Genomic DNA, 111415 nt, shown 5'->3' on the forward strand with positions numbered 1-111415 from the left:
GGTATGCTGTGACACTGGGGTGTGACACTGTGCATGAAGCCAGGTGAGTGTCTCTGGTCCTATGTATGGGACAGACATGCCCTAAGGAGTAGGCAGCTGTGAGTATGCTTCCTTTATAGGACCAACCAGTAGGGAGAAGGGACATATGCCTGTCTCAGGTACTTCCGTGTGTGGGGGCCTATATGAAAAGGTTCGTGCATGCATGTGTGTGTGTGTGTGTGTGTGTGTTTGTGTGTATGCACGCTCACAGTGGGGGGAACCACAGGACAGGAGTCTATAACCCTGAGCATTCACTTTGGGAATATACAGACTCTCGACAAATACAAATAGCACCCCACCATGTGTAGAAAGAGTGGGGAGCATTCTGGGAGAGGGGCTCCTCTGGGAGGAGCAGGACCCCATTTGGGATACAAGGGGGTAAGCAGGGGTGGAATCTGGGTTTGGGGATGGGGAAGTGGAGATGAAGGGTGGAGGAGGGCGAGGGGAGAGGGGCGGAGCCGCGTTTGGGGGGGGAGGATGGGCGAGGTTTGGGGGCGCGGGGAGGGGCGATATATCTCTGCGGGCTTCTGGAGGGAGGGGAGAGAGTAGCGGAGGGAGGGAGGGAGGGAGAGGAGAGCAAGCGAGCGAGCGAGCGAGCGAGAGAGAGAGAGAGAGAGAGAGAGAGAGAGAGAGAGAGAGAGAGAGAGAGAGACCGGGTGGTGAGGGAGAGACAGCTAGTGCGAGAGAGCGAGCCGGGTGGCAGTGAAGGCGCCGAGCGGGAGCAGGCGGCGGCTCGGCGGCCCCAGGCAGAGGAGGAGGCAGAGCCGCCGGCCGGAGCCGCGGCGCCTGTAGCCGGGCCGGACCCCAGCCCCGGGGCGGGCGAGGAGGGGCGCAAGGGCGCGACAGAAAGGGGGTCGCGCTGCGGATGGCCGGGCCCGGCCCGCGGGGGGGGTGAGGTCCGCGGCCCCCCCGCCCTCCCCCCAGCCCTCGCCCGCCCCCTCCCCGGCCCGCTCGCCCTCCGGGGCGGTGGGGCATGGCCTGAGGGTCCCCCGTGTACGGGGGGGTGGGGGGTGGGGGGAGGGGGGAGGGGCCGCGGGCGCCGCCGACCGGGACTCAGCAGCCCCGCCAGGCAGGTAAGGGCACGGGGCACCCCAGGGGCTTTCTGGGGTAGGGTGCAGCTGCAAGAACTGGGGTTGCGGGAGAGGGCGGGGGCGCCCCGGATGTCCTTGGCCTGGCGCCGGCTCCAGCCTGGGTGTGCATTTAGGGTGTGTGTATGGGGGGGAGTGCGGGTGTGGAAGGGAGCGTGGCCCCTACGGGTGGCATCAAATTGGGTTGCGACCCAGTCCCGGGTGCCCCGTCCCAGATAGCATCCTTGCCGGGAGGGTGTGCCCCATCCCCCACGTGCTGCGCCCCCTAAGCCATAGTGGTTGGTCTCCTAGGCTCTTCAGGGCCACCACTGGGTCCCGGTCCCCGCCTCCCAACCCTGTTCGGCCACTCCCCCGCCTCGCCCACCCTGGCGCACCTGAGCCCCTCCCCTAGGTCACCCTGGTGCCCCAACCCCTCCAAGCCCAGGGTCTGGGCCAGAGCATCCTACGCCTCCTAGACCCGCCGCCCCTTACAGGCGTCTCCAGTTCCTTCCCACTCGTGCCTCGCGTGTCCATCGCACCTCCGGTCCTTTCTCCACGGGTCGGCGCGCCCCCTCTGCTCCCGCCCCCAGTCCCAGCTCCCTCTCTGACCTGGGGCTGTCCCCTCACCAGCCTTCCTGCCTCAGCCCCAGCTCCCGCCTTCCTCAACCTCCATTCATTCTCCCGGGGCCCGGCTCCTGGCCACGCCAGCCGTCCCCTGTCCCCCCGCAGCCTCTCAGGGCACCCCCTCTCTCCCCATCGCCAGCTCCCCCCGCCCCTTGCCGATCCCTCAGCCCGTCTCGGTACCAGCTGCGTGCCAGCTATTCTTAGCCGCCGAGCTTTTGATTCATGCCGCCCCGGCGGAGTGTGCCCGCTCCCTCCCTCAAGGCCGGAGGGGGAGGGGCCCGAGCTGTCCTGGGTGTTGGGGCTGTGGAGCCCGCGCTCTTGGTGCCTGGCCCATGCTGACCTTTCATCCCACCTGCTACCGGTTCCTGTAGAGCTGGGGCTGCAGAGGGATGTTAGCCAGGGTCAGCCGAGGGGGAGTGGCTAGGTCATACTGCCAGGTGGTATGTGGTGTAGGGCGGTCAGCGGACTGAACTGGAGGCCCGGAGTCTCCTCCGGAGCCCCGCAGGTTGGGCAACAGGGCCAACTGGGGCGTGGGGACTTTGGAGCTCTGTCCCCAAGAGGGGGAGGGGTCCTCAGCCCGCGGTTAGATGCCTGCTCGCCTACAGTTCTTGGAACTCTCTTCCTTAAACATTTCGTCTTTCCTTCCCCAACCCTCCTCCCCCCAGCCCATCCCCACTCCCCCAAAGTCAGCAGTACCCTCCACTGCTTCCCATCTCCATGGCAACGGTGCAGGAGCCGGGCCTGGTGTGGGGTGGGAGGGACCAGACCAGACATTCTGCTTTCCGGTTCTAGAGTGGGGAGTGGGGGGTGGTGAACAGGAGAGAAGAGGATCGCATTTGGAAAGGAGCCACCCCTCAGCAGGCCACTTTGAGAGGGTTGACCCTCCCCACCTCCTGGTCCCATGTCGCTGCAGTTCAGTTCTTAGCCCTCTCCCCAGCCACCCCACCCAATCCAAGTTCTCCTCCGTGGAGCCAGCAGTACCAAACAGTGCCAACCCACCCACCCTGCTGTGCCAGCCCTGAAACACACCCACAGGTCACTCGCCGCAGCCCACACCCACCCAGGCCACCACAGCTTGTCACCTGGACTGTATCGCCTCCACCCACATATCCTCTTCAAATGCCCCAGTAACCTCTCATAGGTCCCTGGGTACAGCTCGGGGGAACTTCTCTTTTCTGTCCATCCACCCACATTTGTGTCCCTCGATCCCCTCCAGGGACAGCTCATTCCCCAGCAGCCCTCCAAACGTGGTCAGCCACACTTCAGTGAAGTCACCAGCTCTCGGGCACCTCCTGCTGCCCCAGGCTCAAAACTCACACCTCCATCTCGCCTTTACTATAAAAGTCAGTCTTAGCCTCCCTGGGGTGAAGAGGCCAGGCTATGGCCAGGAGGGCAGGATACTGGGGTGGATTGGTACACCTGTCTGTCCTTAGTTAATTTTAGCTTCATTTTCTGTGGCTTGACAAAGTGGGCCAGTAGCTCCCGTGGTGATTCTGTGATTTCTGGGACACCTGGGTCAGCAGCAAAGTGGAGCGCAGGGGGGTGGGGGCTGCAAGCAGGGCCAAGGACAGGGAGGAGAAGGGTGCCGGGAAGGCTGCAGAGTGTGAACCTGTCTGTGCAGAGGCCCGAGGGTGTGTCTAGTCTCCCTTGCCTCCCAGGGCAGACGGAACAGGCTTCCACAGTGTCTGTCACTGAGCCGTACTAGTAACCTCTGAGTGGCTCTACACTGAGGGTCGCCTTTGCCTTGCCCAGCTGCCTGTGATGCTGCTGTCCCCCGTCGCCCCGTGGCCCCACGATGACCCACAGCCCCGCGACAAGCGAGGACGAGGAACGCCACAGTGCCAGCGAGTGTCCCGAGGGGGCCTCAGAATCCGACAGCTCCCCAGACGGGCCAGGGAGAGGCCCCCAGGGGACTCGGGGCCGGGGCAGTGGAGCACCTGGTAACCTGGCCTCTACCCGAGGCCTCCAGGGACGCTCCATGTCTGTCCCTGACGACGCCCACTTCAGCATGATGGTTTTCAGGATTGGCATCCCTGACTTGCACCAGACGGTGAGTGGCCAATCACCTGTCAGCTGATAGACATATTGACCAAGTCTCCTTCCCCACCCCCAATCCCAGCTCCAACTGGACTCTACTCCTTTTCCAACCTACCCTTCACCCTCAGATTCTTGACACAACCTAGTCCTGGCCATCCTATCTCCCACCAGAAATGCCTGCGCTTCAACCCCGATGCCACCATCTGGACGGCCAAACAGCAAGTGCTCTGTGCTCTGAGTGAGAGCCTGCAGGACGTGCTCAACTACGGACTGTTCCAGCCGGCCACCTCAGGCCGGGATGCCAACTTCCTGGAAGAGGAGAGGCTGCTGAGAGAGTACCCCCAGTCCTTTGAGAAGGGGGTACCCTACCTGGAGGTAAGGCCACAGAACTCTTAACAGCAGTCATGCCCTGGAACATATCCACTATGATTCCAAGAGAACCCCAGTGGGCTCTTCAAGATTTCCTGAAAACTCATAGGAGAGATCCTGAGTCCAGATCACCAGCTGAGTTGCCGCCTTCCTCCCCTAAGCTCCTTATACCACCAACTGGTGAGGGAATTCCAACTACAGTAGCTATTCTAGAACATTCAGTGTATGTAGGGGTTACACTTACAAGGTAGGGGTTATAGTGCAATAGACCTCGATGGCTGGTACTCCTGGAAAGGTCACCCTACCTAGGGCCATTTCCATGCTAACCCTAAACTCATTCTGGGAGGAAAGGAGGAACATTGACTTATTCCCCAGCAAGGACTCTAATTACGAATCTGTGTCTCCTCATACCCAACCCCTGGTCTCAGTTCCGCTACAAGACACGAGTCTACAAACAGACCAACCTAGATGAGAAACAGCTGGCCAAATTGCACACGAAGGTGAGTACCCTGGCACAGACCTCTCCTGGGTGTGCCCCCCGCACCCAGAGCGCCTTTCCATCACCTTCTAGTTCTGTATTTCCTCAGCAGCTCTCCCCTCTGCCAGCCCCTCAGTTACGCCAAGTCCTCCATCTAACTTTGAATTCTGTTTGGAGACACCCATTTATCTCCGCCATAACCCCTCCCACTTCCCTTTATGGCCTCACCTGCCCAGAGCAATGCCATCTGCCTGGTGTGTGCATTTGTAGGAGGGGTGGTGGAGGTGGTGGAGGTGATGGTGGAGGTGGTGGTAGAGGTGGTGGAGGTGGTGGAGGTGGTGATATTGGTGGTGGAGGTGGTGGAGGTGGTGATATTGGTGGTGGAGGGTGGTGGAGGTGGTGGAGGTGGTGGTGGTAGAGGTGGTGGTGGTGGTAGAGGTGGTGGTGGTGGTGGTGGAGGTGGTGGTGGTGGTGGTGGAGGTGGTGGAGGTGGTGGGTGGTGGTGGTGGTGGAGGTGGAGGAGGTGGTGGTGGTGGAGGAGGTGGAGGTGGGTGATGGTGGTGGAGGTGGTGGTGGTGGTGGTGGAGGTGGTGATGGTGGAGGTGGTGATGGTGGTGGAGGTGATGGTGGTGGAGGTGGTGGTAGAGGTGGTGGAGGTGGTGGTGGAGGTGGTGGTGGAGGATATGCATGTGGAGGCCAGAGGGCAATGGACAGTTTGGGGAAAGTCGTTTCTCTTTTCACCATCTGAATCCTGGTAATGGAACTCCCGTGGTCAGACATGGTAGAAAGCACCCATATCTGATGAGCTGTCTCACTGGCTACACCTTACTTTTAATACAGTCCTTTACTGGTCTGAGGCTCACCGTGTAGGCCAGGCTAGCTGACCTGGAAGCCCCAGGGATGTGCCCGTCTCTACCACCCCCTGCACCAGGATCACAAGTTCACACCATCACCCCTGGCTTTTCTACTCAGGGTCTCACGCTTGAGTGACTAGCCCTTTGGCCCATTTTATTATTTATTTATTTGTTTGTTTCTTTGTTTGTTTATCAATTATGTCTGTGTGTATGCCTGCAGGCCAGAAGAGGGCACTAGACCCCATTTCAGACGGTTGTGAGCCACATTTCAGATGGTTGTGAGCCACCATGTGGTTGCTGGGAATTGAACTCAGGACCTTTGGAAGAGCAGGCAATGCTCTTAACCACTGAGCCATCTTCAGCCCGTTTTTAACTCTGCCTTCTCTGCTCAGAAGCACGTAGGGTCCTGCCTGGGTAGCATTTCATAGACGCCCACGGTTCCCCGGTCCTAGATCTCCATCAAGCACACACTCTGCCTTCCCTTTCCAGCCACATTTATTCTGTTGGGTGCTTTCCCTCCTCCAGACCCTGGGTGATATCTTCCCTGTGTCTGCCCTGGTCCCCAGGAGCTGGGAAGAAGTTAGCAGGCTGATGTGGCCAGAGGGAAGCAATTCTTCAAATTTAGTGGGAAGAAACTTCCTTCTTCTTTTTCTCCCCAAAGCTTCTCTGTCCCACACCGTCCATTCTCCTCTCCTCTGTCCCACACCGTCCATTCTCCCCTGTTCCACACCATCCATTCTCCTCTCCCCTGTCCCACACCGTCCATTCTCCTTTCCCCTGTCCCACACTGTCCATTCTCCCCTGTCCCACACCGTCATCTGTTCACGTCTTTCCTCCCCTTCAGGCCTTCTCCCTCCCTCCCTGTGCCAGCCACTCTGGGAGCCAGTGGCCATGTGCAATTCCACTGTGTCTTTTTTTTAGATTTATTTTTTTAATTATGTATGTGTATGTGTGTGGGTATATGCATATGAATGGATGTGATCCAGGAAGCTAGCAGCATCAGACCCCCCTGGTGTTGGAGTTATCTGCCATTGGTTGGTGCTGGGAACTGAACTCAGGTCCTCTGTAGGAGCAGCACACTGAACAGCTAAGCTGTCTCTCTAGCCCCCATGATGTAATTACATACTTATTTATTTATTATTGTGCATGTCTGGTTTTGGGGTGGAGATGGCATGTTTATGTTATCGATCATATGTGGAGGTCAGAGGAAAATTTGTAGAGCTCAGTTTTCTTATCTCGTGTGTGTTCTGGGGATCAGATTCAGGTTGGTAGGCGTGGCTGTAAGCACATGATATTTTAATTGTTTTCTTATGGATTGTGTGTAGAACCAGTAACAGTAGGGATGTATTCCTTTAAGAACGTGTGTAACCAGGATGGATTTCAACACAGTGCACAGTTCCCCTTGTCTTGGGGTTTTACTGTTATGAAGAGACACCATGACCACAGCTGCTCTTTCAAAGAGAAGCATTTCATTGGGGGCTGGCTTACAGTTCTGAGGTTTAGTCCATTATCGCCATAGCGGAAAGCATGGTAGCACACAGGCAGACATAGTGCTGGGCAGGTAGCTGAGAGTTCTACACCCCAGTTGGCAAGCAGAAGGAAGAGACAGTGAGCCACCGGACCTGGCTTGAGCTTTTGAAACCTCAAAGCCCGCCCTCAGTGACACACCTCCTCCAATAAGGCCACTCCCTATGAGCCTATAGGGGCCATCTTCATTCAAACCACCATACCCTTCTATTTTAGAATATTACTTTTAAGACAGGGTCTCACTATATAGCTCAGGCAGGCCTAGAACTCATCATCCTCCTGTCTCTGCCCCCAAATGCTGAGATGACTGGCACGACCCGCCACACCAGACTTCCTTTTTGCCTTGGGAAGGTGCTGGCTGTGTGCCCCCTGGGTGCTGTCTCTGATTGCTGCTTTCTACACTCGATCCCCAATCTCCCTGATTCCCCTGTCTTTCTTTGTACACGATTCAGACGGGGTTGAAGAAGTTCCTGGAATATGTGCAGCTCGGGACATCCGACAAGGTGGCGAGGCTGCTGGACAAGGGGCTGGACCCCAATTACCATGACTCAGATTCAGGAGGTAGGAAGAGGCGTGGGTTGTGAAGGACTGGGCTGAGGAGCAGGGTTGGGTAGAGAGGCCAGGGACACATCCTCAACCTCAGCGAGGCCAAGGGACCCAAGGTTGTAGGGGGCTTAGCTAGGAGACCAGGGGTGGAGTCTAAGGGCTGGCGGCCCAAAGTTCTGCCTCTGAGGATCTTCTCTTGCCCTTCAGAGACACCTTTGACCCTGGCGGCCCAGACGGAAGGCTCAGTAGAGGTGATTCGAACGCTGTGCCTGGGTGGGGCTCACATAGACTTCAGAGCCCGGGATGGCATGACAGCACTGCATAAGGCTGCCTGTGCTCGGCACTGCCTGGCACTCACGGTGAGGCTGCTGGAGTCCCCAGATGGGGACCTTCCTCCTTTCCCATTTCTGTTCAAAAGATCCCTTGTCAGCCAGGTCTGAGGTACACGCCTGCAATCCTAGCGCTCAGGGATACAAGCTGGCCTAGGTTACGTGAGATCCTGTCTCACTGCCCTCCAGCCCAAACGGTACCTCCATGTCCCCACCACACCATTGGATTCTGCACACTGACAGATACACAGTTCCCACTTCTGTTTGTCAGGTGCCCCAGCTTAGTCTAGAAGCTGGTTATGACTCAGCCTCTTCCCTGGGCACTCAGAATGGCCCCCTACCCTCTGTCCAGCCAGTGTGCACCCTACCTCTGCCTCCCCAAATACCTACCCTTAAAGGCCTTAGAACATAGACAGTGAGTTCCTGCTACCCAGGGAAACCATCTCCATGCATACCCTGGGTTTGTTCCTGTGTTCATCCTAGCCTAGCCCTTCGTCTCCCAACCCACCCATCCTCTCACAGGTAATCCTTCTCCTCATAACTAAGATACAAAACACACTTCTCCCAAAACAGGTGTGGCAGCACAAGCCTGGCATCTCAGCGCTTGGGAGGTAGAGGAAGGAGAATGAGGAGGAGTGGAAGGTCAACCCTGACTACATAGTGCGTTTTCAGGCTAGCACAGGTGTCATGGGACTCTCGCAACAGAGAAACAAAATGTGGTTTTCCAAATAAGCCCTATGTGCCCACAAAATGCACAGAACGAATTTGTGTGAAGTTTTCATTTGTGTGTGTGTGTGTGTGTACAAGTGCATATGTGTGTAACCCATGAGCAGGCATAAACAGTTGTGGCACTCAGAGGACAACCTTAGCTATTGGTCCTCAGGGATTAGCCACCATATTTCTCCAATGGAGAACCAATGGAGCTTTCATTGGCACACAGGGCTCCCCAGTTAGGCTAATCCAGCTGACCAGGAATCACCTGTCACTACCTCTCCAGTGTTGAGATTGCAGCCGTGCAACACTTTTTCCACGGATCACTGAGATCAGACTCAGATCTTCATGTTTGCATGGGCTCTCCAACCCCCTACCCCAGCCCTTGCGTGCAGCCTCATTTTACATACTCTCTCTTCTGTCTCTGCCAGGTCACCTGGTCTCTCTTTTGGCGCTGGCTGCTCCCAAAGATTGAGACACACACATGTGCACAGGTGCCCCAGTTCAGTGGCCCATCCCTCTTAGCTCATACTTTCCCAAAGAGCCCCTTGGTGTAGCCAAACATTGGCATGAAGAATTGGTGTTTATAGCCAGAACTAATGGATGTTCTTTCTGTACCTCTGTGTTTCCAGATCTTTGCTATCAAGTCCCCTAACCACTGGTCACACCAGGGTGTTTAGATTTAACATAATTAAAATGGAATAAAATTAAAATCACACTTCATGGTCTTGCTAGCCCCAGTCAGCTACTCATCGCCCCCCTGTGGCCACCATGTTGAATGGCACCACAGGTCATTGTGGTGTCCTACCACACAAGAGCTGCTGTGGAGCTGTCTACACAGGGACAGCTGTCAACACTTGATCTTAAACTTCGCCCTTTTCACCCTTTCTCTCTTTCCCCTAGAACCCCCACCCTCAAGGAGGCTGTCTCAAACTTGAGTTTACCCCAGCCTTGCCTTTCCCAGGCTTCCTTTTGTGGGTGTCTGTGTAGTGCTCCCACACTTGGTGAGGGGCGTTCTTAAACTTAGACCCCATTCTTCCCTGTGTTAAAAGGCCCAAGGCTGTGGCCACCCACCGTCGCATCCTAGAGAAAGGGTGAGCCGTGTGTCAGAGTGAGAGGGTCCTGTGAGGGCATCTGCCTCATCTCGTTGTCTCTAAGACTGTCAGAGGGGCTGGAGAGGGGGCTCTGTCAGTGGGGCACTTGCTATGTAAGCATGGGGACCTGAGTTCAAGTTCTAGCACACGAGCAGAAAAGCAGAGTTTGGCGGCACGTGCCTGTAGTCTCAGTGCTGGGGAGGCAGAGACAGGAGGATGCCTGGCCTTGCTGGCCAGCTTTTCTATGTGAATTGGTGAGTTTACGGTTCAGTGAGAGACTCTGCCTCAAAGAATAAAGTGGAGAACAATTGAGGAGGATACTTAGCATCGACTCCTGGCCTCCTCTACACACACACACACACATACACAAGCATCAGAGCAGAAATGACACAGGTTTGAGCCCATATGGACCATTTAAGGCTCACCTCCCTACCAGCGTCCTAAAACTAGAGCTTCCATCTGTCCTTTCTTCCTGAGTTGTCTGTCCCTCCTTAGGCACTTCTGGACCTTGGGGGCTCCCCCAACTACAAGGACCGCCGAGGGCTGACCCCCCTGTTCCACACAGCTATGGTGGGGGGTGACCCCCGCTGCTGCGAGCTACTTCTGTACAACAGGGCCCAGCTGGGCATTGCGGATGAGAACGGCTGGCAGGAAATCCACCAGGTATCCAGATTCAGTCCCAAGCACTGGGGAGAGCTTGGATACCTGGGCTTTGCAGCATCCAAGGGCTGGGATGCAAAAGAGATGGCAGAGTTCCTTACAGAGAGGAGAGTGAAATTAACAGAGTCCGCACAGAAGAAAAGGTAAAAGGACTTGGAGAAAGGACATGGAAGAGGCTGGGTGCTTGATTCACTTGAAGGGCCAGCCTGGGTATTTATACATCAGAGTGACTGAATGCTTACAGTCAGAAAGTTAATGGCCTGGGTCCCAGAACAGGAATAAGGGCGAAAAATAGAAGGGGATGTGGATACAGTCTTCTGACCTCAAGGAAGAGGGCCTTGGAAGGGTTCAGATGAGGTCTAATCGGGCCTCTCCACTCCCTGTCCCCTAGGCCTGCCAACGGGGCCACTCTCAGCACCTGGAACACCTGCTCTTCTATGGGGCTGAACCTGGAGCCCAGAATGCCTCAGGAAACACAGCCCTGCACATCTGTGCTCTCTACAACAAGGTCAGCCCCAGAAACGTCTACCTGCCCCTTCAAAGACATGTTCCACACCAGCTCACTCAAGCCTCCTAGCTCTGCAACCTCTGTTCATTCACAGTTTCTATCCACCTGTCCATCCATCTACCCGTCCATCCATCAATCCATCATCCCTCATCCACCTGCCTACCCACTCACTTATCTATCTACCTACCCGTTCACGCATCCACCCACTCATCCGTCTATAATCCAGCTCTGCACCCATCCATTTACAAACCTATCCACTTATTTATCCACCCACCTACCTACTCACTCATCCACCCGTAATTCAATCATCTTCTGTTGACTCAGGTTTCTGTCCTGCCCAGTTCCCACAGTTGTTAAGTCCCAAAGAAATCACACAGAGGTCTACATTAGTTATAAACTGATTGGCTCATTAGCTCAGGCTTCTTATTAACTAATTATTATAACTTACATTAGCCCATAATTTTTGTCTATGTTAGCCATGTGGTTTGGTATCTTTTTTGGCGAGGCAGTCACATCTTGCTTGCTCTGTGTCTGGCTTCCTCTGTGTCTGGGTAACAACTGTAGACTGAGTCCTCTTCCCAGAATTCTCCTGTTCTCATTGCCCCACCTCTACTTCCTGCCTGGCTAATGGCCAATCAATATTTTATTAAACAAGTACAAGAAACAAATCTTTACAGGGTAAAACCATTGTCCCCCACACCCCCCTGATTCTGAGCTACTGGGCGGGAGAGAAAACCTCAGTCAACAATCATCCAACTACCTATCCACTCACTTATCCATCTCTCTGTCTACTATCTACCTACCCTTCATCCACCCACCCACCCATCGTCCATCCAGCTATCTGTCCATCCATCCACCCACCCACCCTTCATCCACCCACCCACCCGTCATCCATCCAGCATTCTGTCCATCCATCCACCCGTCATCCATCCAGCTATCTGTCCATCCATCCACCCACCCACCCTTCATCCATCCAGCATTCTGTCCATCCACCCACCCTTCATCCATCTGGCCATCATCCACTCATCTACCCATCATGTTTAACGAGCTTCTCCCCTGTGTTTGGCTCCGAGCTGCTGGTCTAATCCTAGGTTCAGTAAAGTTATGGAGAACATGTTCCCTTGGGAGCCAGATATGGACTAGGCTGGAGGTGGCTTTCTGAATGAGGTCAAGACAGCAGGGGCAGATGAGGGGAGAAGAGGGGAAAAGAGTGCTCCATCAGGGGAGCATAAGCTGTGTAAAAGACAAGCAGCTGAGCAAGGGCCCTTTGCAGGGGACAAAGGAATGAGAAAAGTGCAGCCTGGGGATGGTGTTGTATTTTCAGCAGTTCAATTTTGTGGAGGGTCCGCTCTCCAGGAATTTGGGGGAGAGATGGGCTGTAAAACAGAGGAAAGGGTCTCACCAAATGGGACTGCTGTCAGCAAGAGCTAAGGCCCCCTTGCCACCTGAGTACCAAGAAACCCCAGATGAGCCAGGCCCCTTGGAGCTCCAGCCTCCTCCGAGATCCTTGCCCTTGAAGAGCTGCTTGGGGGACTTCAGGGTAGGGAGGACAACCCTGCTGGGATGCTGCTGGTCTGCCCTCCCTTCCTCCAGGAAGTCTTCCAAAACAGCCCCAGACCCTTCTGCCTCCTGAGAACTCTCAGTGCTGAGGATATGGCAGGTATCCAAGTGCCGCCTTGTGGCAGCGAGCAGAATGCTCAACACCAAGGGAGGACTGGTGTTTCTCAAACCCACCAACATCGTGCTGGCATTTCCTTCCCGCTGGCTACTGCTTTCTCTACTGCTCCTCATGCACGCTTCTGGGCAGGACCTCTGACTCGGAGGCAGGTACTTTGATGGAGAGGACAAAAGACCTGGCCCCACACAGCCAGGAAGACCCTGAACAAGCTCCTTCCAGTCTCTGAGACTTTGTCCTCCCTGAAAAGGAGTCATGTCAGCTGATTGAAAGGGATGAGTGATTGTATACATGAAGTATTCATCCCTAGAATACAGCCATGATAATAATTGTTATTATTAGTATCATCACCAGTGTCAATTGCCAGGATGTGGTCAGAAGGCTGACATTCATCTGAGAAGGGAAAATTGAGTACAGAGAATTATACAGCAGCCACTATTCCCCAGAGAGGACCAGATGAGCATATTGTTTTGCTTTCTTCAGCTCCCCCATTTCCTGCCATCTGTGAAATGGGTCAGTCATGAATATCTTTCAAAGGATCAAGCAGGTGAACACTTTGCTCGTTATCAGATCAAGTAGATGCTTAGCAAATGTGAGTTCATCTTCTACTTCTCACCCTTGTCTTCTCTCTGCTTATCCTAGTCAGCCAGCCACCCATAGACACATCAGTGCACCCACCTACCACACACCCATCCATCACCCACCCTTCTACACATTTATCCTCACACCCCCATCCACCCAACAACCCATTCATCTGTCCATCCACCTTCTCACCATCCACCCCCTTCACTCATCCTCATCTATTCACACACCACTAGTGCATCCATCCATTCATCCACACACCTACCCATCCACTTACCTACCTATCGACCACCAACCCATCCATCCATCCATCCATCCATCCACTTACCTACCTATCGACCACCAACCCATCCATCCATCCATCCATCCATCCATCCACTTACCTACCTATCGACCACCAACCCATCCATCCATCCATCCATCCATCCACTTACCTACCTATCAACCACCAACCCATCCATCCATCCATCCACTTACTTACCTATCGACCACCAACCCATCCATCCATCCATCCACAACCCACCCATCCATCCATCCATTCATCCACACACCTACCCATCCACTTACCTACCTATCAACCACCAACCCATTCACCCATCCATCAATCTGCCCATCTGTCTGTCCACCCATTCATTTTTCCACCCATTTGTCTTCTGGCAAAGGTCAGGCTCCCTAGGCTGTGAGCCTCTCAAGGGTGGGGACAGAATCTGGTAGGTTCTGGTTCTGTTCCAAGAATAACATAGTAATTATTTTACACCCAAGCATTTATCCCTGCACCCACCCATCCATCTATTTATATATCCATCTGCCATCCATCCACCTATCTGGGCTGGGTCTGGCTGTCACTCTTTACTGTCTGTCACCTTGGCCCTGTAGTTTGCACAGACCGGTCCTAGACTGTGAGTCTGTCTCAAAATGGGGATAGGATTTCATAGACTGCTCTGTCCCAAGCCCCCAGAAACAGTATCCTTGTTACTTCTGAGTAATGAATGAATGCATTGAATGGATGATGGAGCTGTGGATCTCTACCAAAAGTGTGAGCAGCTCAGGACTTAGAACTCTGGACAGGTGGCTGCTGCTTTTGACAGATTGAATGACTCAACAAATGAATGAATAATTGAGTGACTTGAGCAAATGAATTTTGATTGACAGCTCCACATCCTTCATCTTTATTTCTTCCAAGTGTATTTCTTGAGCACCTACTGTGTGCTTGGTGCCAGTTCTGGGGATGGGAGATGAGTCAGAGATAATGCAGGCCCTCAGGAATGATAGAGGAAGCTCTCAGTTTCGTGAATGTTTAAACAAATAATCAGAATCCCATGAGATAAGTGCTAGTTTGTAAATAAACACAAGATTCTCCAGGTGTCCAGTGGAGGGAGCTACTCACTAAAATGTGGGCATTTAAACTTGGTCAGACATGGGATAAACTATGGTGCTGTGAATCACACTGTGATAACCCCATGCCCCTCAAGGTGGGCTGTGGGGTGTGTCAACGCATGCAAAACATACATATATGACAGCATGGGAATACACGGTTATACGTGCTTACACACAACAAACAAGAACGCAAACCGAACTTGCAGGAAGTGATGTTAGCAGTCAGACCCAGACAGACAAACGCCAGCATCTGAAGGCCAGATTCATACCCCACCTGCTCCAGGAACTGTCTGCAAGGGTTTAGGCACAAATGCTGCCTGCTCTGATCCCATCCTGCAGAACAGGCCTGTATCAAGAACAAAGTATACACTTAGGGGGTTCCCATGTAGAAGGCATGTTACATAGAGGCACTTAGAAATCCGCATTCGAGGGAGCCAGAGCAGACAGGCCAGTGTGGGTTAAGACAAAGGCCAGATGACATTCCCCATGGAGTAAATGTTCCTGGGCAGTTCCTATGGGCTGCACACTGCTGTCGGAGGCTGGGGTCACAGACAGAACCTTTGTGTGACGTCCCATAGAAGACAGAAATATAGAATACAGGATGTCTGGCATATAGTGTTTTGAAGGAAATGGGTTAATATTGGCTTAGAAGAATACTAATCCATGCAAGAGAGTTTTAGAGAGATAAGGAGGAAGGGATATGTGAAAAATTCCTGTCAGCAATCAGGAGGCTGAACAAGATTGGCATGCATTTGGGGCCAGCCTGGGCTGCACAGCTAGGAACAGGCTATTCTGAGATCCTGTCTCAAGCAGACAGCAAAGGGTAGGGCAGTGAGGGAAGGGCTCTCTGAAAAGATTATAAAACCCAAATGAAATGAGAGTTACTCTGTAGGAATCGATGGATGGAGAATTCCAAGCGGCTCTTTAGAGTGCAAAGGCCCTTGAGCAGAAGGGTGCCTGCTATGGGGAGGAAGTGGCCAGCGGGGTTGGAGAAAGGGAATGTGATAAGTACTGAGGTTGGGGCGGGAGAACTAAGTGACTAACGGGGCTCTGTATGTCCCCACTGTCTCCCACCTGACCTCTACCCTTGACTCTCTGTGTACTATGCCTTCTGAGACTGACAGGGAGTGCCAATAAGACAGACTTGGGAGACTGGGGTGATGGATCAAAGCTTAAAAGCACTTGCATGCAAGCATGAGGTCCTAAGTTCAAATCCCAAGAACCCATGTACAAGCAGGCATGATAGTGTGACTGTGTAATCCCACTGCTCCTACAGGGAGATGGGAAGTAGAGACAGGGACATCCCCCAAAACTCATGGACCTGCTAGCCCGACATAGGCAGCATCAAGCAAAGGACCTTGTCTCCAGCAAGGCGAAAGGAAAGCAGTGTTGTCTTCTGACCCCCACATGGGCATAGTCACCCACAAGAACACACACACACATTGTTCCCACACACAGACACACATGCACAAATACAGACCTGGAATGGCATCTGGGGTCAGTCATTGACCAGCCACGTGACCTTGAATGATGCAGAGAGCTTAGTCTCCTCAGCTGGGAGATAAGCGCCATGATTTCTGTCGGGCCACTCAGTGAGCTCCCTTCTGAAGTTCAGTTCCTGACACACAAGACAGGGAGCCCCTCACAGAGCCGAGGGCTGCTTCTGGCTTAGCCACATCTGAAGCCCAACCACCTTAGCAGGAGGCAGCTACTGGAATCTGGTGGGAGAAATCAGAGAGCTACTATCACTTCAATAGGAAGCAGCATAAAACAACTAGAGATGTATTTCTCGCATGCTAAGTCCATAAAACTGCCCGTTTATTTATACGTCTTGTGCTGGAGATGGAACCCAGGAATTGGCAGGTTAGGCAGACAGTCTACCCGAATCACACCCCAGCCCCTCACTGGGGGATTCCAGGCAGGGGCTCTACCACTGTTCTGCATCACGAGTTCACTTTTTACTTTTTATCTCAAGACAGAGGTTCGCTAAGTTGCCTGAGCTGGTCTTGCCCTTGTAATCTTTTTGCCCTAGCCTCCCAAATGAACTGGGATGAGAGATGTGAGTCCCCAGGCCTAGCTTCCCAGTATTCTTTAGACACATCTCTCCCTGGGACCACCACAGTGCAAAGAGGCTGCTTTCCTGGGTAATGCTAGTTTAGGTCGGAGTATTTCTGAAGTCCCCAGCATAATAACTGTGTTACTCATGCTAACTAACTTACTATTCGTTTCCTTCTCTCCTGGACCACCGCTGTCCTTTTCAGGAGACCTGTGCCAGGATCCTCCTCTATCGTGGAGCAAACAAGGATGTGAAAAATAATAACGGACAGACACCCTTCCAGGTCTGGGCTTCAGAACTGAGGCAGGGGACACAGAGGACAAGGGGACAAGAGGAATGGCAGTCAGGAAAGCTGCACGGGGAGCATGGTCTGGGAGAAGGGACAGGGTCAGGTCAGTGGAGTGGAAGGCAGATGTTTCCTGTCCCTGCTCTCTGCTGAGCAGCTACCTCCCTTTACCCCTCCTACAGGTGGCTGTGATTGCTGGGAATTTTGAGTTGGGGGAACTGATCCGTAACCATCGGGAACAGGATGTGGGTGAGTGGAAAAGACCTGGGATGAAGGAGGAGCTGAGGGTTCATGTTGGAAGTCACAGACTTGGTGGCCCGATTGATGGGTGTCAGGGTGGGACACAGACTCCTCAAAGTTTCAAAACTGCCTGAGGAGGGGTGAGGGAATGACTCAGCACCGCCCCTGCCCGTTTCTCATCTCCCACCACCGCCGCTGCTGCCGCAGCCTCTTGCCCTCCTGGTCCCTCCCTGCTTCTGTTTCCCCATCCCACCTGCCTGCCCTGACCACCACTCTTCACTTTCAGTGCCCTTCCAGGAGTCTCCCAAGTATGCAGCCCGCCGTCGGGGACCCCCGGGTGCAGGGCTGACTGTACCCCCAGCACTGCTGAGAGCTAACAGCGACACAAGCATGGCGCTGCCTGATTGGATGGTGTTTTCGGCCCCGGGGGCCTCATCATCTGGGACCCCTGGCCCTACCTCAGGACCCCAGGGCCAGTCACAGCCCTCGGCCCCCAGCACTAAGCTCAGTAGTGGGACCCTCCGAAGCGCCAGCAGCCCCCGAGGTGCCCGGGCACGCTCCCCATCCCGAGGGAGACATCCTGAAGATACCAAGAGACAGCCTCGAGGCCGGCCCAGGTAGGCGGGACTCAGGTCCACAGCGGCTGGCCCAGCCATTCTAGCACCCACACAGTCAGCCCAGCTGTTCACCTCCTGTTCCAAGGGTGGCGGTCCCCTACACACCTGTATCTCTAATTGTTTCATGGGTAAAATGACCGTGTTAGGGATGCCTGGCCTCACTGCTGGCATGAGCTGAGGTGGGACACTAGAAGAAAAAGCTTGCAGCCTATGAGCACAGACAGATGGCGGAGGGGCAAGAGGAGAGAGGAAAGAGCAAGAAGTGGGGATTGGGAAGAGGGGGTTGGGGCAGGTAGGGGCTTTGGGAATAATGTCCAAGGCTGTTCAGGAATTCAGGGAGAGGAAGCTGAGAGCTGAGGGAACAGGAGAGGGGACCGTTCTTTGGTAAGAATGCCATGGAGAGAGGGAGGCCCACGAGGTGTGGCCCTCGTCCCAAGGAAGTGGAGAAGGCTGGAAACAGTTGGCCGCGGCCTTGGACCTGCCCCAGGAGGAAGCTGGGAGTCACTGAAGGAAGGCTCAGGAGCTGGAGGATGTACCAGCACAGGTTCAGGAAGCTGAATCAGGCTGCCTATGCAGATCGTGGGAGGGGTGGAACTAGGAGTCTGAAGACAGGAGATGGGGTGCAGCTGGTCTCCCAAGGATACCAGAACTTGGGAAAGCACTGGGTCCCTGTCCCTGCCCTGACTGTCCCCAGAAATGCCCCGTCCCTCTACTCTCCGTGCCTCTCACCACTTCTGTGTTTGCAGCTCCAGCGGGACACCACGAGAAGGGCCGGCTGGGGGAACTGGGAGCTCTGGTGGCCCTGGGGGCTCCCTGGGCAGCAGAGGCAGACGTAGGAAGCTCTATTCAGCGGTACCCGGACGCTCCTTCATGGCAGTGAAGTCATACCAGGCTCAAGGAGAAGGGGAGATCTCTCTGAGTAAAGGCGAAAAGATCAAAGGTGACAGGGCGGGGCTGGGTGGGTACAGGGCGAACGGAATCTCTCGCTGGGGACCTCAGAGAGCCCTGAGATGTCCCTTTGGCTTGGAGGAGAGGGAGGCACTGTATGGAACAGTGTCAGGAGGAAGAGACTGACTGAACTTTGGAGGAACATTGATTGCCATGTGGTGGGCCTCATGGGAACTTCTTGGTTTTTTTCCTTCTTTCTTTTTGTGTGTATGTTTGTTTATGGTGTGTGGTCTTGCATGTATGCAAGAGTGAATGTGTGTTGGCCCATGTGCGTACTGGTGTTTGTGCACATGTGTAGTGTGTATGTAGAGGCCAGCGGCTGATATTGGGTGCCTTCCTCAATCCTCTCTCCATATTGTTTTTTGGGACAGAGTCTCTCACTAAACTCAGGCAGGCTGGCTATCCAGCAAGCTCCAAGAACCCACTATCTCTGCCTCCTGTTCTGGGGCTTACAGGGGCCTACAGGCACCCACAACTGTTCCTGGCATTTTATCTGGGTGCTGGGGATCCAAACTCGGGTCCTTGTGCTCACACGGCAGGCAGTTTACCGACTGCACCATTTTCTAGGCTCCTGGAACTTTTCTTCTTGAGACAGAGTCTCATGTTTCCCAAGCTCATCTCAAACTCACTTAGTAGCTCAGGTGCACCCTGAGCTTCTGGTTATCCTGCCTCCACCTTCCAAGTGCTGGGATTACAAGTGACCGTGCCTGGCTGTCTCTCAGGAGGCCAGTACCTGTGGCTCACAGGATGCAGCCTTCACAGCATGGGCAGTGTGCATTCCTGGATAATTGGGTGCCTTGGACATAGGGAAGCGTGTTGATGGGAATATGATTCATATCAAACAGAGGATAATTTCCTGCCATATTTTTATCTATCCAGGAGCTGAGCAGCAGGCTGTCTAAGCTTAAATCCTGGTCCACCACCTCTTAGAGGAAAGAGTTCTAAAAACCAACCTCTCCGAGCCCTGGTCTCACTGTCTTTAAAACAAGACTCTAGGGAGAATCATGAAAGTCACTACGTCTCTTAGGCCCAGTCTTTGGATGCTGTAAATGCCGCATAAGAGGCAGTTTTCCTTCTCATAACCACTTAGAGAAGGACCAGTGATGGTTGAACAAGCATCCTTTCAGGGGATGAAAGGGTCTTTCAGGGGACATAGATTTGAGGAAGACCTCGAAGCTTGTTCAGACGATCGCACCCAGCGAGTTGAATCTTTTGTGGACTTAGTGGTCTGCTTTCCCTTAGCAGGCAAGGTTAGGGAGGTGTGTGTGTGTGTGTGTGTGTGTGTGTGTGATGTATCTATTATCTATCATGTATGTGTATAACATGTAACTTTTAATCTAGCCTACAATCTATTAGCTGTATCTATATCATGTATTGTGTATCTATTTATCTATCATCTGTATATCTATCAATCTATTTATCTAGCAATCTATGTATCTGTCAGTCTTGAGGTAGGGTGTCACGCTGTAGCCAGCACAGCCTTGAACTCATTCTGTAGCCAAGACTTGCCTTGACCATCAGCAGTCTTCTCGCCTCCAGCCCCAAGTGCTGGGGTGCCATACATGAACCAGCGTGTTTTGGTTTCTAACATTCTGTACCATTTATGTGGAATATCCTTCCATGGTCTCTTTGTGTCCTCAGCTACTAGGGTGTCTCAAGTTTCAGGGATATCTGGATGTCTTGTTCATTATTCAGTTCACTGTTTTCTGCCCATCCCCCCGTTTTAAAAGGTATTTGCTTGTTTATATGTGTGTGCGTATGGGAATATACATGGTGCCTAGCCTGTGTGAGTGTGGAGCCACTGTCTGCCTATTTCTTTTAGGCAGAGACTAGGCTGAAAGCCAGCAAGCCCTGGCAATCCTTCTATCTCTACCCACCTTAGAACTGGGACTATAGGCATGCGTGGGACACCCAGTTTGTTACATGGGTTCTAGGTCCTGAACTCTGGTCCTAATGATTACACACAAATTTTCTTAACCACCGAGGCATCTGTCCAGCCCTACTTCCATTTGAGAGTTTGTGTAGAGGTTCTGGCAGGGCATGCAAATACTCACATACCCTTGAGTGAAGACAGGTTCTCCTTTATGGGAAAAGGTCGTTCTCTTAGACTGAGCGAGTGCACATTTCAGGAGGGATGCACATGAGTGGTGAGGGAGGAAGGGGACACCTGGCTAGCCAGCCCAGCCAGTCAGATCATCCAAATCAACCCTGGAAGCCAATCCTTCACATCCACCTCCACTATTTTATTTTAAATCTTAATTTATTTTTAGTTTATATGTATGTATGATTCGTCTGCATAAATGTATGTCCCATGTGCATGCCCAGTGCTACAGAAATGAAAAGAGGACATTAGATCCCCAAGAACTGGAATTAACCAATGGTTGTGAGTCGCTGTGTGGATGCTAAGAGTAGAACCCGGGTCCTTTGCAAGAGCAGCCAGTGCTCTTAACCTCTGAGCCAACTCTCCAATCCCCACATCCCTGGTTTTTTTTTTGTTTTTTTTTTTTTTTTTTTTTTTTTTTGAGACAAGGTGTCTACTATGTAGCCCTTGCCAACCTGATACTCACTGTTGTAGACCAGGTTGTCCTTAGACTTTACAGTAATCCTCCTGTATCTGCCTCTGGAGTGCCAGGGATACAGGCATATGCTCCCATGTCTGCCTCTTCTGTCCCCTTGATCAGTATTCCATTTGTAAGTGTTCCTCCAAGGGCTGCTGGTATGGAAGCTCTCCTAGGGCAGGAACTGCATGGTTGTGTACATCCGTCTGCCTCAGCACCTGACTCTTGATCAGCACTCGTTTGTCTTGTAAGCAAATGATTGATCTCAAGCCCAAGCAGCCAGGCATGGCAGAACCAACCAAGAGCCCAGCTCCCTGGATGTCCTGTTGTCTGCTTGCATCTATGACCTGGGCTTCCTCTCACGTCATTGCCCCTTATCCTAGGGAGAGGGGACAGGTATGTAGAGAGAAGTCTCCAGGAGCTTCATGGCAATAGCTAGTGTCATCTGAGCTCTGGTGGAGGCTTTTCAAGTGTGGTCCACAGCATCTTTGAGTGTGTGTGTGCGTGCATGTGTGTGCGCGCACGTGCATGAGTGTGTGCGTGCGTGTGGTGCGTAGTTATGCGTACAGTTGAGTGCTTATGTAGAAACCAGAAGTCCACCTTGGGTGGTGTTCCTCAAGACCAATCCGCCTTTGGCGCTTACCGAGTAGGCTAGGCTCACTGGCCAGCAAGCCCCAGGGATCTGCTTGTCTGTACCGTCCCACAGTGAGATTATGGTGTGTGCTACTGCATCCCACTTTCTCCGTGGGTTCTGGAGGATTGAACTCGGTTCTCACGCTTGGGAGGCAGGCTCTTCATCTACTGAACCATATTCCAGATCCTCAGTTGCTTTTAGTAGTTGGAATTGAAGTGAGGAGGCAAGCATTCCATCATTAAGTTTAGCACCCCAGCACTTCATTAGGGGATTCTAGGCGGGGGCTCTATCACTGAGCAACGCCTCAGTCCTCCACTACGGGATTCTAGGCAGCACCCTAACGCTAAGTCACTCCTCCCCTTCTTTCACTTTTTGCTCTGAGACAGGGTCTTACTAAGTCGCAGAGGTTGGCTTTGAACTCACTGTGCAATCTAGGGACATCCTGAGTTTGCAACCTTCCTGCTTCAGCCTTACAAGCAGCTAGGATAACAGCTTGTGCTACCAGCCCCAGTTTGCCTTCAGATTTTTTTTAACCTAGAAAGAGTTGAGGACTGACTGAGAAGGGAAAATAGGTGAAGGACCAAGTACAGACAGAGTTGGGGAAAATACGGAGATACAGAAAAGACAGTGTGTCTGTTGCTACTAGCAACAGTATTAAGATCTTTGGATGGGAATTCAGGCACACACTAGCCACTCAAAGCTTTATTCTTGCAACCACACAGTCTTGTGTTCCAATTCTGCCACGACGGGTAACTAGCCTTATGACCTTGGGCAGATGGCAAGTGGCATTAGCTCTCTGAGCTTCCTTGTCACTAAAATAGTAGTAAAAGTGTCCCCTCTCAAGTTCTAGCCTGGAGTGAGAGCCCAGTCTCCTTGCCATCTCTCTCTGCTTCAACACCAGACAGGGAACAGGATGAGAGCAGGCAGATCTGCCAAAGGACTGAGAGTTACCACTGCCTACAACTGTTGGTAGGGAGGGAAGGATGGCAAGAGAGGCAGAGACTTCAGGGGGATGCAGGTGTAGGAGTGGGCATAGCAATCTTCAGAGCAGCTATCTGAGCTACAGGACTTTGGAGGGTTAAGGGTACACCCATGTAGGCTGTGGATGGTAACTAGAAGGGACAAGAACCAAGTGTGGACCTGCCTCTAGTCAGGGAGGACCGTGCCACAGAACCCAGTCTGTTCCCCACGCCTACCTGATATGCTCCTCTGGTGCAGAAAGCTCACATGCAAGAATGCCCCATCTTGGTTCTCCATTGTGCTCACCCCATTTCTTGAACCCTCTGTTTTTTGTTTTGAGGCAAGGTCTCTTGTAGCCCAGGCTGGCTTTGAACTCTCTAGGCTCTGAGAACCCCTCCGGGTTATAGATGTGTACCACATCCTAGCTTTGTTCTGTCTGGGGTTTTGGGTGTGATATGGTATGTGCACACTGTGTACAGGTGCACATGTGCAGAGGCCAGAGGCGGGCTCGGGGTGTCTGCTCAGTCGCTCTCTGCTTTATCCTTGAAGGTGGGGTCTCTCACTGCTCTTGGAGCTAGGCTAGTAGAATGTAAGCCCCAGTGGCCCTCCTGCTTCCTAACAGCAGTGCTAATGGTCTGTGTGTGGTTTTAACATGGATCCAAACTCTGGTCCTTCAGGTTGAATAGTAAGCATCTTACCCACTGAGTTATCTCACCACCCCTTACCCCTAAATTTTTGTTTTGAATTTTGATAAGGTCTTGTGATATAGCCCAGGCAAGCCTTGAATTCACACAAATCCTGCACAAGCTATTTTTTTAAAATGTTTTTATTATACTTTATGTCTATGATCATTTTTCCCACATGTATGTCTGTACAACACTTGTGTGCTTCTGGAACTGGAGTTACAGACAGTTATGAGCTGCCTTGTGGGTGCTGGGAATTGAACCCCGGTCCTCTGGAAAAACAGTAGTCAGTGCTCTCAACCTCTGAGCCACCTCTCCCTCCCCATGCCTCAAATATATCTTAAGGGCATCTTTGGGTGTTAGAATAACAGGACAGTGTCCACCAATTGTGTTGGGAGCCAAAAAGAAGGGGTCCAGTTGCTAGAGGATTTAGCATGCACAAAGCCCTGGGTTCGATCCCCAGCACTACATAAACTGGATTTGCTGGTACACACCTCTCATCCTAGCACTGAGGAGGCTAAGGCAAGAGAATTGGGAATTCAAGGTCACAATCGCTGTACAGTGAGTTCGAGGCTGTCCTGAATACGTGAGAACTTGTCTCAAAAATATAGTGGGGTTAGGAGGGAGGTGAAAAGAGGAGAAAGAAAAAAAAGAAGGGAAGAAAGCTGAAGACATTCCCCTGTCCTCTGTCCCCTGTCCCCGCTGTCCTATCCAGTGCTCAGCATCGGGGAAGGAGGCTTCTGGGAAGGCCAGGTCAAAGGTCGAGTTGGCTGGTTCCCCTCTGACTGCCTAGAAGAGGTGGCAAATCGCTCCCAGGAAGGAAGACAAGGTAACCAGGAATGGTCTCCCTCATACCCTACAACCTTCCTGCCCCTTCTGCCCCAGCTGATGGGGTAAAGGAGTCTGGGGGTAGGCTTAATTTGGCTGTTTACACAGTCAGGAACCACGGTATTTTGTCCCTGCAGAAAGCCGAAGCGACAAGGCAAAGAGACTCTTCAGGCATTACACAGTGGGCTCCTACGACAGCTTCGATGCCCCAAGGTAAATGTCCTCACACCCTTAGGTCCCTGCCACTCCCAGCTCCCTTTACACTCCATACTTTAAGGCCTCTTTCTCATCTTGGTCAACTTGAAAGTTCAGAAAAGGCAGAATTCTGTTAATGAACAGCCCAATCCCAAATTTGCCCCTGGCAGCCACTGAGACCATCTAGTTTGGGGATACTCAAAACATGGGTTGGGGTATCTTGGGGCCCTGGGATCTTGTGTGGGGGCTAGTTAGCCTTCCTGGTCTCCTTCCTGTTTCCCTATCTGTGTGCAGTCCCATACTGTGGACATATGTACAACCTGTGTGTTATACAGTGTGTGGGGGGTGGAACCAGCAGGACCCCTTGGGTGGGGACAGAGAGAGGGGCACACTGACACCTGTCCCCTCCTTGGCTGCTGGCTGACTTGCTTCTGAAGTCTGATCGATGGGATTGACTCAGGGAGGTGAGAGGGGCGGGATAGGGTGGGGATTGAACCAGGATGGGGTGCTTGTATTTGGGGGATGCGAATGTGTATGTGTGCATGACCCGAGCTGAGGAGTCCCCGCGTGTGGACGTTCTCTGTCTCTGCCAGTGTGCATGACACATCCACGTGCATGTACAGGCAGAAGGCCCTGAGGTGGATATCACTGTGAATATACCCTAACCCAGGCCGTGCGCTGCAGTTCTCAATGCACTTGGGTGCATTGGCGTCAGTGTTGACTGCGTGGCTGGCTTTGCACATGTGCGCTTCTCTGGCTGTGGCAAGCAAGCCCTGCCAGAGATGTCCATGTGTCTGCTCACGCGTGAACAGGTGACAGATCTCTCGATACACCCTGTGTTACTGTGTGTGCTTTTGCTGGCCCCAGTGTGTGTGTGTGTCTCCTCCTCTATGACTGGTTCTTGGATTCAGAACCTGGAATGTTGTGGGAGGGAAGGGCAGAGGAGGGGTGATTCCCTGGACACGGGGCTCTGCTGTGGGGAAGAGATGCATAGTATAGGGTCTGAAAGATGACACCCTCCTCTGCCACCCCATCCCACCCCAACCCAGGGAAGGGTCTCCCTGTTCTCATTATCCCTCCATTAAATGTGTCCAAACCTGTGTCTGTGTTCTGGCCAGTGGGGGAAAGGTCTGGGTTGCGGGAGGAGAAAGGAATGATACCATGGGTGGGGGACAAGGTGGGGCTGGGTGCCAGCCACTCTGAGCCCCAGGGTCTGAGGCGAATCATCTTGTGCCTGTTCACCTGGTACGTCTCTGGCTCTGGGCACTGGGTGAGTATGGAGGCTCCCTCTACCCCAAGTCGGCCTCTGAGGGGGGTTCTCCTGGGCCTGGGTCTTGGGGTAATGTCACTTGTTCTAAAGACTGATGCAGAGGGGTCTCTTTCAACCCCAGTCTCCATCCTTCCTTTCTTACTAATATCCTGTCTTGAAGCCTTACCATCTCTGTCCCTTCTCCGCGTCTCCTGGGGCTGAGATCCAAGTGCCCCTTCAGTAACGCCTTCCCTCTGCTCTTCCTGACCCAGTCTGCAGTGACCTGGCTCCTGTGCTCACCCTCAGCATCTTATTGTTGATCCCCAGCATCCCAGCCAGAGCTGGGCCATGCTTGCTTGTGTACCTACCCCGTGGGGTGTGCCACACTCTCTCCTCCTGCCTGGGGGAGGGGCGGTGAAGTGTGGGGGGGGGGTCCGTGGTTCTGGTGAGTTGTGGTGTGTGTATCCCCTCACTACTCTCTGTTTCGGTCTTCTGGGTCCCAGCTGAGTGTTTTAGGTCCCTCACCTCACCCCACCCCCTCACCCTGCCTTTTCTTACTATGTTGGGGATGACTTGTGTGTATGTCTGCTGAGGATGGGCTGTTTAACCCTCTCTTGGGGAGGGGTCGGCCTCTCTCAACCTTGGGTGTCCCTTGCCCTGAAAGTGGTTCTATCTGCCTGCTGGTCCCTGCACGCTGTGGCGAGGCGTCTTAAATGATGTGTGGCGCTGCGTCCTTCTCCCTGCGCTCCCGCTCTCTGGCTCGCTCTCTCTGCACCTGCGCGAGAGGACTCTGTAAAGGGGGAGGTATAGCGGGCGGGGGGGGGGAACAAACCGGAAGTGACTCCCTCCCCCTCCTCGAGCCTTACCCCTCCCCCCTCCCGCCAAAGGGGCCCCCGCGTTACCCTCCCCCGCCCGCCCCCCCACTGGCTGCCCGGCGCAGGACGCCAAGGGGTTAACGCGGGGCCGCGGCCGCCTCCGGAGCTGTCCGCGGTGCTGGAGCCTCAGCCATTCACTGTCCCCCACGCGCCCCCCGCAGCATGTGAGCCCCCCGGGGCTGCCCGCCCTCCCGAAGGGGGGTGCGCGCCCCCTCCCCCGGCCCCTCCCCCCTCCCGGCACGGGTCAGCATGAGGCGGGGCCTGGGGGCCCGGACACGGGGGTTCAGCCGAGCGGGGACGGGGACGCGGCGGCGGCGGCGACGGCGGCCGCGGTGGTGGCGGGGGCGGCCCGGATCGGGACCTGGGCCGGGACCGGGGCCGCGGTGGCGATGGCTTTGTCTGCAGTCGGGGGTGGCCCCGGCGGGGGCGCTCTGCCCCAGCCGCCCCCTGCGCTCTCCTCCAGCTGGCCGGCGCTGGGGCCCCGGCGGCGCAGCGTCTGGTACATTTACAGGTAACGGCGCGCAGCCCGCTCGTCCCTGGCACGACCCCCAGTGCGTTCAGGGCCCCCAGACCTGTCCACTTTCCTCTTCGCAACCTCCCTTCCTTAGGCCTGAGCCCTCCCAGACCCTCTCTCAGCAGCTCAGCACCCGCCTCTCTTCCACCTCCCTCCTTCCTGTGCCTCAGACGCTGCTCCAGGGCCTCCTGTGCTCTCCAAGACTTTTTGCCCACCCTCCAATGAAAAGAGCCCACTATAGCTAGACTCTGCAACCCACTCTTGCCCTTTCTGGCACCCCTAACTCCCCTACTCTAAGGAGTCCTTCCCCCGGGTTTTCCCCCCCAGATACCCCAGGCCTCCTATCCCTCCAATCTTCCGCATCCCCGCCCCTCTTCCTAGAGTCAGCAAGTCCCCCCCCCCCATTCATACCCCTGTCTCCCATTCACAGTCGGTCCCCCCCACACACCTCCATCACACAGGCATCCCGCCCCCGGCCTTCCCTCCCCTCCTCTTTTCCGCTGCGTGTCACTGTGCGGCTGTGCGTGTGTCAATGATGTGTGTGCCTATGACGGCCTGCGTGTGTGAGGGACAGACAGAAATGGAGAGGTTGTGGGCTCCAAGCCCACCCCCCACCTATGTCCATCTGTGTGTCCCTGCGTGGGGGGTGTCTGTCTCTGTGTGACTTAGAACCATAGCGAGGCTGTCTGGGGACTGTGTGCGTATGTATGCGTGCGCGCACACGTGTGTGTGTGTGTGTGTGTGTGTGTGTGTGTGTGGGAGAGAGAGGGAGAGAGAGAGAGAGAGAGAGAGAGAGAGAGCGAGAGAGAGAGAATCTGTCCCAGAGACTGCGGCTGTATTTCCCAACACCCAACCTCCTCCGCCTTGGCTTGCCCCCTCCTCCCCCCCGCACCCCCTCATCAGTTTGCTCTTGTGTTTCTGTCCCCACGTACGCTGCTCCTTGCCCCCCAGGAGTCTGTGCATGGGGAGGGACGACCCTGGAGCCGAAGGTTCTACCCTCTGCGTGGATGGGGGCACGTGGGCTGAACCTCGCCAAGCTTCTGCATGGGGCTCTGGCACCTGCCTGTGTGCTGCTCTCAGCATGGGGACAGGGGCCGACTTCCTTGCATGCGGGGGCCCTGTGCAGGCCGTGGAGAGGCCTGCCGAGATGGGAACACAGGGAGGGAACTGAGGACCTGAGGGAACACTGTGGATGGCAGCCTGCTCCAGGCTGTTGCATCCTGAGTGGGCAAGAAGGACCTGGGGTGGGGGTGGGGAGCAGTCGCGCCGCAGTCTCCATGAGGGAACCAGACCTTCTCTGGGAAACGGAGGGATGGCCTGGGGAAGGACGTGGTGCCAGGTCCTGATGGGCAGGTAGTCCGCACCACATACGGTGGTGCTGTGTGTGCACTGGAAGGGGGGTGCGGGGGGGGGAGTGCGGGTTTGCTGGACAGAGGGGAAAAAGATGTGTGGGTACTGGAAAGGGTTTGGGTACTGGTTTGGGGGTGCTGAGTGCCAAGAAAAGTGCCGAGATGAGAATGGGAGACAGGCGGTAGGAAGAGGATTTGGGGGCGGGGACCGGGCACCAGAGCCTGGAGTTTGCAGGGAATGTGAGCAAAAGCGGCTGCTGGAAAAACCAGCCTAGTCCGCAGGGCAAGCTGTGGATACCCAAAGGAGAAAGAGCTTTCCATGGATGGCGGGCAGGCAGTGTGAAAGGAATGTGGGGGCTGGGGGGCACCATGAGCTTCTCTATACAGGAGGCAAGAGAATGTGGGGGGCTGAGGCCCAAGAATTTTGGAGATGAGACAGACAGGGGTGAGGAGATGGTAGAAATACAAAGAGGACCTTTGGAAGAAGGGATGAGCAGAGTGACCAGGAGCAGGGGTGATTTCCTGGTATATCCTAAGGACACCATCAGACTGGCTGTCTGATGAAGTAGTTTGGGAAAACATGAGGATACAGGATGGTGCAGAGTGAGGTTTAGAAGAGGAAGGAGGCTCACAGGGAGGAAGGATGGAGACAACTGAGACTGAGAGGCAGTAAAGCAGGTACCACATCTGGCACGGGGCACACATCTGGCACGGGGTACAGAGAGACTTCTGCAGCATGCTGGGGTCCATGTGCAGGGGAGGAACAGATGGGAGTGCTGTGGGAATGGAGAGAATTGGGTGCTACTGGGATGTGTGGCTTTCAGGAAACCTAACTTGTGGTCTTGACCATTCTAGCTGGTGTGATCTTGAGCAGGCCCTTCCTCTGTGCCTCAGTTTACATAGATTTAAACATGGGAATACTCACAATCAACCCCACTCAGGAATGTTGTAGTGACTTAAACATTAATAACCTAAAAAGTGGTTGGCCATGCATGGTTCATAATGTATTGCTTGTGTAACTGGCTGAAGTTGGGATAAACCCCAGAGGCTGGAGGAACAGTCTGGGGCTGTCTTAGTTAGGGTTTCTATTGCTGAAACAAACACCATGGCCGAAAAGCAGGTTGAGGAGGAAAGGGTTTATTTGGTTTATACTTCCATATCACTATTCATCATAAGGAAGTCCAGACGAGAACTCAACCAGAGAAGAATCCTGGAGACAGAAGCTGATGCAGAGGCCATGGAGACGTGCTTACTGGCTTGCTTCCCATGGCGTGCTCAGTCTGCTTTCTTATAGAACCCAGGACTTCCAGCTCAGCTATGGCACCGCCCATAATGGGCTGGGCCCTCCCCCATCAGTCTCTAAGAAAATGCCGTACAGCCCATCCTATGGAGGCATTTTCTCAGTTAAGGATCCCTCCTCTCAGATAGCTCTAGTTTGTGTGTCAAGTTGACCTAAGGCCAGCCAGCGTAAAGATCACCTGATCAGTTTTAGAAATGTGTGTCTGAAGTGTTTGGGTGGTGTGACATGAAAGAAATTCTAACTGCGGTCACCCGAACATTCTTTTATGTATTGAAGATTTCTTGTCAGCTAGGTATAATGGTACACACCTTAAATTCCTAGCACTTGGGAGGCAGAGGCAGGCAGATCCCTGTGAGTTTGAGGTCAGCCTGGTCTTCAGAGTGAGTTCCAGGACAGCCAGGGCTATACAGTGAGGCTCTGAATGGAAAACAAGCACACGGTGTTACTGTGGTCTCTGGAGAGTTTCTTAACCTTTCTGTGACTTACTTCCTTGCCTATAAAGTGGAACTTAGTAGTATTTAAGTCTTCTTCGTGGACTGGCTGTGAGGAGATACCCAGTCCGTCTGTTGTGAAGGGTTTTCAGTGTTGCCTGGTCTGTGGTGAGCCGTGGCCTTGGCATGTGAACAAGAGGCTCATGTCTGGGAACAGGGTGTGGGAGGGGGTTTATGTGTCGAGCTGGGGCTGAAAGAGATTGCAGAGTTGGATGTGTTGGCTAACATACGTCACCACAACACTAGGGAGGCTAAAACAGGAGGATTGGTGTGAGCTGTAGACTAGACTGGGCTGGAGAGAGAGAGAGAGAGAGAGAGAGAGAGAGAGAGAGAGAGAGAGAGAGAGAGAGAGAGAGAGAGAGAGAGAGAATTGGGAAAGGTGAAGGTGGCAGGCATGCATGAATGACTGAAGGTGACTTTGTCTTGGCGAGGTGTAAAGGGGCAGCATGAAGGGCATTGTTGCCTCATGGGGAGATTCTTGGCATGTGGAGAGAGTGTCAGAGTAGCAAGGACATAAGGGCTTAGAAGAGGTTGTCACCCTGTGTCGGAATGAGACTGCCACAGAATACAATAAGAGCCAAACTGCCCTGACCTTTGAATTGTCCCCAGACTGTCCATTGCCCTCACTCTTCTAGCTTCCTTATACCCATTTCTCTCATCCCCCACCCCTCCCCTTTCTTCAACCCTTCAATCTTCTTCGAACACCTGCTTCATACAGCTGCAAAGACTGCTGGGAAGGGGGAGGGGAGGGCTGTGGGGGAGGAGGCAGGAGCCTTTGGACAGGCTTGTTGGCCTCTGGGGAAGCACAATGGCTGGGGTATGCCCCTGTGTGCATGTGTGATGTGGTGCCCATTAAGCAGGACAGAGAAGGAGGCAGCACACAGTCATGTGCAGACCACCCGCTGATGTACAGGAGCATGGGATTTTCCGTGGACGCTGTGGGGGTCATGGGAGCTCACAGAGGGTAGCACTAGAATACAGTAGGCATGCAGTTAGGTGTTATCCCCATGTGCTGGGAGGTACTCAGAGGGTGTGTGATGGGAATACACTGATATCAAAGTGAGGGGAGTCAAAATCAGGGCATACTGGGATGTGTGGGGGTGTCACTGAAATATACTGGAGTACTTGTGGAGGGCTGTTAGCTGAATATGTGGGGGTAGGTAATTGGGGAACCCGCATGGATATTATTGGAGTGGCTTAGAGCCACACAGATCTAGCTGAGATTTGGTGTGTGTGGGGGGGAGGTGCCTGAGCATTGCCACAGCAGAGAGAGGGAGCGCGGCGCTGGCCCTGGGTTCTAGATGCTAACAAAGGCTGAGGCACTGCAGTGCATGTGTTCTGGAGTGTTCTGAGAGCAATGGGCTTGAGGTTGAGCAGTTCTGGGATGAGCAGGCGGGGAGAGCGTGGAGTGGGGTGCAGTGGCTGTGCTGCAGCCAATCTGAGGACGCATGAAAACGGGTGCTATGATTGGAATTTTATCTGTTTCCTGTGTTTGTATCCTACTAAGATGTCCTGGTGAGATGTATGGCTTTAGAATTAACACCATATTCGGGGGAGTTGGTGTTTACTTTTTCCAGTACTGGAGATGGAACCCAGGGCCTTTGTGCATGCTAAGCAGGTGCTCTACCATTGATACATACCCTAGCAAATGTTCACTGGGGGATTCTAGGCAGACGCTCTAGCTCTGAGCCACACCCCTAGCTCTCTTTTCACACGATGTCTTCAGGCAGAGCCTCACTAAGTTCCTCGGGCTGATCTTGAGCTTTTGCTCCTCCTTTCTCAGCAGCCTCCCCCAGTAGCTGGGATGACAGGCTTGCATCATCAAGACGTAGTTGGTGTGTGACCAGAGTGTACTGACAGCCTATGTGTGACACACTGGACACTTACCAAGGGATTCAGCAGTCAGCACGGTCCATTCTGTGTGGTCAGGGACACCACATGGTGGTCACCGCCGTAACTGAGGCTGCCATACTGGACAGGGCAAAGTAAACATTGTTTCGATTGGTCCTCTGGAGGTCTTCCTGTAGTAAAGGAGATGAGGTGTGTTAGTACATTCGCCCGCTTGGCTTAGCACCTTGGCCTACGACATGGTGTGGGCCCTGTGCCCTACCCTGTGCATGGAGTACGACTTCTGGATGTCTCACAGTCTCCTCAGCCAGGCTGAAGCACAGAAGGTTAAAGTCACAGGTTCAAGGTCACAGACAGGACACTGCCAGCCAGCACCCATTCAGGGCTGCAATCATTCACAGCCTCTTCTGCCCACCCCACTCGGTGCCTGGTGCGCTGTGGGCTCGGTAACAGCTCTGCTGAGTGGATGGGTGGATGGATTCATGGAAGGATGAATGAGGAAAGAGTGGGTGGAAACCGGAGCACCCCGGGCTTTGAGGGGGTGTCTGGAGCATAAGTACAGACTGGATGGGAATGGGGAACTGCAGTGAATGGTCTCCATGCAGAGCCTGGGGCACCCTGTGACTGGGTGGGGCACCAACTCTGTGCCTCATGAGTCCTTCTCCACCCCCCATCCCTTCCTCCTGCCTCCTGCCAGTGATTACATCATCAAGGAGAAGACAGTCTTACTGCAGAAGAAGGACAGTGAGGGGTTCGGGTTCGTGCTACGGGGGGCCAAGGGTGAGTGCTGGCCGGGGAGGGGATGGGAGATCCTCTCTGACCCAAGAAGTAGGGCTTGGATAGGGAGGATGGAAAAAGAGAAGGGACCCCCCCTACACACACACCCTTAAGCCCACCCATTACCCCACCCTGGGGTGCTGGTCCCTCAGCTCCAGTGAGTCCACTGTGACTTGGTCTGAGCCCCATCCCCTGCTCGGCCTCTCCACCCCCTCCCCTCCGACCCCGCCGGCTCCTCCCCGTCTGCAGCGCAGACCCCCATCGAGGAATTCACCCCCACCCCGGCCTTCCCGGCGCTGCAGTACCTCGAGTCTGTGGACGAGGGTGGCGTGGCATGGCGGGCTGGACTACGAATGGGAGACTTCCTCATCGAGGTGAGCCCCAGTCACACTGTCCTTCTGGGGACCCTGGGGACAAACTCTGGTCACCTGCTCACCACATTCAGTCTATGGAACCATGCTGTTCAGCAACTCTTCCTGGACCATTGAAAGGTGTGGTGGCTCAAACCTGTCATTCCAGCTAGCCATCTCAGGAAAGCTGCCACTACCACTATTTCAAGGCCAGCCTAGGCTACCTAGTGAGTTCCAGGTCAGCCTGGGACACAGAGTAAAACTGTACCTAAAAAATAAAAATAAAGTAGCATAGAATTGTCCCCCAACATATGTAGTACAGGGACATGAAGGGTGTGCGGGTCACCCCATTCCTGGGGACACGGGAATTATAGGGAGCCATGGAAGGGTGGGGTAGAAGGTCACTCTGTCGGGCACTCAGGAGCTGAAGGTCTTCTACCCTCTCCTTCACCACCCAGGTGAATGGACAGAACGTAGTGAAGGTTGGCCACCGTCAGGTAGTCAACATGATCCGCCAGGGAGGCAACACGCTGATGGTCAAGGTGGTGATGGTGACCAGACACCCAGACATGGACGAGGCTGTCCACAAGAAAGGTACTTCTTCACTGCTGTCACCTTAGCTGTGTCATGGAGAGCTGGCCTGGCACACACAGAGCCCTGGGCTCCAGCCCCAAGGCTGCAGGGAGGGACATCATGGTGCCCACCTGCAATCTCAGCACTCGGGAGGTAAAGGCAGGAGGATCAGAAGGCAGAGGCCATCCTGGGCTATTTAATGAGTTTCAGTTAGTCTAGGCTACGTGATACTTTGTATCAAAATAAAGGGGAGTCTCCAGCCACCAAATTAAGACTCTTAGGGTCACTCCTCAACCCCCCACAAGGCTCTCCTTCCCCCTCAAGGCCTGCCTGTTCATAACCTTTCTGGGGAGAAACTGAGGCGGAGAGGGCTCAGCGTGCTGGGGTGCTGTTCTCAGAGTTCTGGAAGCACAGTGGAAGGAATGGGTGTTGAGGGGTCTTCTCCTGCAACACTGACACCTCCCGCCCACCCCCACCTTTCCAGCATCCCAGCAGGCTAAGCGGCTCCCGCCCCCAGCCATCTCCCTGCGTTCCAAGTCTATGACCTCAGAGCTGGAGGAAATGGGTGAGCCTGTGGGGCTGCCGGGGCTGAGGGCCAGGGGCGGCCAGGGGCAAGGGGCTGGACCACCCTTGACTTTGTCAGTGTTGTTAGTCACGAGGGGTCCTCGTCCTCCTCCTGTCCCGCCCCCCCTCCATGTCCTTGGGCCAGGTTCTGTGGCCTGCCTGTGTGTCACTGGGGAGTTTTTGAGTCTCCCCTCTGCCCTCTTGTATCTCTGTTTCTCTGTCCCGGGTCTCTGGGGTCTGTATGTGTCCCCCTACCATGGGTCACTCTCCTTTTGTCCCCTACCCCTTCTTCTACTGGCTCTTTCCACCAACAGAGGAAGGTTAGCGACTCCTAGCAGGCAGAATATCATGACCTGGGGCGGGTCTCATTTTCCTCTGACCTGGGGCCAGTTGGGCAGATGACTGACTATTCCGCTACCCGGGTCCCTAGGGAGGTGGGCATTCCAAAGAGGGGTCCCTCACCTCCCCGTGATGTCCTAACTCTTGGCTCCTCTGCTGTCTACCCCTGGGCTAGTCTCCCCCTGGAAGAAGAAAATTGGTGAGTGGGCTCAGGTCTGGTGGGAGGGTCCCAGTCTCCTGACCCCAGCGGCGGATTTACCCTTCCCTTGACCCCAGCCCCTCACTGCCCCCACCTTGTGCTGGCCACACCTGCTGGTCCACACCCACTGGCCATGCCCTCTACAGGGGTACCCTGGAGCTTCATCCCTCTCCTTTGCCCACAGAATATGAACAACAGCCGGCACCAGTGCCCAGCATGGAGAAAAAACGGACTGTGTATCAGATGGCACTCAGTAAGATGTCACAGCATGGCTCCCTGATGCCAAATCCCTCTCCCAGCCTTTGAGAATGCTGCATGCATTCCTGCCCTCCTCCTCCCTGTGTGCCCCTCAGACACCCGGGAGCTAAGCACTTGGGGCCCTGGAAACCCGGTTCCATCATTGTGTTACCCACTCTCCTGTGCCTTGTCATAGCTGGGCCCTGCCTGCTGGACTGGGAGGTGTTCCCAGAGACAGAACTAGGACCACATGAGCCCCGAGGCGGCCCAGTCTCTGTGGTAGGCCACCTGCATTGTCTCTTTGACTGTCTTCACTCCCCACAGACAAGCTGGATGAGATCTTGGCCGCTGCTCAGCAGACCATCAGTGCAAGCGAGAGTCCTGGGCCTGGAGGCCTTGCGTCCCTGGGCAAGCACCGGCCCAAAGGCTTCTTTGCCACTGAGGTAGGTACCCTGGTGCGAGAAGGAAACTGAGGGGCTTGCGTGCAGGTTTGAAGACGCCCAAGTGTCTTCTTCATCTGAGCTCCACACTCGTCTTGAGAAGTACTACACTTCCTTCCTCCTCTCTCATCTCCCTCCGTTCTTGACCGTTCCACTTCTCATGTTAAGTCTCATCTGCCCTTTCCTTCCCATTTTAGGGACCTCACCTAAGACAAAGTAATGCTATAGAGATGTAGCATGATGGTTCCTGCCCATCATCCCAGATCCTGAGAAACTGAGTCAGGGGGGTTGCTGTAAGTTTGAGACCAGCCTGAGCTGCATAGGGAAATCTTGTCTCCCGATCAAAAAAAAAATTAAGAAATTGATGTCATAGTAATATATCCTCATCATAATCCTAGATGCTCAAGAGATGTTAGATGGCTATTAAAATATTGATGCCGGGACTGGAGAGACAGCTCAGGGGTTGAGAGTATACATTGTTCTTGCAGAAGGCTGGTGTTCAGTTCCCAGAACCCCCTGGGGCCGCTGACAACTGCCTATGATCCCAGCTCCAGGAGCTCTGATGCCCTCTCCTGCCTGCCCAGGGCACAGCACACTCCACATGCAGACACATGGACACAGACACGCAGGTGTGCACACACATATACACACACATGCATACACACTGTGAACAATGGCTCTCCACCTGCCCTTCCCCACAGATAAAGGCTGGTCTGTATCAAGTACTTGTTCAACAAATTTCAGACACTGTGCTCCACACAGATACCTCATTCCCGCCTTAGAAACTCCCTGTGAGGTATGCTGCAGCTGTTAGCATGGTACAGATGATCTTCATCCCACCTTAGAATCTCCCTGTGAGGTAAAGCGCGTTACAGATACTTCATTCCTGCCTTAGAATCTCCCTGTGAGGTGTAGTGAGTTACAGATACCTCATTCCCGCCTTAGAATCTCCCTGTGAGGTGTGCTGCAGTGGTTAGTGAGCTATAGATGTGGAGCCTGGGCTCTTCTTCCCGGGCCCTGCTGGCTCTGCCCCATGGGTTTGGCCCTCTTACACCAACACAGCCACACCAGACAAACCTGTGTGTCCACACTGCCTGGCATCTCTCTTAGCCTATGCCTTCTGCCTGCCACAACTCTGTCCTCAGGTGAGCCCAGGGTCTGCTTGGCAGATTGGTGTGGGCTTCCTCAGCTATGCTTACTGCATCTCTGTCTTAAAGCAATGCTCATAGAGACAGCCTGTGACATAGACGAAAGCCAGTCCCCAAAATAGCTGTTCTATGGGGCTGAACCTAGGGTCTCATGCATTTGACCATTAAGACATACCTTCAGCTCCTTCACTGGGGGATCCTAGAAAAGGGCTCTACCACTGGACCGTGCCCCTGGTCCCTCACCGAGGAGATTCTAGGCCAGCAGTTCTCAATGTGTGAGTCAGGATCCCTTTTATCAGATATCCTGCATATCAGATATTTACATAACATTCATAACTGTAGCAAAATTACATTTATGAAGTAGAAATGAAAATAATTTTATGGTTGGGGTCACCACAGCTTGAGGAACTGTATTAAAGGGTCACAGTGTTAGGAAGATTGAGAGCCACTGTTGTAGGCAGAAGATTTATCACTCAGCTACCCCCAGCCCCTCCCTGGGGGATTCTAGGCAGTGACTCTACTGAGCCACACCCCAGCCCCTCACTGGGGGATTCTAGGCAGGGACTCTCTACTGAGCCACACCCCAGCCCCTCACTGGTGGGTGCTTTGTAGTACTGTAAATGCTACCTCTCCAACCTTCAAAATAAGTTTTAAGTGAATTTTGAAGTCAGAAAAAGTGACTCACACCTATAATCCAAGCATTTCAGAGACTGAGGCAGGAGGGTTGCCATGAGTTTTAAGGACCAGCCTGTCCTACCGAGCGAGACCAACTCAGAAAGCCGAAGGATAAAGCAGATTAGTTGCCACAGCAATATCAGTGCCTTTTGGCCAGCATGTTACCCAGGGAGGCTGTGCTGTGGCGCCTAGGTGCTTTGGCTGAAAGTCTGCAGCAGCATAAATACATAGAAATGAGCCGCTGCTTGATGGGGTGGGGAGATCTCTGCAAACTCTGGGGGTGGGGTGCAGCCAGCCATCACAATAAGACTGGCTCACTATCTTAGCTTTAAGGGAGAAAAGGGCTGCGTTTTCCACTGGATGATGTGAAGACAGGTTGTCATTTGTTCCCTCGGACCACACACTCCAACCCCAGAGAGCCTGCACTTTTATTCAGAGGCAGGGAGCAGGTTTTGCAGCCAGACTCCTGAAATTCCCAGTCTAGTGGGCCCTTCTCTGGCTAGCAGAGTGTCCTGCAGGCCCCGCCCTCCCGTCATGCCCATCCTTGGTTTCTTAGAATGTCCGAAAGGTCTGCAGTTGTTAGGGTGGGTGATTTGCTGTGCCATCCTGGCGCACAAGGTCAGTCAGTGTAGGGGAAAAAAGAGAGCTGAGGGTACCCCGGTGAATAAGTTCACACCAAGCAGGTACAAGGCCCCGTGTTCAGTGAGAGCTGAGGGTGCAGCCGGTGGACAAGTGCACATCCAGCAGGAGCAAGGCCCCGTGTTCAGGCTGCAGCACCAAGAGAGAGGAGGTGGCAGGCAGGAAAAGAGTGTGTGTGAAAGGAGCGGAGAATTGATGGGGACGGGAGGCAGACGGGAAGGGAGTCAGAGGGCACAGCTCTTTCAGCCAGGCTGTGCATTCTCCCTGTGTGACTTTGAACCACACTATCTCATCCCCAGCATTTGTTTCCTGACCTGTAGGAGGGTCAAATGAGGTCAGCTCCTGTCCTGCAGGGCTCTCAAAAGCAGCAGTCTTCCTCTGAGGCCTGGTGTCATCACCCTCTGATCTCACTCCAGCACATCCCTTCTGAGTCGCAGGATCCCAAACTGTCATCTGACAGCCTCAGTCCACATCCAGCCCATCTCTTGTGTATGTGCTCATGTGTGTGCGAGCGCACAGACTTTGGTGTCACCCGTCTTGTTTGCTGAGGGCTCCTGCTGCATCTGGAGGTCACTGATGAGGCTAGATTGGGCTTTTCTCTGTATGGATAGACGTCTAGAAAGCTCTTCCTTACATGGCCCCTAAATCTACCTTCCCTGAACCCTCAGTGAACCTTTTCATCATGGTCTTCTCTGACAAGTTTTCTTGGAGAGGAGAGAAGGTCACCTCAGTTTTCTAGATGACAAACGGATGTTAGGGAATTGAACTCGGTTGCTCAGGCCTCTTGGAAATGTATATCCAATCAAAGCAGAGGTCTGTTGAGACTGGTCCCACTCTTTAGCTAACCCAAGCAGGCAGCGGTGCTTTTTTCCCAGTATTTCTTTAAGCATGTGTGTGGATGTATATTGGGTGTGTGTATGCAGCATGGGAGGTTATATATTGGGTGTGCATAGGTATATGGTGTAGGCATGTGGTATGTGGCATATGTATGTGCATGGTCTATGTGTACAGTGTGTGTGGTGTATTTATGGTGTGTGTGCATGGTGTGTGTATATGTGTATGGTATGTGGTATATGTGTATGGTATGTGGTATGTGTATATGGTGTGGGTGTGATATGTATGTGTGTGGTGTGTGATGTACAGTGTGTGTTGTATGGCGTGTGCATGATGTGAGGGGTGAGGGTCATATATGTGTGCTGGTGGTGGGCAGGGTGCATGGTGTTTGTGTGTGTGTGTGTGTGTGTGTGTGTGTGTGTGTGTGGTGTACAGCATACAAGTGTGGCACATTCCAAGACCATGCAGGACAGGCACCTCCCTCCATCACTCTGTCTTGTTCCTTTGAGAGAGATTCTCACTGAATGAGAAGCACACAGTTTTGTCTAAATTGGCTGTCTGTCAAGATCTAGGAATCCATCTTTGCCCCCTCGCCACACCTGAGCCCCAGTGCTGGTATGACAGGCACAGGCAGCCAGGCCCAGAGTTTTATGTAGGTACTGGGGATTCGAACTCAGGACCCAATTGCAGAACAAGTGTTCTTACCCGCTGAGGCATCTCCCCAGCCTCTCACCCATTGTTTTGACCTGAGCTTTTCCAAGCCAGAGTATTTTTTCTTGGTGTGCAGATCGTGTCCTTTCCTCAGACTGGGCTCCCTTGGGAGCCTGCTCTTCCCCCTGGAGCCTTCTCTGTGGCTCTCATCACCTCAGGTTCTCTTCAGTTCCAGGCTCTCTAACGTGATTCCATCATACTCCTGTTTCTGCTGTGACTCAACCTCCCTTTTCACCACCTCCCTCTCTTGTCCAGTCCCTGGGATCCCTATAAGGAGCCTGTTCCCTGACTCTCAGACTCTTTGCTGGTCTTTTGGGATACCAGGCACTTAACCTGTTTCTGTGTTCCCTGGGCCCTGTGGAGACAGCACCCTCCTCAGGGCATCTGTCTTTCCAGGGCTGGGCAACCATTTTTCTTGGGTGTTTGTTATTTTTCTGAGACAAGAGTCTTAAGCTGTAGCTGACTCTGCCTGGAACTCACTTGTAGGCCAGGCTAGTCTGGAATTCATGGTAATCCTCCTGCTTCTGCCTCTCCAGGTCTGGGATGTTAAGTGTAAGTCACCACACTGAACTCCATGTTGTGTTCTCTGGTTTATTTACAGCTGGCCTTTCACGGTCAGGACAGCCTTGGTAGTGGAATGAATAAGACAAACATAGCAATAGACAGTTCTAACCCCATAGGCCAGATGGTGCGCTTGAGACCCAGGAGAGCCTTGAGTCTCTCAGGTCATCACTGCCCTCTGAGGTCTCCAGGACGATGGACATAGTCCACATGTTTTGTTTGGAATCATCATCACATTGGGTTCAAACACAGCCAGTGTGATGGATGGGTAGGAAGTCATAGATGGAATGATAGATGGAATGGTAAATGGACAGTCAGAAATGACGCAGGGAATGATGGACACAGGATCGGACAGACAGAATTTTTTTAAAATATTTATTTATTATGTATACAATATTCTGTCTGTGTGTACACCTGCAGGCCAGAAGAGGGCACCAGACCCCATTACAGATGGTTGTGAGCCACCATGTGGTTGCTGGGAATTGAACTCAGGACCTTTGGAAGAACAAGCAATGCTCTTAACCTCTGAGCCATCTCTCCAGCCCCAGAATTTTTTCTTTAATGGCCTGAATGGGCCTGGAAAGATGGTTCAGTGACTGAGAGTTTGTTGTGTTGTCACTAGGATGGGAGTTTGGACCCCAGGCCCACATAGTCCAGCATCCCCCACATCTGCAACTCTAGCTCTGGTACCCCTTCTGGCCTCTGTGAGCAGAGGAGTGTGTGAGCACCTGCCCACACCACACACGCGCGTGTGCGCACGCATGTACACATGCATGTACACGTGCGCGCGTGCACTCACACACCACCACACACACTCACACATGTGTGTGCACGCACACACAATACTGCACATGCACACACACATGCACACACCGCATACGCACGCACACACACATGCATACACAGACACCACACACCCACACACGCACACACACATGTGCGCGCACGAACATCTTTAAGATAATGATGAATTGAAATTGAAGAGTAGCTCATGTAGGCTCTGAGGTAGGACTGTGGCTGTGTCAGTTTGGCCAGTTTGGTGCTTCTGTGGTCTGACTGGGCTGCAGATGCCAGGGATCAGAACCGAAGGCCTCGTGCTTGCATGTGTGGCAAAGTACTTTACTGACTAAGCAATCTCCCCAGCCCTGATTTCTTTTTGAAAGACTCTGCCAAGTCTGGAAAAGAGACTAGAGAGGGGTGGACAAGAGAAGCGGCAGAAAGCCAGAGAAGTGTCTGCTGCTACTGGCCAGAAGAGTGTCACTGGGACCTGGGTACAGGCCATGACGGCAGGTGGTGCTGGCTGAGGGGGACAGCTCATGCTTGCTTTTCTTTTTTCTGACTGCCACCCCAGAAAAGTTCTTCAGGAACTGCTCTCCAGCTTCCCCACACCAAGTTTCTGTCGTGCAGAGACTCAGAGGAGAAAAGCCTCCAAGTGTGGAGAATTCTGACTGATCCTCTCTACTCTCTCTTCTCTCTCTCTCTCTCTCTCTCTCCCTCTAACTGCTATGCTGAAGTCGAGCTTTGATCCCCACCACCGTTCCCAGCCAAGTTATGACCGACCTTCCTTCCTGCCTCCCGGACCTGGCCTTATGCTCCGGCAGAAATCTATTGGTATGTCTCTCAGAACGGGATGTGGTCCGGGAGCATAAGAGAGGATTGTCTTGGTTTGGCGATGTGTCCTAGCACCACATTTGACCCTGGTTAAATGAGGTCGGGTTTGGATGAATCTGAGGTTTGCTTCTCAGCTGTGTGACCTGGGAAGGGTAGCATCTAGAAAACTGGGTTCTTTCGGGGTTCAAAGGATGGAGGGATGGTAGCAGGCAGGTAGTACGTAGAGGCATATACTTGTTGAGGGAGAAGTCAGCTGTTTCTTCATGGCTTTATGTAAAAATGATAGATAGCCTTTTCTTCTTAAACCTGCTTTAAACTCACTCCAAATCGCCATTAAATTATCATGTGCGCAAACCTTTGAACAACTAGTAAACTGCGCCCCCTCGTGGACGAAGGGTGAAATTCCACTTAATTGAGCCTTTTCCCTTGTGTCCCTGCTGATGATTGCTGTTTCGCAGTGCACAGCTTGCATATAGGAGGAGCTGGTCCAGTCTTCAATTCCTCCCTTGGTCTTGTGTGTCTCAACAGGGGCTGCAGAAGATGACAGACCCTACCTAGCACCCCCAGCCATGAAATTCAGCCGTAGTCTGTCAGTCCCCGGTTCAGAGGACATACCCCCACCACCCACTACATCCCCACCAGAGCCTCCCTATAGCACACCGCCAGCTCCCTCCTCTTCCGGCCGCCTCACTCCCTCCCCTCGGGGAGGCCCCTTCAACCCCGGTTCTGGAGGTCCCCTTCCTGCGTCCTCCCCTTCATCTTTCGATGGGCCATCTCCTCCTGACACCCGTGCTGGGGGCCGAGAGAAGAGCCTGTACCACAGTGGAGCCCTACCCCCTGCCCATCACCATCCACCTCACCATCACCATCATCATGCCCCACCTCCGCAGCCCCACCATCACCATGCACACCCTCCTCACCCACCGGAGATGGAGACGGGAGGTTCTCCCGATGATCCCCCACCTCGATTGGCCCTGGGACCCCAGCCCAGCCTTCGAGGCTGGCGGGGCGGAGGACCCAGCCCGACCTCGGGGGCCCCATCACCTTCCCACCACAGCAGTAGCGGAGGCAGCAGCGGCCCCACTCAGGCTCCCGCCCTGCGTTACTTCCAGCTGCCCCCCAGGGCGGCCAGTGCAGCTATGTATGTGCCTGCCCGCACGGGCCGCGGTCGCAAGGGCCCACTGGTCAAGCAGACCAAAGTGGAAGGCGAGCCCCAGAAGGGCAGCCTCGCACCCGCGTCCTCCCCAACATCCCCAGCGTTGCCGCGGCCTGAACCACCTCCGGCCGGGCCATCAGAGAAAAATTCCATCCCCATCCCTACAATCATCATCAAAGCTCCATCCACCAGTAGCAGCGGGCGCAGCAGCCAGGGGAGCAGCACAGAGGCTGAGCCCCCCACCCAGCCCGACGGCGCGGGCGGCGGCGGATCCTCGCCCAGCCCTGCGCCTGCCACGTCCCCGGTGCCGCCGTCCCCGTCGCCTGTGCCCACCCCTGGGTCGCCCAGCGGCCCAGCAACCCTGGACTTCACCAGCCAGTTTGGAGCAGCCCTGGTGGGCGCGGCACGGAGGGAGGGAGGCTGGCAGAACGAAGCCCGGCGGCGGTCCACGCTGTTCCTGTCCACCGATGCGGGAGATGAGGATGGAGGCGACAGCGGGCTGGGCCCGGGGGCACCCCCAGGTCCCCGGCTGCGCCACTCCAAATCCATTGATGAAGGCATGTTCTCCGCCGAGCCGTACCTCCGGCTAGAGTCAGGGGGCAGCAGCGGGGGCTATGGGGCCTACGCAGCCGGCAGTCGAGCCTATGGGGGCAGTGGGAGCAGCAGCGCCTTCACCAGCTTCCTCCCCCCGCGGCCTCTGGTGCACCCGCTGACTGGCAAGGCCTTAGATCCTGCCTCTCCGCTGGGGCTGGCCTTGGCCGCCCGGGAGCGGGCCTTGAAGGAGTCCTCGGACGGCGGGGGCACCCCTCAGCCGCCTCCGAGACCTCCATCGCCACGCTACGATGCCCCGCCGCCCACCCTCCACCACCACTCGCCTCACTCACCCCATTCGCCACATGCACGTCACGAGCCAGTGTTGCGCCTGTGGGGGGACCCCGCGCGCCGGGAGCTAGGGTACCGGGCAGGTCTAGGGAGTCAGGAGAAGGCCCTTCCCGCCAGTCCACCTGCAGCTCGCCGCTCCCTACTGCACCGTCTGCCCCCGTCAGCTCCAGGGGTCGGGCCGCTCCTGCTGCAGCTGGGGCCAGAACCCCCAACTCCCCTTCCTGGGGTGAGCAAGGCCTGGCGCACCGCAGCCACCGAGGAGCCTGAGCGGCTTCCTCTGCATGTGCGCTTCCTTGAGAATTGCCAGGCCCGGCCTCCTCCAGCGGGCACGAGAAGGTCCTCCACTGAAGACGGGCCTGGGGTCCCACCGCCCAGCCCTCGCAGGGTTTTGCCAGCCTCTCCCACCTCTCCGCGGGGCAGTGAGGAGAACGGCCTTCCGCTGCTGGTCCTGCCGCCGCCAGCCCCTTCGGTGGATGTGGACGACGGCGAATTCCTCTTCGCGGAGCCGCTGCCTCCACCCCTGGAGTTTTCCAACAGCTTCGAAAAGCCAGAGTCGCCCCTCACGCCCGGGCCTCCCCACCCGCTGCCCGACCCTCCCTCCCCAGCCACCCCTCTACCTGCAGCCCCACCCCCGGCTGTGGCCGCAGCCCCTCCCACCCTGGACTCCACCGCGTCTAGCCTGACCTCTTACGACAGCGAAGTGGCCACGCTGACCCAGGGGGCTCCCGCGGCTCCCGGGGATACTCCAGCTCCAGGCCCGCCAGCTCCAGCAGCCCCAGCTCCCCCAGCCCCGCAGCCAGGCCCTGATCCTCCACCTGGCACGGATTCTGGAATTGAGGAGGTGGACAGTCGGAGCAGCAGCGATCACCCGCTGGAGACCATCAGCAGCGCGTCCACACTCAGCAGTTTGTCTGCCGAAGGAGGAGGCAACACGGGGGGCGTGGCTGGGAGCGGGGCCGGGGTGGCCAGTGGGACTGAGCTCCTGGATACTTACGTAGCCTACCTGGATGGCCAGGCCTTCGGGGGCAGTGGGACGCCTGGCCCACCATACCCCCCACAGCTCATGACTCCCTCCAAGCTACGGGGCCGGGCGCTTGGGGCTGGTGGAAATTTGAGACCTGGTCCCAGTGGGGGACTCCGAGATCCTGTCACCCCCACCAGCCCCACGGTCTCTGTGACCGGAGCTGGAACAGATGGGCTTCTGGCCTTGAGTGCTTGCTCAGGACCCTCGACGGCAGGTGTGGCAGGAGGTTCCGTGGCGGTTGAGCCAGAAGTCCCGCCTGTACCTTTGCCCACTGCCTCGTCCTTGCCTCGGAAGCTGCTACCATGGGAGGAAGGTCCGGGACCCCCACCACCGCCCCTGCCAGGACCCCTGTCCCAGCCTCAGGCCTCTGCCTTGGCCACGGTCAAAGCCAGCATCATCAGCGAACTCAGCTCGAAGCTCCAGCAGTTTGGTGGGTCCTCTGCCGCGGGAGGAGCTCTGCCTTGGGCTCGGGGAGGCAGCGGGGGCAGCACAGACAGCCACCACGGAGGAGCCAGTTACATCCCAGAGAGGACCTCCTCCCTGCATCGGCAGAGGTGAGCAGAGACCTGTAACTGGAGGGTGGCTATGGCAGGTGCTGGAGCCCAAGGTCCCCAAAGAGCCTCGGAGTTACAGAAAACAAACTGGGCTGTCTTGCAGGAATCGGACCTCTAAGAAGCACACTTTCAGCTCCATGGTCACCATAACCCATGGCCCAAGATGAATGGCTACATGTTTTTATTTTGTTTTTGATGGTCCTGGGCTTCAGGCATGCTACACAAGTGTCCCACTATTGAGCCATGGCCCCAGCCCCTCACTGGGGAGTCTAGTCAGGGATTCTACCACCAAATCACACCCTGACCTCTTACTGAGGGACTGTAGGCACAGGTTCAACCACTGAGCAAAGCCCCCAGCCTTCTTACTATGTTTTGAGTCAGGACCTAGTTAAGTTGCTTTGGCTGGCCTTAAACTCTGTTTAGAGTTCAAAAGCCAAGTTTAGATTTCTAATCCTCGTGCCTCAACCTCCCCAGTAACTGGAATGACAGACCTGTACATCCCCAAGCCTAGATACAAAATATCAACAGCAAAACTGCATTAACTAAAGGTGTCTGTGTGGCTTTTCACAGTGTCTACTTGAAAGGAATTGGGGCAGAATTTAACTTGAGCCACTGCCATCAACATGATGGAGGAGGGCGGGGCATCTTTGGGGAACCCAGCTCCCTCTAGGATAGGATGATATAGGCCCATGCTCTCACTCCCCAGATACTTTTTCCTTGTGGTCTCTTTGAAGCCATGACCCATTCTCATAATGGCTAGAAAGCAATCCCATCTTTAACTTAGATGTACGGGGGAGAGCTTGAAATACTTCCTATCCATCTACAGTGCACTGTGCTTCTGTCCCCTGTATCTAACAATCCAGGGTGGATTTAGCAAGCTGCAGAGATAAGAAACAATTCACTCACTGTCCTTCATGGGTGGGTGGGTGGGGAGCTGCAGGTAGGCATCAGTGCATGGACTGGATGCTTAGCACAGCAGTGTGCCCTCTGGAGAAGGGAAGGGGCACTGTGGACAGTTCAAGCCAGACCCAGAGCACATCTTGCTACTAGTCTATTAAGGCTCAGATGCCACACTGGGGGATTCTAGGCAGGGGCTCTACCACTGAGCCACACCCCAGCTAGACAGTAGGCACAATAATAACAGCTACCCTCACAAAACAATCCAAGAATTGGTTGGTTACAGATCTCTCAGAGGTCACCAGGCTGTGTGGGGGACAGTTAGCCATCCAGTGAAAATAGCTAGTTCAAAGGCCCTGCTGTGTGGCCATGCTGAAGGGAGCTCAAGGGATGAGGGGACCTTTTTCTCCCCTTGTTTCTTCTCTCTTCACCTCCCTCTCTTCACCTCTCTCTCTCTCTGTTCTCTGTCCCCACCCCTTCCATCTCTTTCCCCCTTGAATGCCCACCCTCTTTTTTGTTTGTTTGTTTTGTTTCTGTCTCCCTGTCTTCCACTCTGCTATGACTGACCATAACCAAAAAAGGCAGTATAGAGTAGTGGTTAAGAGCTCAGACTTCGGTGACTTCTAACTGGGCTCTGCCACTCCCTGGCTGTGTGTCCTTAGGCAAGTTTCTTAAGCTCTCTGTGCTCTTGATGATAATAGTAACCTTCCACCAGGGCTGTTGGGGATTAAATTGAGATGAGATTCAGAAAGCCTTTAGAACAATGCCTGACACACATGAGCTGCAGCAAGTGGTGGCGGGTGTTATTGCTATCACTTAATGGTTCTTTTTCTTCCATCTCTCTTGGCTATCACCCCTCTCCCTGTCCTATTTCTTGCCCTTCACTTCTCTCCTGACATTCATCTGACCCTCCCTTACCACCACCCCATCTTCTCCATCTCTGCCCCTACCCTTGTGTCTCTCCCTCTGAATCATGACTTCTTCCTCTTATTCACCCTTGCCCTCAACACTTCCCCCCAAACCCTTCTCCCTTCCCCCTGGTCCCCTATCCCCCCCCCCCACCCCTTGTCACATTCCAGGCTCTCCGAAGACTCCCAGACCTCTCTTCTCTCCAAACCCAGCAGCAGCATCTTTCAGAATTGGCCTAAACCCCCTCTGCCTCCACTCCCCACCGGATCTGGGGTCTCCTCCTCAACAGCTGCAGCCCCAGGAGCTACATCCCCTTCAGCCTCACCCGCCTCAGCTTCCACCCGACACCTGCAGGGCGTGGAATTTGAGATGCGGCCTCCGTTGCTCCGCCGGGCACCCAGCCCCTCGCTGCTGCCTGCCTCGGATCACAAGGTCAGCCCCGCGCCCAGGCCCTCTTCTCTGCCCATCCTGCCTTCAGGACCCCTCTACCCAGGCATCTTTGACATCCGTAGCTCCCCGACCGGAGGGGCAGGAGGCTCGGCTGACCCTTTTGCTCCAGTCTTTGTGCCACCACACCCCGGGATGTCTGGCGGTCTCGGAGGAGCCTTGTCGGGAGCTTCTCGCTCTCTATCACCCACCCGCCTGCTCTCGCTGCCCCCGGACAAGCCATTTGGCGCCAAGCCTCTCGGATTCTGGACCAAGTTTGACGTCGCCGATTGGCTGGAGTGGCTGGGCTTATCAGAGCACAGAGCCCAGTTCCTGGACCACGAGATTGATGGCTCCCACCTGCCCGCCTTGACCAAGGAGGACTATGTGGACCTGGGCGTGACCAGGGTGGGCCACAGAATGAACATTGACCGGGCTCTCAAATTTTTCCTGGAGAGGTGATGGCTGGCCTGGACGGACCAACCCGTCCATAGGACCGTTGAGCCCGCTGACCTCTTGACCTCTGACCCCTCTGACCATCGTTCTCTCCCCACCCTCTCAGGGGGCCAGGGATTCTGCTAAAACTGTGCCCTGCCCCGTCTCCCCAGGCCTGACTGAGGTCCCCGGATGGACCTGATGCAGGCCAGACACTGGCACCTCACAAGAGGTGGGCAGCTGACACTGGGCTGCAAGTGGTGTGGGGGGGGGGTGATTAGAAAATGACACAGGGGTACTGAGAAGGAGGAAAAGGTCGACTGGGGGGGACAGACAGAGCCATAGAGGGTCAGCCCAGAGCCTGACCGGATGGGGGGCTGCCCCCCATGCCGCAGGGGAAGATTGTCCTCCTGTTCCATCACCTGCGCCCCTCTAATAACCCTTTCCACCTGTCCAGGCCCCTCAGCCTCCCCTTCCCCCTGCCTCTTGCTTGCTGGCGCCCCACCCTGGCTGCAGTTTTGCACAAGCTTGTCCCTTGGCTGTCTTGCACACCTCTGCCTGCAAGGCCCTTTCAGCTCCCTTACACGCTGCGTTCTCTTTTTTCTCTCAAGCGCCATGGCCTTTGCTTAGCTTGTTCTCCGCATCCTTTCTTCTTTGGGGGTGGGGTTGCACCCTTTCTTTCTCTGATCACCCTGGACCCATGCTGCAGACACACATGGGACTTTCCTCCCTCTCCTTTTCACAGACCCAGCCATACTCCTGTAGCCTCTGGCCACCCCTTCTTTCTGCTCTGTTCTTGCACACTCTAAACACACTTACCTCCATTGTCATACCTGGAAACTCGTTCCTGTCCTGGCGCCCCAGAGCCCTTACTCTCCCTCTCTCATGATGGCATCCTGTCCCCTGCCTTCTCCATTTTCTCTGACACTTGGCACATCCCTTGCACACTCACATCCCAGATCTCTCTCTCTCTCCCTCTTTCCCTCTCCCCCCCCTCTCATTTCCCTGTGTAGCTCTGGCTGTCTCTGGAACTCACTCTGTAGACCAGGTGGCCTCGAACTCAGAGACCCACCTGCCTCTGTTTCCCAAGTCCTCTACCACCCGACTTCTGTTGACATCCACCCTCATTCCTGCACCCTCTCGCGGACTTGCCCTCCCCAGCCTTTGCTTCTCCCCAGGAGCTTTTCTTTTTCTCTTTCTTTCTTTCTTTCTTTCTTTCTTTCTTTCTTTCTTTCCTTCCTTCCTTCCTTCCTTCCTCCTTCCTTCCTTCCTTCCTTCTTTCCTTCCTCCTTCCTTCCTTCCTTCCTTCCTTCCTTCCTTCTTTCCTTCCTCCTTTCTTCATTTCTTCCTTTTTATTTTTTTTATGGTGCTCAGGTGTGGGATGTGCTTGCTGCACTGCTCTGGTCTTTCTAGGTGACTTTCCCCGATTGCCCTGCAGAGCCTGGCCTCTTTTCAGTTTGCATACTTGCCTCTCTCTAGGCACTCTTAGCCAGAACTCTCCTCCTCCTTTCCTGCGTCCACCCTAGGTCTTTGCTCACCTCCTCCTGCTGTTCCTAGGGAGAGGAGACCCTGCGCATGCACGCTGGCTCCCTGCTCACTAGGCTGTCATTCAGACCATCCATCCGTCTGTCAGTCCATTCTGCACGAAGATCCTCCTCCTCCTCCTCCCCCCCACTCTTTCTTCTCTCCCAGATTACCCCTCCCCCTCCTTTCAGCATGGCTCCTCCCTCCCTGCACGTCTCCCTCCCCCCCTTTCTGGGGCTTGGGAATTTAAAGCCACCTCTCCTCCCATAGGTAGCCCCCTCCCCTGCTGTGGGTAAAAGGGGGAAGGGCATCGCCCTCAGGATCCCCCCCCCATGTTCAGCTGCCAAAGAAGGGAGCTCCCCTCCCCCCAGCCCATTCCCTAAAGCTGCCCCCCAGAACCCCCGGGGGCGCTCCAGGAGGGGAGGGCCAGCCCCCTCCCCTCACCACGTCAGGGAAATGCAGGGAACCTTGTGGGAGGGTCGCGGGAGGGGGGAGGGGTGGCAAGGACTAGAGAGGAGGTGGCATTGGGCCCCTACCCGCCCCCTCCCCCGGTCGGTTGCCCCTCGTCCGCAGGGGGCCTGCGCGGCGCCTGTCTATCAAGGGCTTGTTAATTCCGGATGGGTGCCGCGGGGTTGGGGAGGGAGTAAGGGGTGGGGTTAGGGGGGAAAGGAGTAGGGAGAGGGAAGGGGGAGGGGCCGGATGGGGGAGCGGGGTGGAGAGGAGAGACGAAGCAAAAAGAGAAATAATAGCAAAAGAAAAATATACAAAGCAAAATAAAAATTAAAAAACTAGAACACACACAAATCCAAACGGGGGGAAAAAACTCCTGAAATAAAAGCCCAAGAACTGTCTTCCAAGGGGGCGGGAGGGGACGAGAAAGGATTTGGGCTCCTTCTGCAGCAGGGATGGGGTGTGACCTGGTGGATGACAGTAGAGGTCTACCCCGCCCCCCACGCCCAACAAGACTTTGCTGAGAGAAATGGCTTTTGTATCAGGTCATTCTTTATAATTAAACTCACAGTATCCACCCCCTCGAGCCGGCCCCGCCTCCTTCCTAGGGAGGCCACGCCCCTTACAAGCGTCAGGTCTGGGGGCGGGGCGCGTCTGGGACCCGCCCCCGCCATGCGTCAATCTTCCTCGGCCGGCTCCGCCCCCAGAGCCTGGAGCATTCGCCGTCGGACAAGGGATCGGCGCAGGTGAAGGCGGTAGTCGCCCAGCAGCAGATCGTCGTGGCGCACCAGTGGGTGAGCGATTCCGCGGAGGCAGAGTCCCGAGCGCAGCAGGCGCGAGCGCGTTTGGAAGTCTGTGACGGTGATGAGCCATCTGCGGGCGAGGCGAATACCGAAGGATGTCGCCGGGATTCGCTCCGTCCGCCTTAGCTCGTGGCCGCCGGTGACATTTCTACTGGTGTCTCTTCCACCTCACCAAGGATGCTCTATACCCCGGCCTCGCTGCTATCCTTATCCGACTCGGCCAGAGGCGCCATTCAGTCCAGGCCCGCCCCCTCAATGCCGTCTTCCTCTGATTCTAACCAAAGTGTCACTCAGCCTAGGACCTGCCCCTCTGGGCGGCTCTGAACCTCATATCTCACTGACCCCCTCACCTTGACTTCACCTCACTCTAGGCTCCAGTCTTTTTGTTGCTTTCAGCTCCACCCATTTCTCACCTCCTTACTCTAACCCCACCCACCAGTTTCCTAGTCTAGGCCCCGCCCCCTCACTGCTCACTGTCCCTCCCCTCACTTCCTCCCTCACTCGCTCGGACTCCACCTCCAAGCTCCATTTGCTAAGACCCCCCTCCTCCCTGTCTCCCTGGCTTCACCCTTCCCATCAGCCGCTTAACCTAGACCACGCCCATGCATGGGTTCACCTGTCTCTGCGGCCGGCCGTCCCGCAGATGACATTCATGTTCTCATACCGGATGCTGCTCACACGCCCACTCTCCATGGCCCCGGGCATCTCCGCCTCCAGAGCCTCCAGCACCTCCAGGTGCGTGAAATCCTCCTGTGTGGGAGGTATGCAGCTTCAGTCTGGTTGGAGGCTGGCCCAGACTTCACCAGCAGAACCACTAAGTTCTGTCACTCTTGTCAAAGGGGAGACCACAGGTGTCTCTCAGACGCGAAGGCATCCGCCACTCAAGATCTTTCTTAAAAACCAGAATGATTATGATTTCACCACCCCACCAGGAAACTTTCCCAGAAACCAGCCATAGATGGTGCCTTAAAGTTCTCGAAGGTGCTTGGCGGAATTTGGATCTATGGTCTTACGTTAAGGTGGGGCAGTATCAGAAGGATCAGAGGAAGTTGTTTCAGGAGATGAGCTGATCGCTGTCCACAGTGCCAAAGGGGAGGAAACAGTTGTCCCAGCACATAAACCAATGAGGATGGGTGACACCACAGTTTAGTGGGTAAAGGTGCTTGAGTTGAGTTCAATCCCCATAACCACAGAAAGGTGGAAGGCGGGAGCTGAGCTATCCTCTGACCAGCCCCTGTCAGACATTAGGTGTGGCTGCTGGGGAGGCTGAGTGGCCTATTCCTGTTTGAACCAGGAGCTCACTGTGTACCTGAGGCTGACCTCAGACTTCTGCTCCCTCTGACTTTGCCTCTAGAGTACTGGGATACTAGCCACACACTACCATGCCTGGCCCATAACCTTAAACACTGGCCATCTCAGTTCTGAGCAGGTGATCCTCTCACTACCCAAACCAATCCGTGTAAAGAGCTGATGGCCTCTCACCGAAGTCTCCATGCATAGGCAGAGGGGCTGGGCAGAGGGCGGTCCTGAGAACTTTCGGATACATGGGAGCTCCCGATCCAGTGCCTCATATTCTGAGATGACCTGCCGTAGGTACTGTTTTCTGGGGGGGTGGGGGGGAGAGAAGCAAGACAAGGAAAGGGAGCTCTGAGGTCAGGGGCTGCTGCTGTCACTGCTGCAGAGCTGAAGTTAGTGCTCATGGAGCCGGGGATACTCACGAGGATTTGACGGGTCTGCCCAGGCTCCGAGCCATTGACTCCTCTGTAGTCTCCAGATCCACAAGGATGGATCCTAGGGACAAGGGAACCCAGTGTCATTTTCCAAGTGCCCTTGGCAGCCATGACTCTTCAGAAGAGTCACCCAACAGTGTACACACTACCCCAGAAAGCTCGATCTCAGAGGCCAGCCAGTCTCTGAGATGCCACCTGGAAGCTACAGAATTCACCCTTCCACTCTGGTTCTGAGACTCTGGATTCCTCATGAGGCTCAGGCTGAAGGGGCCTACAAGAGAAAAATACCACTCTGACCAGAACTAATCCCAAAGTTCAGCCTGCTGGTTGGACCTTGACTGACAAGTTCCATGTGACCCCTTCTTGTGAACCTGCTCCTTAGCTGATAGGCCGCTCTTTCCCCTGGCTGGTGACAACACACATGACCTATTTCTCCTCTTTGCCTCAGCCCCAGGGTTGTACAGGCACAGGGTGTCTAGCCTCCCTGACCAGCTCCTCTGTGGCCTGGAAACTGAATTCTCACCAACAGTGTGAGCAACGGTGAGCCATTGACATGAAAGAGTGTCTACCGAGTGTGGTGGCGTGCACACCTATCATTGCAGCACTAGGAAGGCTGTGCAGGGGGTTTGCCATAATTCAAAGACAGTCTGGTCACACAGTGACTGTAGGGTCAGCCTGGGCTTCACAGGAAAAGTGTGGGAAGGAGGGATGGGTAGAGGAAGAAGAAGAGTAGAAGGAAGAGGGAAGGAGACAGGGAAGAAAGGGAAGGAGGGAGGGAGGGAGGGAGGGAGGGAGGGAGGGAGGGAGGGAGGGAGAAAACTGTCTTTGCTGTTTGGTTCCTTCCTTCAGAGGGACTGGAATGTGAATGGAGTAGCAGCCTAGTTTCAATCATATTGGGATATGCTGAGCAACAATGTAGAAGGATCCTGGGCCTATGAGTTGTCCTGTAGAGTTCAAGCATCCCTCAACCCACTCTAAGACCAACTAAAGTCTGCCTCCTTTATGTTATTGTGTTTCGAGGCAGAAGAGAGAAGAGTTGCCCTGACAGTCAGGGATCCTTGACATCAACTTCAGACAGGGCCACTAGGGCAAGACCCACTGACATGAGAGCACTGTGAGGTCATGTCATGACAGGGACCAGACACAGCTGCTCACAACACACAAACTTCTGAGCAGTGGTGGTGCAGGCCTTTGGAAGAACTTGAGTTTGTGGACACTATGGTCTACAGAGAGAGTTCCAGGACAGCAAGGGCTATGTGAAGAAACACTGTCTCTAAAACTCAAACCAAACCAAACAACATAGAAACTACAGAAAGGATCAAACGGCCCCTCCTGGCTCAGAGCTGATGTGGTATCTCACCTCAGCACCGTGTGCTTGAAGCCCCAGCTGCTCCATCTTGCATCAGAAATAAAACACTCCTTTTGTGCACATGGACTCTTCTGGATGTAGTGTGGGGACCTTGTTTGAAGGCAGCCTTCCAAGCCAAACCCAAGACTAGAATCTGCATCCTGCGTTGTTGTTGTATTGCTGTTTTTTTTTTTTTTTTTTTTCTAAGACAGGGTCTATGTAGCCCTGGCTATCTGGGAACTTATTCTGTAGACCAGGCTGACCTTGAACTCAAGAGATCCACCTTCCTGAGCCTCCCAAATGCTGGGATTAAAGGAGGGGATCACCACACTTGGCTACTTCTGTTCACTTTTATCCTGTCTTTCCATCAACACCCCAGCTTAGAATCTGCATTTTCAACAAGATCTCTGTCTTTTGCCTCTTTCCCATCTTCAGGTTCTGTCATGCTTCAAATACAAAAGTTTCCCAGAGTGTATCACTGTGACTCACTGGTGGTGCTGGGAATCAACCCTCGGGGCCACTGAGACATGACCCCAGCCCCTCACTGGGGGTTCTAGGCCAGCACTTTCCTGGTAATGTACATGTCTCCTCATGTCAAGCCACTTTGTCTGAGCTGGCCGATCTTCCTGCTGCAGACGGTCTCTCATACTCACACACTCTGTGATCTGCTCTCCATATAGGTACGATTACTAAACTAATTCCACAATGCTATACAGTTGGCTGTCAGCACCTTCTGGGCGGTTGCAGGTCCATGTGTGTGGAGGCCGGAGATGAGCCTCAGGTACTGGTCATTAGGCTCTATCCACTTTGTGTTTAGAGACGGAATGGCTCACAGGACTGGAGCTCACCAAGTCGGCTAGGCTGGCCAGTCCCTGAGCCCCAGGGACCTGCCGTCTCTGCCTGTGCGGTGCTAGGATTGCGGGTGTACACCCCCACACCTGCTTTGTTTGTGAAAGATTTATTTCTATCTTTGTGTCTGTGTGTGTGCCACGTGTATGTGAGTGCCTGCAGGGGCTAGAAGAGGACATCAGATCTTCTGGAGCTGGAATAACAAGCGGTTGGTAGCCGCCTGATGTGGGCACTGGGACCCAGGCTCGCGCCATCTGCAGGAACTGCTGAAGCCGTCTCTCCTGCCCATTTTGTTTTGTTTAACATGGGTTCTGGGGATTTAGGCCCTTATGCAAGCCTGGCAAGCACTTTGCTGACTGATCGGTCTCCAACCCTTTTAATGGTGTTTAAAGGCCAGGTCTCAATCAACAGTCCAGGCTGTCTTGTAGCCCCGGCTGGCCTTGAACTCATTGCAATCCTCCAGCCTTAACCTCCTGAGTGCGAGGACGGTAGGTGTGCCTCACCATACCCAGCCCACAGTCTCGATGTGTTTTATTGATTTTTTTTGGTTTGTTTTGGTTTGTTTGGTTTTTTTGAGTCAGTGTTTCTTTGAGAAACAGTCCTGACTGTCCTAGAATTCACTCTGTAGACCAGGCTGGCCTCAAACTAATAGAGAGCTGCCTGCCTCTGTGATGGTTAAATTTGAACTAATCCTTAGTCTTACCCACCCCTCTTATGCCCTTTCCGTGATCCCAGGTTCCTGAAATGGGTTGAACTCTGCCCTGTGTGTCTGCTGACAGCTGCTAACTGTGAGTCTCAACCATACCTGATGTATTTTTAACCCCCTACCCTTCAACTCTGTATCTCCCCACTCGCCATAACCAACCAGGTTTAACGTCAACTACCCCAAGACTTTCCCCAAGGCTTGTGCCCCTACTTGTGAGTTTTCCCTTTATAAGTTCCCTTTATAAACTCTCCATACAAACGCTCAGGGCCGCTCTCAGTCTCCTGAGTGCCGAGTCACTGCCCAGGTCCAGACCTGCTTCTATAAACCCCTGTGTGTTTGCATCAGACACCAACTCTGTGCTGGTCTTGTTTGGGGGTCTCGCAATACGTGCACAACGCCTCTACTTCCCGAGTGCTGGGATTAAAGGTGTGTTGTTTTTCAAGTTTTATTTTATTTTTAATTTTGTATGACAGACCCACAGAGGCCAGAAGAGGGTGTCGGATCCTCTGGTGCTGGAGTTAGACAGCAGGAGTGATGAATTTGGGTCCCTGGCAAGAGCAGCAAGCACTGGGGTATCTGTTCTGCCTCAGATTGAGTGTCCTTGCCCGAGCATCCAGCAAGTACTGAGTGCAGAGACGGCCAGCGTGAGCGCTGACTGGGAAAGTCCCAGGTTGAGTTGCAACCCTTGTGGGGACCACCTGAGTCTTAACTTGGCCAAACCAACTGGAAATGAACAAAAACAAGCAACTAGATCTGGATACAGGTCAGGGATTTATGTCCAGATTTAGACATAAGAATCTAAATATGTACCACACAAGAGAATCTCCTGGAAAAATTGTGGATTTTGTCCGCTGTCACTATGACATGGTAGACATGTCCTTAAAAGTTCCTAGTGGTTTGGATGGGGCTATGAGGACGGCTCCATCAGTAATGTGCTTGCCTTGTGTGATGCTTGCTTATAATAGTCAATGCGATACAATCTGCAATCGTCTTGGAAAAAGTCTCACTGAGGAACTGTCTGATCAGGGTGTGTCTGTAGGAGCTGATCCTGTGAAGCATGCCCACTGTGGGCAGCATTGCTTTCTGGGCGTGGGACCCTAGGTCATATGAGCAAGAGTGGAAACAGCAAGAAAAGCACCAGCATGCATGTATGCATGGGCTCATTGCTCTCTGCTTTTACCAGTGCATGTGATCTGACCAGTGGCTTCGCGCTCCTGATGCCTTCACGTCTCCGATGTCACAGCCCTGGAACTGTGAGCCGAATAATCCCATTCTCCCTTAATTTTGGGGGGGGGGGGGCAGGGTATTTTGTCACTGCAACAGAAAACAAACTAAGATGCCATGCAGGCATAAATACTTAAATGTGATCCCCAAAACTCATGTAAAAATCAGGCATGTCAGTATTTGCCTGCAATCCCAGGGCTGGGGAAGTGAGACAGAAGGGCTCAGTCGCCAGCCAATCTAGCTGAATCAGTGAGCTACAGGCCAATGAGACAATCCTGTCTCAAAAAAAAGTGATTGAAGATGTCAACCTCTATACACACACGCACACACACACACATAGACACACAGACACACCACACAGAGATACACACACACACCAATATGGAGGCACAGGTGAAATAAAAATTGTTAAAAATGATATTGTGACTGCAATTTATGGTCCACACAAAGGTAGTCAGGTGTCCACACACATGTAGCAGGGTGTCCACACAAATGTAGTGGAGTCCCACACACATGTAGCGGGGTGTCCACACACAAATGTAGCAGGGTATAGCAGGGTGTCCACACACAAATGTAGCGGGGTGTCCACACACAAATGTAGCGGGTGTCCACACACAAATGTAGCAGGGTGTCCACACAAATGTAGCGGGGTGTCTGTCCACACAAATGTAGCGGGGTGTCTACACAAATGTAGTGGGGTGTCCACACAAATGTAGCGGGGTGTCCACAAACATGTAGTGGGGTGTCTGTCTACACAAATGTAGCAGAGTGTCTGTCCACACACATGTAGTGGGGTGTTCACACAACACAATAAGGAATGCATTGCTCACATTGCACCTAGGGATCTCTGGGACAAGTGAGCTCATTAAACTATTGTCTTGGTTTTGCCATGGGGTAAAACTCTCCATTTTAAAACTCTCTGGATTTCTATCCTGATGACTAAGAAGGAAATCAATGCCCTAGAGTGTGTGTTTGATCATTGGAAGATGTGGCGTGGCAATGCATGTTAAGAATGAGAATGATTTCTCAGGAAATGTGATATTAAATACATACTGGATTTTTCTAAACTGTGACAGCATTTCTAATCCCTATAATTATGCAATAAACTACTGAAAGTATATTTATTCAGTGGTAGAACAGTTTCATAGCTTTCCCATCACTGTCCGCACGTGTACACACACACACACACACAGAGTCACACAGTCACACACATACACAGAATCACACAGCCACACACGCGCATACACACACAGAGTCACACAGTCACACACACAGAGTCACAGTCACACACTCAGAGTCACACAGTCACACACGCGCACACACACACAGAGTCACACACGCACACACACAGAGTCACCCAGTCACACACATACACACACAGTCATACATATACAGTCACACACATACACACACAATCACATAGTCACACACGCGCACACACACACAGAGTCACACACGCACACACACAGAGTCACCCAGTCACACACATACACACACAGTCATACATATACAGTCACACACATACACACACAATCACACAGTCACACACATACACACACAGAGTCACACAGTCACACACGCACACACACAGAGTCACACAGTCACACATGCACACACACAGTCACAGAGTCTCACACACACACAGTCACACAGTCACACATGCACACACACAGAGTCACAGAGTCCCTCACACACACACACAGAGTCACACAGTCACACACGCACACACAGTCACACACACGCAACACAGAGTCACACAGTCACACACGCACACACAGAGTCACACACACGCACACACAGAGTCACACACACGCACACAGAGTCACACAGTCACACACATACACACACAGAGTCACACAGTTACACACGCACAGTCACACACACACGCACACACACAGAGTCACACAGTCTCTCTCTCTCTCTCTCTCTCTCACACACACACACACACACACACACACACACACACACACACACAGAGTCAGGTATGGTGATCAGTCTGTCATCCCAGTTATTCAGAAGGCTACATAAGGAGATAAAAAATTCAAGGCTGGCATGAGCTACAAACTGTGACCACTGTTTCAAATAACAAAAGGATGAACATGTGGATCAGGGTACAGCCCTGCCTGGAAGCCCCGAGTGTCTTAGTCACTGTTCTATTGCTGTGAAAAGACACCATGACCAAGGCAAATCTTATCAGAGAAAGCATTTAATTGGGACTGGCTTACGGTTTCAGAAGCTTAGTTCATTATCATCATGGCAAGGAGCATGGTGGAGTGCAGACAGTCACGGTGCTGGCACCATGTCCTATCATGATGATAATAGACTAACCCTCTGAAACTATAAGCCACCCCAATTAAATGTTTCCCTTTATAAGAGTTGCCAAAGTCATGCTGTGTCTTGACAGCAATGGAAACCCTAACTAAGAAGATACTGGTGCTACTTTTCTCCTCAAAATGTACATTTTGTGATGGAGGAGTGTCTATGTGTTACTTTTATTATTAATAAAGATACTGCCTTGGCCCTTTAAGAGAACAGAAAATTAGGTAGGCGGAGTAGACAGAACAGAATGCTGGGTAGCAGGAGTGGGGAGATGCTTCAGGCAGTCGCTATATGCAGCCGCCATGCTTCTCTCCAAGATGGACGCAGGTTAAGATCTCTCCTGGTAAGGCACCCCTCGTGGTGCTATATAAATTACTAAATATGGGTTAAAACAAGATATGAGAATTAGCCAATAAGAGGCTAAAACTATGGGCTAGGCAATGTTTTTAAAAAATACAGTTTCTGTGTAATTATTTTGGGTAAAGCAAGCCGGGTGGCGGGATACAGCCCGCCGCTTCCTTCAACAATTTTGTATTTCTCTTTGTCCAACTTGTTCCTTTTCATTATATATCTGCATAAGTGTGATGTAATGGTGGCACGTGCCTTTAACCCTAGCCCTCAGGAGGCAAAGAAAAGATAATCTCTGAGTTTGAGGCCAGACTGGCCTACAGAACAAGTTCCAGGATAACCATGACTACACAGAGAAACTCTGTCTTGAAAAACAGAGAGAGAGCGAGAGAGAGAGAGAGAGAGAGAGAGAGAGAGAGAGAGAGAGAGAGACTACTAATAACCACACAACACATGGCATTCCAATATGCCACACGTACATCCACATAAAGCCTGAGAAAACTCTAAAAAATGTGTGCTTAAAAAAGGGTTTTAGACACATAGAAATGGTACCAAGAGCAGTTTCCTAATTTGTGGGCCTTGGCACAGAGGTGCATCCCTGGTTGTAGGCTGCCAGCTTGAGCTGCCAGTGCTGCATGGTGGGCTCCCACAGTCTCTCATGCTGGCCGCAGTACAGATATGCCATTCACAGTTTAAAGGCTCATATGTCAGAAAAAGGATAAAGGCACACAATCAAAACAGATTCAGACAAAAAGAGCCTCTAAACAAGTCATGGTATGTTTATAAATGTATGTAGACTTGGGAGAGCAAAGAGAAAGAGTATATACAGTCTTACATTTAAAAATATAATTTTAAAGTTCTTAAAAAGAAATGGAGTAATAAAAAATATAATAAGCCATATAAAGATGTGAAATACACAGAGTCTGGATCCCATATGTTATTGTGTGTCTTTAGGTTTTTAACTGTTAATGGGCAAATGATAACTGCTAAGAGATATTTAATTATAAAAGCTACTAAATCAAATAAACTATATATTTTAAAAGTGTCTTAGCTTCAAAATTTAGGTCAAAAGATATGTCACTTTGGGGGAGAGGTTATGCTTCTATTTCCACAATAAATGAGAGGTTATGGATTCATTCTGGGCTAAGGAAAAACATATTTGATTGAGGAAGACCCCCTGAAAATCCTGGGTACATACATAAAGAAATAAACCTAAAAGAACTACAAGATACATAATGTATATTTTACCTGCTCAAACACGCAACAGAAAATCATCTCTGACTAGCTTGTGTACAATGCACAATCTGTACTTGTATTAATACAGTTAAGTATGTTACCTTTAAAAATTTATGTATTTTCAGAACAAGGAGACCAGACACCAATGAAAAATGAAAGGCCCAGGTGATCCAGCATCTTAAAATGCCTCTGTTACAGTTTCCTCTGAGTTCTGCATCCAGAACAGCTTCAAGGTGGCTGTCAAAGATGCTCCAACCCTTCAGACTACTTCAGCCAATACTTAACAATTATTCTGATTTTCTCAAGACTACCAGTGCCCCAGTCAACAGGAAGTAATACAGAAAATTATGCTTACATTCCCCAAAAATATGGATTATGGACATTTATTATTATTTAAGGGTGGTTGGTTACAAAATGTTATTGTTCATAATCAGAAAGAAAAGCTGAAAGATGGATTTAAACTCAAAAATCTCTTTCTAAAGAAAAACCAGGGGTAGGATATGGAAATGATAGAATAAGAGGGTAGATGGTTGAATCTACTTTAATCATCAAAGTATTTTACATTGGTATAGGTTTTAGTTTATTGATACAAATTTAAAGTTATTTTTGTTTCAGTGTATGTATTTTTAAAATATTTATTAAACTTTATTTTATGTGCATTTGTGTGAAGGTGTCAGATTCCCTGGGACTGGAGTTACAGACAGTTGTGAGGTATCATGTGTCCTGGGAATTAAACCCAGGTCCTTTGGGAGAGCAACCAGTGCTACTAGCTTCTGAGCCAACTCTCCAGCCCCTGTATATATTTTTCTATTCTTGTTTGGGATATTGTGCTTAAGAAGCTCATTTAAACCAGGCAGTGGTGGTGCACACCTTTAATCCCAACACTTGGGGAGGGACAGAGACAAGCAGATCTCTGTAAGTTCGAGGCTAGCCTGGTCTACAAGAGCTAGTTCCAAGACAGGCTCCAAAGCTACAGAAAACCCCTGTTTCAAAAAACCAAAATAGAAGCTTATTTAAAAATATAATGTATAGTTAAGACATATAGGTTAAAAGTTAGTCATCTATAATAGTCAAACTTATAGGCATATTGGGTATGTTTTCCAAGGTTAAATAGATATATTTAAAAATATAGATGGTCTTGAAACACTTCAAAGACCTACAGAATATGGCATTTAAAATATTTTAATAACATTAGGCTTTTTATGACAGTGAGACATATCTGCCCCTGGCAGCACCAATCTACTTCAGAGAAGATGATGGGCATCGAAGAAACTCCATATGGAGTTTTTTTAAAGGAAAAAGTTAGCCATACAGGCAAAGAAACTGTTCTTGCCATAGTTGCTGCCAGTATACTGTCCAAACTGAACCAGCAGGGTGCAAAAAAGGCAACTGCCAAACTTTGCCAAGACAAGACAGGACAGTTCTTTAAAATTCCCTGCTTTGCAGAAAAGTCTGTGAGATAGGCTAGGCCTGCAGACCAGAGTTAGATGCCCCAACATTGCAGAGGACCTTTGGGTGACTGTCCAGGCAGTCAGAGGTACCTGTCATTAGGTAACATTTCATCCTTCTGGGGTCTTTGATGGATCTGAAGACTAAATAGCTATAATTATAGTTTTCCTTAGTTATAATAGGAAGCAAATTTGGTCCAAAACTTTACTCACCAAGGTAAGACAGATAATTAAATATTTTCTCTAATTTTGCCAAATACAAATGGATTATAATATTGTTACTTTAATTCTTACTTAATAACTGTTTTTGTTGTATGTGATCTTACTACATTAAGATTAAAACCTTTCTTTTTAAATAGACAAAAGTGGGAAATGCTGAAGAACAATCCTTTTTCACACTATTAATATGTATTACTCTCATTGTCTAATAAAAGCTGATTGGACAATAGCCAGGCAAAAAATATAGGCAGGGTGATCAATCTGAGAATACAGGGAGAAAGGAGGGCAGAGTGAGAGAGTCAAAAGAAGATGTGGAGAAGCAAAATAAATGTGTCATACTAATAAAGTTACTGTCATGTGGCAGAGCATAAATAAGAAATGTGTGTTAATTTAAAATGTAGTAGCTAGTTAGTAATAAGCCTGAGTTATTGGCCAAGCATTTACAATTAACATATGTCTCTGTGTGGTAATTTGGAAGCAGCACCCAGGACAGGAAAACTCTGCCACAGCCAAGAGTAGGGCATCTTGAGAACTCCTCTGCCAATGCCATTTTCAATTTAATCTCAGGCAGGGATTTAGAATAAGGGCAAAAGATGTCACATTCTTTTCCAAAATATCACAAGAATGGTATCTTAGTTAATATTCTATTACTGTGAAGAGACACCGAGACCACGGTAACTCTTATAAAGGAAAGCATTTAATTGGGGCTGGCTTACAGTTCAGAGATTTAGTCAATTGTCATTGTGACAGACACGGTGCTGGAGAAGAAGTTAATAGTTCCACATATGGATCTGTAGGCGATAGGAAAAGAAAAGGCCTCTGGGCTTGGTTCTGAAACCTCAAAGCCCACCCCTCTTGACACACTTTCTCCAGCAAGGCCTCACTTCCCAATCCTTCTAAGTAGCACCACTCCTTGATGACTGAGCATTCAAATATACGAACCAACGGGGACAATTCTTATTCAAACCACCACAAAGAGTCTCTAGTCATTTAGTTTTCCTCTGAAACTTCTTGAGCTGGGCCCCTACAGTTCAAATCACCCTCAAGAGTGTCTCCCATGTGTAACATACTTTCTTTTGGCCATGAACCAGCTCTCAAATCATGACATAGAGACTTCTTAGTTATGAATGCTCAGCCTTATCTTATGCTTGTCCTACCAGCTCTTATAACTTATAACTAATCTGTTTATCTGCATCTTCTTTTTGCCTCAGGGCTCTTATTTTTCTTTCATTCTTTATGTCTCACTTTTCCTACTTAGTCAGTGTCTAACCAGACAGGTTGGTGGTGGCTGCCCGATTGTCTGGCCCCAGGCATCTTTCTCTCTTTCTCCCACTTCCTCTCTTCTTGTTCTTTCCTGAGCCTAGATTCCTCTTTCTACTTATTCTCTCTGTCTGCCAGCCCCAGCTGTCCCTCTACTGCCTATCTATTGGTCATTCAGCTTTTTAGTAGACCAGTCAGGTGCCTTAGGCAGGCAAGGTGAAACAGCAACAACAAATCTTTTTTTTTTTTTTTTTTTTGGTTTTTCGAGACAGGGTTTCTCTGCAGCTTTAGAGCCTGTCCTGGAGCTAGCTCTTGTAGACCAGGCTGGTCTCGAACTCACAGAGATCCGCCTGCCTCTGTCTCCCGAGTGCTGGGATTAAAGGCGTGCGCCACCACCGCCTGGCTGCAACAACACATCTTTACATCATTAAACAAATGCAGCATAAATAAATGTAACCCACCTTTACATAGTTAAAGTAATATTTGGCAACATTTCCCTCTTTTTGTCTAAATAAAAAGAAAGGATTTAACTTCAACATAGTGAAACTATATACAATAAGAACAATTATCAAGTAAGAATTACATTTATAATATCCAGTCCCTTTGGATTTGGCAAATTTGGAGAAATCACTCTATTATCTATCCTATCTTGATGAATCCAAAGCTCTGTACGTAATTTACCTTCTGTCATAACTAAGGAAAACTATAATTGTAACTATCTAGTCTTCAACTCCATCAATGACCCCAGAAGGATATGTTACCTTAGTAAACAGAAAGTGCAGAACAGGCCACTTCCAAAACTATAGAAATTGGCAGAGACATCTGACTGTCTGGAGAGTCACTCCGGGTTCCTCTGCATCATTGTAGGGAATCCATCTCCGTCCTACAGGCCTAAAAGATCTGGCAGACTTTTCTAGAAAGCAGGAATTTTGAAGGACTCTCCTGACTTGTTTTGGTAAAGTTCAGCAATTGCATTCCTTTGTGTACTGCATGTTCAGTTTGGATGGTCAGTGGTCAAGGAAAGGGTAGTTTCTTGCCCAGATGGCTAGTTTTGCTACAATGAAAGCAAACTTTATATGGAGTTTCTTTGGTACACATCATCTGTTTTTGAAGTAAATTGGTACTGCCAGAAGCAGACAGGTCTCACTGTCATAAAAAGTCCTATGTTAAAAATATTTTTTTTAAAAAATACCATATTCTGTAGGTTTTTAAAGAGTCTGAAGACTATCTATATATCTAAAATATAGTTCGGGTTTTTTTCCAAGACAGGGTTTCTCTATGTAACTCAGGCTGTCCTGCAACTCACTATGTAGATGAAGCTGCCCTTGAACTCTCAAAGATCTGTCTGTCTCTGCTTCCTGATTAAAGGCATGTACCACCACTGCCCAGCTAAAATATAGTTATGTATGATCTTGAAATTATACCTAACGTAACTTCAAGCCTCATTGTTATAGATGACTAATTACTAAACTGCACTTCTTAATTATCCTAAATGGTTTATAATAACCATTAAGTTTTAAAATGAACTGTATTAAGTACAATGCCTTCAACAAGAGTAGAAGCATATATATAGTATGTTGTAACAAAAAAACCTTAAATTCGTATAAATATACAAAATCACTTAAATAAAAGTAGAAACATATATAAAGTATGTTAAAACAAAAAAGCCTGAAATTTGCATCAATACAGAAAATTCATACCAATGTAAAATATTTGAGATTAATAATTGCTTTTTAGTTTAAAACAGATTCAATAATCTATCCTTTTATCCTATCATTCCTATACCCCCTTATTTCTTTTCAGAAAAAATCCTTGAATCCAACCTCTTTGCGTAGTTTCTTTCCTTATCATGACCCATAACAATTTGCAAACAGCCCCCCTAAATGATGACAAACATTCATGACCCACTGAATGAAAACCCACCCAACCCACCTCTTGGGAGTGTGGGCATCATATTCTTAAAATTATTTCCTACTGTCTGGGGATGATGGTATCTGTAGGGACCCTGAGAAACTTGAGAAAATGGTCAAGTCCTGGGAAAACTAGCTGTAGTATTTGTTGTCCAGTTTCAAAACTGTTCCCATGCAGAGACCAGTATATACGTCAACTGTCTTGCAGGTTTTCTTGGTTTAATTTTTTTATGTCTGTAGCAAAGACTTTCAGGATGGCTGCCTCGATCAAAACTGATCTCTATTAACTTTGAAGGAATCTATAAACTTTCTTTTTCCGGTTAAACAAAAGCATAACTTCTTCCCCCAATATAATACATTTTCTGACTTCCATTTTAAAGTTAAGGCATGCCAAAAGTATCTAGGCTGGTTTAGTTCAGCAGTCCCTTTGACAGTCCTGTCTCTCAGCAGCTGCTGTGTGCAGCGTCAAAACATTCACAATCAACACAACAACATTCAGGATCCAGACTCCCTGTGTGTTTCTCATCTTTACATGGCTTATTCTTTTATATTCCGTTAATCTTTCTTTAAAGACTTTATTATTTATGACTGTCTATACCCATTTTTATGCACATTTTTAAACATACTGCAACCTGTTTAGAGGATTTTTCCATCTGGACCCGTCTTTATTGCATGTCTCTAGCCTTTTCTGACCATATGAACCAAACCTTAAACTGCTAAGCAGCTTTGCAGTAGTGGGTGGCTCTGCCCTGCTCAGGTCCATGAAACCCAAGCTTTATGGCCAAAAGCCTAACCAAGAGCTGCGTTCAGCTGGGTGCTGAGTCTACCTGGAAACTTCATTTGACAGCCTGGCTCTGGGAGGTTGGTGCCTGCACTGCGGCAAGCGTTTTTTACTTAGCTTGCTGTTTCTACTCAGAAAACTCGTCACTGCGTGACAGGACCGCGCACAGGAACCATGTCCAGTTTGCTTCTTTGTCTCTTGGCTTCCTTAGCCCTATGTTGGCTAAGGAACAAATGTAACACACTTCTTTTGGCCACCAACCAGCTCCCAGATCACGACATGGATATGTCTTATTAGTTTTGAGCATTCAACCTTATTTTATGCTTGTCCCACTAGCTCTTACAACTTATTTTAACCTGTTTATCTTCACCTAGGCTTTGCCACAGGGCTTTTTACCTTTCTTTCATTCTGTATGTTTCACTTGTCCGTGTCTGTCTGTCTGGCTGCCAACTGGCCCCAGGTGTCTCCCTCTCCTTCTCCCTCATTCTCTCTTCTCTTTTTCTGCAGTCTAGATTCCTCCTCCTACTTATTCTCTCTGCCCACAAGATCTACCTATCCCTTCACTGCCTAACTATTGGCTGTTCAGCTTTTATTAGACCAATCAGATGCCTTAAAGCAGGCAAGGTAAAACAACAACACATCTTTACATAATTAAACAAATGCAGCACAAACAAACGTAACACACTTTTACACAATTAAATAAAGTAATTTCTGCAACATGCATGTTCCTGCTATTATGGCCTATTAAGCCTCATGCAAAGCACTCAACTGCTTTTCTAGTCCGAAGTCCCAAAGTCCACATTCCAAGCAGCCTGGTCAGGCTTGTAACAGCAGTTCCCTGCTCCCTGGCACCAACTCCTGCCCTAGTCAGTGCTCTATGACCAAGGCAACCTTAATCAGTGTCCAGGGTCTTGCTCAATGTTTCAGAGGTTTAACCCATTACCATCATGTCAGGAAAGCATGGTAGCACGCGTGACACTGGGGCAGTAGCTAAGAGCTGCATCCTGGTCCACAGGCAAAGAGAGGGGTGGGGCTGGCATGAGAAACACGGGTTCTCCAGCAAGGCCACACCCACTAATCCTTTCAAACAGTTCCATTCCTTGGTGACTACGCATTCAAATATATGAGCCTTGGAGAGCCATTCTTATTCAAACCACCACACCTAATGAGGAGCTGGTGACTCAATGGCAGAGCACCTGCCTAGAATCCCGCAGTGAGGGAGTGGGAGCCCCTACCTACACTCACAAATCCTTAGGTTTGATTCCAAACATTGAAAGAAAAAGCATTTACTAATTAGTTAGGTTCAAGAATTTCATTCCTTAACAGCATCCCTATGGCTTCCTATGCATCCTGGAGGACAATGGAAAGAATTCGTTCACCAGAAAACTTAACACACAGTATTAAGTGACTGATACGATACCCACTTTTCCCCTGAGAATTCCCAGTCTAGCAGAAGTGGAGAGGAAATCCTTCCCCAGGCCTAGCACAGAATGCTCCCCTACGGAGGTGGGGTCCCCAGTGGGACAAAAAGGCTGTAGGAAGTTCGCAAGTTCGTAGTTTGCATGTGAAATGTTCCTACAGGATCAAGCATCTGAACACACGTTACCTAGGTGGGGGCGCTGTTCTGTAAGTGACGGGATCTTTTGGAGGTGGGGGTCCAGCTGGAGGAAATGGGTCATGGCGGGGCAGGTCTTGAGGTTCTGCTCCCAGATCCTCAGGAATATTCATTAGACTTAAACCAGACAGCTTGTCAGCACCACCCGGTAACCATTTGAAACCTAGGACTGCCTGAGCCCTCGTGGCAGAGATTTTTGTTAAATGAGCCCTGGGTGCAGCTTGAGCTGAAACCCTAGAGTGGAATAATAAGGTCATGTTGTTCCTCTTGCTAAGTAGGATGAGGTGGACAAGGGAGTGTTAGCTGAGATGGGAGAAGAGGACATCTCGGGAGCTCTTTGAATGAAGACTTCTGGAAATGATGGTTGAAACTATGGCCTTATTGTGATCATGAGGCAGGCGAGCTGGTGTACCAAGGAAATGTATCTCAGATTATAACCTTGGGAGATGAAAGGAACTGGCTCCCTGATGGGGTCACTGTTTTTAGTGTAGGACAACGCCATTTCTATTCTTTCTGCTATTTATAGCCATGCAGAGTCTTACTGGGAAGCGGGTGAACTGTGCTGACAGGAGTAGCAAGCCTGGGGCTGCCGTGAGCAAGGGACAGCGATGGTCTGGGTGTATGTTAGAAAGACTCCCTGGAACCAGGCTGGGCCCTGGTGGAGCAGAGACTAACGACAAGGAGGTAAGGTCTCTGTTGGAGCCAGAACTATGGACAGAGAAAAGAACCAGACATAGCCAGAAGTCATTAAGACAAGAAGAGGGGGGTGGAGGGGGAACCGCGTGGGGTTGGAGTGAAAGATTGGCATCTGAGGTCTGTTTCAGCAGCTGGGTTGGTGGTGGGGCCATCTGAAAATAAAGAACAGGGGCTGAAGACAGGAAGGCGGTAAACTATTCTGCAAGACCAAGGAGTGAAGGTATCTAGGAAAGAAATGAACTCAGAGGCATTGTTGAGGCCCAGGAGGCTCATGAAGTTCTGGGATCAGAAATGTTAGCCCAGGACACTGCAGCATTTCAAGATAAATTATTTGTAAACCGAGAGTATCTGTCAGAGAACTGCAAAGGGTGACGGGAAAATGAGTTCGAAACACAGAGCATTAGCTAGGGAACTGCAGTGTCTCATGGGAAACATAGGTTTGGACCCAGAAGTAGCGTTCTTTGTGCGCCAGGACTTCATGTAAAAAGACTATTAATTAGCCCGGTAACTGCAGAGGCTGGCGGAAAATGTGGTTCTAGACTCAGAATATTGGCCAGGGACCTGCAGAGTCCTATGATAAATGTACTTCGTAGTCCAGCGTCCTAGCTAGGGCCCTGCAAGGTCTCCTGGGAAATGTAGTTTTGACTCCTGACTATTAGCAAGGAAGCCTCCTAGGAAAAGTAGTTAATAGCCCGGGGAATTGCAAAGTCCTCTGAGAGATGTACTTTGGGGCTTACCCCACTGGCGAGAGACTTGCAGAGTCCCAAGGGCAATGTAGTTCTTCTATATCCAGACTCTCAGCCAGGGCCTCCTGGGAAATGTAGTTCGAAGCTCGAGGACCAACTGTGCCGGAATGCCGGTTCGCCTGCCCCCCAGGCCTGCTCACCTGCCTCCCTGTGCAAGCCGTGGACGCCCAGGTTTGGGGAGCTGTGTGGCTCCACCCCTGACTGCATCCTGGAGAGGCGGCTCGGAGGTGGTCCGGGAAGATGGGGCGGGGTGCTCACACTGGACCACACACCCCAGCTCTTTCCGTCGGCTCCTGCTTCTTGCTCTTTGAAACCTCGTGGGACAAACACGGAACTGGAAGGCTGAGACCACAAGGACACGCGCGTTCCCCTAACCTCGGGGACTCGGTGTGCGCCCCAGTCTGCTGCCTTCCCCGTCTCTCCCCGTCTTCTGGTCTCTCCACTCCTCATGCCCCATCCCTGTCTTCGGTTTTCCCCCCACTTCTCTGCCTGCTTCCCTCCCAACCCCATGCCCCAGCTGTCCTCTACATTTCTCCCAGAAGACTCTCTCTTATTCCCCACCTCACTGGTCTCTCCCTCCATCTCCCCAGCCTTCTCCATCAGCCTCCCCAACAGCTCTCTAGCCCCCCGGATTGCCCCCTCTTCATTCTTTAGAGTCTCTCCCCAACCCTGTCACCCTCTCTGAGCCTTTCTACTTCCCCTTCCCCTTCTCCCAGATTGATTCCTCAGTCTCTCTTCCATAGCTACTTCTGGCTCCATCCCCTGCCGCCCCGCCCCGCCCCTCTCTCATCCCCTGTCTGTGTCCACTTGCCCTCTGTTCATCCCCCCAACTAGATACCTGGAGACAAACAAACTGAGTTCTCTGGGGGGGGGGAGGGGACGTTAGGCTGGGCCTGGTTACCATGGCGCCGCTAGAGGGGAAGCAGGGCTGGGGTTCATATTCCTGAATGTGGGAAAAGTGGAACTGAGGACCAGGACCGGAGGCTTTATGCAGGCAGGTGCCCAGGTAGGCCACCAGGGAAGTTTTGTCTCTGCGCCCCCCAGGTTCCCTCTTTGTATCTTGTATCACCCTCTTCTTAATTGCCCCCCCCCCCCCTTGAGACAGTTTGCCTCTATAGCCTAGGCTGGCCCCTACCTTCCAGCTGCAGAAACCCTGAGGCTGGAATCCCTGCTCTCCCCTCCCAGGAGGTCTCTGTTGTGTTGTCGCTGCTGACTGCTTCCTGAGTTTACAGATCAATCCAGATTCTGTAACCAAAGCTAGAGTCTCCTTCTCTTTCTCTAAGTGGCGGTAGCCAGTGTGCCACCTTACAGGTATAGAACTTGCTTGGAGGGGCTGGAGAGATGGCTCAGAGGTTAAGAGCATTGCCTGTTCTTCCAACCATCTGTAATGAGGTCTGGTGCCCTCTTCTGGCCTGCAGGCATACACACAGACAGAATATTGTATACATAATAAATAAATATTTTTTTAAAAAAGAACTTGCTTGGAGCAAAGACAGGTGGAGGGGAAGACAGCCAGCTTTCCGGTGATTGGGGTGATTGGCTGTGTCTGTCTGAAGCTCACGATTCCCTGTTAGGAACTGAGAAACAAACTTCTGTCAGTCTAGCTGGTTTTGTTTGGGGAGGTGTTTTGATTCTGTCCGAGAGGGACTTTGGCAGCCGGTGAGAGCCCACAGTGGGTGAGGGAGACAAACATGCCAGATAGGCAGAGCTTAGGTGAGGGGTTTAATGAGATGAAGGTATTGGGGGGTCTCTTCGACCCGCCCTGGGGACAAAAGCTGTGGAAGCGGGGGGGGGGAGCCAGGTTCATCTGGATGCTAACAGGAGGGTTGGTTTTGTTTTGTTTTGTTTTTGTCTTTTTCAAGACAGGGCTCACCATGTATCATTGGAACTTACTATGTAGCTCAGGCTGACCTCAAACTCACAGTCAGCCTGCTTCTGCCTCCTGAGTGCCAGGATTAAAGTCATGCCCCACTATGCCTGGATGTTACTGGCAATTTAAAAAAGTCCATACTTCAGTGGTCTCAAACAATCTTCTGTGGCTATGACTTTCAATGTTCTTTCAGAGGGAGGGAGGAGGAGGAAGGGAGGGGGAGGGAGGGAGGAGGAGGGAGGGAGGGAGGGAGGGAAGGGGGAGGGAGGAGGGAGGGGGGGCTCTGAGGGGTTCATGCACTGGAGAGTGAGAGTGATCCTTGCACGCCTGTGGTTCTGGGAGCTGAACACAGGAGGCAAGGGCTCTGCGCTTCTCTGGCTCTTCCCTTCCTCTCTTTTGTTTGGTGGAAGCTCCTCCTTGTCCCCACCTCTCTCTCTCCAGATCCCACCTTCAGTAAGCCTACCAAGCTGCCTGCCAAGGCTCCTCCCCTTGAGATGCTTGAGACTATGCCTACAGGGTATTTAAGCCTTGACCCATTGACCAGCCAGGTGATTTCTCTCCTGCCCCCCCCCCCCCAGAGTCACCAAGGAGTTGCTTTGATCTGTTTATTAAACCTGGTTTTATTAATCCAGGTAGATCTGGCTTATTGCATTGGCAGAGAAACCTGTTAAGTCTGGAGCGTAGCCCCCAGCCCCTGGCATCCCTAACCTGTGAGTTCTATTGGTCTAGACTCCAAATCCCAGCATGCCAGGTCCTGACCCCTCCCAGGGGGAGAATCAGGACCACTCCCACAAGGTACTTAAGTGAGCTCCCAGAGGAGAAACACATGTTCCTGGTTTGCATGGGCTCTCTGCTGTCCCATTTCCCCACCATGCCCGAGAGTGCTGTACTTAATAAAACGATGGGCATTTTGATTTGGTTTGATCTGACCTAATTGGATTTCTTGTGTTGGCGGAGCTGCCCCTTTTTTAGTTTTTTTTTTCTTTTAACAAAACCCACAACCAGAGAATTTCAAAATACTTATCATTAAGCTGCCTTATTCAATCCCATCTCTGTAGGACAAGGAGCCCTCAGGGTAGAGGCATGTGCACTGAATGAATGAATGAATGAATGAGTGCACTTCTGTGTCTAACAGTGCAGCCCAGCCCAAGGGACTTTGCCCCTCCTAATCCTTGTGAGACTAATGAGTGCAGAAGAAGAGAGTACAGTCTCAGACCAAGCAGGTTAGCCTGGAATTCTGTGCAGCCTGGGTGACTAATTAGCTGCTTTTTGTTGCTGTGATAAACACCATTGCCAAGGCGTCTTGTACAAGAAAAGGTTTACTTGGCCTTAGAGTTGCAGAGGGATGAGAATCAAGGGTGGCTGCAGGAACAGCAAGCTGAAAGCTCACATGGTAACCACAAGCAGGAAGCAGAGCAAACTGGGAATGGCTCTCTGTGAACCCTCATAGCCTGCCCGAGAGACAGACTTTTCAAACTGGGGATCAAGTGTTAAATGGCCAAGGCATTTTCCTGGTCTCTCTCACTTGTGACAAGAACTCAGTGGAAGGCCCCTGTCCTGGCTCACTTTGTCAACTCCACACAGAGGAGAGCTATCTGAGAGAAGCCTCCTTTGAGGAATTTCCTAGCTCAGCTTGGCCTGTAGGCACATCTGTTGGAACTTTCTGGATTGTTAATGGCTGTTGCAGGACCCAGCTCACAGTGGGTAGGACCATTCCGTAGACAGGTGGACCTGGAATTTATAGGAAAGATAGCCAAGGAGAGGCATGAGTGACAAGCAAGCTAGAAAGTAATTTTCCTCCATGGTTCCTGCCTTCAGGTTCCTGGCTTCCCTCAATGATGGACTGTGCCCTGGAAGTGTGAGTCAAATAAGCTCTTTCCTCCCCTAAGTTGCGTTTGGTCCCAGCAACAGAAAAATAGCTACAACTCTCAGTCCTCCAAACCGTGTTGTCCTCTCTCTGTCTCCATCTCTGTCGAATCCAACCTAAGTTCTTAAAAATAAATAAGTAAAATCAGATATGCCTACTTGTTTTATTTATTCTTTGGCAATTTCATATATCTGTATAATGTATTCTGATGAAATTCAGACTCTCTGCACTTCATCAGCCTCCAGCCTGCTGTCTCTTCTTATTTTTTAAGTTCTCTTCAACATGGTCACATGAATTTCATTTATATTTTAATAAATAAAGCTTTCCTGAGGATAGAGAGTAAAACAGCCACCCTGATCAGCCTTACAGACCAGGCAGTGGTGACACACACCTTTAATCCCAGTAGCCACAGTAGTTTGGCTTAGAAACTGGGCAGTAGTGGTGCATATTTTCAATCCTTGCCCTAGAGAGGAATATAAGAAGGGAGGCAGGCTAAACATTTCAGACTGAGGTAGAGGTAAGAGCCAGTGACTGACTGTTTAACTTTTCTGACCTTCAAGTTGAACCCCAATATCTATCTCTGGATTTCTATTAATCATGCTACATTTGACACCCAATATTTGGAGTATGATATCACAAAAGAATTTGCCTGAGTGGTGTAGGAGTTCCTTCTGTTTGTGTGTTGCTTTCATTGGTTAATGGATAAAGAAACTGCCTTGGCCTAGTTGATAGATTGGAACTTAGGTAGGAAAAGACAGAACTGAATGCTGGGAGGTAGAAGGGCAGAGTGAGAGAAGCCATGGATCCTCTGCCTGAGATGGATGCCGCTTAGAATCTCCAGTAAGCCACTGCCACGTGGCGATACACAGATTAATGGAGATGGGTTAAACTAATATGTAAGAGTTAGCCAATAAGAAGTTAGAGCTAATGGCCAAACAGTGATTTAATTATTACAATTTCTATGTGGTTATTTCGGGACTAAGCTAGCCGGGTGGCCTCACCTTGCAACACCTGAGGCTCTTTCCCTGAGAATTTTTCTCATCTCCCTCCCAACCAGAAGAGACCTGAGCTGGACCCAAACCTAGCCACCTGGGTTCCAGAGAAAAACTAGTACTCCCAACTCCCATCTTCCCAAGCTTAGTTTCCTCCTCTGCCCTGCCCATTCGCCTACCCACAGCTTCCCGTGGCACCCACAGCTTGCTGCCAGCCCGCCCAGCACCCATACAGCTTCCCATGCCTCCACCGTAGCTTTCTGTGACTCCTATGGTTCCCGCAGCTTGCTGCCAAGCCTTCTTGCAGCTCCCATGCAGCTACCATGAGTTACTGTGGCTCCCGCAGCTTCCCTTGGCTTCCACAGCCCACAATGCTTACTGCACAGCTGCTCTGACTGGCAGATCTTTGGCAAAAATCCATTCAATATGAGTTTTGAGTTCTGCTTAGAAAATTCACAGGTTGGTGACATTGGAACAAGTAAGACCAGAGCTCCAAGGTCTCTGAATTGCTTTAGTAAAATAACTGTGACACCTACTGGCTCACGTTGTTATTACACCTTAAAATTCTCATCTGAACCAGGATTTTAAAAGAGCTAAATTATCTGATAATATCACCATCCAGGAATTTTCGTTTCTGCTATGGAGGGAATTCTATAAGAGGTAAATGACCTACCTGGAACATATACATTCTTAGCCAGAGCTGCTATTAGTTTGATATGTCATAATACATTCTTAAAGAAATAGTTTGCTAACAGAGTCAAGAATGAGAAACTTGTAGAAATGATACAGACTTTACAGACTATAATGAGACGTTGGCCAGAAGGATTTATACCATTGAAAATGTTAATCATAATCTGACAGGCAAAATTCACTCCATGTCAATGGGTTATGAAATCTTACAGAATGGTACTGAGAGAGTATATAAAAGGATTCATACTGTCGGAACCGACAATCAAACTCTGTTAAAAAGTTATGGCAGGCTAGCAGATAGAACATCAGTCCTCGAAGGCAATCTACATGCCATCCAAATAATCTCTAAGGATGAGAAGATATCATTAATAGAAAAAATTAAAAACTTAGGATCAAGCCGGGCGATGGTGGCGCACGCCTTTAATCCCAGCACTCAGGAGGCAGAGGCAGGTGGATCTCTGTGAGTTCGAGACCAGCCTGGTCTACAAGAGCTAGTTCCAGGACAGGCTCCAAAGCCACAGAGAAACCCTGTCTCAAAAAACCAAAAAAAAATAAAAAATAAAAAAAATAAAAAAACTTAGGATCATATGTGCATGATGAGAACCAGAGATTAATTGGTTTGATGAAATCATAGGAAATATCCACAGGTCAAGAAATTCAGAAAAAACAATGATACATAGATTTGAAAACATTAAAGAACTTGTCAGAACTGGCCGAGCAATGGTGGAGCATGCCTTTAATCCCAGAACTCAGGAGGCAGAGACAGGCAGATCTCTGTGAGTTCAAGGCCAGCCTGGTTCCAGGACACATTCCAAAGCTACAGAGAAACCCTTTCTCAAAAAAAAAAGAACTTGTCAGAACTGATAAGCAGTAAAGACTCAACATTGCGAGTACCAATCAGAGTCAGAGATGACTCACCAAGAGTTGTAGCTACTTACCCCATTCCTATCTCTGAAAAGCCAGCAAATAGTAAATACCCAGTAGAATATGCAGAATGTGAATGGGAGCCTATATATATATATATATATATATATAATATCTAAAACATATTAAGGAAGCAGTAATTTTTATGCCATGCATTCACCATATGTGAGGTGAAGACATGGACTTCAAGAAATAAGGTTACACCACATGATTGGCTTCAAGTAGTCTCAGTTGTATTAGACCATGGTCCAGAGTTACAGTGGAAGAGTTATTGGAGAGAGGAAGTTAAGGTCCTTGAACAAGAAAGCAAAGTCTGAGGTTTTAAAGCCTCCCAAGATCAAATTCTTGGTGAGGGTTTTTATGCTGATCCAGACAGTCAAGCTATATAAATACACACACACACACACACACACACACACACACACACACACAATGAACATATCCTGTCTGTATGCAGTTAGTACAGCAGCCTTGAATAATTAGGACAAGATTCAAGAACTATGAAAAAGAATTGAATTATATACTAAGGCCCAAGAGAACCATTTAGTGATTTTTTGCAAAGATTAACTAAAGCTGTACAAATATGGGCAGCAGATCTAGAAGCTAGACGAGTACTCATTGAATCTCTGGCTTGCAAAAAGTTTAGAATGCAAAAAGATACTTGGGCCCTTAAAGGTCAGATCAGCACCAATGGATGAATGGATCCTGCACACAGTCAATTTTGAGTCTTTTGAGTATAACACTGAGGCTTAGGTAGGAGAAGTGATTTCCAATGGTATGAAGAGACATCAAAATACAAATGTTTTAATTGAGGTAGAACAGGCCACCTGATAAGGGATTGTAGACAGGACATTCCTAGAAAAAAATGTTTCATCTGAGAATGACTCAAATAGAAGGCCCCAAACTTCTGGATTATATAGAAGATGTGGCAAAGGCTGACACTGGACCAATGAATGTAGATCAACAGGAGACAAACAAGGCAACCCATTACCACTGAGAAATTCCTTGGGGTCCTCTTTCAGGCCCCCAGGTCGAATGTGGCCCAATTATTCCCAGTCACTGTGGAGGACACGCCTTCCCAGGGAAATCAGAAAATACAGTGCCTGTTGCAAAAAACTGTACTGCTCTGGATGATAGAATAACCATGGAGGATGGATCAAAAATTCCAGTAGAAAATAGAAAACGTCTATTTTGGCAGACTTCTATAAATGATCAAAACCAAAGCTGAGAGTATGAATAAATAACATTATAACTGAAGAAGGATTATTAGACACAGGTGCAGATGTGACTATTATTACTCCAGAATCTTGGCATCTGAATTGGCCTCTTCAGGAAGCAGATGTTCAATTTCTAGGAACTGGAATTTTAATTCAGGTAAAAGAAAGAACCAGGTGGTGGTGGCTCATGATTTTAATCCCAGAAATTGGGAGGCAGAGGCAGGTGGATCTCTGTAAGTTTGAGGCCAGCCTGGTCTACAGGAGCTAGTACTAGGACAGGCTCCAAAGTGACAGAGAAACCCTGTCTTAAACAAACAAACAAACAACAACAAAAACAAAGAAAGAGATGGGTTGGATTCATATGGACAGAAGGACAGAGAAGAAGGCTGAGGCCATATGTGGCTAATATAGCAGTGAATCTGTGGGGTTGTGATCTGTTGCAGCAATAGAATACCCATATTAACATTCCTCCAGTCTCAGAAACAGACCATAAACCAATACATGTTTCTGGGAAGGATATTATAAGGTACTATCAAAACTGTCACCAACCATTCAGGCTATACAAAAACATAGGCTAACAACTGGTGAACTCTCAGAGATTCTAATGACCCTACCTTTAAAATGGTTAACAAAGAAACCTATATGGGTTAAGTGATGGCCTTTAACAACAGAGAAACTGCAGACTTTAGAACAGCTGGTACAGGAGCAACTAGATGCTCAGCATATTGAAGAATCAACCAGCTCTTAGAATTCTCCTGTATTTATTGTTAAAAAGAAATCAGGGAAATGGAGAATGGTAACAGATCTAAGAGCTGTTAATAAGGTGATTCAGCCAATGGGCTCTCTACAGTCTGGCATTCCTTTGCCTTCTCTGTTGCCAAAAGATGGCCTCTTAAAGTTATTGATTTAAAAGATTATTTCCCCCCATACCTTTACAAGAAAAAGACAGAGAAAATTTTGCCTTTATGGTTTCTACTTAAAATAATTCTCAGCCTGCTAAGAGATATCAATGAAAAATTCTCCTATAGAGAATGTTAAATAGCCCCACCCTGAGCCAATATTTTGTAACTTAGCCATTGGAAATAATACATAAGCAGTTTCCTGAATTTGTAGTTTACTATTACACGGATGACATTTTACTATCTGATTCAAATGTAAATACTTTAGAAAGTTTGAAAAAGTAAAGAAAAATTTTCCTTGTTGGGGATTATAAATTGTTCCAGAAAAAAAACACAAAAAGGAGATCTTAGTAATTATTTAAGTGATAAAATAGGTTCGCAAAAAATAATTAGACCCCCAAAAGGTACAAATTAGGAGAGATCGATTACAAACTCTTAGTGACTTCCAAAGATTGCTAGGTCACATTTTCCATCTTCAGTCTACTGTTGGGATAGGTTCTAATTAATTTAAACAAAATCTTAGATGGTGACAATGTCTTAAATAGTCCCAGGAAATTATCAGCTGAAGCTGACAGAGAATTGGCTTTGATTGAAGAGAAATTACAGAAAGCACATGTGGATCATGTGGATCTGAATCTTAACTACATGTTACCCTCCAAACATTCTGGAATTTTAATGCAGAGGGAGGATATTATCTTAGAATGGATCTTTTTACCACATAAAGAATTAACAATTGAAAACTCACTTGGAAAAGGTCTCTGACTTAATTCTAAAAGGTAAATTAAGACTTTGTCAATTAGCAGGAATAGACCCAGCAGAGATTATAGTATCTTTTAATAATGATGAAATTGACAAGTTATGGGAAGAAAGCAAACCCTGGCAGAGAGCTTGTAGTGACTTTTTGGGAGAGATTAAGAACAACAATTCCAAAAGTAAGAGAATTCAGTTTATAAAGAGAACTAATTGGATTCTTCCTCACATTGTATGTGGCACACCAATAACTCAAGCCCTTACATTCTATACGGATACAAGTAAATCAAGAGAGGCAGGTTACAAATCAGAAAATGTAATTAAAGTTGAACAGGAAAGAGACTGTGGATTTATTCTCAGTCAAGAAAAATGAGGTTTGATCAAGGAAGACCCCCCTGAAAAATCTCCAATAGGAGTGGATGGCTCAGATGATCCAGTGTTTTAGAGCACCTCTGTTGCAATCTTCTCCAAGTTCTACATCCAGACCAGTTTCAAGACTGCTGATGAGATGTTCCAACCTCACAGAATACTTAAGCATAATCCTAAATTTTCTTTGGGTCCCCATAAAATTACCAGCACCCACAATCAGTGGGATGAAGCTTAGAAAACTATGCCTGAATTCCCCAAAATAATAGATCATAGATGTTTGTCTTTGTTTAGTGTGTTGGTTACAAGTTGTTATGGATCATGGTCAGGAAAAAAGCTAAACAAGGAAGATTAGATTCAGGGATTTTGTTTTGAAAAGAAAAAGAGAGGACATGCTGTGGGATAATGTTTTTATACACTGTAAAGATTTGTCATTTGTATTCATTTATTAAAATGCTGATTGGCCAATAGCCAGGGAGAAAGTAAAGGTGGGGCAACCAGACTAGGAGAATTCTGAGAAGAGGAAATACAGAAAGTCAGTTGCAACCCAGACACAGAGGAAGCAAGATAAGAATGCCTCACTAAGAAAAGATACCAAGCCACATGGCTAAATATAGATAAGAATTATTGGTTAACTTAAATTATAAGTGCTAGTTAGTAATAAGCCTGAGCAAGAAGCTAAACTGTTTATCATTAATATAAGCCTCTTTGTGTTTATTTGGGACTGAATGGCTGTGGGACTGGGTGGGACAGAAACTTCTGTCTCCAGTGTGGTGGTTGATTTTTGGTTGTTCAATCGAATATAGATATTTGTCATTGTTTGAAGGGGATTGTTTACAAGTTGTTTTTGGTAATGGTCAGGAAAAAGCTAAACAAAGGAAATTAGATTCAAGGTTCTTGTTTTGAAAGTAAAAAAGTGGAATATAGATATGATAGAACAAAAGGGTAGATTACTGAATCTACTCTGAAAAAAGGAGGCTATAGATATAAGATGAAAAGGAAGACTATTGAATCTACTTTTATAAAGTGACTACTATTTTAAATGTTTTACAAATGATTGTATACAAATTCTATATATTGATACAAATTTGAGATTAATTTTGTTAGAAAATGCTATACATACATTTCTACTCATTTAACAATGTAATTCAAATTTCTAGTTCTTGAAACTTATTATTACTAACTGTTTAGAATAGTAAGGAAATACAGGTTAGTAATTAGTCACCTATTAAAATCAAACTTGTAGACACATTATCTATGTTTTCACAGTCAAACAAAGATATAGTTTTAGATAGACAGATCATCTTCAAACACATCAGAGACTATAGAATATGGCATTTAAGGTGTTTTAATAACATAAGCTCTTTTTATGACAAAAAGGCATGTCTGCTCTTGGCAGCACCAATCTACTACAGAGAAAAATGAGTATAAAGAAACTCCACATGGAGTTCACTCTCTTTGTGGCAAAAGTAAGTCTCTGGGCAAGAAAATGCCCTTCCCTCAACTGCTGACAGTATGCTGTTCTAATTGGACAAGCAGAACACAAAGAGAGGGGCTGCCAAGCATTGTCAAGAGAAAGAGGGACAGTCCTTCAGAATATCCTGTCTCACAGAAAAGTCTGTCAGATATGCTAGTGCTGTAGGCTGAAGATGGATGCCCCAACATTGCAGAGGAACTTTGGGTCACTATCCAGGCAGCCAGCTGTTTCTGTCATTTCTCACTTTTTTTGTAAGTTGCTTGCTCACACTTTCTGCTTACTCAGTTAATATAATTTCCTTCTTGGGTCTCTGAGGGAGTTGAAGACTAGATAGTTATAGTTTTCCATGTTTATCTGGCACAGAAAGCAAGTTATGATGGATAGTAAAGTAGGTACAAGACTTTGGATTCACCAAGATAGGATAGCTATGAAGTATTTTCTCTGAATTTGTCAAATGCAAATGGACTGGACATTGTTGATGTATTTATTTTCTATATATAGTATAAAGTCATTATATTTATTGTAAGTAGTTTTTCTTATATTATTTATAGCCTTTTTATTTTATTCAAAGGGAAAATATAGTGATATTTCATTTGTATTTTAATAAGTAAAGATTGCTTGAAGATCAGAGAGTAAAACAGCCATCTTGATCTGCCTTAGACCAGGCAGTGGTAACCCACATCTTTTTTTTAATGTTTATTTATTTATTATGTATACAATATTCTGTCTGTGTGTATGTCTCCAGGCCAGAAGAGGGCACCAGACCTCATTACAGATGGTTGTGAGCCACCATGTGGTTGCCGGTTATTAAACTCAGGACCTTTGGAAGAGCAGGCAATGCTCTTAACCACTGAGCCATCTCTCCAGCCCGATAACCCACATCTTTAATACCAGTAGACACACTAGCATGCCAGAGAAACCAGGCAGTCATGGTGCACACCTTTAATCCCAGCACTAGAGAGGAATATAAGATGAGAGGGACAGCTCTCAGTCAGTCTCATTCTGAGGATTCCTGAAGGCCGGATCACCAATTTGGACTGAGGTAGAGGTAATAGTCAGTGACTGGCTGTTTTGCTTTTCTGACCTTCAGATTGAACCCCCAAATCTGTCTCTGGGTTTTTGCTAATCGTGCTACAGTTGTCCTTTCTGTCTCCCATTCACCTCTCTTATTTCCCTCCCAATCTTTCTGGAAGCGTTCTTCCAAATACCTCCCTCTCCCTCTTTCCTGTCTTTTTTTTAAATAACCCTGCTGTGGGACAATGCTTTTGTATCCTGTAAAGATTTATCAGTTGTATTATTTTAATAAAACACTGATTGGCCAGTATCCAGGCAGGAAGTAGAAGTGGGGTGACCAGAATAAGAGAATTCTGGGAAGAGGAAAGACTCACTCTGCAGCATTAGTAACCCAGACACAGAATAAGCAAGATGAGAATGCCTCACTGATAAAAGGTACCAAGCCACGTGGCTAACACAGACAAGAATTATGGGTTAATGTAAGATGTAAGAAAGAGTTAATAAGAAGCCTGAGTTATGAGGCCAACCAGTTTATAATTAATGTAGACCCTTCTGTGTTTCTTTGGGACTGAACAACTGCAGGACAGGATGGGACAGAAACCCCTGGAAATATAACCCATTGAGTTATATTAGTATAATTAGAATTGCTTGTATGAGCATGGGTATAGTTACTTACTAGAACACCACTTTCCAGTAGCTACACTACTGAAGAAAAATGGCTTCCCGTCAACCAATAACCATTGACCCACAACCCCTCAGGGAAAGGAAGGGACCCTATAAGCCTCTCGCACATCCATGCCTCCCACATTCAGCTCTTTCTGAATTTGAATCACCAAGCTTCACCCCCAACTTTCTGCATCTTTGTCATTCTCTGTGTCCCTAACTCTTTCTGTGTGTCCTGTACGTCTCTACCTAACGCATCTCTCCCTCTATCTTCCCCTCTCTCCTCTCTCTCTTCATCTCTATTGCTCTGTGTCTCCATTTCCCTAGCTGATCCCTCTGCCAAGCTGCCAGCTACTTCTCTCTGCCATTCTTGCCACCTCTGTCAGGCCATCAGCAGCCCTTGGCCACCAGCCCAGAGCCCACATTCCTGCACCAGCATTTTCTCCAGTTCCACAAATGATGTCAGTACTGCAGCAAGGCTGGCTGCAGCTCTGTTTGGAGGGTTTCCTTTCCCACTTGCTTCTGCACAAACCCTGGCAACTTGGCTGACCTCTTTCTAGGGTTAACTCTTGCTACTGAGCACTGGGAGAGAACCAGTGTTCATACAGACGTGGGCATCTACCTCTGGACAGGGCTGTGTGTGGATCTCTGTGACTTCTCTTTGAACCACAGGGCCTATCCTGATCCAACACAAGTACTGGTTTTTCGGGTGGTGTTGGGTGGCACCACAAGGGGTTCCCAGCAGGTAGGCAGATATGGGTGGGTGAAGGGAATACCTCAGGAGGTTGTGAGAAGGAAAACAAAGGGATTTGTGCAAACTTGTTCATTTGTTCACCCACTACCCATCATTTACTCTTCCATTATCCTCCATAAACACCATAATCCATCCATCTTTCCTCTCTCCAGTCTTTCAGCCATCCATCAGTCCTTCCCTCCACTCTGTCCTTCAGCCAGACATCCAAGCACCATCTGTCTCTCCCTTCCTCCATCTGTGTTAGCTACTTTTCTATTACTGGGATAAAACACCATGGATAAAAGCGGCTTACAGAAAAATATATTTGGGCTTCTGATTCTGGAGGGGAAGTCCACATGGCTGAGGAGATATGATAGAAGGCAGCCAGAGCAGGAAGCTGAGAGATCTCATCTTCAGCTACAAAGAGGAGGCAGAAAGAGGGAACTGGAAGACTATGAACACTCAAAGCCCACCTCGAGTGAGTAGCCTACTTCCTACAGCAAGACTCTACCTCCAAAAGATTCTGCAACACCACCAGCCAGGGCCAGGAGTTCAAACACGTGACATTGTGGGGGACAGTTCTCAGGACCAGGAGTTCAAACACGTGACATTGTGGGGGACAGTTCTCAGGACCAGGAGTTCAAACACGTGACATTGTGGGGGACAGTTCTCAGGACCAGGAGTTCAAACACGTGACATTGTGGGGGACAGTTCTCAGGACCAGGAGTTCAAACACGTGACATTGTGGGGGACAGTTCTCAGGACTAGGAGTTCAAGCACATGGCACTGTGGGGGACAGTTCTCATTCCACCACACCATTCACCCATCCATCAATTTCTTTTTTATTCACCTTCTCGGCTGCTTGTTCATCCATTCGTTCAGTTTGGTGAGTGTCTGTGATGTGCCAGGCACTGTCCCAGGCAGTGTGGACATCAGAGAATGAAAGAGCAGCGTGATGCCATCCTCACTGACTGGCCCAGCCCCTCCTGCTCAGGCCTCACTCGGGCTTCCTCCTCCGCCAAGCACCCATGTGACCAGGCAGCACTTACTTGGGGTCTTGCTTTCGGCTTCAGAGTTAACCCATTTCCATCATGGCGAGAGCATGGCAGCAGTCAGGTGGGCACGGCTCTGGGGCAGAGGCCGAGAACTCACATCTTATCCACAAGCTGCAGGCAGAGAGGGAAGACTGAGTCTGATGTGGACCTTTGAAAGCTTAAAGTCCACCCTCAGTGACTTACCTCATCCAACAAGGCAGCAGCTACTCCAGCATGGTCACTCCCTAATCCTTTTCAAACAATTTCACTAATTGGGGTCAAGAACTCAAACCTGGGGACCATTCTCATTCAAACCCCACAGCCTCCTCCCTTCATCTTTTCCTGCCGTAAGCCCCACCATTCCCCTGAGATCAGCTCATGCATCCAGAAGCCTTCCTTGACATCCTTCTCAGCACTCGGTGCCGCGGACTTTCCTGCACAGCCCCAAGGTGGTCCTCGTCTGTGTCCTTAGTCAGTACTCTCAATGTTAGTTTTTCTTAATTTTAAAAAATATTTTCCTCATTGTGTCTTCTCTCTGTGTGTACACACACATTCCATGGCACACATGTGTAGGTCAGAGGATAACTTGGGGGTTGAAGCATGATTAATAAAAACTCTGAGAGAGAAATTGGGGTTCAACCTGAAGATTCAAAAAGCAAAACAGCCAGCCACTGGCTCTTGCCTCGACCTCAGACTGAAATGGCAATCCTGCCTCCCAGAATCTCAGAAGGAAACTGTGTCTGAGAGCTGTCTCGCCCCGTTTTATAATCCTCTCTAGGGCTGGGATTAAAGGTGTGTACCACTGGAATTACCTGATTTCTATGGCAACTAGTGTGTCTACTGGGATTAAAGGTGTGTTACCATAATCTGGTCCTGTGAGAGTGACCAGTGGGGCTGTTTTCCTCTCAGATCTTCAGGCGGTCTATGCTTATTAAAATACAATTGAAACGCCACTACAGGGGATGTCGGTTCTCTCCTTCCACCGCCTGTGTCCTAGGGATCAGACTCAGAACATCAGGCTTGGCGGCAAACTCCTTCACCCACTAAGCCACCTTGTCTTCCTGGAAAGAACTGATGGACTGCTTTACTTCCGCTTCTGCTGAATCAAGTAGAAGATGAAGATAACCGGCTCCTTCTGCTTCCTGGTTTCCATGCTTAGAGGTTCCCAAGGTCCTCTAATATACTGGATGCATATCAAATCAAGGTTCCAGATGCAAGCCCAAAGTGGCTTTCAGATTAACTCAGCCACTTGCCGTCTGTGTGAGGTGAGTACTTGCCTTCTAGGGCCTCCATTTCCTCACCTGCCAGTGCCGCTAAGGAATAAATGCACAAGTATCACCGCTCGTTCTGACAGCACTAACCGCTAACCGTGAAAGCAGCTCAGCTCTCCTGCAGAGCCGCACCTCGGCCCCTCCCCCGAGAGATACTAGACAGCTACTCTACTACTGAGCTACATCTTCTGTCCTCACTGGGCAGGCAGGACTCAAGATACTTTAGTCTTCAAAATAATGTTGCAATATCTGATTATTTAAATTATCATCAGGGCTGGACTGAAACCTCGTTAGCAAAGTGCTTCCTGTGCACACATGTAATGAGTTTGAAGCCCAGACACTCACGTGAAAAGTCAGGGGTGGTGGCACCTTCCTTTAATCTCAGCTCTGGGTGCCAGAAACACATGCATCCCTGGGACTCACTGACCAGCCAGTCTAGCCTACTTGGTGAGTCCCTGTCCCCCCAAAAGACAAAATAGATAGCACCCTGACACCTGCACATGCATGTGCATGCATTCACACACACACACACACACACACACACACACACACACACACACATGCACACAGGCAAACATGTGAACCAGTTATCATCATCTTGGGGGAGGGTTAGTGGCACAGGCCCGTATTTCTAGCGCTCAGAACGCTGGGGCAAGAGGATTGTTAGTTCCTATCTAGTCTGGGCTCCATAGTAAGCCTTGTGTCTAAAAAATATTTTTAATTTAAAAATCTCCATTATTTACAAAGAGGGAAACTAAGGCAGTTAGAAATAACGCCACCCCAGGTTGCGTCGTGTGCTGAACTTGCGTTTGAACAAACGCGTTTTCCTGAGTTGCACAGACGCCTAGTTCTTTCTGCAGCTGACGCGGCATGCTGGAGCCGCCTCAGATTCACAGTGTTTCTCTGGAAATGAGTCATGCAAAGCTGGCAAGCCCATCTGCGTGCACATTTCTGAGTGTGTAAGTCACTGTCTGCGTCTCCCCACATATGCATTTCTCATGAACCCTGGTCAGACTGAGCTGCATTGCTGGGACTAACTGCTAAGGCCAGTCACACCTTTGGTGGGCAGACACCCCTGCATGCTTCCTCAGACTGAGGGGAAGCTAGAAGCACAAGCATGGGGCCCTGGATGGAGCCAGGAATCTTTCTGGGAGCTTCTGATGGCTGCAAAATGCATGCATAGGTTACAATGGGGGAGGGCAATCTAGTTAAAAGTGTTACATTGAGCCCAAGGATTCAGACACGCTAAGCAAACATTTTCCCACTGGGCTATAGTTCAAGCTCCTCACTGGGAGACTCTACTAAACAAGGGTTCTACTGTTGAGCAATGCCCCCAGCCCCTCACAGGATAGGACTCTAGGCAGATGCTCTAGCACTGAGCAATGCCTCCAGTTCCTCCCTGGGGGATTCTAGGCAGGGGTTCTACTGCTGAGCTACACCCCCAGTCCTCTTTTTATTTTGACACAGGGTCTCACTAATCTACAGAGGCTGGCCTTGAACTCATCTGTAGCCCAGACTGGCCTGAAACTTGCTATTTTCCCTCACCACCCAGAGTGACTGGGATGAGAGACCTCTGCCCCCAGGCCTGGCAGCCGTCAGCCTTGCCCTCGGAGGCTGTGTTTATTTTGTGTAACTGGTTGGAAGAAAAGGGAGGACAATAGCAATGGATGAGACGGGCACCTCCAAGCCAACCCTCTGGGCTGCTCTCGTGTAGATGAGGACCCTGTCGGAGGGAGGGGCTCAGCTGGTCTGTGAAACGGAATAACACGATTGCACTCATCCCTATGCCCAAGTGAAGATGCGGCGAGAAGACGTCTTCAAAGCTCTTGACTCATTACTCCGTGAGTGGCAAATACCATTAGCTGGTATTCATATGGCAAAACCCAATGCTTTCTGCCCATAAGCAGTTGTTAGCACCTGCTTGGTGTCAGCGCTTGATGTACATGGACTGGCTTCTGAAACAAGGGCCTTAGGAGTAATTTCATTGTATTTTGCTGGACATCAGGATTTGGGATGCTTCGAGTCTCAAGGGGTCTATGGCAGGATTCAAATCTAGTACCTGTGGTTCTACCTCAAACCTGAGATCTCCTGTGGCCAGCTTTGAATTCCTTCCTGCTCAACTGCAAACGGCTCTCTGGAGGACAGAGTATTTGTGGCCTGAGACTTTCTGAGTCCTAGCCTTCTAGGTCCCTCAGGTGGCCTCGCACTGGGTGGAACAGTGCAGCCAGCGTTCAGAGAGGTGCATACCGTGGATACAGCAATTTTGACTTTTGGGCTGCTCGGGTTGAAGGGGGGGCAGCCTGGAGGAGGAGCCGAGGAGCTGCGACCGGGGTGGGGAGGAGCCAGGCTGGCACCGCGGCGGGCGGGCGGGTGCGTGCGCTGGGCTGCAGCAGCCGTGGCTCCGGTGAGTCCGCCCCTCCCCCTCCCCCGCCCCCGCCCTAGCCTCACCCCAAGGGGGCGGCCCCGATGAGGTCGGTGCGTAGAGGGGCGCATCTGAAGCTGGGGAGCTGGAGTCTGCAGTGACAGCTCGGGGGAGGGGCACGTGGCCCTGGAAAAGGGGGGATCCTGATTCCAAACACCTGGGTGCACTCCACCCCTCGCCCACCCATCCCCAGGGCTTGGGGATCAGTGACCTATTCCATGGCCCCCTAAGGATTAGAGCCACGTGACCTTTTAAGGTCCTGGGCACCGTTCACCTCTCCTGCAGCGCCTTGGGACCCTGACATTTTAACCCTTCCAACACCCCACCTCTCAAAAAAAAAAAAAAAAAAAAAAAAAAAAAAAAAAAAAAAAAAACTCATCTTCTGCAGCCCAGGAATTTATTGAGGACTTCAACTCCCAGCAGCCCTTGCAGCTCCGGTGCGATGAAACCGCAGTAGCACTAGCAGCAAGACCTGCTGGGAGTTGTAGTCCCTAAGCGGTTAGCTAGCTGCTGGGGGCCAGGAGGTGGAAGGGGGCGGCTGGACCTCTCTGGGGTCACCTGGGGTCGCCCAGCTACTTCGAGTAGGGCAAGACGCAAAACTTGAGCTGATTCTTTCCCTCCCGGCTTGGGTCCCCAGATCAGATACCAGCCCCCCTTCTTTGCACCTGGCAAGCGTGCAGACCGGTCCGCAGCGGCTAGGCTCGTCCACCCTGCAACCCCCATGGGCTACCGCCCTCCGCCACCTCGGCTGCCACCCAGGACAAGGCAGGGGTAAGCACAGGTGAGTCTGACCCTGGCTGAGTGGGAGTCTTCCTCAGCAGTCCCCCTTCACCTGACTCTGTCTGGCTCTTGTTCTTTCCTTCCAGGCCCCCTTTCCCACCCATGTCTGATGTCTAGCCCCAAACCTTGTGTCACCCTCTCCTCTCCCACCTCCACCTCTTGCTCCTGTTCTCTTTTTTCTGACCATGCGTCTGTCTATCTGTGTGCCCAACTCTCTTCTCTTGCCTTGTGTCTGGGGTCTCCAGCCATTGTCTGACTATCGGACTAGTAATTCAGCATCTTCTCTCTCTTCTGATCTACTTGTCTCTTTGGAAGGTATTTCTGCCCACACTCCTGCCCTTCTTCACCCCCCCCCCTCTCTCTCCACCATGTCTTGGATATAATGAAGTACACGCCGCTCCCAGCCTCTCCATCCTGAATCCCTATGCTCTGTGTCCATCGTTCCCTGACTTCACTCTGTACTCTCTCTTATCTCCATCTCTCCTCTTAGCTCCCCTTCCCTCAACTTGGGGTTTCTGTCCCCCATGTGACTCTTTCTCCTTCCTTCAGCCCTCCAGCAGCTCCCCACCCTGAGCCTTCCACCAAAGCTCTTCCCCCTGCCCCAAATGCTTTACCTGCCACAGCATGCTGCCCACTACCGATGCCTGACTCCACCTTCCGCTCTGGTTCACAGAGTGCCTGCCCTGACTTCCCTGTGCTCCCCTGGGGGCATGTTCTTTTAGTCTGAGAGTGCCCTACCTTTGGCTGTGACTCTGTTTGCTCCTTGATGCCTCTCATTGGATGGTGATCCCAAGAAATGTCCTTAACACCTGTCTGTTATTTCCATCTCCGGGTCCCTGAGCCACCACCCTCTGACCTCTGCCCCTTTACCAGTCCTTATTGAGCTAGCTTTCCTTCCTTCTCCCTGCTCCATCTGCTTCTCTCCCAACCCACTCTTAAGTGTAGGACCACGTGGCCGCTATGTCTGGGGACTACGAAGATGACCTCTGTCGGCGGGCCCTCATCCTGGTCTCAGACCTCTGTGCACGGGTCCGAGATGCTGATACCAATGATAGGTGCCAAGAGTTCAACGAACTGCGAATCAGAGGCTATCCCCGGGGTCCAGATGCAGGTCAGAACCCCAGCTGTCACAACTGGTCACTGCCTTCTATGCACCTCCACAGCAGCCAAGACTCTGGGAAGGTCAGAGCAGGGCTGCTCAGCCTTCCACCCCCTTATCCTGCCTGCTGCTGTTCTGTCCCCAAACCTTTGAACAGGGAGCAATAGTTGTGTGTTTGGTCCATCTAAACCCTGACCTTGGTGCTGTTGGCCTCCTCCTCCCTGACTATGACCACCAAATATCCCCTTTGGGAATCTTGAATCTGATTATTTTTTTTTTTAAGGTGAGGGAGGGTTGAGGATCAGATAGGGCCTTATGGAGCCCAGGTTGGTCTTAAACTTGAAACAGCCCTCCTGCCTCAGTCTCCCAGGTGCTGGGATTACAGATGTGAACCATCATACCTAGTTCTAGTACTAAACTAGCCAAAAGCAGGGGTGCTGGTGGGGGGGGATGCAGAGTACAAGAGACACCAGGAATGACTGTCCAGTGTTTCCTCCGTGAGGTCACAGGTCACCTTTAATTCTCCTACCGTTGGTATGTGACACATTGCCCACCGGAGAAGCTCCCTGAAACCTTAGTACTTAATGGCATTTTTGTTTGTTTGTTTGTTTTTTAAGTTTGGTCATGTGATGTATTCATTAACTTTTACATTGCCATGACCAAATTCCTGGTGGAAACAAAGAAGGAAAGATTCGCCGGGCGGTGGTGGCGCACGCCTTTAATCCCAGCACTCGGTAGGCAGAGGCAGGCGGATCTCTGTGAGTTCAAGACCAGCCTGGTCTACAAGAGCTAGCTCCAGGACAGGCTCTAAAGCCGCAGAGAAACCCTGTCTCGAAAAAACAAAAAAAAAAAACAAAAAAAAAAGAAGGAAAGATTCACATCAGAGCAAAGGGCAGTGGGCACAGCAGCATAGACAGCATAGCTGACCAGGACGCAGAAGATACTGGGGATGCTGCCGTTAGCTGCCTTTCCTCTTTTATTGCATTCAGGTAAGGGTGGGTCCTCCCTACTCCATGAATCCTCTCTGGAAATGCCCTCACATACACAGAAGTGTGCCTCAGGCTCCTGGGCTTTTGCTCCTGCTGGTGTGTATGCGTGAATGTGCGTGTGTGCGCATGTGTGTGCATGTGTGTGTTTGTGTGTGTGCATGTGAGTGCATGCATTTGGAAGTCAGAGAACTCTTTAATAGCCACCCACTTTTCATTGATTTTATTTTATTTGTCTACATATTTTACTTGCATGTATGTCTGTGTACCATATACCTGCTGGTGCCCATAGAGGCAAAAAGAGGCTCTTTGATTCCCTGGAACTGGAGTTACAGGTGGTTGTGAGGCACCATGTGGGTGCTAGGAATTAAACCCAGGTCAAGAACAGCAAGTTTTCTTAACTGCTGGAACATACCTTTTAACTTTTTGAGACAGGGTCTCTCACTGGCCTTGAACTCACCAAGTGGGCTAGGCCGAGTGGGGAGCAAGCCCCCAGGATCTGCTCATCTGTGTTTCTGGATGCTGAGATTACAAGCGTTTGCACCAGTATCCCTGGCTATTTTTATATGGGCTTTGGAGATTGAACTGAGGTTCCTCTGTGCTTGTAGTGCAAATGCTTCACTGACTGAGCCACCCCCAGTCCCTTGTTTTGCGTTTTGATATAGGGTCTCACTCTGTAGCACAGACTGACCTGGAACTCCATATGTAACCCAGGCTGACCTTAAACTCGCAGCAATCCTCCTATCTCAGTCCTCTAGGTACTGAAAAGATAAAGATAAACCACCTACACCTAGCTCCTAGGTGATTCTAACTTTAGTTGACTTGACAGTGAAGAGCAACCATCACGGGTAGATGTGGTGGGCTGTCCACATGGCAGCCCTTAATCCTTCCAGAGCGTGAACTGATAGCCCACAGCTCCCAGCATAATTTTGCACTGCCATCAACTACCCAGCATGGCTCACACTAGATCTAGGCACACAGCTGCCTTGGCCTTGCACCCTCTGGGCTGTGAAGACAGGCATGGGGAGCCAGAGAGACTTGAAGGATCTAGATAGAGTACTCCGAATGGGGAATCCTATACTGGCAATGTTGGAAGTGTCTGGCCTGTTTCCTCTATGACCTCCCTTGCCCCGGTGCCTCCCATGTACAAGAAGCTGCTAAAATCCTTGACTCTGGTTTCCAGTAACATTTAGGGCTCTCAGGTGGTGGGATGGCCACTTAGACAGGAGCATTCTAAGGGAGGTGGCAGGATGAAGTTCAGACTTCTTGCACCAATGCCTGGCACATGTTCCTGAGACACCCCCTCTTTCCAGTCTTAGGTGAGAGATAGGCTATATTACATGTAGGTTACACAGTAGCGGAAAGATTAATGTTACACCCTGCTTTTGCTTCACCAGGTGATCTAGAACTAGGAGGTGTTTCCTTTCTCCTGAATGTCCTTGAACACAGCATTTACAGTGCGATGTCGCAGGTGGCAGTGGCTGAGTTGCCTGCTCCCACCCACCATGGTTCTCCATGTAGACAGAGCAAGGTCTCATCCTTGTTCTACGTCCAATCCCAGGAGTCACCTCCAAAATAAATTCTCACAGCCTGAAGAGTTACATTCATGAAACCCCACTCCTGGTATCAATTACTAAAGGAGTCACAAAACCCCACTCCCAGTATTAATTACTGAGAGCGCCACAAAGCATTGGTGCTGCTGCTGGCCTGTAGAAGGCACCAGTAGGTGTGTGTGCTATATGACAGCGGTTGTGAGTCTGACCATTTGAATAAGGAAGTCTCTCTGAGGCCACTGCTCATAAAGCAGTGCTGAGGTGTGACAGTGAGAGCACAGGTTTTAAAGTGTGGCACCTGTGGGGTGTGTGTGTGTGTGTGCGCGCGTATGCATGTGTGCGCACGTGCATGCGTGTGTGCACGCTGTGTACATGTGTGTGCACACATGTGTGCGTGTGCGTGTGCGTGTATGTGTGCATACACGTGCGTGCGTGCGTGCGTGCGTGCGTGTGTGTGTGTGTGTGTGTTTGGCCACTTGTGCAGGAGGTCAACCATGGATATTATTTCTGAGGCACTGTCCACCTTGCTTTTTGAAACAGACTCACTCATTTACCAAGTAGCCTAGGCTGACTGGCCAGCAAGCTCATAAGGATCCACCCTGCTCTGCCTCCCCAGTGTGGGGCTTACAAGCCGCCTGGCCAGCCTTTCTATGCAGGCACCAAACTCAGGTGTCACACTTGTGTAGCTAACACTTTCCTGACTGAGTTATCTCCCCGGTCCCCATCGCACTATGTCTTCTGACCTCCACTTCCTGTTGTCAACACTGGAATGATTGTGTGGTCAGTCTCACTGGGTGCTCTGGGGTGTCAGGTATATTGTCACATCTCGGCAAATATTTGCTATTGTACTCAGATGTCGTTTGCCTTCATTACCGTCAGCCGTGACAGAGAGCAGCATGTAAACCCCACAGAGGCTAAGGCAGATTCCCCAGGACAGACAGCTAAGTTTTTCCTGGTTGTCGCCAAGCTTTTTGGGGTCTTGTCCTTCAGAAGTGCCCTATGACAGAGAAGCAACATGAGCCTGGAGACAGTCTTCAGGACTTCCTTCTCCAACCTGTCACCCGCTACCTACAGAACGTGGTGTGAACCCCACCGCCTCGGCAAAGCAACCGTTATATAGCGGTATGAGGTGTGACTACAGACGGCATACAGAGCTCCAACTCAGTCATCCTGGGAACCACTCAGGACAGTAGATGCCAGATGTTCTTGGGAGAGCACTGACCCCTCATGATCCCTGACCTCTCTCTTCACTCTTTCCAGACATTTCCGTGAGCCTGCTGTCGGTCATCGTGACGTTCTGTGGCATCGTTCTCCTGGGTGTCTCTCTCTTTGTGTCCTGGAAGTTGTGCTGGGTGCCCTGGCGGGACAAAGGAGGCTCGGCCGTGGGCGGCCCCCTGCGCAAAGATCTAGCCCCTGGAGTTGGGCTGGCAGGCCTGGTAGGAGGTGGTGGGCATCACCTGGGAGCCGGCCTTGGAGGCCACCCCCTGCTGGGTGGCCCACACCATCATGCACACACAGCCCACCACCCACCCTTTGCCGAGCTGCTGGAACCAGGTGGCCTTGGGGGTGCTGAGCCTCCGGAACCTTCCTATCTGGACATGGACTCATATCCAGAGGCTGCTGTGGCCTCTGTGGTAGCCGCTGGGGTCAAACCAAGCCAGACATCCCCAGAGCTGCCTTCTGAGGGGGGGACAGGCTCTGGGCTGCTCCTGCTGCCCCCCAGTGGTGGGGGCTTGCCCAGTGCCCAGTCTCATCAGCAGGTCACAAGTCTAGCACCCACCACCAGGTGAGAGATGATGTTGGGTTGGGGCCTTCACTGTGAGGCTTTGCTTCTCCTCTCTGTCTTCTTCTTACCTTTGGCCCTTCTGACAGCAGGGTCAGAACAGGTGGTGGGATACTGACCCCTGGATCCAAAGGAGGATGAAAGGAGGCCTAGACACCTGGACGCAAGAGGAAGGGAACAGGGCCTTGGATTCATGGGTCCAGACACAGAAGCAAAGCAGACAAGAATCCAGGGTTAGACACTAGCATGATAGTGTACATGTTATCCCGGCCATTTCACAGGCTGAGGAAGGAGGGTTTAAGGTTTGAGGCTGATCTGAGCACTTAGTGAAACCAGGTCAAAAAAAAATTTTTTTAAAGATAAAATAAAAAAAAAGAAGGCTAGGAAGCATCTCAGTGGGAGAGCACCTGCCTAGAATTTCCCAGTGAGGGAGTGGGGGTGTGACTGAGAGGTCCCTCGTGAGGTGCCAGGGTGGGCACAAGAGCTCTGGCCTACCTTGCCGAAAGCCCTAGGTTTAATCTCAGCACTGGGAACAGGGGTGTGTGGTTTCTGAGGGGTAGGCGATTATTAATCCCATTCAGTGTAAGCTATGGTTAGTAGCCTGGACCCAGTGTTCACCTGACCGTTCTGTCTTCCTCACTGTGTGCATGTAAGCTTAGGGTCTGGTAGGAACTTGACCAGAGATGCATGCTGTGCCCCAGGCCTCGACCCTCGGGCTCTGACAGTCCAAAGGGTACGAGTTAGGAAGACAAGATTGCCAAGAGCCTGACGGAGATCCCAGCCCAGGCTGGGAGGAGGCTGAAAATTCTCTGGAGGTAGAGGTACCTTGACAGACAGTCACGTGGTGGGAAGCTAAGACAGATGTGCAGGTAGGGGCGCGTGCACGGTCATTTCAGGCCGGACAACGTGAGGACAGAAGAGGGTAAGTTCTTGATGGGGGAACCCGGGAGGTGGCCGGAGGCAGATCTGGACCAAGCCTGGGACATGAAGCTGCAGACACCAGACCAGCCAAGGCTAGAACTGGCAGGGCTAAAGGCTGTGTCCTGAGGGCACTGGAGTGCCACAGCAGGGTGTGAACCAAGGAGGAAAGGTGCCAACTCTTGAGCCATCGAGGGAGGGAGAAATGAAGACCAACAGCCCAGGCGGGCAGAGGACAGGCTCAGCCAAGAGCAAGCCATAGAGACAGCGAACAGTGACAGACTTGGGAGGTGGGAGGTCAGCTGTGGATAACTTGGAGGATCTGGGTAGGGTATCAGAATGAAGAAGTCCAGATGACTTCTGGAGCTAGATTAGAAATGTGATGACATCCCTGCTGTAGATGGGGAAACTGAGGCTCAGTAAGCACAAGTGTCTTATCCAGTCAAGGATAGGACTGCATCTCACCTTGGTCTCCCCTTGACACACAGGTACCCAGCCCTGCCCCGGCCCCTCACCCAGCAGACCCTGACCACCCAAGCAGACCCAAGCAGCGAGGAACGGCCACCTGCACTGCCCTTACCCTTGCCAGGCGGCGAAGAAAAAGCCAAGCTCATCGGTCAGATCAAGCCAGAACTGTACCAGGGCACTGGACCTGGTGGCCGGCGAGGCGGCGGGGGCTCTGGGGAGGCAGGGGCACCCTGTGGCCGCATCAGTTTTGCCCTGCGGTATCTCTATGGTTCTGACCAGCTCGTGGTGCGGATCCTGCAGGCCCTGGACCTCCCAGCAAAGGACTCCAATGGGTTCTCAGACCCCTACGTCAAGATTTACCTGCTGCCTGATCGCAAAAAGAAGTTTCAGACCAAGGTCAGGGCAAGGAGGAAGGATTCACAGTGTGCAGGGCATCCACCAGGTTTGAGGGAGGGAGCTATGGAGGACCCCTGGGTCTGAGGGAGGAGAGCTGAGGTCAGGACCCCTGGGTCTGAGGGAGGAGGGCTGAGGCCATGATCCCTGGGTCTGAGGGAGGAGAGCTGAGGTCAGGACCCCTGGGTCTGAGGCCCCTGCCTTCTCCTCTCAGTCCCAGAACTCTTCCCCCACCCCAGGAGTTCAGTCCTCAGCTCCTTTCTTCTGAGGCAGGTGACTTCCCCAGACTCCTCCCTCAGACTCAGGGTACAAACCTCCACCATGTTCCCTCAGATCCGGGGTTCCAGGCCTGGACCTGAATATGAGAAAGAAGGCTTTGGAGAAGGCTTAGGTCTTATGGAGGAAGCCTGGGATATGGATCTCTGGGCCTGAAAGAGAAGGGCTGGGGAGGACGCCCACATCTGCAGGAGGAGGGCTGGGGAGAATGCCCACATCTGCAGGAGGAGGGCTAGGGAGGACCCCCACACGTGCAGAAGGAGAGCTGGGGAGGACGCTCACACCGGCAGGAGGAGGGTTAGGGAGGACCCCCACATCTGCAGGAGGAGGGCTGGGGAGGACGCCCACAGCTGCAGGAGGAGGGCTGGGGAAGACCCCCACATCTGCAGGAAGAGGGCTGGGGAGGATCCCCATGACTGAAAGAAGAGGACTGGGCCTGGCTCTGTGGCTCTCTGGGAAGAGGGTTGAAGTCTGTGTCCTGCATCTTTAGAGGAGGCTCAGGAGGTCTGGGTCTGAGGGAAGAGGCTGGGACAGGGCACATGGGATAGACATGGAGCTCATGGCCTACTGATTCTGGGAACAATACCAGTGGACATTCTGTCTGTCTCTGCCTCCACCCCCAGGTGCACAGGAAGACACTGAACCCTGTCTTCAACGAGACATTCCAGTTCTCGGTGCCTCTGGCCGAGCTGGCACAGCGCAAGCTGCATTTCAGCGTCTATGACTTTGACCGTTTCTCGCGGCATGATCTCATTGGCCAGGTGGTTTTGGACAACCTTCTGGAGCTGGCTGAGCAGCCCCCTGACCGCCCACTCTGGAGGGACATCCTGGAAGGTGGCTCGGTCAGTGGCTCCACCCACAATGGGCCCTCTGCATCCTCAGGTCCCCCACTGTCAGTCTCCTCACCCTGGGTCTCACCACCTCTCCACTTCCCAACCCTGAGTGTTAGAAGCATCACTTTGCAGGGAATATGGCAGACATAGACGTTAGGGTGGTAGAGGGACTTGGAGGGGCTCTCTGCCCTTCCAACTTTATAAAGCACCATTGTCAGGCCCTGGGCGATTCCCACCTGGATATCTCGGGACTTCACACTGCATCCCTGGCCCAGATGTCACATCCTCCCCTCCCCCACCATGTCTCCTCCTAACCTCTCCTTGTTCGTCTCCAGACTCACAGGTGCTCAGGCCATCTCTGAAGCTCTTTTTCCTTCAAACCCTTTCATAGTCTTTCCTTCTGCATTTTTGGGGTTTCTTGGGAATCCTGACACCTGGATCTTCAGATATCTGATGTACTGGGTTCCCTCCACTTTTCCCAGCATCAGATCAAAGAGCCCACACCCCTGACCCTGGTTTTATGACCTCTGCCAGGAACCTCTCATTCCTCTGCAGCCCCAGTGCCATGCACAGGTCTGGCTGTGTCCCCAACCCCAATTCTCAGGCCGAGCACCCAACCCCAATTCCTGCCAGTCTGGGAAAGCCAGGGACTGAGGAGTGAGACAAGAATAGCTCATATCAGGAGAGGGCAGGTCTGAGCCCCAGGGTCCTCAGCTGTCAGGGCGATGGCTGAAGCAGGTGCCTGCAGCTCCATTAGGAGCTCTCCATGGTCGGTGTGCTTGTCTTTAGGCCCCGTGTCCAGGACTTGGAACTCACATCCAGCCTGCTGTCACCTGAGGCGTGTCACCCATGCCTCCTCCGTGTCTCCTGCCCAAGCCTCCTGTTCCCTAGCTAAGGTCTTTTCTCCTCCACTCATCCACCCGTGCCCCCCAGAGTGGGGAAACCCTGAGAAAAAGGGAGGAGAGACAGATAAACCTAGAGAAGCAAGTGCCAAGGATGACCAGCACTCAGAGGGGACAGGGTTGGTAGCTGGAGGCCACAAAGAGAAGAGACAGACAGAGCCCTGCACAGAGCCTCCTTCCTGCATGGTTCAAGGAAGTGAAGATTCCCACAGAGCACAGGAGGCACACAAGAGCAGAATGGCACTTCCAGGAGGCCAGTCGCTCCTTTCTTCACAGTGACGCAGTGGCCGGAGCCCTAGGACCCATCCCCTAGGGCCGCCAGCCTCTGACCTACACTGACTCAGACCCTGCTCAGACTGCTCACCATTGTCCAGGCTTTCCCCAGGCTGATCTCTCTGTTAGTGAAACCCTTCCCTCCTCACCTGATTCCATTCCTGACCCTTTAGCATTGGCATTGTGTCTCACCAGCCCCCGTGTCCCCTACCACGGAATCCTGGTGTAATCATGTTTCACCAGCTCCTGTGCCCCCTAACACTGCGTCCTGATATCATGATGGCTTACACCTGTCTCTCTCCAATCTCTACCCATTTCTCTTTCTCTCTGCCTCTGTCTACCTTCTCTCAGCTTCTCTCTCTCTCTCTCTCTCTCTCTCTCTCTCTCTCTCTCTCTCTCTCTCTCTCTCTCTCTCTCTCTCGTTCTCCTTTCCCTGGTCCCTGTGCCCCACTCACACTCTCCTCTACAGAACAAAACAGGCTTTGATGGTGGTGACCAGCTGTGTCAGGGAAGCTGTGGGGCCTTGGCCGAGAGTCAGACTGTTCGGTGCATAGGAGCCTAGCAGTAGTGCAGAGAGAAGCGGGATGGAGAGAGGGTCACACGCTGCCCTCTGTCTCCACTGCAGGAAAAGGCAGATCTCGGGGAGCTCAACTTCTCACTCTGCTACCTCCCCACGGCTGGACGCCTCACCGTGACCATCATCAAAGCCTCTAACCTCAAAGCAATGGACCTCACTGGTTTCTCAGGTGTGTGTGGGTTGAGGCCTGAGGAAGAAGGTTGGGTTGCGAGACAGTAGGGCTAAGGCCCGGACCCCTGGGCCTGAGGGCTGAGGCCTCGGCTCACTCCCGCGGCTTCTCTGCGCAGACCCCTACGTGAAAGCCTCTCTGATCAGTGAGGGGCGACGTCTGAAGAAACGGAAGACCTCCATTAAGAAGAACACGCTGAACCCCACATACAATGAGGCCCTGGTGTTCGACGTGGCTCCCGAGAGTGTGGAGAATGTGGGACTCAGCATCGCAGTGGTGGACTATGATTGGTGAGGGGCTCCGACAAGGTGGGGCAAGGCATTGTGGGGTGTGGCTGGCTACCTCCCCGACCTTCCCAGTAATCACCTCCCCAATCCCCAGCATTGGCCACAACGAGGTGATTGGTGTGTGTCGGGTGGGTCCGGAGGCTGCAGACCCACACGGCAGAGAGCACTGGGCGGAGATGCTGGCTAACCCTCGCAAGCCTGTGGAGCACTGGCACCAGCTAGTGGAGGTGAGTGCATGGGCACTGCGCGTCAGTGAGGACCCCAGCTGCCTGTGCTGACTGCTTGTGGGCTAGGGGAAGTCACTCAGTTTCTCTGTCCTGTTTCCCTCACTTGGACAGCAGCCTGTGGTGAGGGCCGCTGGGAGGATTCAGTTTGTCAAGTTCTCTGCAGTGGGCAGCTGCTATTCTTTCCCACATATGCTAAACACATAGGAAGGAACTCGGTGATAAAACCTTTTTTTTTCTCTCCCTCAGAGCAAGGTGTGAATATTAGTGGATGGTAGTGTAGCGGGTGAGAACAATTTTTTAATGAATAAAATATCAGGCAGGAGCACGTAGCTCACCAACAGAGCACTTGCTTTCCACGTGGTTTGGTCTCCACCACACAAACCACACTTGCAACAACAACAATGAATCCAAAGCACAGCACAGCAAAATGTCACAGGGCAGCATCTATTGTAAAGACTACTGTATGTTTGTTTCATGCCTGGGGGCTGTGGTCTGAGTCTTCTGAGGTAGAAGGCCTTCCACACAGGCCCTTGGAGGACTTTGTAGAAGAGAGGGCATTGGGGAGGGGCTTAGGAGGAGGTGCCGGTGGGCAAGGTGGAAGGGACACAGGCTGAGGAGACTAGGCAGCACTAGCCACTTCTTTAAAACTGTATTTTATGTGTATGGGTGTCTTGCCTGCTTGCATGTCTGCACACCATGTTTATGCAGTGCCCGCAGAAGCCAAAAGAGGGCATGGACGCCCTGGAGTCAGACTTACAGACAGTTGGTAGCTACCCTGTGCACACTGGGAACAGAACCCAGGTCCTCTGGAAGAGCAACCAGTGCTCCTAGCCCTTACGCCACCTCCCCAGTCCCCTTCTGTATTAGAAGCTGGGCCACCGCCTCTCAGCCTTGCAGATGCTGTTTATTCCCTTGGGGCTGGAAAGACACTACTGTTCATGAAGCGCTTCCATGCAAGCATGAGGACTGTGTTTAAATCTCCAGAATGCAGGCAAAAGTCGGCGGGAGTCACACCCTGAAACCCCTGCAGGAGGCAGAGATGGGAGCCTGGGGCTCACCGGCCAGCCAGCACAGCCTGATTGATGAGCCCGGGCCACTGTAAAAGACTTTGTCTCAAGCACAAAGTAGGGGTGGGGAGATGGCACAGTGGGTAAGAGCTTTGCCCTGCAAACATGAGGACCTTAGTCTGAATCCCCAGCACCCATGGCTGCCATGTTTGCAACCACAGCGTTGGGGCAGAGGCAGCTGGGTCCCAGAGCTCACTTCCAGCCAGCCTAGCTGAAGTGGTAAGCTTCTGGCTCAGGAAGAGACCCTGTCTCAAGGAACTAGGGAGAGAGCACCTGTAGAGGACCCACGTCCTGTTCTGGCCTCTGTATGCATGTGCACACACATGTGTACCTGCACACACATGCACACATCACACAACACACACATGCACAGCACACACACACAGCCATGCTCATCCATGGGTCCACAAAAACTGTCAAGTTTTCTCTCAAAGATACCCACTTTGAAAATATTGACAAATTTGCTTTCACTGAAGCCAAGAAAGTAAAATGACTGTAAGTTATGTTTAGAGTTTGTTTGTTTCAGGTTCTTTGTTTCTTGGTGGTTTTCCATTTCTTTGGTATTCTGAGGAAAACTCTGCCCTGAAACAGCATATAAACAGGTGTGGGCCGCGGGAGGACGAGACACAGAGTCTGTGTTGAGTTCCAAGCCAGCCTGGGCTACAGAGTCAGTTCCAGGTCTGATTGGGCTATGGAGTGAGTCTGAGTCAGAGGCTAGCCCTTTATCCAAATCTGAGTCTGATTCTGAGGCTAACCTTAAACCTTGGTCTGGGTCTGAAGCTAACCTTAACCGTGGTCTGAGTTAGGCTAACCTTAACTCTGAGACTGAGGCTGAGGCTAACCCTCTCTCCACTGCGAGTCATCCCCACTCCGTACACACACACCCTTTCCAGCAGGTTGAACAGCGAAGGCCTGAGCTCAAGGTTGACTGAGATCTTGAGAAAGAGACCCCACTGTGAGAACACAGACTGTGTCGCTGGTCCAATGGCCTCACTCACTCCACTTCTCTAGAAACTTCCAGGAAGCCACACTGCCAGCATAGGAGGCGCTGCAGGGTGCCCTTTGCTGGAAAGTGGGTGCAGCCCCTGAGTTTCAGCCCATGTTGTGTGTGGCCACAGACAGAGCCTCCACCCAGACAGCCTCTGCCCATAGCCTGCTTGTCACTTTTGTGTAACTCCCCTGTACCCAGAAACTCAGAACAAAATTTCAAACTTCTGAGTCCCAGACCTGCCTCAAGGCCTCTTTCCATAACCTTGTCTTTCTTTAATTTATAGGGATTTATCTTTTGTGGCTGAGTTCCCCCATTGGTAGAATAGATGGTATATCATTTCCCACACCCCCTGGGAACTAAGTGAAGACAGCATGTAGCTAAGAAGTGGGGCCAAAGCTTCCTGCTGAGGGAATTGTTCTTTTTCATCCCCAACTCCAGGAGAAGACTCTGACCAGTTTCACGAAAGGTGGCAAAGGACTCTCAGAGAAAGAGAACTCAGAGTGAGAGCGAGAGCCAGAGAAGGCAGGTGAGCTCTGGCTGAGGGAGGAGGCGGGGCTCCAGTGACCTCTCCCACCTCCTAGCTGGTACAGCTGCAGGAGGTCTGCCCTAATCCTTCCGGGCATTTCCTCTCCCTTCCACTCCTGTTTCTTAGGTCTGGTCTAGGCCTGGGATCAGACCAGTGCCCTCAGGACCCATCCCTTCCTGCCCGGACTGTGAACTCATCTCCTCGAAGCCATAACGTCCATCCGAGCTGCTGGTGCCGGGCGGCCAGGGCCTGCCCCTCCTCCTCTGGAGATGTGAGACTGGGAGGCGCAGGCCCAGCCCCCTGTTTCAGGGTGGGAGGTTCTTGGACTCCGTTGTCTGTCTCTTATCCCCAGAATTCCCTAGAGGCAAGGGGTTGTGCATGTCTGGGGACCCTTGACCCCATCCCTCTGTCTGTCTATCTATCTGTCCCTTTGCTGTTGTCTACGCCTTGGTGTTCTGGCCTATGACCTCACCGTGATGTCTCCCGAACAAACACTTCCTCCAGCGTCCAGCCCTCTGTCCCTCATCTGCCTCTGGCCGACCCCCTCTGCTGCTGCTATCATCACCAGAAATAAACACACTCTGTGGGTCTCGTTCCACCTGGGCTCCTGTCTCCCTGGGGCCAGGAGCTATGCTGGAGCATGGGAGCACGAATGGCCAGGCCACTAAGTGGCTTCTCTGAGGTCAGTCCCTAAATGATAATTTCAGACGAAATCCAGAATAGAATTTCCAAATGTTTGAGATGAAGTGACAGAAATCTCCCGTGTGCTTCTAAGAAACCTTCCATCCCAGGTGGTGCTGGCTTGGCCTTCCCCTTACACACAGGCTGTCTACCACAGCCCCGTATCCTGTTCTTATGCAATGACATGCAATCAGGCACCTCCAACAGTGCCCTCCCTCATGCAGTCATTCTTGTCCCTCTAAAGAATTCTCGAACTGACCAAACCTAGCTGTAACTAACGCTGGGTTGCAAAGCATTCTGGGAACAGGACCTCTTGTCATTTGGACTCTTCATGAGGGTTTTATCAGCAGCAGGGAAGTGTAAACAGGGGAGAATGAGGGAGAGAAGCATGGAGGGGCCATTAGCAGGACTTGCCCAGGACCTACTAAAACCCAGCCAGGAGAAGATGACTTCTGAGAAAACGAAATGAGGACCATGCCTTCCCAGCCACCCTCATATTTGGGAAATGTTTCTGATTGGTCCTGCTTAGACTCTGGATGGAAGTCATTTGACTTAAGTCAGATAAGTGTCTCGCAGGCCTCTCCCATCTCCTCCTCCCTTTACCACCACTGGTCCAGACACCCTGGATACCTCATCCCTTTTTTGTCCCTGTGGCAAGTGCATCTCAAATTTACAATTCTTTAGTCAGGAACACGGGGGCCTTTAATGGATGTCCCTGCAGGAACTGCATGTCAGGGGGTGGGAGGGGCCTCTGCCATATGTGACGCACCCCACCACTGGCTCCTTGATGCTCCTTCACAACTACCTTCACATACACGTCACAAATGTTCCCACTGTGGAAAACAGAAACCTGTACAGCTGCTGCTCTCTTTTGGACTGGCAGCCAGGACTTCAAAATGGTGGGCTGAGAAGAGAATTATCTTCCAGGACCGGAAGCCAGCAGTCAAGACGTGTTTGGATGCTTCCTCCCACCGTGCTGAGGGAGTCCGGGCTATGATGGGCAAGCCCAGCCTTGCGTCGCTAACACACAACACTCCGGATCGCTGTGTTCTCACAGCACTGTGCTTTGCCCCATCTTTGTTTGTCTTGTTTGAGACAGGACCACACATAGCTGAGGTTGGCTTGAACACATTATAGTAGCTGAGGATAACCTGGAGTTCCTGAATCTTTAGCATCTGCCTCCTAAGTGCTAGTGTGGCGGGTGTGAAGAACCATGCCCAGTTTTTGACACAGGAGTGGATCTCAGGGCTCCCTGCATGCTGAGCAAGCCTCCCTGTTATAAGAACACGTGCTGTTAGATGTGGGGACCATCTAAAACCAGAATGACCTTATTTGGAGATCCTCAACTGCATCTGCCAAGGCCCTGGTCCTGGTCCTGATGCTGAGGACATGGTAGTCTCTGAGAACTATCATGACGCTCCCCCACCTTAGGAACTCAGTTTATTTTTAAAACATTATTTGTTTTATGTGCATGTGTGAGGAGGCCAGAGGACAAACTTCAACAGTTGATTGTGTCCTTCCGTCATATGGGTCTCAGAGACCCATCAAATCCATCAGGTCAAAAGGCTTGGGAGCAAGCGTTTTTCACCCATGGAATCATCCTCCCCTCTCCCTTTTCCTTCCCCTCTTCTCCCTTTCTCTTCTTTCTTTCCTTCTACTCCCCTTCCCTGTAGATTTCCCCTCCTCTCATCTCCTTTCCCCCTCCTTTCCTCTCCCACCTCCTCTCTCCCAGGCTGACCTTGAACTCATGGTGATTCTCCTGCTTCAGCCCCCAAGCGCCGAGATCACAGCCATGAGTTACCACACCCAGGCCAAATTCCTTTCGAAGATGAACCGGTATTCCATTATCTGCGAGTGTACAAACTTGTGCTCACCCAGTAGCTGGAGATTGACCCCAGGGCTCTGCGGACTCTGTGTATACTTGTGAGGCCTCCACATTGCACCATATCCTCCATGCCACTCCTGATTACCTCACCCTCTGTGAACATGGGTGTCCAAGTATCTCTGGAAAATCAGAGCTGGACATGGCGGTGCACACTCTAGCCCAGTACTTGGGGAGACTGAGGCAGGAAGAGCAGGAATTGAAGGCCAGCCTGGGCTACATAATAAGTTGAAGCCAGCCTGAAGTACATGAGACCCTGTCTCAAATCAAACAACCTATACAACTTATTATACCTAAGCCTAACCTCATTAAGGTTCTCTGAAAACAAACAAACAAGGGGCTGGAGAGATGGCTCGCTGGTTAGAAGCGTTTGCTGGCCTTGCAGAGCATCTGAAGTTCAGGCGGCTCACAACCACCTGTAACCCCAGCTCGGGGCTCTCACGCCCTTGTCCAGCCTCCATGAGCATCTGCATTCATATTCACACACACAAGTCGTCAAAAAGGACCTCTCTGACCCCAAGTTCAGGCTTTCACTCTACTGTGATAGCAACCTAGAAGGCATCCTGCTCCGGACGCTGAGATCCACTTCTCGACTATGCTCTGAGGCCAAGGGTGATCAAAAACTCTAATTGGATGAATAGGCCTGACACATAAAGCCTGTACAGCATGCCCAGAGCATGTGGATTTGGGATAAGAAGGGCAGGACAAAGATCAGGGGTTAAGAGGGCCATTGAGATGGTTCAGTAGATGAAGGAACTTGCTGCCATGCTTGATGACCCAAGTTTGATCCCAGGGGCCAACATGGGGGAAAGAGAGAGCCAACCCCACAGCTTGCCTTCTGACCCCCACACATGTGCAATGCACAGCAAGCAGCGGACACACACAGATATAGAATTTCGAAAAAAAGAGTGGAAGAGTTGTAGATTGTGAAGAGACCTTTGCAAACCACAGCAAGTAAAGGATTGCTGCCCGAAATATACACAAAACTCTGAGAATTCTGAAGCAAGAAAGAACACAGACAACCCAGCCAGGCACAGTGGCTCAAACCTGTTGTCATAGCAGCCAGGTGATGGAGGGCAGACAGGAGGGCAGGGCCAACCTCGGCTACATGAGACCAGACTCAAAAAAGCCAAACAAAAATAAAGATCTAGATAACTCAATTTATAAGTGGAGGTCTCCGCCTTCACTAACGATGATACACAGATGTCAAACAGATGTCAGTTATACTTTTTATGACAACATTTGTGATCAAACAAGGGAAGGAAGATTTGTGCGCATTCATGATTACCAAGGTTTCAGCCATCTTGATGGGGCAGACCTGCTCATATCACAGAAGCCAGGAAGCAGAGAGAGAATGCCTGTACACATACGATGCCCCATCCAGACCCACAGCAGCTAGTGTTAGTGCCACTCACTCACACCAAGGGGGTGGAATGGATCTTTACCCTTTAACCAATCCTTGCTGGGGGCCCTCACAGACCCCAAGAGGTGGGTTTTATGACATTCCTAGGTGGGTCTGAACCCAATCAAATTGACAGTCATGTCTGTAAATCCCTGAGACTGGGGACACAGCATGAAGCACCTGCAGCTCAAGCATGAGGACCAGTGCAGCTGCCTAGCTCCAACATGCAGCCCGAGTGCAGTGCTGTATGCTGCAGCTTCACATGCAAGGGGAGGCAGTCCAAGTGCAGTGGTGTACGCTGCAGCCTCACAGAGTGCAGTGCTGTATGCTGCAGCCCGAGTGCAGCGCTGCACGCTGCAGCCTCAAAGAGTGGAGTGCTGTATGCTGCAGCCCGAGTGCAGTGCTGTATGCTGCAGCCCGAGTGCAGCGCTGTACGCCTGCAGCCTCACAGAGTGCAGCGCTGTACTCCTGCAGCCTCACAGAGTGCAGCGCTGTGTGCTGCAGCCTCACAGAGTGCAGCGCTGTACGCCTGCAGCCTCACAGAGTGCAGCGCTGTGCGCTGCAACCTCACAGAGTGCAGCGCTGTACGCCTGCAGCCTCACAGAGTGCAGTGCTGTATGCTGCAGCCTCACATGGCTGCGAGGGAGAGGCAGGAGGAGCTCACAACCTCACTGGCCAGTCTGGCTAGCTCAAACGTCCAGCTCGAGACTCAGTAAGAAACCCTGCCCCCCCAAAAAGGTGGAGAGACAGGTGTGGTGGTACGCACCTTAATTCCAGCACTATGGTGGCAGAGGCAGGCAGATGATATCTGTGAGTTCGAGGCCAGTCAAGGCTATATAGAGAGTCCCTGTCTCCAAAACAAAAAGAAGGTGGAGACAATTAAGAAAGACACAGGATGTCAAGCTCTGGCCTACACACACACACACACACACACGCATGAGTACACACACCTGCACATACACATGCACCCACATTCATATACCATACACATGCACAGATTTTTTTTAAAATAAATCATCATTGCAAATGTATATAAGGGCTGCTGAGTTAGCTCAGTAGATAAAGGCGCTTGTCACCAAAGCTGATGACCTGAATTTGATCCCCAAAATACACATAGTGAAAAGAGAACTGACTCCTATAAACTGTCCTCTGATTTCACGTGTGTTGTGGCATGAACACACACAAAAAAATAAATATTAAACATATTAAGTACATAGATATGTTCAATACTGCATGTCATCAGCAAATTGCAAATTAAAACAATAAAATCCTCCTGCCAGCCAGGGGAATGTCATGCCCAAGGCAACTCTTATAAAGGAAAGTATTTAATTGGGGCTTGCTTACAGTTTTTGAGGGCCAGTCCATCATCATCGTGGAGGTAAGCAGACAGACATGGTGTTGCAGCAGTTGCTGAGAGCTTTAAATCCTGTTCCACAGACAGCAGGCAGAGAGGGGCAGAGGAATAGAGGGAGGGAGGGAGGGAGGGAGGGAGGGAAGCCTCAAAGCCCATATCCACAGTACCTCATTCAAAAAGGCCACACCTCCCCAATACGGCCACACCTCCCCCAACAAGGCCACACCTCCTAATCTTTCCCAAGCAGTTCATCAGCTGGGGACTAAGCTGATGGCATTCCCATTCAAACTACCATAATCCTAAATCCAAGAAGTCAATATCACCAAACGCTTGTGAGGACACAAAGCATCAGAAATGCATTGCAGGTGGGGTGCCAACTCAGTTGTTTTTGAGGCCACTTTGGCATTTTTCTCACAAGAGCTAAGTGCACCCCTATTACCTGGATGTCAGCCGCCTACCTCGGCATTAACCCAGAGAGCTGAAACATGTTATAATGTCTGTAGCAGCTCTATTCCTGGTCACCAGAGCTTACAGGCAACAGCAACAGAAAATGTGTTTGCTACTCTATTACTGCTGGAACCAAATTACCAACCAAAGCAGCTTAAGGAAGGAAGAGTTCATTTTATCACAGCGTGAGAGCACAGCCCAAGCTGCTAGGGAAGCTAGGGTGGAGGCAGCTAAACAGCGAGTCACCTTGCAACCACAGGCAGGAAGCAGAGAGAGACGACTGGCTGTGTCCGGCTCCCCTTCTCCTTTCTATTCAGTCTGGGCCCCAGTTCATGGGATAGCACCGCCCACGGTTAGAGTGGGTCTTCTCACCTCAAGTACCCTAGTCAGGGCGTACATAGCCAGTGCCTGACTAAGCCTAGATAACCCCTCACAGACCTGGCTAGAGTCTTGTTTCCAGGGTGACTCCAGATCCTGTCAAACTGACGCAGATCGCCCAACACATCGCTGTTACTGTGGCCTCACCAGTTGAAACAAATGTCTCACATCACTGTGAAGATTTTAATAATAGCGGAAGTTGGGGAGGGACGTGGTGAGGGGTGAATGAAACTCTCTGTACTTTCACTAGATTTTTTTCCCTTAAAAGCCTACAACTGGGTAATTTTTTTAAAAAAATCAGTTAATGGAAGAGAAAATCACGGATAAAAGCTGTTAGGCAAGAAACGACAGGCGTCTAGACGGAGGTCCAAGTTGAGGTGTTTACATTTGGTCACATGGCTAGAAGAGACACTAATGACGTCCTTTGCATGTTTCAGGGCTTGAGGACAGGCTCCTGACTTCCTGGACACTCGGGTTTCTTCCTACTGGTGATAGTTCACCAAGCCTCCGGCGTGCCAAGGTAGCCAGGACAGAGGGAGTCAATCGCTAAAGAGCCGAGCGTTCTGCGCCGCTGTCTGGCGGGAGGCACTGGGATGGCCTGGTCAGCTGACTCGGCCGAATTCCGGTGTCACGGCCGACGTTCCTCGCGCTCCCTGGCGACTCTAGTCCCTGTAGTCCCCACTTGCCCCGCGCACTGCCAGGAGCCCGGAAAAACAGAAGGGAAGCGCCCGAATTCTTTGATATCCAACCAGAAACGGGCATGAAGGCAAGAGTTGTCCAATCAGATTAGCAAAAGTAACGCGAGAATTCGATTGGATAATAGAGTTGCCATGACGACACGAGTGTCTAGAGGTCTCTGCAAGCGCCTGGCGCTTGGCAACGCATGGTCACCTCCCTAGTGAAAGACAGCCAATAAGCGGGACCTAGTCTTCGAGACGTCAGTAGTGGCCAAGGCAGCTAGCTGAAGCACGTGAGCTTTCGCTCCCCCCCACCCAGAAAAAACGCAGTGCTGTTGCGCATGCGCCCATGTTCCCATGTGCTTGTTCTCCAACAAAAGGCGGGAAAGTGTGTAAGATGAGGAGTGAGGTGAGAGGCAAGATAGGGATAGCCAGACCAAATGCCTGACTGATGATGGCACTCCAAGAGAAAGCCGCAAAACACAGACTGAGAGAAGCAGCTATTCCGGGGCACAGACCCCCCACATGCACAGCTCACAGGAATTCAAGGCACAGTAAAACCACAGTCAAAGAGAAGCAGGCTCTAGAAACTACAGGGAAACCCTGTCTTGAAAAACCCGAGAGAGAGAGGAGAGAGAGAGAGAGAGAGAGAGAGAGAGAGAGAGAGAGAGAGAGAGAGAGAGAGAGAGAGAGAGAGAGAGAGAGAGAGAGAAGCAGGAGCTGACAGGGAGACAATGATAGCAACGGGGACTCAGCAGAGGCCAGGAGAAGATGGAAGAGACAAAGTCCAAAGTCCCTTCACACATGCAGGGCACTGAGCTGAGGCAGGGTCTAAGAACAGGGTCAGGACAGAGGGAAAACAGGATGGAGTCAGACATGGTGTTGACAAGGAGAGAGGATAGTTAGAGGAAACAGAGAAAGGAACGACCGCGGGTCCATTAGAATTATACTTGGGGCAGCTGAGATGAAGGATCCCAGGCCAACACAGAGATTAAAAGGCCTGAGAGTAATGTCAGAGGAGTACAGTATCATAAAGCAGACCAGTGTAAGAATCAACTAAGACCAAGGAGGCAGCGATAAAGGTGACAGAGATAAAGGGACCATGTGGAGAACAGGTATAGAGAAGATTGGCAGAAAAAGCACAGCAAAGAGTGGCAGAAATAGAGAAGGTGGCAGTGGTAAAAATGGAGGCAAAGGTGGTAGAGACAAAAAGAACAAAGCAGAGCGGGCAGGGAAAGGACGGGGACAAAGCTGGAGCCAGGATATTAGCTGAGGAGTGGGGCAATACATGGGAGGCCGAGAGTTTGGAGAAACAGAAGTTGAGAAAAAAAAGAGAAGAGGAAGGAGAAGAAATCCGGGGTGTTTCCAGTCAGGGAGAGGTGGCACTGGGTCCAGAGAGATGAGCAGACATAGGGAGAGCAGGATCGAGTCAGGGAGGAGGGCATCAGAGAAAGAAGGGCAGAGGATGTGACAAACTCAGAGAGTGGAGCTCTGAACATGGCTGGGTCCCCAGAAAGACTCATGGCAGCTCCCCAGAAGCACCCTGAACCCTGGACGCCGAGTCTCTTCTTTGAGTCACTTAGGTGGATTGTCACCTTAGTTTGCTATTGTGGGGAAAGCGTCCCATCCAGCTGCTAGATTTGCGATAGCACTTCTGATTTCTGGTCTTCTTTCTGTGGCCCACACAGGGGTGTGCAGAAGCACGTGTATTCTTTTCTTGTTTGACTGATTGAACACATACTGGCCATGTGTACGATGATGCGCCACTTTCTAGGAGCAGGGAGTAAAACGTGTGACCACGCCACTTTCCACCTTGCTGGGGACAATGAACATATGTCAACTAGGGCTAAGAAAAACTAAGCAAAGCTGAGAGGAAGGAGTAATTGAAGCTGCTGATAATGGCTGGTGGGTGGTTCAGACCAGAGCTGTCACCCAGTGATTAAAAATGCCAGGTAGTTTTCCCTTTACCTTCAGAGCACTGAAGGTCTCACAAGGCTTGAGTGTAACACTGAGGAGAAATCAGCGGGTCCACCCTGTGGGCACTATACAATCCTTGGCATCTTAGAGGATGGGAGGGCAGGAAGCCAAGGGTTCCATTTCCACCCAAGGCAGAGTTCACACTCAGCTAAAGGAGCAATGATTCCAGGACAAAGGGAACTAGAAGTCTGTTGGTGAGGCTGTGTGACCTCGAGACCCGGCTTGTAGGGATGGCTCAGTGCATAAAGCACTTGCTGTGGGAGTTTGAAGACCTGAGTTCAGAGCTGCAGAATACACAAAATGCTAGGAAGGCTTAGTGGCTGCCCATAATCCCCATACTCAGGGACAGTCTGAGGGGATATCTGGGTCTTGCGGGTTGCTAGAATAGCTGACCCCTGGGTTTGGGGACAGACCCTCCCTTAGCGAAGTCCTCCATTCTTCAAAAGGCTTGTAGAGGTGTTGGCTGGATCCAGGCTTTGTTAACTTACTTTGCAAGTAAGTCTCTAAGTTGTGTGTGTGGTGTGTGTATAATTGTGGGTGTGCTGTATGTATGTGGGAGGGTGAGCCGTGGAGGCCAGAGGTAAGTGTCCACAGAGGAAATGCCTACATTTGTGTTTTTAGACACATATTTTCACACAGAATCTGCTCAAGTAATAATGGATTGTCTTCATGTATGTGTACTTGATATATCCATATCTATGCATCCAGGTGAAGTCAGGTGCTTAGTGGTGCATGCCTTTAATCCCAGCACTTGGGAGGCAGAGGCAGGCAGATCTCTGTGATTTCGAGGCCAGCCTGGTCTAAAGAGCAAGTTCCAGGACAGCCAGGGCTACACAGAGAAACCTTGTCTTGAAAAGAAAAAAGAAGGAAGGAAGGAAGGAGGGAGGGACGGAGGGACGGTGGGATGGAGGGAGGAAGGAAGGAAAATGCATTCAGACTAATTTAAAGACCTCTGTCGGGGCTGGAGAGATGGCTCAGTGGTTAAGAGCACTGCCTGCTCTTCCAAAGGTCCTGAGTTCAATTCCTGGCAACCACATGGTGGCTCACAACCATCTGTAA

The 111415-nt window shown here is 51.0% G+C and overlaps 3 protein-coding genes across 7 annotated transcripts; 2 read left to right on the forward strand and 1 right to left on the reverse strand.

Annotated features, from left to right (window-relative positions):
- Window positions 1-3525: 3525 nt before the first annotated feature.
- On the forward strand, window positions 3526-48076 carry Shank1 (SH3 and multiple ankyrin repeat domains 1). Of its 2 annotated transcripts, XM_038313845.1 has the most exons (24): window positions 3526-3780; window positions 3939-4142; window positions 4565-4636; window positions 7448-7556; window positions 7749-7900; window positions 10171-10338; window positions 10727-10843; window positions 16739-16816; window positions 17002-17068; window positions 17346-17676; window positions 18423-18616; window positions 24175-24288; window positions 24425-24500; window positions 24920-24946; window positions 32806-32888; window positions 33135-33259; window positions 33694-33829; window positions 34293-34373; window positions 34887-34910; window positions 35095-35163; window positions 35472-35590; window positions 41670-41766; window positions 42295-45382; window positions 47359-48076. In XM_038313845.1, exons 1-24 carry the CDS (start codon window positions 3526-3528, stop codon window positions 48074-48076), a joined length of 6504 nt encoding a protein of 2167 aa, XP_038169773.1. The 2 variants fall into 2 exon arrangements, with proteins under 2 accessions (XP_038169773.1, XP_038169774.1); XM_038313846.1 differs by lacking the exon at window positions 34887-34910.
- Window positions 48077-50615: 2539 nt separating this feature from the next.
- On the reverse strand, window positions 50616-69552 carry C12H19orf81 (chromosome 12 C19orf81 homolog). Of its 2 annotated transcripts, none has more exons than XM_038314090.1 (5): window positions 69402-69552; window positions 52545-52617; window positions 52309-52429; window positions 51443-51576; window positions 50616-50896 (listed from the first exon to the last, which is right to left on the reverse strand). In XM_038314090.1, exons 1-5 carry the CDS (start codon window positions 69466-69468, stop codon window positions 50701-50703), a joined length of 591 nt encoding a protein of 196 aa, XP_038170018.1. In that variant the 5' UTR covers window positions 69469-69552; the 3' UTR covers window positions 50616-50700. The 2 variants fall into 2 exon arrangements, with proteins under 2 accessions (XP_038170018.1, XP_038170019.1); XM_038314091.1 differs by having other exon boundaries at window positions 69253-69466.
- A 17825-nt stretch (window positions 69553-87377) lies between these two features.
- Window positions 87378-101536, forward strand: Syt3 (synaptotagmin 3). Of its 3 annotated transcripts, none has more exons than XM_038313622.1 (10): window positions 87378-87432; window positions 88088-88231; window positions 89171-89341; window positions 93129-93654; window positions 95058-95433; window positions 96330-96548; window positions 98340-98460; window positions 98579-98750; window positions 98842-98974; window positions 101471-101536. In XM_038313622.1, the coding sequence occupies exons 3-10, from the start codon at window positions 89191-89193 to the stop codon at window positions 101534-101536; spliced, it is 1764 nt and encodes a 587-aa protein (XP_038169550.1). In that variant the 5' UTR covers window positions 87378-87432; window positions 88088-88231; window positions 89171-89190. The 3 variants fall into 3 exon arrangements, with proteins under 3 accessions (XP_038169550.1, XP_038169548.1, XP_038169551.1); XM_038313620.1 differs by having other exon boundaries at window positions 89176-89341; XM_038313623.1 differs by lacking the exon at window positions 87378-87432 and having other exon boundaries at window positions 87953-88231; window positions 89176-89341.
- Window positions 101537-111415: the final 9879 nt, after the last annotated feature.

The sequence above is a fragment of the Arvicola amphibius genome, chromosome 12, assembly GCF_903992535.2.
Source record: "Arvicola amphibius chromosome 12, mArvAmp1.2, whole genome shotgun sequence".
NCBI lineage: Eukaryota > Metazoa > Chordata > Mammalia > Rodentia > Cricetidae > Arvicola > Arvicola amphibius.

What these genes read in the sequence shown, in the direction of transcription:
- C12H19orf81 (XM_038314090.1), bottom strand. Translation starts at nt 69,468, where the DNA reads ATGCAGTCAGGGGTGGAGCCACACAGCTCCCCAAACCTGGGCGTCCAC. An exon ending in GGCAGACCCGTCAAATCCTC is followed by an intron (nt 52,430 to 52,544) that starts GTGAGTATCCCC and finishes CCACCCCCCCAG; the next exon opens with AAAACAGTACCTACGGCAGG. An exon ending in GCCTATGCATGGAGACTTCG is followed by an intron (nt 51,577 to 52,308) that starts GTGAGAGGCCAT and finishes CCTCCCACACAG; the next exon opens with GAGGATTTCACGCACCTGGA.
- Syt3 (XM_038313622.1), top strand. Translation starts at nt 89,191, where the DNA reads ATGTCTGGGGACTACGAAGATGACCTCTGTCGGCGGGCCCTCATCCTG. An exon ending in TCCCCGGGGTCCAGATGCAG is followed by an intron (nt 89,342 to 93,128) that starts GTCAGAACCCCA and finishes CACTCTTTCCAG; the next exon opens with ACATTTCCGTGAGCCTGCTG. An exon ending in AGTCTAGCACCCACCACCAG is followed by an intron (nt 93,655 to 95,057) that starts GTGAGAGATGAT and finishes CTTGACACACAG; the next exon opens with GTACCCAGCCCTGCCCCGGC.
- Shank1 (XM_038313845.1), top strand. Translation starts at nt 3,526, where the DNA reads ATGACCCACAGCCCCGCGACAAGCGAGGACGAGGAACGCCACAGTGCC. An exon ending in CAGCCTCGAGGCCGGCCCAG is followed by an intron (nt 17,677 to 18,422) that starts GTAGGCGGGACT and finishes CTGTGTTTGCAG; the next exon opens with CTCCAGCGGGACACCACGAG. An exon ending in CTCAGAGCTGGAGGAAATGG is followed by an intron (nt 34,374 to 34,886) that starts GTGAGCCTGTGG and finishes CCCCTGGGCTAG; the next exon opens with TCTCCCCCTGGAAGAAGAAA.